This window comes from Uloborus diversus, chromosome 2, assembly GCF_026930045.1.
Source record: "Uloborus diversus isolate 005 chromosome 2, Udiv.v.3.1, whole genome shotgun sequence".
NCBI lineage: Eukaryota > Metazoa > Arthropoda > Arachnida > Araneae > Uloboridae > Uloborus > Uloborus diversus.
Window position 1 is genome coordinate 129,759,978 of NC_072732.1, and position 144,179 is coordinate 129,904,156.

Consider the following 144,179-nt stretch of genomic DNA (forward strand, 5'->3'; position numbering starts at 1 on the left):
TAAAATAACTAATAAATATCGAAATATTAACTAATGGAAAGCAGGGTTTTGAGATGGGGAAAAATGTGTGTCTGTCGGTTGTCCTGTCTGTCCCCCTCTCCCTCCAATAACTTTTGATCGAATAGTGCGATTCAAACATTTTTTTCTTCTTTTTTTGAAAGATTTCGCCGACGACATCGCATTCCCGTAGTTCCTTTTCTGATTTGAACAATTTTTCGTTCAATTTCAAAGTTTTCAATTAACTTAATATTAGTGCTTACGGATAAATTTAAGGCAAATATAAATTGCGAACCGTCATTGTGTTCAGTGTTATAAAACAATCAATGCTCCCAGTTCATCGGAACATATGGAGTATAAATGCGGGCAGAACTGAAATATAAAAGAGCACTATTCACTGTAAAAACGATTCAGAAACGTTCCTGGAAAATAATGGGCAGCTGATGTGCCCAATATCTGCCAGTAACATGTCTTGCAAATTCCAGGAACTTTTTCCGCTAAAATTCGGTAACCTTCCTGATATTATCCTGGAAGCCTCCTGAAAAATTCAGAAATCTTCCAGTTTAAAACCAGTTGTGTCCGTGGAAATAATATCTTGGCATCATTCTGATTTATCAAGGAAGTTAACAGAGTATTATTGCAAACATGGCCAAAGCTATTCCAGAATTGCAAATAAGTAACGAGAATATTACTTGCCTGCAAATCTAGCAAAGCAATGCAGTCCACACTTTTGCTCTCCCATTGGGAGTTTAATTAGTATGGACGGGCCATACTTGAAGTAGAGCCGATACACTTTATAAATGCGCTCAATTAATCTTTAAACTGGGAGCTAAAAATATTTTTCACAACAGTGAAAAGTCTGCATTCTTGTGACTTGTAGCAATTCAGGAAACTTTTTGTCAAGAATACTTAATTTTTCCAGGAAGTGGATAAAAACCATTAAAATCCCGAAACGTGACACGGAAATACCCAGTAACGTTTCGGAATTTTTTTACAGTGTTCCTATTGCACCAGATAATGTACAAAAACTAGTCTCTTGTGCATGCTAGAAAACTCAGTTTCTTCGAAGAGATGTAAATGCAAGATGCAAAATTGCTCATGCACATAATGTTGCTCTAGTGACAGTTGCTGTGTAAACTCTCAGAGGAAGAAAATAATAGTAGGGGAGCATATGATACTAAATGTGGATTTACTCGAGCGTCGAGGGGACCTATTGGATTTTGTAGTTTAGGTTATAAGAAGAAGAAAATGTTGCATAATGTTCAATTTCAGTGTCTACTGATATTCATAAATGTAAAAAACAAAAAAAAAAAAAGTTACATGGACATAAGATAAATAAATACCTTTGTGCTGAATAGTAAAGTCAGACCAAACAACGTAAGTAGAAGCACAAATTTGAAAATTACAGCAGACACGTGTTTCGGCGTTACAGGGAACGCCTTTTTCAATGCAAAAATAATGAGCTTATGGATGAAAAGACATCCGACAAAAGCCAAGAGCAGATAAGCAAGCAGCTTAAAAGATAAAAACAGCGGATTAGCCAAACACCAATGACAAAGTTATAAACCGATCAGGAACCAATAGGAATGCAAGCAAAGGTCAGGAGCTTTCGCTTAGGTATGAACCCAGAAAGAAAGAATTCAATTGGACAAGGATTAAGCCGAAGCTTAAACAAAAAGAAAAGAAATTGTCAGTAACCGTGAACCGCAAGAAAGGAAAAGCAGAATGGAAAACCATGAAATAAGATAAACAGAAACAAAAAATATTCGAAAAAAAGGAAAAATAAAGATAAATAGAAGAAAATTGGGGGGGGGGGGGGGGGTCAATCAAGACAAAAAGGCAAAAATAAACAAAGGAAGATAGATAAAAATGAGTGGGGGAAAAAAAGAGGGGGGGAATGGGGAAAGGACAGTATTAAAGATATGGGAGCCAAATGTTAGAAAAATATGGAACTGCACTAAGATCGTTAACTAAGTTAGAACTGTTCCTCAAAATATGAAAGGATTCCCAAAAGTCAAGATCTGATGAATTGGGGCATTTTTGGATAATCTGAAAAGAGTTAAAATCAAAAGAGTGATTCGAATCCCAACAATGTTGAGCAATACTAGACTTATTTAATTGTTGTTTTTTCACATAATTTTGATGCTCTTTCAAGCGAATTTTTAAAGCACGCCGAGTCTGTCCAATATAGGCAAGTTTACAACTACAATTTATTCTATAAATTCCACAACAATTAAGAGGGTGAATAGGATCTTTAAGAGAAGAGAATGAAATTTTATTAATAGGAGAGAACACCACCTGGAATTGGAAACGTTTTAGAATCTTAGCAACCTGATAGCTTACAGATGGAAAGAATGGCAAAACAACCAAATTCTTTCTGATGAAGGTTCGGTTAAGAACATTAGTTTGGGATTTATTTGAAAGTTTTTTATAAATGGAATCAATCAAAGTTGGCGGATAGTCTCTATCAATTGCCACAGCTTTAAGATAATTAAGTTCCACTTTAAGAAGTTCCGACGAAGAACAAATATTAATTGCGCGATAAACAAAAGAATTGAAAGCAGAATATTTTTGATTTGGAGGATGAGACGATAGTCTATGAGGAGGTAAAGAGACAGCAAAAGGTTTGCGATAAACAGTAGTTTCAAAACCAATTTCTGTACGAGAAACAAGTACATCAAGAAATGAAATGCAATTATTCCGTTCTTTCTCACAAGAAAACTGAATATGAGGATCAATGGAGTTTAAAATAGATAAAACCTCATTACTCTCAAACTGATTCTGGTTCATTAGAACAAAACAATCATCAACATACCGAACATAAAATTGGAACTGCAGTTTTTGGAACAGCTTAACCTCAAAATAATGCATGTAAATATCACTAAGAATGGGGCTAAGTGGGTTACCCATAGCCAGACCATCTAACATAATATAAAAATTCCCATTAAAAACAAAAGAACATTGTTTAAGACAAGTACGGGTAAGGAAAATTAAATCCTCAATTTCCGTATTGGTGAAATGAAATTCAGAAAGTCTTCTACGAAGGCATAACAATGAACCCTCGACGGGAACGTTCGTAAATAAAGAGTTAACATCAAAAGAAGCCATAAAAGAATTATTTGGAACGAAACTATGAATTTTTTCAACAAACTCAACAGAATTTTTAATGGTAAATAAATTGTGACTCCTAAGGGGAGAAAACACAGAGACTAAATATTTTGCAAGTTTGTACGAAGCCGTACCAATATTGGAAACAATCGGCCTGAAAGGAATACCAGCTTTATGCACCTTAGGTAAAGCATAAAATCTAGCACAATTAGCAATAGATGGAACAACAGAGCGTTTAACATTTGAAGGAATAGACTGAACAGACTTAACAGCAGATGCAATAGTTTTTAACTCTTTATCACTAGGATCTTTAGAAATTTCAACATATGGCCCAGAAGAAATCAAATCATTAGTTTTATCAACATAAGATGATTTGTCAAGAACAACAATTTGGCCACCCTTGTCAGCTTTGGTAACAACCAGATCAGAATTCGAAACTAAGTCTTTAACAGAACGGCTAACAGTATTAGCAAATACAGGTTTAGAAATTTTCGAGTTAAAGTCAATATTAGAAGCTATAAGATGCCGAATCGAATCTTTTTGAGAGGAAGTTAAGGCACTAAATTTAAAAGCTTTCTCAACAGGAGCAATAAGCTTTGAAAAAGAAGGATTAACACTCACAGCAAAATTATCATTACATTTTAGAGCCTCAATTTGAGAATTACTTAATGGAACGCTAGAAAGATTAACAACAACATTCTTATTAACATCAGGTAAATTATCAAGAGGAACGACATGAGAAGATTTACAAAGCATAGCTAATTTCTTTTTCAAAACAATTTGATGTTTATCCTCTGATTTTTACACAGAAGGTTCAGCTTTTTGATCCAGTCATGGTAGCCTAAAATCTGACGATTATTTTGAGGGAAATTCTTAATCTGACAGCTAGGAGAGAAAAACTTTTTTTTTTCGTAACTTTTTAACCTTAACACCCTTAAGTTACGCTCAAATCGTCAGATTTTTTAAATGCACTCTTTAGCTTGTAATTAACCCACCTTATCTTAATCAGACGAGCTTCAATAAATCTGATGATCAATTTTTTTTACTTATCTGACCACTGCAAAAAAGAAAAAAAATATATCACATTGAAATACTCGAGCGTGTCAGATTTTTATACAGAAGGTTCAGCTTGATGGTCCAGTCATGGTAGTCTAAAATCTGACGAATATTTTGAGGAATATTCTTACTGTGACAACTAGGGGGAAAAAAACCTTTTTTTTTTTTGTAACTTTGTAACCGTCTAACACCCTTGAGTTACGCTCAAATCGTCAGATGTTTTGACTGTCTTTTGCTTGTAGTTTACCCACCTTATCTTAATCTGACGCGCGTCAATAAGTCCAAGAATCATTTTTTTTAAAAACTAATCTGACAAGCTATCCTAGACGCATCCACCAGCAAAAAAGGCCAACATTTGGTGTAGGATGTAAGGTATCGCCCCGATGTTTATCAGACGTCCTTAATTAAATCTTCAAAAACACATTGGACTTCCCTTTTACCAATCTTTGTCGCCGATTTGTGATAGTTAGTCATGTCGAAATCTGTAGATTATATGTTTTTCGAGATTCTTGCAATATTTCCTTTAACATAAAAAAAATCAACCGCGCTCGAGAAAATCCACCCAACGTTTTTTTACAACTTTGTAACACTCCCACACCCTTGCGTTACACTAAAATCGTCAGATTTTCTAAATATACACTCTTTTGCTCGTAATTAATACACCTTATCTTAATCTGACGCGCTTCAATAAATCCAATGATCAGTTTTTTTTTACTAATCTGACAGGCCGTGCTAGACGCATCCACCAGCAAAAAGGCCAACATTTGGTGTAGGTACTCGATGTAAGGTATCTCCTTTATGTTTATCTGACGCGCTCGAGTAAATTCCCAAAAACACTCTGGGCTCTCCTACTATAACTCTATGCATGAAAACTGGATGGATGAATTCAGTGATTCTGACGATGATACTTCAAAATAAAATGTTTGCTTCTTGAAAAAAAAAAAAAAAAGATGTACATGCATAATGTTTTTAACGTACATGAATAAAATTTTACATGTACATGAATAATAATTTTGATCTATTTAAAATTTTTCCGCCGATGGCTTGTCATTTTTACTTCCTTTCATGTATCTCTAATGGTCTAAAAAATTTATGAGACAGTATTTTTTTGGGAACAATGTATTTTTTTCATCTGTGTATACATTCAGGACTCAAAATGATATCCCTTTTTGTAGTCCCCGAAATTGGCAAATGAATCCATGTTTCTAAGCATTTTTTCTGCCTTCGTCCCATAGCCTAAAAAGCTATTGGAGTGATTCCGCTATAGTCCGTGGAGTTTGTGACAAAAATACCCAAAACATTTCACTTCCGGATACCAGTCTGAAATTTTGCACAGTGCTTATGTACATATCTAAGAACAAAAATCCGCCGGGAGGCATTTGATCAGAGGTCATGAACCCCCTGTGATGACGTCATCAAAATGGCCGCCTTATTAAGAAAAGTGGGTTCGTTTAACTGCTTAGAACTCTATTATGGATCTTAATATTGCGATATTAAAGTATATCATTTAAAAGCACTTTAAAAGAGCTATTTAATAGTGATTGACTTTTTTTCCTATCACAAATAGTTTAAGAGTTATTACAAATAACGTCATCAAAATGGCCGCCTGAAAAGGTAAGTACGTACGTTTAACTGCTTCGAACTACATTACAGATCTTTATATTGTGATATGAATGCATATCATCTGAAAGAGCTTTAAAAGAGCTATTTAAGAGATATTGATTTTCCTCCTAAGACAAGTAGTTTTAGAGTTATTAAAATTTCCGTCATTAAAATGGCCGTCGCAAAAAGGTGAAAAGTTTCGTTTAACTGCTCAAAATGCCATTAGAAATCATTCTTCTGTAAAAAATAGCTACACTAATTAAAATCTCTAAAATAAACTATAAAAATATGCACTTGTTCTCCCCCCTCCCCCTTAGTAAAGAGTTTAAAAAATTTCACTGCAATAACGTAACTGCATAGGGCGGGAGGGTGGGGGGCCTTCTCATTGAATTGTTCCAACTGTTCCGCCACATCTAACTCGCACTGAAACTTTTAATTGAAAATTCCTTACCGGATTCAATACACATATGTATTGTCACATAATAATTCACTTCTCCTGCAAGTGCGAACGTCTGCCGTCTCGCGGCAAGAATCAGAACGACTACTCGATTTTTTCTCACCAATAAGCTGTAACTTTGGATTGCAGTCCACCTAGCTCGTTTCTTTCCAGTTCTGCTGTTCTCAGCAATAATTAATTCCATAGTGATATGTTTATTATTCAGATATAATTTTCAATAACTGAATATTTGACTGGTTAATGCTGTAGCAAATAATATCAAATAAAGATCAGTCATATAATTCTGTTACGATTTGAAATCGATAACTTCAATTGTTGGTTCCATCTATCATTAAAATTATCATATAGCTTGTATTCATTTCTTTATATCCTTTTCAATAAACAAAACGTATTTAAAACTCGTAATATTTTTTTGAATAAATGTTTCTCCTTTATTTGGTCCATGTGACCTCAAAATACTAACCTAGCTTGCAATCATTTCTTTCATGTGCTTTTGAAAAAGTAAAATATTTAATGAATTGAGTGTTTGTAATCTGGGTCCCATCTACGCCCTGCTAAAATCTATTCAGTGGCCTATGCTGAATGAGTATGGCGAAGATAAAATGTTGGTCATGTCAGGTGGTCTCCACATAGAAATGGCTGTTTCATCTGCAATAGGTACATGGCTTGAAGGAAGTGGATGAACTGAACTTCTAGTAGAAGCTCATGTAACAACATCGGGAAGAGCAGAAAGAACACTAAAAGTTTCGCATATGAAGAGAAGTTCGATAAGCTCCCGACTTTGCAGTAACTACTCTCTAAGTTCTGTTAGAGAAAGCGTATCAAAATCGAAAAGAGAGATACAGAGGAAACATTTACAGACTGGGTTAAGCGAAGATCAGAAGAATTGCCTTAGTTTAAGTACTGGAAGATCACCATGGCTAGAATGTATATTTTTAAATAGGGTGCGCCCTATTCGTCAAGGGAATTTCTCAGATTTTACTGTCACTCTTGAGAACATATGTCCATGGATGTTTGTTCTTGATCATACAAGTTATGCCCGATGGCCTTCAGTATTTCTGTTCAATTTGAAGCAGTTACCAGAGATGCATCCAGCTATTTTTCAGGAGTTTCATAGGGGAAATTTATCTGGCTCCAAAACTGAGAGGAAATTTTCCAGGATGGCACACGACCATTTGCATGAGCAAAACAACAAATTGATTTAAAAATCATCAACTAATCTATCACGTTTAAGTCATGAGGCGTCATTAATACAGTGGATGGTTGCTGGACCGGAAGTTGTGCGCATGATTGGGGAGTTTGAAGAAAATCAGAGCCTGAAGTCTGACGTCAATACTGAAAAGCTAGATACTAGATACATGAAGATACTAGAAACTTTTGTATTCGGTATGAAACTCATGTTTCCATCCTAGTTGAAACATTTGAAGAACACGGGAATCTTTTCGAAGATGACGATTTAACTACAGTAAACAGCAACAAAATTGTTCTCTCGGAAAAAAGTGCCATTTCTGTGATGTCAGCGCAAGCTAATTCAATTCATTTGTAGAAGATCGCTTAGTGTTAAGAAAATTATCCATACATGATGTTATTAAAAGAAACAATCTCCTCTTGATGAGCAGAAAAATATATCTGTTCAGTCCAAAGACAAGCAAAATATTGTTGATTTGAGGAGGGGCAGCACTCTTTTTACTAAGCTATATGTTGCCTGCCAAGAAATTCAAATAGATGTAAAAGAATTTTTTCTCATGAAAACAGCTCGTGTCCACCTTCTATATCCAACTTTGGCAAATTTAGGAAACCAAGAAAAAAGTCCGACGTAGTTTCTTGTATCGTCCAATCAACTGGACTGGTTTTGACAGCTATTCCGGAAGCAATTGTTCATTTATGGGGCTGCACTGATTCCATGCTTGTTCCTCAGTCTACTGGAACTGTCCAACAAAATTGCGATCAGATTGTGACTATTAATGAGACTAAAAAGGGTTTATATGGTAGATTTAGTTTTTGACCGGTATCAAAAGGAAGTTTGAAAATCGACACGAGACAATAGAGAGGATCTGGACCAAGAATGAGTATTAAATCCAATGTTTTGATGCCAAATCATTTACTAAATTTCTTGCGAAAGATGAAAATACAGAGGAGCTTTTTGAATTGTTGGCAGAAAATCTCGTGAAGATGGATCTACCAGATGGAAAGCAGGTTGTATGCTCTTACAAAGATACTGTAATTGCTTGAGTCAAGAACAGTTTTGAAACCATGCCTCCCGTATCCCACGAAGAAGCCAATGCGAGGCTATTCCTTTATGTGCAGCATGAATACTCGAAATACTCAGGTCATGCAAAGATCACCGTGAAAACTGTTGACAGTGATGATGTAGTGATTGCTATGTTCCGAGTTCCGAAACTTCAAGAGCTTATGGGTGGAGTATGGAAGTGGAAAATATCTGCGGTATCTTCCCATCTACGTTTTGCACCGTAAAGTTCCACAAGGTGTTCCAGATCTTCTGCCTTTTTCCCATGCCTTTACATGAGCACACGGTGTCTAGTTTCACCAGCATTGGTAAAACTAGGTACTGCATGGAAAATGTGGATGGCAATTAGAGATGTTGACAAAGTTTTTTTTGCACTATACTAAAGTACCCGAGAGCATCAATGAAGACGATGAGCATTTCCTACTTATTCAGCGCTTCGAAGTCCTGACGAATCATTCATCAAGCTCAATGGAAACAGCAAATGAGGCTAGGAGAATTTTCTTCACCCAGTAAAACAGACCAGTTGACTGTATTCAACCTTCTAGCAATGATCTTCTGCATCACCTTAAGAGAGCAATATTACAGTGTTTACCATGGACAAAATGTCTTCAGCAAAATTTTCAGCTCTTGGATCCATATCAGTGGGGATGGGTAAAAATTGGTGAAGAGTTTGAACCTCTTTGGTATGCACACCCCGAAATAACAATGGAGAAAATTCAGGAACTTATATCAGGCAAGTGCAAAGAGATGTCTACACGCTGTCAATGCGTCAAATCAGATCTGAATTGTACACTTCTTTGTAGTTGTGAGGGTCAGTGCAATACGTAAAACGTTCTTTACAAACACTTATTACGGTTTTTGTTGTAACAGGTATTTTTTCTTTGTATTAAAACATGTAATTTTCGTCTATTTGTCTTATATGTTTAAAATGTAAACATTTTAACAAAATTGTTTTATTATACGATAGCATTAATAATTAAGTTCTCGATCCATTTGGGGCGGTGACTTTGATTATTTCTGCCTTATTTTTATTATTATTTAACCTTTCTTTCATTCAATATAAAAGTAATATACTGACATAAAATGTTAAAACATGAAATACAAATTTAAATTTAATGAAATTGGAAAGGTTCTTTTATAATGCAGGTATAACAGTAAAAATTTTACTCCAATATCGCAGAATACAGGAAAGTCAGTTTTCCTACCAATTTTCACGTTGATATTGTAATAATAATTAAACTATTTTTCTTCTTTACTAATAATAAAGCTCAAAGTTTGTCGGGATATCTGTCCAGATGTCTCTCTGTGACGAGCATAGCACCTAAACCGTTCGGCCTATTTTCCCGAAACTTGGCACAGAATTAAATTGTAACATGGGGGTATGCACCTCGAAGCGATTTTTCGAAAATTCGATTTTGTTCTTTTTCTATTTCAATTTTAGGAATATTTTACCGAGCAAATTATCATAACGTGGAGGAGTAAATTACAAAATTATCGTAACGTGGAACCGTAACATGAAGCAACTATTGAAAAGGCCAGGGCCACCCAGGGCTGTCGTGCACCTGAGAAAGGAAGGAAGGAACCGTAAAATGGTCAAGCAAATGGAGGAAAAATTCATCATCCATTGTTTGTAAATATACAGGCGAATCAAATGAACTTTTAATTTTTCTACTACGAGCAAAGCCGTGCGGGTACCGTTAGTAGAAAATATATTTAAGCACTGTTGAAGAGCTTTTTTCAACGGCTTTCAGATAATGTATTTGAATTTTACAATATTATGACCAATTATGTAGTTCTAAGCAGTTAAACCAACATGCTAACCAATACATGGCGGCCATTTTGATGACGTCACCACAGGGAGGTCTTGACCTCCAATCAATTGCCTCCCGGCGTTTTTTTGCTCTCTTATATGAATATAAGTGCTGTACAAAATTTCATACTGGTATCCGGAAGTGAAATGTTTTTGCACAAACTCCACCGACTACTAGTAGTAAAGCGAGCCGACACCATAACGATTTCTCCTCCGAACTAGAACATCGTTAGAACCTCGGTTCGTGACGTCAAGTCAACGTTTAATTTTTTTCGCTGGTGAGTACCGCAAGTACAATTTGCCTCCAATTGCCACAGAATTTTAAGCAATTGTAGCAGCAAGAAACTGTGACCCGCGGGCCATATTTTGGGGATCCCTGTTCTGAATATTCTTCAGTGCACTAAAGCAATACAAACGTTCTAAATTTCGATGAAATCATCGCTAGATCTAAATTTTACTTTCAGTTTCAAAAGATTAAAATTTCACTGGTTCCTTTCTTGTAAAAAATAATACCTTCAGTTTTTTTTTTTTTTTTTTTTTTGTATTTTGCTTTCAGACATGAAGAAGTTAAATTTCAGATTAATAGAAAATAACTTTAAAACATAGTTATCTACAATATGAAGATAACTGCTGATACTTTGAAGGCAAAAAGTTCAAATTCTGTGCATCAGAAGATTCAGAGATGGGGAAAAAAATTTTTGATGTGGACACCACACTACTTCCTTTTACATCTATTAAATAATCCAAGCTTTTGAATACTCAAAGAAAAAAAAAGGTGCGTGCATTCATGTACGCATGTTCAAAGCAATACTGCCATGGGCCAGCATTTCTTTTTTTGCATTTTTACCCCCAATTGTACTTGCGCTTTATTGTGCAAGTTTGCTTATTTAGTTTCCGTTGAAGAAAAAAAAATTCAACATTTCCTTATTGTTATTTTGGAATCCAAAACTTAATTCTTCAAATATCTCAAAAACTCAATTCTGCAAATGCTGCCCTTTACTTTCCCATGCAAAACACTTCTTAAAAGAATAGCTTTTGATACTTTTCTAAGCGTATATAAAGTATCGCAACCATAAAGTATTGGGTATTTTTCCATTAGAATAATTCATGTGCCTCATTTTAAACCTTGGCGATCATTTGTACATTGACAGTATGCTTAGTGAAAGTTGGCGATATCATATGTTATATTGCCTTTTTCATGGTCTATAAAACAACAATTAAACAAAACTAAAAGTTTCCTTAAAAAGAGAGAAAAAAAGTTCCAAATAATGAACGAAACAAATAAAAATGTAAAAAAAAGCCGCCAAGTCAAGAACACGCCATTAAATAACCTGAAAAGTTAAATTCACATTACTGTCAACTAAATTTAAAAAAAATCAAAACGTTAAACCAACCCTCCGTGAAGGAGAAATGAGTAAAAAAAGTCGCCAAATAAAGTGTTATTGCAATGGTATCCAAATTTGTATGGTCAAAAGCAGGAAAAGGTGATTTTTCTGTAAGGTCTGTCAGAGGTGCTAAGATGGGAGGTCATGATGACCTCCCAAAAATTTTCTTATTCGGCAAATTTTTACTGCCGATGCGGAAAATTTGAAGACAGTTCTGCAGTGATTTTTTTACTATTGCATTTCTTCATTAGATGCAGGTATGTGTGTATGCATGTTTTTTTTTTTCTTTTTAATCCAACTGGTAAAAATTGGAGGCGAAACTGGATTCATTCTGGGAATTGAAAATTTCTACCTCCCAAAAATAGGGCACAACTAGAACCCGCGTGTAGTCTACATACAAAATTTCAACCTTCTACGGTATTTCATTTTTGAGTTATGCGACATACATATGTTCCTACATTAGGACTAGGCGATATATCGCAAAACACTGGTGTCGAGCAATCATCGCCATACATTTATATTTAGGGATCTTTCGGTACACAGCATTTACCGATGTAACGAGGTGTGCGATGTTATAAAACAGTGCGACCATCTTGCACTCTGAGATTTCTTGTCTTCATTATAGCTATTGGCGATGGATCTTGTAGGTAGTGATTTTTTTTTACTTTAGTTGTGCCCTCCGCCTGTTTATTTACATCCTAGCCATTTTGACCATTTTAATATCAGTCTCTATGGGGGGGGAGGGGGGTCTGCTTATAAAAATCATGTTTTTGTCGGACCTTATCCAAATTTGTCACGCAGAGGTCTTTTGATGTTCGGGAATTCACACAGGGAAGATTTTATCTTGCTATGGGTCCCCATAGCAGATCGATGCTTCAAAACTATATTAATGTTCAGAAAAATATTAGAATAGTTAGAAAGAGAAGGCATTATATTAACCATTAATATTTCTCTAAGGAACTAGAGAGGAGAAAAGCTCAAAAGCATGAACATTTGTAGCAAGGAAAGACACTCATGGTCAGGGCCAAATTTCCACTTAACAGGGCCCAGAACCCTAAGCTATTTAATTTAAGGCGCATTTTCGTTGTCTGGATAACTTAGTCGGAATCCAAACAGGCCTTTTCACTATGTGTGTCTCTTTTTTGCTGATATACAGGGTGCAGTAGCTAAGTAATAAGACTCAGTCTAGAAAAAAAATGTATTGATCCGATTTGTACAAAACATTAATATTCTTCAAAATAGTCACCTTGGGAGTCGACACATCATTGGCAGCACATTTTCCAAGCCTTATAGTCCCACTGCAGTCCGCTGGAGTTATCCCAGTTAGGTTGGATGTTCTGGAACATCATCAAAACGATTATCTTTCACCTTCGGGAATAGGAAGAAGTCAGGAGAACTCATATCAGGGCTGTACGATGATTGTGGCAGAACTTCAACTCCAATTTGGGTCAAATAGGAGTTCATGAGGAACGCTGTGTGCACTGGAGCGTTGTCGTGGTGGAGACCCCAGCATTTGTTAAGGTCCGGTTGCTTCCCATTTGACGGTTTTGTGCAATCGCTGAAGGACTTCTTTGTAGAATTCACTAGTTGTCATTTTCACAAGTGTCATGAGCACATAAACAACGTTTAAGCAAAGCTCCGACGCGACTGCGGACCGGTTCTATTGTTAGCTGACTACCAAACGGCACGAACTTGAGGGTCACAGATCCGGACGAAATTCTGGATTTAGGTTAATTCCCATTAGATATGAACCCAGGTAAAGCGATTTGACTGCATAGGCCCTAGTTTGGCTGCAGCGAGGGTCCAAAGTTGTTATTTGAGTCCAGAAAAGCAATGTTTTTTTCCTTTAAAATTTAACTTTTTTTTTACCATTTTCTTGCATTTGCATTGCAGTACAGTGGTGGCGCTAGGAATTCCCCGACGGAGGGGCAAGCTTGCCCGACTGGGGGGCATAGCCAAATTTTAGTTTGCAAGATTCCCCCCCCCCCCCCTCCAATTTAGGTGATAAAGAAACTAATCATTCTTGGCGTCTAACAACACGAATTCCCCATAAAAATTAAAAGCAAAAAATAAAAATTTTAATATAGATAAAATAAAATAACTAAGAAAATAAAATTAAATTTAAAATTAGAAACATGAAACTAGGCATTTGTAAGCGGGTTCATCGCGAGATCAATAAACTAAAAGTCTAAGAATCAGAATTTGACGAAAAATCTGAATATGATATAAAATCATTAAAAATGTGTGCTCTACAGAGTTTATGCAGTGAAAGAAACTTAAAAGCATTAATGTAGTTGTGAATGTAATGTTGCACTTACAGAAATGAGGGTGGTCCGGGGGTTCTCCCCCGGAAAATTTTCGAAATTGTAGCTCTGAAAACGCAATTGCAGTTGATCTTCAGTGATTTCATGAAAACAAGGGTTGGATGCTCACCTCATAATATTTTTAAGAAATTGAAGTCCAATAAACGAGATTTTAGTCGATCTGTAATGGTATTTTGTAGGGAGTGAGAGTCGAGGTGCACAACCGAAAAAGTTTCAAAATTAAAGAAACAAAATTGTAGGTCATGTTTGGTAACGTTAGGGTGATGGAGTTAATGACCAATTAAGATATTCAGTGTTCCTCCCCCTCCTTCTTCCGTAATCAAACCTTATAAACACACAAATTTACGTGGTGGAAACTCTAGGACTCAAGAGTATAGCGGTGCTCATCCACTAGCTCAACATATTTATTGGGGAGCAGAGAAATCCACATCTTAAGTAAGCAGAAGAACAGTAACTAATATTAAGTTAAGAAATTCAAAAGAAACTTGAGCCCGATGCCTAGCTTTATATTAAGACTTGCCTGGCTTTGCCCGGTCCACTTTGAAAACAAATATTGTTTCAAGTGACGTATATTCAAAAATCAAGCATAAATAATAAAAAAAAACATCAGGCAAAATCCCCCCCCCCAAACAATGACGACAGATATTAAAATACTTTAAAGAAATTAAAATAAAATGAGAAAATAGGATTTAAAAAACGTAACCATGGAAACACAAAATAAAATAAGTTTAAGAATTGAAAATGAGAAAGATGGAAATGAACAATGGATTCAATAAGCGTTACCGTGGAAACGCAAGATAAAATGGTTAAAAACTTGAATAGAGAACAGATTTTTGAACTTCATATAATTTTCGCTTGTAACTTTTTTCTAATGGAGATAGAGGGTTAAACTTTCGATCATAGGTCGTGTTAGATCTGGAGTGAAAAATGTCGCTTTTTCCAATGGTGTCAAAAATAAAACTGTGGGACAATTCCTTCACTTTTTATTGATAGATTTAATGAAGGAAATAGTGCCTAAATTTCAGCTAAGCCTAAAAGAATTCGAAGTAAAAACGCTAATAACTCCCGCCGTAACTAAGTTAGAGCATTGAAACAAATTGCGTAGAACGCGGAAAATTTTACCCTTTCCGACGATATGTAATATTAATATGTGCAAGTAATTTTTCACCCCCATATTCGGGAATTTATGTGAAAATTGGGCCTAAATTGGAAAAAAAAAGAACTATTCATCGAATTTTTTTCGAACTGGTCTGCAAACCTTTTCAGGACTTAAAAGAACAAATTGTGAAAATTTCAGCGAAATCGGCCGGCTAGTTCTTGAGTTTTGCGAGTTCAAACACACAGACGCTTTTTAGAGACTTCATTTTATATTATGTACAGATGAACCTCGCGAGTCAGAGCATGTATAAAATTAAACTTATTTATATTTTCTTTCATTATTTTATTTTTCCGAGATAACTTGGGAAAGCACGAAAAAGGGAATGCAATCACAACTACTAAGTTTTGCTATTGCAAAAGCAGAATCAAGAGAAAAAAATGAATATCTTTTGAAGAGCCTTGCTTGCTAAAACCAATTACAAGTATTTTATTTGATAACAAATAGAAGCTGGAAACGAATAAAAATTTTGCGGTAAAAAAATTAGAAAAGGTGCAAATTTTTACGGATTTTAATTATTTTCTATGGTAATAAAAGGTCTACATCGATTAGGCCTAGCTGGTGGTGGATGGAACCGGCGGGCAGCCGGGCATTTGCCCGGTGGGCCGCATTAAATTTTGCAATTACAGTAGAACCTCCATTAAGGGACACCTCCAAATAAGGGACACCTCTATTTAAATTACATTTTTTCTGGTCCCAGTCCCTTTGAATGGAGACTTCCATGCATTTACTTCTAATTAAGGGACACTCTGTTTAAGGGACAGTCACAAAGCCAAAAATAAAATATAAACACTTTAGAAATAGTGAATTTACTGAAATTCAAGATTCACGTTTCCTGTAGAAATTAATTGAGGTAAGTTTGACGTAAACATATTTGAAGGAAACAAGTAATGTATTGTAACGGATTCGGTGCGACTTCCACTTTCTTGAAATGAAGACACAGTTCTTGATAAAAGCACAGGAAATTTATTTACACTATGTACAGGAAAGATCTTCAACAACTGCTAAATTATTCATCAGCAATTAAGCAATTATCACACAACACCGTAAACTCAACGTTTACACACGTATTTACTTCCAAATACGAAAACAACACAGCGAAATGCCTCGCTATAAACAAAGCAAAATGCTCTCAGTTCGAAATATCAATCGAAACTAACTGTTTATCCATCGCTAACGGCTTAAATACACCGAAAAGAAATTTCTCAAATATTCCACACGCTTCTGTAAAGTAGTAGACCGTTATCAATGAAAAGAAAGAAAATAGGGGTCGTATACTTTAGCCGAATGAAAAAGGGGTTGTATATTCATTACGGGAAACTATTTACAGGTTACGTTCCTACAATAATTACTATTTACAGAATTTGTATCATTGCCCCCTTCCTAAGGACTGCACGTCCCGGGCAGTACAATCCCCAGAAAGGGTGCCAAACTTCTATCACAAGTTTACAAATATACACATTAATTAATAACTAACAGATACAGAAAACACAATAATAACAAGAAATATTACTAAACATTAAAAGCAAAAATTATCTACAACTTTTATGTTATCAACCATGGTTGTTTACGTAATACTCATGAACTATGGCCATAGTATGGGGCTAACCGATCATAATGTACAACCCAAGGTTTTGCATTAGGTGATTTTTGGATCCTCACTACGACGTCATTTAGTCGGTTAACGACTTTGTAGGGTCCATCCCAATGCGACTGCAATTTGGGTGAAAGACCTTTCCGTCGGATGGGATTCCATAACCAAACCTTGTCGCCTTCGTTGAATTCATGTCCAGTAGACCTTGTGTCGTATCTGGTCTTCATCTTCTCCGCCGCGATGTTGATTCGCTCTCGTGCGAAGTTATGAACGTCTTCCAACCGGGCCTGGAGATCCTGGATGTACTCCTCAGGCGATGAAGGCGCATCCGGAGGACGACCGAAGACGAGATCACAAGGTAGCCGAAGCTCTCGTCCGAAGAGCATCTGAGATGGGGCAAATCCGGTAGTCTCGTGGACAGCACTGCGGTAGGCCAGCAGGAACAAAGGTAGCTTCTTGTCCCAATCCTGTTGATTTCTGGATACCATAAGTGAGAGATTATTCAGGATTGTGCGGTTAAATCTCTCCACCATGCCGTCCGATTGTGGGTGTAGTGGTGTTGTCCTAGTTTTCTCAATTCCAAGAATTTGACATAGGCCCTTAAACACAGCAGAGATGAAATTCCTCCCTTGATCGGAATGAATCTGCAAAGGTGTTCCATATCTCGAGATCCAATGTTGGACTAGAGTCTCTGCTACGGTGGTAGCCTCTTGATCAGGAATGGGATATGCTTCCGGCCTTTTGGTGAAGTAGTCGATGGAAACAAGAATGTATTTGTTCCCATCAGCAGTTTTTGGTAGAGGACCCAGGATGTCGATCCCAATTCGTTCGAAAGGAGCTCCAACGTTGTACAGATGTAGCTTCCCTCTGCTTCTCTTCTTCGGTCCTTTACGAGCAGCACAGGCGTCACAAGAATGGCACCACTTCTCCACGTCATCCTTCGCCTTACTCCAGAAGAAGCGCTCCCGAACTTTATTGAGGGTTTTCAAGACACCAAAATGTCCTCCAGTCGCACTACTATGTATTTCTTTCAGAACATCTGAAATCCTTGATCGGGGAAGTAGTAACTGCCACCTAGATGTCTTGCCGTCGTCAGATTCCCATTTCCGGTGTAGCACGCCGTTCCGTAAATGGAGTGAGTTCCATAAAGCCCAGTATCTTTTTGTTGCAGGACTGAAGATGGAAACGTCCTGCCAGCTAGGTCGCCGACTGTCACTTTCCATGAACTCCACAATTGGTTTTATGTCGGGGTCTTCAAGTTGATCTTTTCGAACTTGGTCGTCACTCCATGGATCAGGTTCTGATGATATTGGAGTCACTGTCACCTGATAGGCGGTAGGGCTAGTCGTTCCATACTGTTTCTCGATTCGGGAACAATAGTGGCAGTTCTCAGGACAGGGTCTCCTTGATAAAGCGTCAGCATTACCGTGAGATAACCCTTTTCGATGCTTGATCTCCATGTCATATTCCTGGAGCCGCTGTATCCATCTGGCTATCTGACCTTCCGGATTTTTGAAGTTCAAAAGCCAAGTTAATGAGGCATGATCTGTCCGAAGCAGAAATTTTCGGCCATAAAGGTAATGATGGAAGTGTTCTACAGCTTTCACTATGGCCAGTAACTCCTTTCTGGTGACGCAGTAATTCCGCTCCGACTTTGATAAGCATTTGCTCCAGTAAGCGATGACATGTTCATTTCCGTCAATTTCTTGGGATAAAACAGCTCCGATGCCCTCGTTGCTCGCATCAGTGTCTAGGATGAAGGATTTTTCAGGCTGAGGATAGGCGAGGATAGGCGTTGATGTTAAAGCCACCTTCAGTCGTAGAAATGCATCTTCGCATTCTTTGGACCATTCAAACTTTTGCTTGCTCTCCGTCAGCTTATGCAAAGGTCGTGTAATGTTGGAAAAACCCTTCACAAACTTCCTATAGTACGTGCAGAGCCCCAGGAAACTTCGCAGCTGATGGATGTTTTCGGGACGACTCCAACTCTTGACCGCAGATACCTTCTCTGGATCGGTTTGCACACCCTCAGAAGAGATGATGTGAATAAGATAGTTCACTTCCCGGCGGAACAAATTACATTTGGACGGACTTAACTTCAGATTGGCTTCCTTAAGCTTTTGCAGCACCTTCCTAAGATTTGCCAGATGTTCTTCGAAACTGCGTCATACGATAATGATATCGTCTAAATAGACCAGACAGGATTCGTAGGAAAGTCCTCTTAATACTGTCTCCATAAGACGCTCGAACGTAGCTGGTGCATTGCAGAGGCCGAAGGGCATCACTTTAAACTGCCATAAGCCTTGTCCAGTTGTAAACGCTGTCTTCTCTCGGTCATCAGGGTGTATTTCAACCTGCCAGTAGCCGCTCTTCAAGTCCAGGGTCGAAAACCACTTGTGTCCGGAAAGAGTGTCCAAGGTGTCGTCTATCCGTGGAAGAGGGTAGCTGTCTTTCTTGGTGATTTCATTCAGCCGTTGGTAATCGACACAAAATCTGGTGGAGCCATCTTTCTTTCGGACCAAGACGATGGGAGAGGCCCAAGGACTGGATGACGGTTCGATTACATCATTCTCCTTCATCTCTTTCAGGAGGGTCTCAACCTCTTCCTTCTTGGCGAACGGTAGTCGTCTTGGATGCTGTTTAATAGGGGGGTGTTCTCCAGTGTAGATCCTATGCTGCGTTAAATTCGTACGGCCAACATCCTCCGATGTAGATGAAAACAGATGCTTGAAGTCATCCACCAATTGTTCCGCAGCAGTTCTTTGGTCTTTCGTTAATGGTGCACTCCCAATTAACTTCGATGTCAAGGACTCAGAAGACACAGTCTCGGGGGAATTGATTCTTCTAATGATGCAGTTTACTGGAGTACAAGTTGCTAACACTTCACCTTTCCGGATATTCCTTGGCCTTTCACTCACGTTGGCGACTCTCACAGGAATTACATCCTTAGAAAGGTCTACAAGCGTAGATGCTACCAGCACTCCTTTTAGGTTATTGCTTAGGTTAGGGTATTCAATGAGTCCAAATCGAAAACTATTGCTTTCTTCAAGGGAGCCAGGTATTAATGATTCTGACCTTGAGGGAATCGATAAATCTGTTTGAGCTATTATTTGATGAGCGGATTTTACATCACTTTCTGCAGGGAAAACGGCTATGTCTTCTCTCATCGAGTGCAGCTCATTAGTCTTGAAGTCGAGAGTGAAGTCATATTTCTTCAAAAAGTCCATCCCGAGTATGAAGGGGTCCGTGATATTAGCGACGAATGCCGTATGATGGTAGGTGCCATTCCCAAACACTATTTCCAAGTCCACTTTACCGTCAATCTCAATTTTGTCACCTGTCACAGTCTGGAGACTTACGCGTGACGATGTCCACAGCAGTTTCAATCCAAATTCACGAGCCACATCTGTCCTAATGATTGTCACATTGGATCCAGTGTCAACAATCAGTCTGCAGGGGTTCCCATTTACATGTGCGTAAATGAAAAGTCCATCACTGCCACTACTAGAAGAGGAAATCTGCAGAGCTTTAGTGGTGGTGATGTCCTTCCCTCGCGTAGCTTGGCGAGCCGGACAACTCCTTCGCAGGTGTCCTTCACTACCGCATTTCCAGCACTTCTGCTCTTGTTTCTTTTGGGCTGTTATGCTGCTCAAATGTCTTGTCAAGTCACCGAGTTGTCTCTCAAGTTCAGCGAGGTGGGACGACCTGGAATCAGACTCATCAGCTTCCTGAGTCCGGATTAGATGGCGATCCACACGGGTTGCTTCTTGGGCGGCCTCGTATCTCATCGCATACACAACGGCAGAATTCAAGTCTTTGACATCCGCCATCCGTAGAGCTTTCTGGATTTCCGGATCTCGAACCCCGTCGATGTAGTAGTTGAGTGCCAGGTTGTCTCGAACATCCGCAGGGCAGTCGTAAAAAGCAAGATGAGACAGTCTCTCGATGTCCGCCGCAAGCTCTTGCAGGGTTTCCATAGTTTTCTGGAAACGGGATTTCAACTGGAGTCGGCTGAAATCTTTCTGGCACTTCTCACCGAAGCGAAGCTCCAACGCAGTTGTGAGGGCGGCGAAATCCAGGCGCTGGCTGTCCGGAAGGGTCTGGAGAATGTCCGCTGCGTTACCTCTCAGGGATGCTGCAAGATGGCAGGCCTTGGTAGCAGAGTCCCATCCGTTCGCTTCCGCCACTATCATGAATTGGGTCTTGTACACCTGCCACGAACTTTTCCCATCAAATGTGGCCAGTTTAATGGACGGTCGAGCAACAGATGTGGGAGCGCCAAACTGTACAGAGCTGCTTTCCGCGGTCGCCAATCTCCTTTCCACGTCCTTAATTATTTCTTCCTTAAATGAAGTCAATTTCTTGTCTTCTTCTTCCAACTTATTTTCCATATTGGCGATGCGCTCTTCCACAGTATCAAATTTTTCTTCCAGAGCATCGACTTTATCTCCCATGGCGGTTAGTTGATTCTCCATCATGGTTTTCATCGACGTTAGGTCACTTTTCATTTCATCGTGACTTGTAGTAATTTTAGCAGTTAAATCACTATTTAACAGTTCTTGGTTAGTCGTTAATTCATTTTTTAATTGTTCTTGATTTGCAGTAAAACTTGCAGTCAAATCACTTTTCACAGAGGTGATTGCGTCAAGAAGTTGTTTTAATCACCATAAAAACAAAGTCTATAAATTCAAAGTCTTTATGAAAAAATGTCCAAAGTCACACTTACTCCAAGAAAGTCCAGAAGAAGCCCCACGTTGGGCGCCAAATTGTAACGGATTCGGTGCGATTTCCACTTTCTTGAAATGAAGACACAGTTCTTGATAAAAGCACAGGAAATTTATTTACACTATGTACAGGAAAGATCTTCAACAACTGCTAAATTATTCATCAGCAATTAAGCAATTATCACACAACACCGTAAACTCAACGTTTACACACGTATTTACTTCCAAATACGAAAACAACACAGCGAAATGCCTCGCTATAAACAGAGCAAAATGCTCTCAGTTCGAAATATCAATCGAAACTAACTGTTTATCCATCGCTAACGGCTTAAATACACCGAAAAGAAATTTCTCAAATATTCCACACGCTTCTGTAAAGTAGTAGACCGTTATCAATGAAAAGAAAGAAAATAGGGGTCGTATACTTTAGCCGAATGAAAAAGGGGTTGTATATTCATTACGGGAAACTATTTACAGGTTACGTTCCTACAATAATTACTATTTACAGAATTTGTAACAGTATTGTAAAAAAACTTGCTGAAATTAACAGGCATGATTTGCCCTCTCAACAGTTTATTCAAGTAGGTTCAGAGATGACGGAGGGTGCACAGCAACTAATTAGCTTGGTACATATAACCTAAACTTTGAACATTAATTGTAATTTACATAATATTACATTGTAAATTATGTAACATAAGGCAAGTACATGTAATGAATTACTTCAAAAGTATTTCTGTATGCTACAAAACTTTGCTATTACAAAATGTTTGATTAAATTTAAATTAATAAAATAAAATAAACTTAGAAATTTGAATAATTGTGTCTTTTATTTAGCATATATGAAACATTTTCTGTATTTAATCTTAAGTGTTAATATTTAATGTTTATTGTGATATTTTACTACTTAGTTCACAGCATGCATCTATTCACCCCAATCCGAATAAGGGACACCTCTATTTAAGGGACAAAATATCTGGTCCCCTTAGTGTCCCTTATTGAGAGGTTCTACTGTAAATAGTATAAAAATAAATCCGTGATTTTTCCTTCTTTTCTTTCTTTTGATCATCTAAATACTCATGATAGTTTCATAGGGACCGCCAACATAATTCATTCCTAGAGTTTTAAAAATATCATCCTGCAAATCACAGACTATTTGGAATTAAATGTATGGGCCGCCGAAGCATGTTTGAAATAGAAAATAAAAGTTAAAGTGTAGTAAGCGAGATTCAAATTATACAAATGAATAGTCACACCAGTAGTTCTAAGCAGGACTGCGGAGTCGAAATCAAAAAGACCGACTCCGACTTCGGGAATTTTAGAGCCTTCGACTCCGATTCCACAAGAACAGGCAGGGTTGCAGATTTTAAGGGAAAGTGATCGACCCCGACTCTTGAACTTTTAAACTTTCGACTCCTGACTCCGACTTCTTTACCTCAAAATCAGTCCGACTGCAACTTCTCAGCCTTGGTTCTAAGTTTTGAATGCACAAAACGAAAGTAAAGTGTGTGTGCTGTGTAATCAAAAAAAAAAAAAAAAAAAAAAAATAAATAAATAAATAACTGAAACTTAATAGTATTCGCAACTCCAACGAACTATAGGGGGCACTGCAGTCACTGTCTAATGGCCGACTAAAAAACTAAAACAAACGCACGTGGTAACGAAGAAAATGCTAAAAGTGTTGTGATTTTTGTTCGTATGTATGATATTTTTCGCTTTATTCTTTTTAAATTAATTTTCAAAGTCTTGTGGATATTCTGGCCCACGTAGAAAGAAATGAGAATTCAAGAAGCATTACTTAACGTCAAAGATTAATGCAAACTACGTAGTTCGTAGTTCTAAGCAGCTATTTCCACGATGTTGAATTCGATATTTATCAATTCTTGATAAAACTAAATAATAATTGTGGCCTGACAAGAACAACAATTAATGCTAGAAAATTCAATATGACATTACAAATTATTATCGAAAGAAGATGATACTTCTTTGCCTTGCTTGGCTAGCGCTTATTGTTTTGCATTTATTGCTGAGTTATTTCTCTTGAATTCCCGAATCGGTTAATTTAAAATTTTTCTGTTTCGATTTTTCTAATTTCTGAGTTACGATTTAATTATGTCAAGTTATGCAAATCATCTACAGAATTCTTACGGTGGCAGTTTTCTTTTCAGTTGATTGACCATTATTTCTTTTTACTTATGGAATTCTGTAATCTTACTACCATTTTATTCCACTCATGATAAAAATTAAAAATGGTTTAACTATAAACGCGAAATCTCGCCAAGGCTACTTTGCTCGCACAATACTAAAACTATAACCCTAAACAAATTTGGCGAAACCTTTCAGCTGAGAATAAAAGGAATAAAGTAAATTCTTTCTCGGTGAAACATTTTTCATTTTGTTCTACGATAATATATTCAAGAAAATATTTTGCATACCGTCCATTTCAACTAAATGCTGCTGTAAAAGATGGTTAGTTAAATTAATTTAAGATTAAAAAAAACTCATATTCTTACAAATTCATACAAAACAATAAAATTTTTTACCTTGTATAACGTTATCCAAGTTTGTTAATCCAGTTTTCGCTTTCACCATTTTCAGTCAACTCATATTTTAGAAGGAAATAAGGAAAACTAACATTATTTTGAGAAGCTCGAGAATACTACTAAGGGACGAATTAATTTCTGTACCTGAAAGCAAACTAAGACTCATCGGTTGCGTTAATAAATACTCAGAACAAACTGCCTGTGTTTACGTCAACAGACACACGTGGAACGCAACGTGGCAATGTTTTAGTTTCATCGGCAGTTTTGTAAATCACCGCAAGGTAGCGTATTCGAGCGCTGGAGTTCCGAATGGTCAGCACCATGCTAAACTTAATAAACAAACGAAGGTGAAAAATCGCGAATCCCGTTTTTTAAATTCAATGGTTTGCCGCAGTACTGAAAAAAAAAGGCTATTACTACTTCCAACAATAAATTTTACATTTAAAGTTATCTATAACTAGTATGTTGTGGCCATCACGAAACTTTCTTCTATATTTTTCCTTTTTCTGATCCCTCCCCATGCTTGACGAGGAAGCAATATTCCTAACAAAAACAAAATTACACATGCAAAAACTTGACGACCATCCCAATGTCTGAATTATTGTAAAAGCAAAGCAAGGAGCGAAAATTGAAAGTTATTTTAAAAGCCTTGCTTGAATTAATTACAAATATTTTATTTATTAACAAACATAAGGTGGTAACAGTTAAAAATTTTAAATCATTGAGATAATATTTCCGATCATTTCCATACAATTAAAATCACGAGAAATACGCAGACGACAATCTATTACGATTTATCTTTCTTATTGTTGCATTCATAAAGCTATTTTTATTCGCAAAAAAAAAAAAAAAAAAATCAACACCTCTCGGAGCGATTGGAGTCAAAATTGAACCAAAGCCTGTTTACGTATGGATTCACATATATTCCAAATTTCAACCAGAACGTGTAGCATTACTTCTTGAGATAGGGCACTCACAATGGGAAAAAAAGAACGGGCGATTGCGCCACCCCCTTTTCAGCTGTTGACACCAAAATAAAATTAGCTCTTATACCCACTAAGGGCTACTTGTCAAAAAATTTTTGTTTGATTCCGTTCGTTATTTCTTGAGATACAGCAGTCACAATTGACGACAAAAAACATTCTATAACTCAACCCCCGTTTGAACTATTAACACCAAAATAGAATCAGCACCTGCTTCTGTTAGGGGCAACATGTGGACCAAATTTTGTTTGATTCCGCCAGTTACTTCCTGAGGAATAGCAAGCTTGCGTAACTCAAAAAACGTCCCATTGCTCCACCCCCCTTGGAGGAATTCGCGCCAAAAACCAATCTGCTCAAGTTCACATAGGGGCACATATGTGTACCAAATTTCGTTCAATTTCATGCGGTAGTTTTTGCTGTAGAGCGGACACAAAAAACTGGTCACACACGGACGTGACACACACACGTACACACACACACACACACACACACACACACAGATAGACAGACATTTTCCAAAAATAGTCGAAATGGACTTAGCACACCTCAAAACGTTCGAATCCGTCAAAATTCGAAATTCGAAAATTTGCAAGAATCCAATATTTTCTTCTATATATTAGATGTAGAAGAAAGTAAAAATTAAAACATTGAAAATAACTAAACGCGTCTAATGGACAAAATTTTGTTTTGACTCTCCTGAACAGAGCCAATTTTCAGATTCGTTAGTTCAGCATGGTGCCAACGATATTACGCAATAAACAAATTTATTAAGTATCAAAATGATCAACATTAATTGCACCAATTTATCTTGTGTAAGATTTTTTTTTTTAATTTATTATATACCTACCTTTTTTCATTTTTAAAATTTTTTGAAGCACTTTTCATAATTCGAAAATGCATAACCATTAGTTTCAAACTTTTTATTGATCATGTCAGTTGAAATCTGTCATATTTTCAAATTTTAAGTTTGCACTCACTTTCCAGACCAAGAGAAAAAAGTGTAAATTCTAAGTCTTACCCCAAAATGTCCATACATGGATCTTTTTTGCAGATCTACGGAGTCGGAGGGAAAATGGTCGACTCCAGCTTCAAAAATTTTAGAGCATTCAACTCCGACTCCTTTACCCTAACATCAGTTCGATTCCAACTCTCACTCCGACCCAGCAATCACTGGCAGTGTTACGGGCATTGAGTGAAAATGACTCCAACTCCAACTCTTGTCATTATTAACCAACACATTCCGATTCAGACTCCTTCTCTCCAAAATCAGTCCGACTTCGACTCCGCAGCACTGCTTTTTTACACTATTTTAGCACTTGAAAAAAAGCATATTTAAAAAAAATAGAACATAACTTGCAAAAAGAAAAAAAAAACTTGAACAAGACTGACCCTGGTACCAGTCCGTAAGTTGGTTTGATCGATCTCGAAGGAGCAATGTTGACTTTTGAATTAGACCTGGTCCAATCAAATAATTACAGCTGTATGGGCTAAGCGCAGCTTATTGCAGGCTTTACTTTAAGTTAGAAACATGAGTTTCGACTACATGATAACATCTGAAAAAATGAAATTTGGAAGCAAAATGTATATTTTCAATTGCCTTTAACACATGATTTATTTATTTATTTAATTTGGTCTTTTCCAAAAGGTTCGCCCCTCCCTCTTCTCCAGACATTTTTCTCAAAAAGAACCCAAACCCGATGCAAGACCAACCCGACGCTTAATAATCCAATGATTGTTTAGTTGTGCCAAACCCGATGTTTAGTAAATCATTCTCATTTCTTCTTCATTCCCAGCAAAACTATTATGCCCCCCTAGTATGCAGCCCCCTAGTATGATCCCCTGATCCCCTAGTATGCAGCCTACAAACAAGATCAATATAAGTTTTTGGGAAACATGTATTTAAAATGTTAAACATGTATTTGCTTTTATTACATTAGTCAAAAGAATTTTTTTCTTGCGTTTAGCAGTTGCCGACAAGACATCATTACACTAAAAAATTAAATCTACTTTAGTACACTTCCTTGTATGAGGTAAAAGGTTCGTTTACTCATCGATATGTTTTGCTGTAGAATAATCCAACAATAATCAGAAAAATTGTAAATAACTATACTAATAACTTACTTGTAACTTCAGAGTGAAAATAAAAGATAATATTGCAGTTATTTACCCAGAGAAGTATTTTAAAACGCATCAACAGTGTGTCTGCACACTTGACATGCTGAAGAGCTGTTTAGCGAATGTAATAGAAAAGGAAAAATCTCCGAAGCATGTTTTTTCCTCCGATGACCCCCCCCCCTCCCCCGTCTCTTTAGCTCGTTTCGAGTCTCGTCCTGGCTGTTGTCATTCGGTACGTATTTGTCGCGATAACCATATGACGACGCCTTAGGTCTGACCGAAAATCACCACTACATTCGGCAGGGACGTGGATAGTCAAGGGGGGGGGGATTGTACTCTTTTATTAGTCTAAGTCGACACCCTGAGGTGTCGAAACCAGCTCATCGATAAACAGAAATTTCAAGGATGAAAGCACACCATTTCCTCGTAGCAATAGCTATCCCTTATTTTGTCACCATCTGGGCGACGTTAAAAGGGGACTTACGGACTCGGGCTAAATTGCGTGTGTCAAGGTGGGTGGCCCCGAAGGGAATTGATTTTTTGTTTCCTTTTTTTTAATATTTAAGATACTTCTACTTTTTTCTACTAATGTTTTTCGAGTTCATATCCGAGGAAAAAAAAATTTTCATTTACGATAAACGCCAAAGCAAACAGATTCCCCGATGAAATACAAAATTTTCCCCGACGGGGGGCCAAGACGTTTCCGACAGGGGGGCGATTGCCCCCCCTGCCCCTCCCTTGGAGCCACGTCTGTTGCAGTATGAGCCAATTAAATGCATTCACAACACAGAATTAATCTCCCCCCCCTCCTTTGTACTGACAAGAGACGCCGAATGTCTTGAATAAGTACATATCGTCCCAAAGTTCCAAATTCAAATGAAAACGCCAATGCAATATTCTCTGGAGTCCTGCAAATCAGTGTGGTTCAGACGGCAAAAACTTGAGAATCACGAATCTGGATAAATTTCTGGATTTAGGTCAATTCGTACTAGATATGAGGCTAGGTAAAATATTTTGCGTGCATAGGCTTTGGTTCGGCACCAAGGAGGGACTAAATTTGCTTGTTTGGCTCTGGAGCTGCAATAGCGTTTTCTTTGGGATTTGAAACTTTTGCACAATATTTGTTCTCCTAACATCTGTCGCGTCTCTTGTTAGTACAACGTAGGGGCGTTAGAATTTATTCTATACGGTAAATGCATTCAGTTGAGCGATACCGCAATGCAAAATCAAGAAAAGAGTGAAAAAAGGTTTATTTCAAAGGAAAACCATTACTTTTCTGGAGGCAAACTAGAAACTTTGGACCCCCATTACGACTGAACTAGGGCCTATGCAGTCAAACGGCTTTACCTGGGATCATATCTAGTGGGAATTTAACTAAATCAAGAATTTTGTCCGAATCCGTGACCCTCAAGTTCGTGCCCTTTGGTAGTGAGATCCCCCAACCATCATGTCACTCAGTGGGGACCCCACTGCTGGAGACTGGGGGGCCGTGCGGCGGTCAGTTTCATTACTTACTGTCTGACCATTGATTGCATGGAAAGGCTAATATCCGGTTCAAGGGCGGAAATGGACGTATCTATTAGTTTATAGGGGTATTATTGATTTGCTACAGATGTGCACTTTTGCCTTTCTATTAATTAGCTTTAGTTTTGTAAAAATGAAAATTTGCTCTCTCTCAGCAACATTTTTTAAATCTGAAGTATATCCGATCTATATTCTCACTGCAAAAATTAATTGATTTATTTATTCACAACAAGCTTACCACTTTGCTTTTACATTCCTGAATAAAATGCAAAATGGTTATATATAATCTTTAATCTTTATAATCAATATTTTCTTTTCTTTTTATTGTTTCCACGGTAACTATTTTTTCCCCCTAATTTTATTTTAGAGAATGTAATAAATGAATAAGGCACTAGTGACATTATAAAACGCGTGCATCAAAATCCCATTGTTATTTTCCCTTCTCCCTTGCTATATTAATTCAGATGAAATAGTCTTTACTTGACAGACTGCCAAATTACATACAATCCGCGGTCAAACTGTATCTACCGCACCCTGTATAACTCTATGTTTTTTCTTATTTATTAAAGGCCCTACAGAACATTTATTTTCTTGCATTGACCTTGTTGGGCTGTTGGAGAATAGGTATCAGGAAAGTGATGTAGTGATCCCCTTTAAGAAAGATAGAGAATATCTCTTAACTTCAGGAGGTGAAGAGGGTTCTTACGCAGGTAAAATTTGAAAAAACACATATAAAATTTTGAATTTTGAGGCCTTATAAGGGGGTAATTAGAACTACATATATATCAGGAAACAGGGGAAACAAATGCCTTTTAAAAGTTATACATTCGTTCAAAATTGAGATCAATAAAATAAATGTTCTTGAAATGTTTACATTTAGAAAGATTTACCAAATGAAATTTTTCATTTTCTTTTGCCTGGTTTGAGTTTTATCTTCATGCTTTTCTCAAATTTACTTAATGTTGACACACTTACTTGCATTTTCAATTTCAAAGCATGAAGGTAGTACGAAATTTTCGTTCTAATAAGTTATCGTGATTTTCATATTCTAAAATGATTTCATCAACCATCATCAATTATGGATTAGGTTTTTTGTTCCTTCTTCACAGTCAGGTAAAGATTAAAGGCAGGGATGTTAAGCTGCTCAATTAAATCACAACTGCAGAGTGAGAAAAAGAATATATATTTTTTTCTTTTTTGTTTATGCATCAACATACATACTCATGAACTACTTTAGTTAGGCTCTTAGCAACATGTGTAATACACAAATTTACAACATTTTCTTAAAAATAACTAATTACATGAAAAATGTAGAGTGAAAAATGCTGTATTTAATGTCTCCAGCATGCAAATTAAAAGGAGAAAGTACACAAGAGTTCTCTCCCCAGAAAATTGCAAGCTATTAGCAACGTTACACTAAAACAATTCTTTTGTCACAATCACTTTAACTAAATACTTAAAAAGAAGAACAAACAAAAACAGTAAGAAAAATATAACAAGAAATTTTATTACTTATAAATTCATTTTATAATACAAAAAGTCTCACAGATAATAGTATTTAATAAACTTAACAAGATAATAAGAAATGTATTATACAGAAAGATGTACAGTATGAAGCCTCTTTTTCTAGAAACCAGTTTAACCAGAATTTAATTTTCAATTAACCAACTCATACAACATTCATAACAACAATTGTATAACTCATACTACATGAAATAACCTATTTATAATGGACATAGTAGAGGCTTTCCTTCCAAGCCAGCAAGAATATTCTTGGCAGTCAAGAGGGCCATAGTTGTCCTAGTTTCTATGGTAGCACTCCCAATGTGGGGCAGCAAAACTGTAAAACATTATAAGTGATGTTGTGTGATAAATTCCAAATTATTTCATAATGAAATGTTGTCAAATAAAAAAAAAAAAAAAAACTGCAGGAAAAAAAAAACTATGTAGGACAATCCATCAGTACATATAGAAAGCTACATTCATTAGCTTTTCAATAACTTTTAAATTTTTATTCTACTTTAATTAGGAGAGAAGTTACAGTCATTTGAAAGAACACAGTTTTAATTTTTTCCCCACATTGAGTTTTTTTTATCTATTTTTTTTACAGGCTTATACTTTGAGCAATTTTTAAAATAGAAATCTAAAAATTGGCAGGATTACATACCTTGGCATATGTGACCTTTATGCCAAGTTTTATGAAAATCGAAAATGGGGAGGTCAAAAATTGCTTTTTTTGATTGATCTGCCACGGAATTTTTCTTACCTAAACTTAGAATCTCAACAAATTTAAACTTGGAAATTCAACAGCTGACAATATGAAATTGTGGCAAGTGATATGTTATATGAGAAACTGTGGATAACGCATGTGAAATAAAGAGTTCAGAAATCAGGGCTCCCAACACATTTTAGCTTCAGAAAAGGGTAAAAGAGGACCATTTTCAATCAAAAAGGGGAATAAAGAGGACCAGTTAGGATCAAAAAGAGGACCTTGGGAGGACCATTCATAGTTAAACCCATGGAAGCACCAAAAGGCAAACTAGTTGCCAGCTGTTAAATTCATGAAGATAGTATGTTAATTAACTATAATAATGAGAGATACATTTCTTTTATCACCTGCAAAACTGATCTTTTTATCCATTGATATATTGCATAACATTGGGGGGGGGGGGGGGCACTTAGTCCAGCACTTAAGGCAGATTCTTTAGAACTAAATAGGCATAATGATACATTTTGACTTGAACCAGGGATGCTGGTAGTCTCATTGAAGGATGGGTGAAGCTGCACTTCCTTTATTTAGTTTAAAATTATTTTTATGTTTTTCTGTATTTTAATGCTTCTTAATATAGCGTTATCATACGCCAAACAAAAAACTTTATTCTCTTGTTTTCCCTAGTCTCTAATTTTGTTCTCATCTTCATCAGTTTCATCTAACTATTAGCTGAGAAATGTGCACTTCCTCATGACTCACACTGAAACCTAAAAAATATTGTTTTCATTTTCAACAAAGCTACAACTGAGATTATAATAAAATTATTTAATATTTGAATTTTAAAGTTAATCTCTTATCACAGGGTTCATACCCTTTGGGGAGAAAAAAAAATTAAGCACATTTCAGGGAAAAAAATATTTTTCAAGATACTACTGTAAAATCGCACTATAAATATTACATGCAGATTTCATTTAATGCTAACACATAAATAAAAGAAAGTAATATAAAAAGTATAGGAAAAGAAACTGCTTTTTCTACAAGAGACACTTCGATAAAAGATTTACTGTATTGAAAGTTTTCCTAAAAATGTCTGAAATGCTTAATCACAAAGAGAAGAAGATCACACGAGGTTTAGTTTTGCAATTTTTATATTCAAAGTATATTTTCAAGAATCACAAAACTTAGATTTAAAAAAAACTCCATGGTGCAAGACCATGAGTGCTTTGGACTTTTATGGGGGGGGGGGGGACTAATTCTCTTCTTTGGCAGGCATCATGACAATGAAAAAAATGTACAAAAATTCACCTTTATAAAATTTTGTAATTCAACTTTGTTTTAAATACAAACACTAAGTTAAAATGTTATGCACTCAATTGTTTACATTTAATATCTCCTTCCCCCTATAAAAACAGTAATAACCAAAAATAAACTAATAATAATTAAAATTAAGTTTGCAAGTTAAGGTTGCAAAACTAGAAATTTGAATTAAAAATATATATATATATATTTAGTTATTTAAATAAAAATTAAAACGAGTTTATCTAATGCAGCATGTCAAAACAATTTCATATTGCCAAAAATATAAAAATATTTACTAGATGCAAAATGATTGAAAGCTCAGATAAGCAAATTTTCACGAACTAAGTTCAATTTTGGCATATTTCCCATAAAATAAATTTATTTATTTTCTACTAAATTAAACATAAAACATGCTAATCTAAGGTAGCATTTGGGAAAATAACATTTGATTGGGCAAAATATTTTAATATTTTCATGGTGCAAAAAGATTGAAATTTCAAACACTAAAACTCATTTTCCGCGAAGTCCGAGTAAGTTCAATGTTGCCATGATTTCCAAAATAATTACTTCGTTAATTATTGAAATTAAACAAAAAATAAGTCAATCTAAAGTATTATACAGTAACCCCTCGTTATATCACGCTTTTTGGGGGACAAAGAAAAAGAGCGATATATCCGAAAGCGCGATATAACAGAGGGGATTAAAAATAGTTATGTCTAATACACAAGTAAATTGGCATTCGTTCTTTTTGACATTAGTTTCTAATGGTTTCGATGTGGGTGCTATCACACCTATTGAAATTTAAACAAAATTGAAATTTAAGTAAATTTTCACCGTCAGAAAGTTAAAATCATCAAATGGCGAATGAAGACGATCTTTCTGAGCTACCGCGAGATAAGGATGAGCATTCCAATATCCTCTTATTCCGAGTAGGTTTTCTTATCCGTTTTACTTGCTGTAGAAAGGATGTGAAAAGTAAAAGAAACCAGATTGTTTCCAGGAAACCATTTCGCCCGTCCAGATCATTATTCCCTTCTTTGATGCAAATCCTGGTTTGTGCAACCAAGTACAAATCTTTTCTGTACTAAAAGAAGGGCGTATGTTCTCTTCTACATGAGCTACTATGACGCTTGATGTCTCTCACTCCTTGTAAAGGCAATGTATCAATACAAAAGAAGATGTCAAGTAATTTACAGACCATCTTAAACTGAAATATACTGTGCGGGTATGTACATTTGGATGACAGGAATTGCTGCTGCTTTTCCAGCGAATTCAGAAGATTTGCTTCCTTTTGTTCATTGACAAAATTGAGAAGAAAGAGACCTTCTCTGTGCAATACCATATGTTTTCAGAAATGGTTTCAAACTTAAAGCAAAGTTTTTTTCTTATTTTAGGCTTTAATATTTCGGGAGACAGAAGAAAAGAGCGATATATCCTAATGAGCGATATAACGAGGCGCGATATAACGAGGGGCTACTGTATGTCAAAATAACTTCCTATTGTCATAAACATCAAAATATTTACAAGATTCAAAAGGATTGAAATTTCAAATGCAAGAAACAGTTTTCCGCGAAGTGCGAGTTCCTACAGTTAAAAAAATCAAAATATTTACAAGATGCAAAAGGATTGAAATTCCAAACCCGAGAAGCAGTTTTCCGCAAAGTCCGAGTAAGTTCAATATTGTCATGGTTTCCAAACTAGTTCCTTCGTTAAGTATTGAAATTAAACGAAAAATAAGCTAATCTAAGATAGCACATGTCAGAATAACTTCCGATTGTAAAAAACTAGGGATGCACCGGATATCCGGTATCCGACCGATTTTTTAACTATCCGGAACTATGAGGTATCCGATCCGGCAAGCCACTCCGGATCCGGATATCCGACAGTTTTTTGCAGGATATCCGGGCAGTTATCCGGTAAAAATGTGAGAGATATCCGGGGTTGATGTGGGGTTATTTGGTTTGAAATGAGGGTTTAATTTTGAATTTACTTTTGCAAAAAATCCAGTTAAAGCTTTCACTGTTTCATAAACTTTTCGATGATGCTTTCTCTTTTAATTGCTGCTTCAAAAACGACCATTCCTCTTCAAACCTAGCTTCTGGCATTCCCCCGCGTCCCCCCCCCCTCTCCTTCGCGAATCTGCTGATGGTATGTTGCCAATAATTTCTCCCTCCCTCTCTCTGCTTTAACACGCTGAAGAGAAATTTTTCTAGAATTAAAGTAAAATTTAAGTTTATTGTTCAAATATAAATTTATAAATTCAATTAAGAAAGATTGAACATGTTAAGCATATTTTTTAATATTATACATAAGATGTTAATTTGCATCATTAAGAATGTGTAACTTTATTTTTCTGAATTTAGTAAAATTTCAAGTTGATTATTTAAGAATTGGTTCATTAATTTATTTTTAAAAGCGTGAACATGTTTAACACGACTCTTAATAAGTTTGTTTAAAATGTTAATTTGCATCATTTACGAATGTGAATCTTTATTTTCTGAAATTAAAGTGAAATTTTCAGTTGATTATTTAAGTATAATATTTTATTTATGTTTAAAAAAATTGTTAACATGTTGAGAACGACTTTTAATAATATATTTAAGATATTAATTTGCATTTTTTAATAATGTGAATCGTTATTTTCTGGAATTAAAGGGAAATTTTAAGTTGATTATTTAAGCATAAGTTTATTAATTTGTTTTTAAAAAGTGAACATGTTGAGAATGACTCTTAATACTGTATTTAGGATGTTAATTTGCATCTTTTAAGAGAGTGAATCTTTGTTTTCTGGAATTAAAGTAAAATTTTCAGTTGATTATTTTAGCATAAGTTTATTAATTTGTTAACTGGGTTGCCCACCTAGGGGGGGGGGGGTTAGGGGTATTTCTCTTTTTTTGGGGGGGGGCTTTCTATTTGGGGGGGTATTTATGGTTTTTAGGGGTGGGCACTTGCTCTTAAGGGGAGGCACCACTGTATTTAAGATGCTAATTTGCATCTTTAGAGAAAATGTTCCTTTATTTCTGGAATTAAAGTAAAATTTTAAGTTGATTATTTAAGTTTATTTATTTATTTTTTGAGTCAAACTGGCCCTGTTTTAATATTTTCTTTTTTAACTTGTATGTTAGAAAAATTTTACACGTGTATTATCTGTAATAAAAATGATTTCAAAGCGAAGTTTTTTTTTTTGTTATTTCTAAATTGGAAACAAGAAAATGTATTACTTCATGATGAAGTTTAAAAAAATTTCTACACGTCATGCAACTCTAATAACAAATACGACTCATAATACGACCTTTAAGATTTCAACTATGAATAATTAAAAGTTTAAACCATGTGTACATTACATTCTCTTTCGAAAAAATCTGTCGAAATAAAACAATATTTTAATGTTTCATTTTATATATAGCACAATTCCTAAATTAAAATATAGAGGCTCTAAAAAAGTACATTTGAATGTAATTAACATGTTTTTAAAGAAATGATATGTGGAACAAGTTTGATTTATTGTTTTGAAACGGCGTTGTGGAAAAATATGCAAACATGCAATGCAATCGAAATGCCGGATATCCATCGGATATACGGCCGGGATATCCGAATCCGGCAGGTAAGGGGGCATCGGATATCCGGTATCCAGTATCCGGCAAAATCACTATCCGGTGCAACCCTATAAAAACATCAAAATATTTACAAGATGCAAAAGGATTGAAACCTGAAACACGAAAGCAATTTTTCGCGATACTGCATATCAAACCTATGTTCAGAAAATTGCACGGAAAAATATTTTTAAAAGAATTCAAGCAATAAAGAAACTTTTTATACTTTTTCAAGGCTTTCAAGCACTTGGAAAATAAACTTTTTTTTTTCAGGAACTTTTCAAGGTTTTTCAAGGGCGTAAAATTTACAAAATACATATGCACCAGTAAAAAAAAAATGGCGCATGCGCCACGAGATTACTTCCGAATTTATTTGCAAAAGGGGTGGTTCATAGCAGCGTTACTATTACAGTCAACGTGCGACAACTCTAAGTCTCAAGGGACCGGCTAAAACGTTCCGAGTTATGGGAAGTTTCTACAACAGTCTCAAGAGCTTGGGATCCAATGAAAACTTTGAGATAAAGGAATATTCAAGTTTCAAGATCGGAAAGTTCATTCGTTATTGCAAACGTGAGGTTGAAATTCCGAGAAATATCGGTAGCACCCGGCTCCGCGATTCAACGTCATAACTCCTCCCCCAAACCTCTTTTTTATGGATTTCCATGCTGCAGCGGTTGAAGGAGGAGTAGTGACGTCAATCTGAAGCGAAATAATACGGGAAAGTCAGGTTAATGCGCCGCGGCCGCGTGTTTGGGTTTACAGTATCTTTTAACACCATGGAAAACTTTTAAAATCTGATTTTAAGTAAAAACAATATAAAAGCAGACTAATCGGACCAAAATGTTAAAAAGCGGTCTAAAGCGGACTTAACCCTAAAAAACGGACTTTGGCGGGAAAAGTGGACCATTTGGGAGCCCTGAGAAATCAACCAGAAAATTAAACATGGTTGCAAAATCAAAAATACAGATGAAGATTCTAATAGAGTATTTACCTAGTAATACAGAGTTTTAAGCAATTAAAAACAGAACCAACATTTTACAAACAGATTAATTGCTAGGTTAAAAAAACTGATATAAAAAAAATATTTGGAGAAAATATATTGTTGCACTAAATCCACACAGTAAAAAACATTGCTTCTATTCAACAGCAGCTTATGTGAAGAAATATTCTTGTATTAATATTTTTTCTGCACACACCTAAATTATTGGGTATTTTGATTAAACTAAAGTGTAATAAACAATAGATCTTTTAAATCCATCTTGTGAATAACGTTCCCTGTTTTAATGTCAAAATTAAAGATGATACTCAGGTGTTATCATAAGTACTAGTTATGTCAAGTGACGCGTGTTTAAAACTCAGGCTTGAACTTAAAAAAAAAAAAAAAAACAGCAAAATTTTGCGGTAGATTGCGGAAAAATAACCAAAAAGTAAACATTATAAATCCCCTGATTACAGGAAAAGCCTCTGAAACAAAAGGAAGAATTTTACTTGTTGATATTCGAGAAAAAAAAAGGCAACAGATCTTTCATCTCAATGATTTTCTTCACGCTATAAATTTCAATTAAAGCATTGTTGCAGAAATATGATATGACGGACTGAATAACAGTTTAAACGTAGGAAAGCCTTCAAAAAATAGGAATTTTATGTCGAAATCTAAGTGTCGTAATTAATAGTTTTTAATTGATATCTCTGCTAATTATTATTGGAAGATTATGAATCCATCGATACCTGGTTCGATGATCAGTTCACTGTCCTTCGGGAGAAGTAACTCCGACATAGACATGGGTACATATACATAGATACATATGCTCAGATTTAATTATATAAGATGCTTCAATAAAAAAAATTCATAAATCTCTGACAAATAAAAAAAGATTAAAAAAAATTGTTCCTTCGAATTCTATTGGGGGGGGGGGGGATACATTATTCTACATTAAACTAAATTTTATAGTTTTATTTATTTAAAAATGTTTTCTATTTTTTAAATGAGAACATATGTTGGAGAAGAAAATTTATAACTCATCATGAAAGAAAAGAAAAAAATATGAACATTATCTGTAATAAACTAATAATTAATTTGTGCAAGAAAAAAAAGAGCAATTAGAATATTAATCACAGAGGACAAATTTTCTAATAAAAGCATACCGCAGTTTGGCAGTTTAGTTAATTTATGATCTACTGGCAAAGGTTCAGGATCCAAAACATCTAAACCAGCAGCATGAATCACACCAGTAGTAAGGGCTTCATATAAATCATCCTGATTAACTAATGCACCCCTAAGGAAATGAAAAAAAAATTCACAGTAATAATTTTCAACACATATAACAAAAAGTAATATTTGTTTCAGTAAACAATTTCAAATAAAAAATACACTCATGTTACAAGATTGAAAGAATATTTTCTTCAATGCAGAAAAACTGAGCTATGTGAAAAATGGATTTTTGCTTGCTCTATTTCTATGCATTGAGTTTCAATATATTGTCAGCACCATGCTTAATTAACGAATGTGAAAAATCATGTTTTTCAAATTCGATGTTTGCTGTAGTACTGAAAACTACTGCCGTAGTTACTGCTTGTCTTCGGATTTTGTAATTTTTGTACCTTTTTCTTCCAATGCTTTCTAATTCTAATAATTAGTTTTATTTCTTCAATTTTGCATTTTTATATTGACTTTTAAGTGTATCATTTTGAGCTAGAATGGGGGTTATATGCATAGTGAAGGAGGTTAAAAGTGGTAAAGGGGACAAGTGGATTTCTTGTGACCTATGTCAGATGTTCTGCTTGTTTAAGGGGAAAGATGAGTCTGAGAAGGATTTCATTTGCACTAACTGTGTTGAACTCTCAGAAATCAGAGTTAGGATGCTTACTTTGGAGGGTGAGTTAGCATTATTTTTTTAATTAGGCTGTAGGAGTGTAGATGGGGTAAACACTCCAGAGGGAAAGGGGGAAGTTAGTAAAAAGGAGGTGGGCATTAGCTGTGTGTTAGATAGTGGGAATATTCCAGAGGTAAAGGAGGAAGTTAGTAAAAAGGAGGTGGGTATTAGCTGTGTGTTAGATAGTGGGAAAATTCCACAGGTAAAGGGGAAAGCTATTGCTGAGGTGACAGACTGGGAAACTAAGGGTATAATTTTGGGAGATTCAATGGTGCGTGAGGTGGGAAACTCAATAAGCAGAGTTAGACGTAAGGTGGCTACATGTTGTTTGTCAGGCGCTCGGGTGAGAGATGTAAATAGAATTGCTGAAAAGAAGGGGGTATTTCATAAAGAGGATGAAATTACTTTGTGGGTGGGAACTAACAATGTAGGCCATAGTAACAACAATGAGTTTACAAAGGAATGGGATTAGCTGTTGGACAAAGCAACCAACTGTTCGGCAAATGTCCAAGTGGTTGGTTTGCTTCCCAGGTATGGAGTGCATAAGAGTTGGTTAAACCAACGGGCTAGGTGTATGAACCTGATACTCAAGGAAATTTGCGTTAAGCGTAGTATCAGATTTACTGATGTGTGGAGTAAATGTAAACGTGATTGGATTGCAAGGGATGGCCTGCATCTCAGCTCTACAGGGGTCAATATGGTTAGTGGTTTTGGCTTTAGAGGCTTCAGAATCAAAAAACTAAGTTGGAATGGGGGGCATGCTTTAAGGAGCAGAATTCAAATGTGTACTAACTATTTGGATTTTAGTAGAAACGGAAATAGGGTGGCTAATAAGAGAAAAGATTTTAACAGTTGGGATTCAAATAATCGTGCAGCATTAAATAAAAGTAAGATGGGCTTACTTAAGGTTTTTTATACAAATGCTCATAGTATTAGGAACAAGATGGAAGAATTGAAAAGCATAATTATAGATGAGAGGTTGGATATTATTGGAGTTACTGAGACATGGGCTACCAAAAGTGATGATGATTTATTATCTATTGCTGGATATAATTTGTTTAGACAAGATAGAGTAGGTAAAAGTGGTGGTGTGGTTTTATTTTATTTCAGAGACACTTTAACTTGCAATGAATTGGTAATTAATGATAAACCTAATGAGATTGATATGATTTGGCTGGAGTTGAGAGCAATAAGGGAAATAAACTACGTTTAGGGAACATTTATAGGCCACCCAACTTAAGCCAGGGTCAAGATGAACAGATGTTTAGTATTACTAGTGACATTTCAAGCAAGGGGTCAGTCATTATAATGGGAGATTTTAATTTTCCAGGAATTGATTGGAATAATTTTTACCATAGTAATAGCAGAGAAGAGGAATTTTTGAAAGTAATTGGCGACTGTCTTTTAGATCAAATTGTAACTCAGGGTACTCGACAGGCCGTGATTTTGGATCTAGTTTTCTGTGATATGGAAGGTTCTGTTCAGGGGTTATGTGTAGGGGAACACATTGGAGACAGTGACCACAACAGTATTAGGTTTGGGATTAAATTTAATACACACAAAGTAGAGAATTTTAGGTTTGTGCCCAATTTCAGAAATACTGATTTTGTGGCACTTAGGCAGAGTTTGAAAGAAGTATTTTCTTCTGGATTGGACAATAGCGATGTGAATCTTCCGTGGGCAGAGTTTAAGGAAAAGCTAGCAAAAATGGTTGGGGATCATGTTCCTTTTAGGAGAAAGGGTGTCAACACTAAAATTTGGCCAATGTGGTTCTCCAGGGAAACTAAAGACGTTCTAAATTACAAGCAAGCTGCTTTTCATAGGTTTAGAGAAACTGGTCACAGTGCAGATAGGCTCCAATATTGTAAGGCAAGGCGTAAATTTAAGTATTTGGTACGGATTCAGAAAAGACAGTTGGAGCAAAGACTGGCAGATAACATAAACAGGAATCCCAAGAGGTTTTTTGCATATGCTAATTCGGGGAAAGTTCGAAATAGTCATCTTTGGCCACTGGTTGATGAGCACAGAATTTTAGTTCAGGACGATAGTGATATTGCTAATGTTCTTAATAACTTTTTTTCGAGTGTTTTTAACGATAACTGTATCTCAACAGTTGACACCAACAAGACACAAGCTATAATACAGCTTGAGGACTTTGTATTTTCCAGGGATGACGTTTTACTTCATTTGAAAAAAATTAAAGAGACTAAAGCTAGGAGACCTGATAATATTTATCCAAAAATTTTAGTTGAATGTGCGGAGGAATTAGCAGATGTAATCGCAAATATTTTCAATGCTTCTTATAACTCGGGGACAGTGCCCGAAAACTGGAAGCTGGCTAATATTACACCGCTCTTCAAGAAAGGGTCTAAAGGGAGTGTGGGAAATTATAGACCTGTGAGTCTAACTTCGGTGGTATCCAAATTTTTGAAACATTGATAAAAATTAAGATTGTAAATTTTCTAGAGACTAGTTTTCTATATGTATTGACTAGTTTTCAGTACGGTTTCAGGAAAGGCAAATCTTGTGCAACTAATTTATTACATTTCTATGACAAAGTTACCATGGCTTTGGACAATAAGAAGCTTGTAGATGTTGTTTACATTGATTTTCAAAAAGCTTTCGATAAGGTACCGCATGTTGCTCTACTGAGCAAATTAGCTGATATAGGAATAGGAGGGAAAACTTTCATTTGTGTAAAAAACTGGCTGACCGGAAGGAAACAAAGGGTAGTTGTAAGGGGAAATTACTCTAATTGGAGTGAGGTTTTTAAGCGGGGTTCCTCAAGGATCAGTGTTAGGACCTGTTTTGTTCATTGTTTTTATGAACGATATTCACAAAAATATTTCTGGGAACATGAATTGTTTTGCTGATGATGTCAAAGTTATGGGGACTGTAGAAAATGAAGAACAAGCAAAACAGCTGCAAGAGGATCTAGATTATATTATGGAGTGGGCTGATAAATGGGGTATGGCTGTTAATGTTGGGAAATGTCAAGTGCTACATTTAGGGCATGGAAATAAGTGTACAAGTTATTATTTGCAAGGTTCAGTCATTAGTCAGGCAGACAAAGTTACTGATCTGGGGGTCTTAATAAGTCAGGATTTAAAGTTTAGCCAAGAGTGCAGCATTGCTAGTAACAAGGCCAATAAGATGCTTGGGTTTATCAATAGATCTAGTTCAAACAAATCTAAAGAAGTTCTTCTGCCCTTATATAGAAGTTTGGTAAGACCTCATTTGGAGTATGCTGTTCAGTTTTGGTCTCCTTATCTTAAGAAAGACATTAATGTATTGGAAAGGGTTCAAAGGCGAGCTACAAGGCTAATAAACGGACTTTCTCACTTAAACTATGATTCCAGGCTTAGAAGATTAAAAATGTAGTCTTAAGCAAAGAAGAGACCGAGGGGACATGATTCAGTTGTTTAAATTTATTAAAATGAACGATGTTACGGGGCTGAAGTTAAGCACTGAAAACAGGACAAGGGGTCATTGTTTTAAGCTATTTAAATCTCAGGCTAACATGGATATTAGGAAAAATTATTATTATAGCAGGGTAGTGAAACCTTGGAACAGTTTACCGGAAGAGATGGTAATGAGCAAGGGAGTAGATAGTTTTAAGAGGGCCATTGATCTTCACTGGGGATTGTAAATTGACTAGGACCAGTCTAGCTGGGCCCAGAGCCTGTTGCTGGTCGTCACTTTTGTATTTTGTATTTTGTAATGTGTCATAATATGAAATTTTTAGAAGCTTGATGGTATATGCTATATGTCTAAAAAATATTTGAGAGTATACAGCGTATATGGAAGTACACTTTATGGGAACACCACTTGTTATAATTACTTCAAACGACAGTTTTTTCATTCTTAAAGTTATCAATAAATATTAAAACATTGAAAATACCTAAATGCCTCAGATGGAAAAATAATATTTAGTGTTTTGGCTCTCCTGAAAAGTGCCAATTCACACTCGTTAGTTTAGCATGGGACTGGCAATATGTTTCTTTTGAATTGGTCAGTGAAGTGGTCATTGAAAAGCCAAATGAATACAGAAGATATCTTTCACATGCCACACAGTCATACAACACGGACACTGTTGATTTTCTTCATCTTTAAAATTCACCAACTGGAGTCAGCTTGTGACTTTGGGCACATGAGACCAATGTCTAAATGCTACGCAATATGTCAGATGGTCTTTCACAACACCAAAACAACTTTAAGTAAAATGCTAAAGTCAGTTAAAACAATTTTGGCATTTTTGTTTCTGCCTTACTTTTGCTTTTAGGTGTAATGTAAGGAGCACATCTAGAGGATTAATGAGTGGGCCGAGTATAGTGGGTGTACTCAAAGCTACCAACTTTTAAAAAACTAAATTAGTAGCAAAGTTTTATGAGGGAAGGGGGTGGGGAGGGTATGATAAAATGGCAAATTGAATTACGAATGCAAAAGAAGCAATGAATAATTTACATTTAAATTCTGTACCTCAGAGCCAGACTGACGTCCAGAAACTGATTTTCCCTTTATTAGTGCATTGCATGTAGAAGCCTATTCAGCATCAAGACATGTGAACGTAATTCCTAAAAAAGAAATCTTTTTTTCCATTGTTAAAAGAGCACACATCCCTTCCTTTGCATGCACGCCAGAAAAAGTATTTCCTCTCTCCTGTTAAATTGCCATTTTGTTACATACGTCCTTCTGGCTCTTAGGTACAGAATTTGCAGCAGGACAACACTTTACTTTGAAAGAAATACTAACAATATGTTAAGGCTTTTTTTAACATAACATTAACAACATATTTTTAACATTAACAAAATATGAACACACACACATATCATCAGACATAACGTCTAATGAGAAGGAACATCGGGCATCATTAAAAAATAATAATTTCAATTTTGCAATATTGTCTCAAATTTTGCCGAACTGTCAACCAAATTTGCTGAATAAGTAAATTTTTGGAACCTTACAATAACTTCTCATCAGGGTGCCCCTGCACAACTTTGAAAATGCATGGGTTGGAGGTAATGCTCCATTTTGGAGTGTTCGGTCCCATGACTGTGCATTTTTCACAATTGGTACTCAAATGATCGATAGCTTAGTATAGATATTGGAATTATAAAAACATGTAACAATATACAATGAAGCATTTTTATTAATTTAGTGGGAACAATCTAATTTTTAGTTTTTTAATGGTAAAAGGATTAAATGTTCAGTTTTTAATGGGAAAAAATCATATTTGTAATTTTAACTACAAAATTTTTGGATAAATCTAAGGCTTCTCAGATAAATTTGAAGCTTTTTAAACCCTACAAATCAGGACCTTATTTGTCATGCTGCTAGTATAACAATAAAATATTTATATAATCATCAAGGAAATGGGGTCTAGGTATAATAAGTCCTATAGATGACACATTGTTTCAAAAGTTAAAGCTTCAAACTGAACACATTTAAAATGGATTGCTTATATTAAAGGCGGATTACTATTTCAGCTCTTAATCAAAGTGTGAAGAACTATGTCTTAAATTGATTAAAACCATGATATTAGCATAGAAAAAATGAAGCGTTTACAGAAACACGAGAAACAAAGAAATGCCAACCTGCTTGTGTTGATAAATATTGCATTCTTTTTCATTTTTTTAAATGCTTCTTTATTCATCATTACTTTGTTTTCAGGAGTGAGAGCACAACAGGCAACCACAAAATCAGATTGCTTCAAAAGCTCATCCAATGGAACGAATTTTGCATTCAATTTTTCCATTGCTGAAAAAATAGTAATAATATTCAGAATATATTTATTATATACAATCGACAATCGTCATAACGACCACTGTCATCCAAACAAAATCCGTTGTTATGGTGAGAGGTCATTAAAAGCAAATATTCAAGTTATTGCACATCATATTTAAAAATATTGGAATATCTTTAACAAGTTGAGTTTCATTTTAAAAGACTCAAGACTGCAGATAAAAAATAATAAAAACTGCTATAAATTACACAAACCTTTTAATTAATACTTTTAAATTGAAGTCCACTGAAAAGACAAAAATCAGTTACTTTTTAATTTAGAGATCATTGTTTGGGCTGCTTTGTTTGAGATATATTTTCAAAATATCTTTTTCTTCTCAAATAACGGAAAACTAGCCACCAGTACCGGATCTTTGATTTTTCTCTGAGGCGAACCTTGAAACTGTTTCCCCAACCCGTCTTCCTTCAAATTTTTATTAGAAGTATCAACCAAAAAAACAATGAAATAAGGCAAATTTGCCAGCCCCAAGAAGTTGCTGCCCGGGGCAAGGCCTCAGCTTGCAACCCCTGGGTCCGGCACTTCCAGTCATTCATATATTTGAAAATCTTCATAGAAATTGATTAAACTACATACTGTGATTATTTTCAGTTCAATTTAGTAAATAATGTGACTTTTCCTCTCTTTCAATTTTAGCTTGTTTTTTTCCCCTTTATTACTGCATTAAAACGAATACAAACTCTTATTTTGGTATTCACTTTGAAGAAAAAAATGAAACCTTATCTTTACTTTTTTGAGCCCTAGTAAAAATTAAAGAATGAAGAACTTCAACTGATCTGAATAACATCTACCAGTATTCTTGCTTGAAGATTTACACTTATGCATCCTTTCTTTACTATTCCTTAATTCATTATATGAGTTAGAAGTCACTAATTATAAATAGTAGAATAATATCATTTAATAATGTTACTTATAGACATAATTATCTACATTAAATGTGAATTACCTTCAACTTTGGCACGATTTCCAGAGTACACAATATTTTTCACTTTGAAAGCTTTCAACCTTTCAGCAACCCCAAAGCCTAAAATATTACAGATACCAATGAAGTATAAAACAATAGGAAGAAAGACAAAGGCAGAAAATGTTCACAAATTGTAGTATAGAACTGAAGATTTAAATAATAATTTGAACAAAATCATTTCCAAAATATTAAATAACTAGCAATTTCATGAATTAATAGTTTAAGCTGATATTGCAATTCTACTCATTTTCAAACAATTTAGCTGAAAAATTGGAAAATTCTCTTAAAACTTTAAGCATCTATAATATTGCTTGATTTCCAGTAGTTGTCCGAGTCAGTAATTATTGGGAGGAGCAATAGCTATTTGCCTTCTCAATAGAAAGAATTATTCATTTATCACACAGAAGTGGCTGCAAATTGAGCTCCTTCATTATACATAAGACTTACAGTAATTAGTATTCAGAACAAAAATATTATAACATTATAATATTTGTTTAGAAATGAAAGCACAATATTTAAGCATATACAAAATTGAAGAAATATAAAATGTTAAATTGAAGGTCAGTTGTTTAAAAAACAATATTTGTTCATTTATTTTTTGATTACAGCATCCTCTTTTCCCTATGTGTAAGGGTTTGCCAAAGCAGGCCCACTCTGGGGGGGGGGGGGGGGAAACCCACTATCTCAGTAAAGTGGACCTTTTCAGAATTCAATGCATATTAAAAATGCTTACTTCAGAATAAAACTAAACTGAACATTATAACTATATTGATCAATACCAAGTCCAGAAATCTCCATCTTCCTTCAGAGACATTTCTTTAACAGTTAGAAATTAAGACTATGTGCAGATTTCAGTTTTTTTTCCCTCCTAAATACTCAGGAGACCAATATATGCAATCATTATTTCCATCCATTTCTAAGACTTTCTTTTTTTTTTTTTTTTTGCATTGTTGGGAAAAATGTTTTGATAAACTGAAACAGGGAAACTTTTTTAACAGCAGTTCAATGTGAGGTTGCCAAATGAAAGTTTGACTACAATAATCACACGAAATTAGCCAAAAGTAGCCAAGCTGTGTGATGATTGCACCATATTCCTTAAACTAACCATTACTGAATATTTCTAACATATTTATGTATTATTATCAGGGTTTACACTCTATTCGGATGAAAAAATTCCATGACCTTTCCAAGACTTTTTCATGACCTTGTTACGTGAAGAGAATAGCACTATTTAACATCAAACTTGCCATTTTTTGGAAATGAGAATTAGCAAAACTGCTATGTGAATGCCACTATTTCTTAGAAGCTTGAGATGGAAAAAGTATAAATGCACACCTAAAAAACTAAACTATTCTTATTTCTCTACATCATATAAATTTAAGTAAAGTAAAAATACAGTGAATGGAATATAATGATGCTTAATTGTCTTATAACTTTTTTATTAACAGGCAGAATAAAAATGAATGGGACAAAGGTTGAATGAGTCATAAGTTTCAATAAATTTGCTTCAAAGGTTGTCTTTTAGTGTCAACAGAGCATTTAATCATCCACATAACTTGACAGGTTTTTTGGTTCTTTAAAGTAAAGCTGCATTCTTTAGTAAGTTTATGTTTCTAAACCAGTTATTTATTTAAATAAAAAAATTCAGAAGTGAATAAATCTTCTCATTCAAATGTACTTGTTTTTTTATTTGCACATTTTCAAATGCATATAAATCAATAGGTTCAGGAGTTCCAGAACATAGTATTTGATTCCTGATATTGATCGCAGCAGTGGGTCACATGGATTAGTTTTGCGGGCCGTATGTAGGGCACTACCACTTTAGAGTATTAGAATTCCTCTATTTCTGTATTCTATTGCCTGATTAAAGATTTTTATTTTCTAAAACCTTCAACAAATTTAGATAAACTCTGACAAATTTAATAGTAAAGTTTTCACGAGTGATGGAAATGAATTCGGTTGCAATTGAATTGCATTTTTTAAGCGTGCGTGGCAAAATCAAGAACGTGCAAGTTTGTTACTACAGAATATAAAATATTAGAAGTGTTGAAAATAATGGTAAACTCAAGATGTGTGATGTCCAAGCAGTAAAATCACATTGCAAAGAAAGACGAGCGACTGCTACAGAAGTGGATGCAATGAGATTTTAAAATTCAAATTTATTTTTGAGATCGTTCAATTTCCCAGTTTTATTAGCTTTTATATGTTCAATACTGTTACATCACTCTAGGTTTCTAATGCTCTTTTAGCTTCTGTTACTTTCTCTTTGGCCAGTATATTTTTCCATGACTTTGAAATTTGCTTATTTTTTTTCCATGACTTTCTAGGATTTCCATGACTCGTACGAACCCCGTATTATATTCAAAATTTATTAAGTCACTTAGTAATTACTAATTTTAACACTGTTCAAATTTTTATTTCCAACTTGTTGAATTTGTGACTCTTAAAATACTTGATATTATTCATGTTTACGGTTTGTGCTGCACCTTTTATTTTAAAACTTAGTCATAGGTTGTGAGAAGAAAATGTAATACATATATATATATTATTTCATAGTGTATTTTGAAATTACAAGGAGCACTTTTTTTTATTACTCACAAAAATTGTTTCTGAATAGAGGTAAATGTTTCATTCTTAAATGGTCATGTTTTAAATCAAACATTTTTGGTCATATTTTATATACAAATACAAAAGTGACGACCAGCAACAGGCTCTGGGCCCAGCTAAACTGGTCTTAGCTGGGCTATAATGTTTTGTTTTATATATGTTTTCAAATATATGTTTTCAAATTCATACATTTTTCTTCAATTTTAACATTTTGTATATTAAATTTGAGAAAAACAGCTGAAGGATTAAAAAATATATACAGCTTCATGAAAAGTAAAAGTAGAAGCAAAAGAGTTGTCTTGTACTATGTTTAAAGAAAGATTGTAATCAAAATGATCTTGAAAAAATCTGCATTTTTTTAATCAAATACCCAAAACAAACCCAGGTATTTTATCAAAAATCCAGGTGGGTTGGGTCTTTTCGAAAAAAAAAAAAGCATGCCTCTTCAAACACAAACAGTGTTAAAAGAAACTAGTTGTACATAATCTCGCTATTCTTGTATTAGTTCTCTTGATAAACTTCCAAGTTCTTGGCATGTTTAACAGATCACCAAATTTGCACTAATATTTCAGAAAACCTTGGATAATGCTCCCCATTCCTGATTTTGAAAAATAGGTACTTATGCATTAGTGTCTTGTTAATAATTTTCGTCAAAGAAAAATAGTTGAAAAATACTGAAATATTATTTAAAACTTTAAAATCACTTCACATAGCTTCATTTGGAACGCTCCCAATATAAGTAGCAAAAGTTTATAGATATTTGAAATCACGCAAATATACTAATGAAAGGAATTTTTAGTCTTGTTTAAAGGCATGCATTTTTTAGTTACCAGCTAAGCCTGTCCTATAGTGGCTTTTGGAATCAATCAAAAGATAGAAAAAAACATCTTTTTCAAAAATTTTATAAGTGTGTTTCGCAAATTTGGGAACCTATTTCAATAAAATTTTATGACGAGTTTTACGAAATAATTGAGGTTTTTGATAATTGAGAGTCAAATAGTAAATTTCATCAACAATTTGCATATAAAAATATATACGACTTTTTAATTGCATGTAGTGTTGCATACAATTAAAAAGTTCTACACTTTTTTAAATGCAAAATTAGGCATAAATCATACAATTTTCTAGTTTAGAAAATTGCTTTAAAATGAACATACACATGCATTAAACTAATGATATTACTAATACTATATTATTTCATCAGTAAAAACAATTCAAATTTTAGTTTTGAAGAGAAAGTGTTACCTATTCTTCCAAGGCCAATAATTCCTACTGTACTTCCTTGGAGAGATTGCCCACACATCCAAAGTGGTCCCCAAGCACATTTTACCCATCCACCACTAAAAAGAAAGTTAAAATGAAATTCTAATGTAACAACTTCCAAAATTAACAAATTGGGACTTTCACTTTTTGGTATCTTTTCAAAACTTTTGAAGCACATTTTCAAAACTGAAGGCAATGAGAGGAATACAGTCTAAGCTACAAAGTTCTATATTTAAAGTAAAATCAGACGATGTTTTGAAAAAGTTTGCAAAAAAGTAACTTAATTGAGTTGGTGAAAAATTATGTTTTCATGCGCATTAACCCGTTCGGGATGGCAGTTCGCTGAAGATAGCTCTCCCTCAGGACGGTAGCTGTTGCACACGGACTGTGCGCACAGGCCGGGGCAATTTCTCCCGCTAAGCCTAATACGCAATTTCGGAAAGTACGCATACATAATAATGGATAAAATGTATGCTTTAAGCAGAAATGAAACCATTTTTTAAATATTTTATAAAATATATCAAAATTTCAATCATAGCAAAAAATTGGATGAAAATAATTATTATCTAACAATAAAAATGCAAAATATATTGTTTTTTACAATAACTAAAAGTACCAAAATTAAACAATATATTTTCTACAAAAAAGGGAAAATATTTGCGCTTAATATTATGAAATACTTGAAGAATGTTGTAACAATAAATATTTTAAAGCCGCATGAAAAATTTCAAAGCACAGATAATTTCGCATTGAGCATTTTACACTCATACGTAGTGTTACGTCTTTTATTCTGCTTTTAGCAAATTACACATCTCCGTCTAAGTTCTTTGCCTTCTTTTTTAGCGTACCATTTTCGAAAGTAACTACTGTATAAAGAACTCCAACAAAAATAATTTATAGTTGTTTCAATGAGACCCAAAAGATCCATAGATGGATCAGTCATTAATTAAGATATTCCCTCCTCGGAAAGATAAAACGTGTTCACCATGGCTACCAAATGAACATAAAAGTAAAACCCCATTGCTAGAATATCTCCCCTCCAATCCCATTATAAATGGAACCGAAACTAGGAAGAGTCACTTCAAAATGAGTATACGTTTCTGTTCTCACTTGCGAGCACATGTTTACCTTTTCTTTCACAAAATTCAATAAATCACAGACACTTGACAGACCCCATTCTGACTTTAGACAGAGAAATAGTAATGCAGGAGAGCAATAATTTGAACGGAACATGGATAAGTAACGCCATCTAATAGTAAACACTTTGTTCCAGATCAAAAACGCAAAAAAGCGTCGTTAGGCCGGCTGCATACTACTTACCATAATGCATGGATGCATCTTTCGTCTCTGAAGAACCACTTAGCGCTGACGCAAAGACGCGTTGTTCCTCCCGAACAGGTTAAAAAAAATAAAAATAACAAAACAATTCGTATTTATTAATAATAATAACAAATACTAAATCCTGTTGGCAAGCATAAAAAGACGTTCAAACTACAAATTAGCAGGACAAATGCATCAGATGAAGTATTTATAGCATTCATTAATTTTTTAACTTAAAAAGTATCAGAGTGCCAAAGAATACAATTTACTTTTGAATAAATTACCTAGCATAAAAAAATAGAGTAAGTATACCAGAAAAGAGTTTTACTTCAATAACTTGATTTTCTTTTTCTGGGTAGTATCTGAGTATATAGTGACTAAATGTTGACGAAATATTGTAAACACGATCTCGAAAAGAAAAAAAAAAGGAGAAAAGAAAAATAAAATAAAATAAAAACTATGTGGCAGGGTAAAAAGCAGAACAAAATTACCTTTTATTAGGCAACAGTTTATGACAAAATAGTGAACTTAAATTCCAAATTTATTGAACAACTTTTTAAACATTAAAACAAATTATAAAATTAATATGCCATACTTTGTCACCTGTTGGTTAGCTTCAAACAATCTTCTTGATGTAGCAAGCAGCAATGCGACAGTAAGTTCAGCTGTAGCATCAGTTAGAACATCTGGTGTGTTTCCAACTAAAATGCCTCTTAAAAAAAAAGAATCAACATTAAACTTAACATGAAAGTAAAGCTATACAAACTTAGTGAGATAATGTGAACTTATTGGAATCATCTGACTTAATAGATCTGTATCAATATTTTAAGGAATATTTATTGCTAAGCTTTAAAATTTATGACAAAAAAGAAGTAAATATCAGATAAATTTTACATTATTAGAAAAGGGCAAAAGCTACACATTTTTACAAAGAGTACTGAAAGTCAAATCAATCTCCTCATTGAAATAATGTCATCTATATTATAGTTTCTGGTTGTGATAGGCGAACGATTGAGGTCTATAGTAGTTTTGTTGGCGCTAAAACACAACTACTATGCAGAATGTAAAAATATCATGTTTTTTCAAGAACAAACCTAGAAATTTTGAAAAACTAAAAGATTTTTTAAACATTTTAAATGATTTTTGTTTTTACTTTTTAAAAAATACACAAAAACTTCAGTTGCTAGTGAATTTACATTTATAAATATAATTAAACATCACATAAGAATTAAAACAAACTACGAATTTATTACATTTTAAGGTAACTTTAATAGAATATAAAACAAATATAATACAAATGCCAATTTTAAGTTGCCTCTTTCAATTTTTTACACATATGCGTACTATAGCAAGGGGTCTCATTTGCTATGGTCTTTCTTTACACCCATCTTTGAGCACAGTGCTTTAAGCTTTCCTCAACGTTGCGATTCAAAAACTGTTTTGAATACAGTGGCTACTAATAAAAATACAGTGAGTAATTAAACACTCCTGGCCATGAGTAAGATGCGTGAAATTCTTTCCCATGAAATTTTTTTTCCAAGTAACTTGAGCTACAGCCCTGAGCCTCGTATCGTTTGACAATGAATGTTTAGTATCAGAAAATATATGTAAAACGTTTTTGAAACGTGCTGCCTATGGCATGATAAGACTTGCAAAACCATCAGAGAGATAAAAATGACCACGGGCCTCAAACTAAAAATTTAAATTTTCCATTTAGGAGAGAGAGAGTTTGAATAGATAAAAATGGTAAACTGAGGATAAACCATAAGGACAAAATCAATATAAGGAAGAAAGGTTTTATTGACTATAAAAAGGGCAGAACTAGTGACATTTAGGTTTTGAATTTCTATATTTAAGTTAAAAGGTTTAAATCAGTAATTTTTCTTTGACAAATCATTAGGTTTAAATCCTTGAAGCACTGATTTTGTACATAACATTCTTAAGATGAATGCTAAGGTGTAAGAAATGGGGAAGAAATACATTGACTTCCATGTAAGACAGAGCACTATTCTTTAGAAATGTATATATCAAGATTCTGCTCATCCAATTGCAAGTCTCCACAAAATTGAGATTATAACACAAAGAAAGACATGCTTGTAGTTTTTAACTAGCATTCTCCAAGCAAAAATCATGTTTCAAATGGAATTGATCAGCTCATCCTCTAAATACATCTGGAATGCTTTTAAAAGACGTAACATTTACGTTCCCAGACGTACCATGCTTTCATGGGGAATTGCACCCATCATTAGCTATTGGTTGTGACAGACATTCCACGAGAATAAAGATGTGTAAAAGGTCCTCCTCTAATGCTACTCTGCCACAAACAAACCAATATTTTGCAATGACCAGTGCTGTAGTTAGAAAAAGAGGGTTCCAATTAGGACACAGGCTTGCACAATTCCCACAACCATTTTCCAAAATCTCACTCAATAAAATCCCTTTTACACACTGCTTCCGCTCAACTAAAAAAGGAAACAACTTCTTTTTTTTTCAATTTGGCTTGCTGCTGCTTGCAGACTTTTGGGGCACATAAATTTAAAGTAATAATGATTCTAGGATGTACCTGGCATTAATTATTGAGTTATCAATGAAATCTTGACATGTTTACAAAGAATTGAGCAGAAATGTATTAATTAAATATATGTAAAGAAAAATAATACTTTTAATATCAATTATTACCTTTTCTTGCATTCTGTAAGATCTACATGATCATAACCAGCAGACATAGTACCAACCACTTTTAAAGTTGAACCTAAATATATAAGTTGGACATTTTCAGTGCAAAAGAATGTAATTAGTATAATCTTTTATGTGTGAGGGGGGGGAGAGAAAATTCATTTATAAAATATCGTTAGAACGGAAAATACGTTGTGTATTAATATAATCAGTCAATACAGAGCAACTATGTTTTAAATAGTACAGTGGTTGGAAGTAGCGCGCTACAAGTAGCGACGCTACAGTAGTATAGCTTCATTTTTTAGTAGTTTGTAGTGTAGTGCACTACTTTTGAAAAAAAAAAAAAAATAGAGTAGCGAGTAGTTTGCTACAAAAAAAGTACTTACTTTTTAGCAATTTCTAAAATCAGACCCCAAAGTGGTTTTTTGAGGGGAAAAAGTAGGAAATAAGGAATCAAAAATTTAAAAAATAGGAAAAGTAGGAAAAAAATCACATAAAAAATAGGAAGAGATAAGACTACACACACGTCAAGACGACTGACAATCATTAGTATGAAAAATAAACTGGTGGAAACAAAGATATCAATTACAAAAATATGAAAATAAAATCTAAACAAAGAAACACCTTTCACCAATACAGTAATAAAATTCTTAAGTGTGAAAGAATAAAATGCAATATAGCGATCGCAAAAAAAAGAAGAAAAAAACCATAATAATAATAATAATAATAAAACTCCTAATTTTGGTGCAATAAAACCATTTTTGTTAAAAATTTGTTTTGTCAAAAACGAAAACATTTTTTCGAGAGCATCCCATTTATCATTTAAAAATACTAACACTTCCAGCTCCTGTTATCATAAACTATGATACAAAAGCAAAGCAAATATTAAATTAGTTTTGGTTAAAAATATTCAGCAGCTGACATGCATTCTTGCAACTAGAGGCAGATGTTTGAATTTGAAAAAAAAAGGAAAACGACTGAAAATGCAGAACTAAATGTGTTCTTAAATATGGGACATAAAATTTATAATAAAGCAATTAAACTAAATAAATAACGAAATAAGTCAACTAAAAGGTTTGTACCAGTGTTGGGCATTAATCAACTATATTTTTTCAATTGCCTTGATAAATGATTAAAAAAGTAATTGCAATTAAATCAATTGAAATTAAACTATTAATTGCACTTTGCAATCAATTTAATTGGATTAATGTACGTTAATCGTTTCTCACAATTAAAATAATTGCAATTAATTTTTAAATTGTTTTATGAAACAATTAAAACTAACAATTAACTTTACGTATCAATATTTATGGCGCAGGGTACAGGGTCAAAAGTATTATTCAATTTCGTATTTTCGTTGAGATTGCTTGCTCGCCGCGTGAACTAGTCTCGTCTAGCAAGTTTTTTCCACACTTAAACGTTTGTGTTTTAATTAAGTGTTTTAATTTTGTGTAAATCATTGTTTTATCTTAGCCCATAACAGGGGAGGTGAGAAAGAAGGACATAACAGGGGACGTGAGGTCTCAGAGACTCTGTTTTAATTTTTTTTTTTAAATCATGTACATGATTAAGATAAATTTCTGAAATTTCTGTCAGATGTATTCAGACTTTTATTAGTAAAAAAAAAAATAGGAAAAAAAAAAGTTTTTGAATTTTAATTGAAATATACCTTTTCTGAGGAAATTTCGCTGGAGCCATAAGAATTTTTGGGAAAAGTCATATGCTGCAGTAAATAATTTATTGCTCGTAATAAAGTTACTGTTGAGCATTCATCTTTTATTAGTTGCTAACATGTGTGTTTAAATAGATAATAATATGGTACCCGTCCAGCGTTCATGTTCCAGGTAGACCTCTCGCCTGTACAGTATATTATACAAAACCAGTATTTTTTTAAGATTTAGCTTTAATTAAAATTCACAAAACAATTGTTCTTTGTAGCAAACTATAATTAACAATTAATTAATTGTTAACTGTAGAAAACTACAATTAACAATTAATTAATCTTTAATTATAATTTTCCACAATTACAATTGATCAATTGTTAGTTGTTGTGGTTACATTTATCAATTAATCAATTGTTAATCTTTAATTGTTCATACAATTAAAATTTGCCCAACTCTGGTTTGTACTATGTTACATATTTTTAGCATTCAACAGACATTTTTATTTCAGGCACGTCATTTATGGGGGTCAATTTCTCCCCTCCCTGACTTTGGTAAATTAATGCTTAGCTATACAAGTTTGTGCAGGTTTTGTTGTTTTCAGATAAAATTTGCATTCAGTATACATCCTTCACTAGCCACCTCCGGGGGGGGGGGGATCAAAGTGACGGGCCAGTTCTAATTTTAATCAAGCAATAAAAACGAATATTGTTTTAATGGTTTGATGATTTTTACCTCCTTCTTGTTCCAAAATTTTTGTCACGAAAAAAAAAGGAAACATCCATTTATGGTAAACATAATATTTCTATCAAAGACTAAGATCACTTACTAATGTTTCTCTGTGCATAATAGGGAAGGCATGTAGTTTATCTCAATCCTTACCATACAACAAAAATATTCATTCTGAAATTGTTCACGAAATTGCGTGAGGGGGAAGCACCTGGCATCAAATGCCTGCATACATCTCTTTCTCCCCCCCCCCCTTGAACAGGCGCATTAAGTACAATAACTTACAGTAGATACGCCGCATTGGTATAATTGCCGTACCCTGAAAATAGTAAGGTGTCAAAAAAAAATTTAAATGCTCAGAAATGTTGCATTGCCATAAACACAGCACATAAAAATGATGAGCAACTCCTCGATATTGATCAGAGTAGAAAATACCCATTAAAAAGAAAAGAATACATATTAGTTTGTAGCTCTATCCCCCAACTTTTATAAATGTGAAGAAATAAAAACAAATTATCGCATTCAAATTGATTTCCGATTTTTCTCCAAAAATCGGGAACGTTTTGCCCATCCAGGTTTTGCCGCTTTTTTTTTTTTTTTGGAACATATTCACTGAGTAGAAATGGGTGTTATATGCATTATGAAAGAGGTAAAGAGTGGGAAGGGGGACAGGTGGATCTCTTGTGATTTATGTCATATGTTCTGCCTGTATAAGGGGGAAAATGAGTCTGTTTGTGAGGAGGATTATATTTGCACTAAATGTGCTGAACTCTCAGACTTAAGACTTAAGATGCTAGTTTTGGAAGCCCAGTTAGCATTAGGGTGTAGGCCAGTTGCAGAGGGTATAAATGTTCCAGAGATTCAAGGGGAAGTTTCAAATGAGGAGTTAGATTGGGAAACTAAGGGTGTAATTTTGGGGGACTCTATGGTAAGGGAGGTGGGTAACACAGTTGGGAGAGTAAAGCGTAAGGTGGCTAGGTGTTGTTTACCAGGGGCTCGGGTAAAAGACTTTAATATGGTTGCTGAAAAGAAGGGAGTATTGCATAAGGAGGACATGGTTACTTTGTGGGTCGGAACAAATGATGTAGGTCACAGTAAAAATGAGGAGTTTTCTAGGGAATGGGAATCCCTGTTGGATAAAGCAACCAGCTTTTCGACGAATGTCCTAGTGGTTGGTTTGCTTCCCAGGTATGGAGTGCATAGGAGCTGGCTAAATCAACGTGCGAGGTGTATGAACTTGCTACTGAAGTCAATTTGCGAAAAGCACAGTATCAGGTTCATTGATGTATGGAGTCATTGTAAACGGGATTGGATTGCTAGGGATGGCCTGCATCTGAGCTCTACAGGGGTCAAAATGACTAGTGGATTAATTTTAAGGGCTTCGGAGTCAAAAAACTAAGTTGGAATGGGGGGCATGGTTCAAGCATCAGGTATCGAGAGAATGAAATTTTTTTGGGTATTGCTAGAAATGGAAATAAAGTGGCGAACAAAAGTAGTAATGTTAACAATTGTAATTTAGGAAATTTCAGGGTGTTAATTAAAAGCAACTTAGGCATGCTTAAAGTTTTCTATACCAATGCTCGCAGTATTAGGAACAAGATGGATGAATTGAAAAGCATAGTTATAGATGAGAAGTTGGATGTTATTGGAATTACAGAGACATGGGCTACCGAATCTGATGCAGAGTTATTACTTATTGCTGGGTATAATTTGTTCAGACAGGATAGAGTAGGTAAAAGAGGTGGTGGGGTTTTATTTTATGTTAGAGACAATTTTATTTGCAATGAATTGGTCATAAATGATAAGCCTACTGATATTGATATGGTTTGGCTGGAGTTGATGAGCAGTAAGGGCAAAAAGCTACGCTTTGGAAACATTTATAGGCCACCTAATTCAAACCAGGGACAAGATGAACAGATGTACCGTATTATTAGTGACATGTCCAGTAAGGGATCCGTTATCATAATGGGGGATTTCAATTTTCCGGGTATTGATTGGAATAATTTTTACCCTGGTAATGGCAAAGAAGAGGAATTTTTAAAAGTAATTGGTGACTGTTTCTTAGATCAAGTTGTAACTCAGGGAACTCGAGAGGAGGCGATTTTGGATCTAGTTTTTTGTGACATAGGTAGTTTTGTTCAGGGGTTGAGTGTAGGGGAGCATATTGGAGATAGTGATCATAACAGCATTAGGTTCCGGGTTAAATTTGAAGTGTGCAAAGATGATAATTTTAGGTTTGTGCCCAATTTCAGAAACACTGATTTTGTTGCACTTAGGCAGAGCTTGAAAGAGGTTTTTTCGTCAGGGTTGGAAAATAGCGACGTAGATCAGCAGTGGACGGAATTTAAGGATAAACTTGCTAAAACCGTTGACGACTATGTTCCATTTAGGAGAAAAGGTGTTAGTACCAAAATTTGGCCCATGTGGTTCTCCAGGGAGACTAAAGAAGCTCTTAATTATAAGCAAGCCACTTTTCGTAAGTTTAAAGAAGCTGGTCAGAGTGCGGAGAGGCTCCAGTATGGTAAGGCAAGGCGAAATTTTAAGTATTTGGTACGGATTCAGAAAAGGGAATTGGAGCAAAGGCTGGCAGATGACATTGATGGGAACCCTAAGAGGTTTTTTGCTTACGCTAATTCTGGGAAAGCTCGAAACAGTCAAATTGGGCCTTTGGTTGATGAGTACGGAAATTTAATCCAAAACGATAGGGATATTGCAAATGTTCTAAATAACTTTTTTTCCAGTGTGTTTAACGATAACTGTATCTCAACAGTTGACACTAACAAGACACAAGCTATTATACAGCTTGAGGATTTGGTATTTTCCAGGGAGGAGGTTTTATTTCATTCGAAAAAGATTAAAGCAACTAAAGCTCCGGGACCAGATAATATTTATCCAAAAATTTTAGTTGAATGTGCAGAGGAATTAGTGGATGTTATTTTGAATATTTTCAATGCTTCTTATAACTCGGGGATGGTGCCAGAGGACTGGAAGCTGGCTAACATAACGCCACTCTTCAAGAAGGGGTCTAAAGGTATTGCTGGGAATTATAGACCTGTAAGTTTGACTTCGGTGATTTGTAAGATTTTCGAAACTTTGATCAAAATTAAGATCATGATGTTCTTAGAGACTAATAGTCTGTTGACTAGTTTGCAGTATGGTTTCAGGAAAGGTAAATCCTGTACTACTAATTTATTGCATTTCTACGACAAGGTTACCTCAGCTTTAGATAACAAAAAATGTGTGGATGTTGTTTATATTGATTTTCAAAAAGCTTTAAACAAGGTACCGCATGTTGCTCTTCTCAGCAAGTTAGCTGACATTGGAATAGGAGGAAAAACTTTACTTTGGGTTAGAAATTGGCTTACTGGTAGGAAGCAAAGAGTAGTTGTGAGAGGAAATCATTCTAATTGGAGTGATGTTTTAAGTGGGGTTCCTCAGGGATCAGTTTTAGGGCCTCTTTTGTTTATTATATTTATGAATGACATCAATGAAAATATTTCTGGAAGCATGAATTGTTTTGCTGACGATGTAAAAGTTATGGGGATTGTCGAAAATGAAGAACAAGTAAAACAGCTGCAAGAGGATTTAGATCATATTACTAAGTGGGCAGATAAATGGGGTATGGCAGTTAATGTAGGGAAATGTCAAGTGCTACACTTAGGTCATGGAAATAAGCGTATGAGATATCGTTTACAGGGTTCAGTCATAAATCAGGCAGAAAATGTTATGGATCTGGGTGTCTTTATAAATCAGGACTTCAAGTTTAGTCAACAGTGCAGTATTGCTAGTAACAAAGCCAACAAAATGCTTGGGTTCATCAATAGATCTATTTCAAACAAATCTAAGAAAGTTCTTCTGCCTTTATATAGGAGTTTAGTAAGACCTCATTTGGAGTATGCTGTTCAGTTTTGGTCGCCTTATCTGAAGAAAGATATTTTTGTATTGGAAAGGGTTCAAAGAAGGGTAACTAAATTAGTAAAGGGACTCTCAGATTTAGATTATGATACCAGACTTAATAGGCTTAACATGTATAGCCTGGAGCAAAGGAGAGTCAGAGGGGACATGATTCAGTTATTTAAATTTATCAAAATGAAAGATGTAAATGGATTAAATTTTTGCGGGAAAAGCAGGACAAGGGGTCATTGTTTTAAGCTATTTAAATCTCAGGCTAACTTGGAAATCAGGAAAAACTACTACTTTAGCAGGGTCGTGGGCACTTGGAATAGCTTACAGGAAGAGGGGGTAATAAGCAAGGGAGTGGATAGCTTTAAGAGGGCCATTGATCTTCATTGGGGACTAATTAATTGACTAGGACCAGCCTAGCTGGGCCCAGAGCCTGTTGCTGGTCGTCACATTTGTATTTGTATTTGTATAATACACTCTTTGCAAGGAAAGAAAATAAAATTTTATAAATTTTGTGATCATGTTTACGATTTAGAATGAACAATAATCATATTTATGTACGAAAAAAGTTAGTTTCCGCAATTATTTTTAAAGTGGTCCGTTTTTGAGAATTTCTGTTATCTGTCGCTTTTATGTTGTACTAACATCAATAAAATATGTACAGTGTAAAAGTTTTTCATTTTTTGCTTTCTTATGTTCCTTTTAAGGTTTTACATTGCCTTTTTGTTTAAATAGAGCTCTATTTCACTTGTAATCATACAAAAAATTGGCAAATAGGAAATTCGTTTTTTCCCGCATTTTTTGAACCTTCAGTCATTTACTTTGATTAAAGCTTCTAATTGACGGGTAAATAATATATAATTGCATCAGAATGTGCCAGTATCTATTTTTTTTATAGTTTCGTTAATACAGTAGGACTGAAGTCGGGGCGATAAAAAGAAAAGTCGATTATAAACGCCGCAATGGCAAGAAAGTCACTTGAGAAAATTTAACTTTTAAATACGCAAACGCCGCCGCGGAGTTCCTTCCAGAAATTAATGTAGTCAGTCAATGAAAAGCTCAGGATCTGTTTTCTTCTTTTGCTTTTCAAAATTGAAACATGTAGAAAATTATCAGTGCTTCATTGTAAAATTAAGAGTCAATGCACAATTAGAAGTGCTATACTAAAAAAAAAGAAAAAGTAGGAAAAAAAAGGAAAAAGTAGGAAAATAAGGAGAGAGCTCTAAAAAGTAGGAAAAAGTAGGAAAAATAGGAACTCTTCAGGGTCTGTTAAATCTACTTTTAAATAAAATTTCAAAAAAAAAAAAGAGGTTTCAAACAATCTGACTGGTGCAAGTGAGTAAAACTTGCATCAATCAGATTCGTAGGACTCTAAAAAATAAAAGCTGACATCAGACAATTTTGACGCCATATGTTCTATCTGTTAGACGCCATTAATTTGTTTGGCATTGGAATGTTCACATTTCCCCAATATTTGCCTTGAGTAGAGCATGGTTTAGAAAGAAAAGAGTAAGCATAACTGCCAAGTAGTACCCCGTTTGTAATTTCTGCCAGCAGAGAATGTCCCATGGATGAACATTTTAGACGTCAATGAGATTAGTGTGCCAATACCCTCCTAATATGGAAGCTACTGTAAATGACACTGAACTGCTCTGGCCGGCTAACATTAAAAGTATATTACTGTGTCATAGAAATGTATGATAATGGAAATATTTCCATTCATACAAAATTTGCCCATTAAGCAAAAAGGTATGAATGTCATCCGCATTGACAGTCGAATTTCAACTTACACAAGGAATGCATTCCAAGACTCCCCACTTAGGTTGAAATTTTGTATTGAGGAAGAGTATCTCGATGATTTTTTATGAATATATCAATTATTTTAGACATTTGTAAACACCCCTTGAACTATTTTAACCTATTTCTTAATTTCATTTTTCCGAATTTAAATGTAGAGAACTGAAGTTTTACTGTATTCAAAAAGAAGCTGTGTTATTGAATAAAAATATGTTCCGGGTGCATAAAATCAATTGGAGAGAATGGCATAAAATGAAACAGTACAGTACCTATAAAATGTAGCAATAATAAAAATGCAGCACTACAATAGTACTGTACAGTAGATACAGTAATTATATTCGACACACTTTTTAGTTGTTCAAGAATATCGAAAATCTTTAAATTTCTTTAGTTGTCTGAACTTTTCTTTTTCTTCCTTTTAAAACTTTAGATAAACAGCCTGCTTATGTGAAATAATGTTTCATCAACTTCATATTTAGAATGAAAAAGGTGCGGGGTGGCGATTTGTAAATTAACAAAGCGATGCTTCGACTAGTACAGTGTGGGGTACTTCTTCTTTTAGTGATGCTGAAAGGAAAGTTCATTTATGAAACTAATATTTAGTACTCAATAAAGAAGGTGATACATAAGCCTTTTGAGTCCAGTGTGAAAATTTTTGTGTTACAGTATGAGCAATTCAAGTTAGCTCCAAAATTCCTTGCTCGAGAAAAGCTCTCTATTTAGCCATTTCACGCTAGTCGACGCTTGCACATTGAAGTAAAGTAAGCATTCTTAGTTATTCAGTAAATTACCGCCCATTAGCCAGGGATAAAGCAGAAATACATGAAATACACCGCCAGCTCAGTCATTTTTTTACCTTGCCTCGCGTTCAATCTTTGAGTTGAACCGAACCATTGCTTCGGTCACTCGTCTGGTCTGCTAATTCTATATTAGCTACCAGTTTGTTTCGCACTCTTGGCTTCCTTAAGAGGTTTTCCATCTCCAGCTCAGTCACTTTCCTATGCCGGGCTGATGAGTGCTAATAAGCACGAAACTGCAGTCCTCGGCTTGAAATGACTGAGCTGGCGGTGTATTCATGTATTCTTAGTTATGTTTCATATTTCGGATATTTATTCATATTTGGTTATAAATACTTGTACCGTTTGGGATATTTGATTTTTTTTTTTCTTTTCTAATGATTGAGTGTCGATATATCATCAAAATAAAAGTCAATGATTAAATATTTTAAGTTTTCAAAGTCATTTAGTAAAATTGAAAAATGCTCTTATTTCATTTTATCAGTAACGTAAGAAAGGAGACGGTGTCCAGGTCTGGACCACAAGCTTGAAACTCAAAATCAATTAACTAGTTCCTACAAAATATAAGTGCCAGTAAAATTAACTCCTATGATAAAAATTAAAGTTTTTCTTATTTATTTAAAAAATATTTTTCACCATCTAAATCAATTTTATGTACATATATGTATGCCTATATAAAATTTTAATCAAATTATAACTGCATGTATTTACATTTTTAAGTAGCCGATTTGCACTTCTTAAATGAAGTATTCAGTCAGGGAAGGATTAAAAACTTGAAGGTAAAATTCCTTCAACTTTTTTAATCCTTTCTTGCAACGAATATTCGTAAAAATCGCAAAAAATTTTTTTGGAATGACAAATTGGCTTGGTTAACGAATGAAACAATAGATAATTCTTAGTAATATTCTATTTTCAAATGAGCCAATTTATTAACCTAAACCAGATTTTTTAATTTTTTCATTCTAACCTCAAACGGTGTTTATGTGTATGCTTTTTTTTAAATTTATTTTTTTTGAAGTAGTGACTACTTTTCAAAAGTAGTTTGAAGTTGCTACATTTTGAAAAAACGTAGTTGTAGATGAAGTTAACTACATTTGTAATAAAGTAGTTGTAGTCAATAACGCTGCCTTTTTGCTCTTCTGAAATTGAAGAAAAGAGCGATACAGGAAATTTATATTATATAGGTAGGTCCTAAGCTTAAAATCTATGACCAATTCATAATCATCATGTTTTCTAGAAAGTTTCACAGAAAAGCACAACTCTCTATGACAAACTTGGACCATGTTCAAAATCCATGATTTTTCAAAGGAGCAGACACTTAGAACATATATTAAGAATCAGGTCAAATAATGTTTCTCCCTAGAAATTTGCAGTTGATGCAAAGATATTGAAGAAATAATGCCTGAAAATACTTATAAACAAAATAAATATGGCATTAAAATTGTTTTTTTCCTATGATTATTTTTGAGCAATATAAATATTACCAGCAGCTTCAAAAACTTCTTGGTTAATCTTTTCTGTAATTAAGCAAAAAATTCCATTCTTTCCTTTGACTCTCTTTAATAATTCATCTCTTGGAATTGGGCTTGGTTTCCCATAAATTTCTACATCACATCTAAAAGTATTGATAAAAATTATAGCACAACAATTTGAACTATTATTTGAACACATATTGTTACATATATATGGTAAATTTGAAGTTTCAAATTTGTTCATTCTTTTCAGTAACCTATCCACCTTGTGCTACTTGGAAGTGGAGTATCAATTTTCCTTATCATTTCAATTTGCAGGCATGAAAACGCTTCATCACCAATAGACAACAAAAGGAATTTTTGGCATACTACTTATATTATGTTCTTGCTATCATAATTTCAAAATTATTATCTGAATATATAATTAAATGAAGGTAAACCTTTAAATTTATGCCAGATAAACTAGGTTTTACTGTAATTATTGTTCCAAATCAACGAGAAAATGCCAATTATTTTTTTAATATTAAAGTTACATGCATGATGTTTTCATGAAATTTGAGAAAATTCTTGAACTAGTTACAACTAAAATTTTGCATAATTTCAAGATAATCGCACAAAATATAAATACAGTACAAATGTGACAACCAGCAACAGGTTCTGGGCTCAACTAGACTGGTCCTGGTCAGTTTATTACTCCTCATTGAAGATCAATGGCCCTCTTAAAGCTATCTACCCCCTTAATCATTACGGCCTCTTCCAGTAAGCAGTTCCATGTGCCCACAATGCTACTAAGGTAATAATTTTTCTTAATTATCAGATTAGCCTGATATTTGAATAGCTTAAAACAATGACTCCTTGTCCTGCTTTCCATGCAAAATCTATCCCATTGATTTCTTTCATTTTGATAAATTTATTCAACTGAATAATATATATATGTCACCTCAGACTCTCTTTACTTCCAGGGAAATGTTAAGTCTGGCATCATAATCTAAATTTGAAAGTCCCCTTACCAGCTTACAAGAATGGATATAAAGGAGGGGTCCTTCTTTGAGCCGAAACATAAGAAAACTCTCCCTTGGCATATTTTTGATACTGAAGTTCCAAAAATATAACTTTAGACAATTTTCAATAACCTTACAAAAAAGAGGGCTCTCCCTCAGATTTTTATTCTTTAGAATTGCATGTTTGAAAACACAATTGTAGCATATTACTCTATTTTGATAGAGATCCGAACTTTGTACAGGAAGTTTTTTGAAGTTCCCAAAATTCAATTTTAGACAACCTTAGATGACATAGATGGGGTTCGGGGGCTCCCCCTGGAAAAGCTTTTAAAATTGAAGTCCAAAAAAAAGCAATAATAAGACACTTTTGATGACTTTAAAGGAGAGAATGGGGTTCACTCTTCCAGAATTTTTTGGAAATGGGAGTTCCAAAAAAAAAAAAAAAAAGCTTTCTTGATGTTAGGAGGAAGAGGTTTTGGGGAATTTATAAAAGGGTAATTATCTGAAATCAATCGCCCTCTCCTCCAATTACTTTTTGGATTTGTCCTTGCCAGCCTAGTAGCCCTTCTTTGAACCCTTTTGCCTTTCCAATAAAGAAATGTCTTTCTTGAGATAAGAAGACTAAACCAATGGCACTTGCATTTAAAAACAATGCAGTCGGAGAACAAGGAGTGTACTTTTTGCAGGGGGAGGGGGGCTCATGGCACCAGTGAAACTTTTAGGGGGATTCTGCAAAATGTTTTTTTCCTCCCTTTTTTGGTTGGCTTTCATTCTTGGTTAATGCTCAATAAGAGTTGATGGAGTGCGTCATCGGCATTAGGAGCAAAATGCCTGTCATATGGGTGCCCCCCCCCCTCAAGAGAAATGGTGCACATCTAACTACCAAGAAGACCCCCAAAACGAGAGCCCTACCCAAATAGAGAAAAATACCTCAAAACTCAACCCCTGTAAAATTTCAATAGCTTAGTCTGTTCCATGACCCTCTTTAATTGGGCACCAATGCCATTAGATTTTGCATAAAATAATTATATTTATACTACAGTGCAGAACCTTTTATCCGGGAACCGAAAAAACAGGGAAACCAGAAAACCGGCAACCTTTTGCCGATTTCCCCGTCATTTTTTAAAAATACGTATTTTCGGCAATTTTTGAAAAACTAAGCTTTTTTTTTTTTGAAATACCTAAAAGAACATGAGCAGTTTCTTAATAAATAATATATTACTCATCTATAACTCGGGAAACTGCTTACAAAAATGAACTTCAAAGGGTTGTCCTTAATGCAGGGAAAAGTTTCCGGGATATTTTCTTGAACTAAAAAGTACACATGTAAGGGTGAAATTTTTCTGTTTTATTCCAACTGAAAACTAAAGAAATGAATATTGTCACATGAATATTGCCAAATAATAATTGTCACACCCTAGCTGGTCCCAGAGTCTGTTGCTGGTCGTCACTTTTGTATTTGTATTTGTATATAATGCAGTATTTTATTGAATGGTCTTTAATTAAAACTGTTTAGAGGGGAAGTGACGTCGCAAAAGCGCGTGAAACGCCGCGATTCTTGAGTGTTCCAGATAGTTGATAGTGGAATCTAGATATCGTTAAACGCAAGACTATAATAAGGCTTGCAGGAACTCAAATTAAATTTCAATTGGTATTAACTTAATGCAAAAGCAATAGTCATCAATAATCTCTAATGCCAAACTTTTACAAAAAAGTGAAAAAAAAAAACACGTTCAAGAAAACAAATTTTCTCATACACTATAGCAGAAGAATCACACATTTACATTTAAAAACTTGTTTCTTGCCCTTCCCTTCATTCTTTTCATTTTGAAACATCGAAAATTGGTGTTTTTCTTTCCTTTTCAAAATGAGTATGAGGGTCTCAGGTCTTATTAAATAACTTAAGGTTTTTGATGTTTAAATTATTCTCTCACTAGTAGTTTTTAATGTTTCAATATTGATAAGCATTTCTGAACTGTTTTCTTCTTATTTTAGTACGCATAACTATTTATTATAAGTAATTTAAGTTTTTATAAACAATTGGTCAAAAGCTCTTTTTAGCTATCCAGAAAACCAAGAAATTCAGATATCCAGGATAGCTATGGTCCCAAACTTCCCGGATAATTGGTTCTCTATTGTATTTCAGAGAACTATGAAGTGAAATAAAAAATATATCAATACATTGGTACATTAGAATTGTAAAGAAATTTGAAGTAAAATTTATACAACTTATAGCATTCATTGCCATTCAGAAATATGAAGAGGATTAAAAAGTAAGGTTTTTTTTTCAAGTTCAAACAAATAAATTTAAACAAGTTTTCATTTGTGATCAATTTTATCGATATTATAGCAGGGGCATTCCAAGCAATTTTTGACATTTATGTAGAGTCCGTAACGTGACCTTTTTTGCCATAACTTTTTAATTTACTGTTTGATTAGCATATTATTTTATTTTGATCTTTTCCTACCAACACACCAGCTCAAATTAAAATAATTTGCAAATCAAATGGTAAATTAAAAAGTTATGGCAAAAAAAAGGTCACGTTACGGACTCTACATAATGTCAAAAATACCGTGGAATGCCCCAGCACCAAAAATCATTTGCCAACTTATGTGCAAATTTTCATTCTTGGATAAAAAAAGAAAAAAAAAAAGCATTGGGTTTGGAGCAATGTAGCAGGCATTTGGATATTGGCCAAAATTTCAATATTTGTCACATTATTAGTGCTTTAGTGATTGCAATAAATGAAAATCGGATGTTGCAATGTCAGGTGAATACATTCCACTGACTGACAATAGCAAAAATATGATTCTGAAGCATGATTATGCAGGACAGGCTGTACATGTGATTTTATTGAAAAAAGAATGACACTTGCAGACACAAAAAAATAAGATTCATAAAAATCATTATAAGCAAAAAAGTGAGAAGATGCTCAAGTTAACATAAAATAGTGTAAATAATTTCCTTCCATATTATGTCTTAAATAAAACAACAAAAAAGTCTTACTTGCTTTGAAGGAGCAGTATAGCATCTTCAGGAATGTCATTTCTTGTGATTAACACTTTAGGTAAAGTTGACATACTTTTAAAGTTAAACTGCTTCTTTCTAAACAAAAATATAATTTTAAATTATATAGTTTATGCATAGAAAACTTTTATTTGAATTTGAAAAAAATTTCTCAACTATAGTTGAGGCAAACATAATCTGGCAGTGCCGTAAGGTTGAGATTAGGATCTGCGCAGCCATCACTATGCTACCAGGTTGGGTTTAATACTTTCTCGCATAAAAGCGACATTTGTCAAAAAAGAAAAAATATATATATATATATATATATATATTTTTGTACAGGGTGTATTAGTACAGCGTTCAGACTTTCAGGGCAGATAGAGTACACCTAGACGATGGGACATCACATAGCAACGCATGGTCAGAAATCCTTTCCCTTATCGCGCCAGGAAAGCATTTCATACAGGACACAAATAAGAGGAGAAAACATGTTTATTATTTTTAACACAGCCAAAATGCTGTCAAGTTTTTGTCTGGTGTACACAATAGATGTTGTTATGTAAACTGAAGCATCAGATGACTGTGCATGTGCACACGCAGTTTTTGTTGCCTCGCTCGCTTTGACATTTGATCTTCCATGTGCCAGAGATGTGAGGTATGCTTCACGGCCTGGGGTTGTAACTTTTAATACCTACATTTGATGATGATTGTTGAGTCTTTCATGTTCTTTTTCTTAGTTTTTAGCTGTACTAAGGATAATAAACATGTTTTTTTCTCTTATTTGTGTCTTGTGTTTTTGGTAATTTGTGTTGTCACTACCGCACAGAGTGCCGTTACTAGAAATTTTTTCATTCCTAGAAAATATAGGAACATAAGAGAACTGCAAAGCAGGAGCTTCATAAATTAAATTTTAATACTATATAAATTAAATTTTGCATGCTTACACTTTAGCAAGAAAAGGTACATTTCATAGCTATGAAAAACAAGAATATAAGTAAGAATCCAGTGATACATTCTCATGAAACTAAAGAGTTAATTCATGAATATGTCAAGAGCAGTGATGTGCCGGATCGTTAAAAAAGTAGATCCGCGGATCCATGGATATGGATCTCAAAATTTTTTTTAACCCAATTCAACTATCCAAGTGTAAAATTTGTTACGGAAGGTATTCCCGTCAGAATAAAGGCAGTTTCTTCAAAAAATGTCAACTGTGGAAAAAATATAATCAAGACTATGATTTACTCTTTAAAGAAATCTCGGTTAAAATTGAGGAAGAGTTGGAAGGAATGGGTCAGCGCTGCATCAATGTTTGTATGGAATGTGAAAAATTATTTCTAGCTTAACCGGTAGATGTAGGATACAGGAGGAAGAGTGTAAAGCTGCTACTGGACAGGCTAGAAATAAATTTCCCATTATATTTCAGCATAAATGCAGCGCTGACCCATTCCACTTGAACTTCTCCGACCAACGAAATACAGAGTCGGGAACATCTTTACAAACAGTAAATAAAGAATTTAGTCTCACTTTCTTTAAAGGATGCTGAGAAAAACAAAAATGAAGAATAACAGAAACTCCAAATCAGTAACAAAAACTAATATTAAATAAAAAATAAAAAATAAAACATGTCCCTGAGAGCCGAACTCATATCAAGATGAATTTCGCGGGTCAGAACAGACATTTGTTAACAAATATGAACTGACTGCAGGTAAAAATTTTAACTCATTGAGCTTTTATTCCTTATCATCTGACTGTGAAATCACTACCAATCACGCGTATAAAGGCTTAGAATTGCATTTAAAATTTACTTAAAACGATTATAGCTCCTACTGTACATAAGTTTGAAGTTTCAAATAAATATCAAACGCAGAAAATTTTGTTCTTTCAATAAGGGCCAACATTTTTAACGTATGGGTAAATTTTTACTACCATAATTGGGAAAAATGTTAAAAATAAGTTTTTAATTAATGTATCCGGTAATTAAAGTTCTTAAAAAAACGAGGCCAAGCTAAGAACACTTTCGATCAAGTCACCTTTTCAACGAAAAATGAACTATCAAAATCGGTTTATCTATTTAGGAGCTACGGTGCCACAAAAAGACACAAATGATACACACTTTTCAAACTTATTTCTCCTTCCTTTTTGAAACGGGGGGGGGGGGGAGGTACGAATTGGCTTCTGAAATATTTCCTTATAATTTAAATAGGGAATAAAACCTAATTTAAACGGAATTTAAGAGTCTTTTATTCAAATATTTAAAAATTTTTAGAATAGAAATGATCCGTTTAAGATCCGTCAAAAAAGTAACGGATACGGATCTTTATTTTTCCCTCCGATATCCGCGGATACGGATATCCGGAACATCACTAGTCAAAAGGAACACATATATTTTATCAACACAAACCTGTGGTTCGAGTTTTTCTGACACTATTTACATGGAGTTAATAAGCCAAGAAAAGTGATAAGTGGGGAAAATCAAAAGAGCTACTCTAAAATGATGCAGTGTCCCCCTTAAAAAAAAGAATAAATAACTGTGCGGAAATTTAACCAATGAAGAAAACTTGGTTTTGTAATCACAAAACCAGAAAGAATACGCGAATGCGGTATCAAATAAATTTATGACATTTTAACGAAACATTAAAAAAAAAAATCTTACAATAATGTCTGAGCACGAATAAAAACAATCTTTCTAATAAGCATACCGGTAAAAGCTACTGATAAAAAGATATCTTTGATTCTTTTTAAAAATTACGTAAACGATCGTAGCAGCCGAAATTTGGTCACATAAATGTTTTGTTGCAAACATGCTGCTAGTTATTAAAAAAATATTTTAGATATTAGACCAAAAATATTCAATTACCTTTAAAATAATTTATCTTCCTAATGTATATGATATTTTAAACATAAAATTTTAAAAATAAAAATACATAGTTTAAAAAATCGATTACGGGCCTGAAGTTGAAGTTGTTTCTAAATTTTGTTTTGTTTTTGTTGCTATCGAGCTTGCACCTTGCAGCAAGCTTCCGCTCGCTGCTCCTCGGAGAATGTTGTGACAGAAGATGGAACTGATGTTTTGTGTTCATATTTTATGTGAGACCACGGACTATTGAACTTATTATAGGGTATTTAGAATAAATGAAAATAAGAAGCATATTAGGGTAAGTATTTTGTTAAGGAAAAAGTATCTTAAAAGAAATCAAAATTATTGCGTTTTCTTATGTGTTATATATTGTTGAATAATTGGAAAATACAAAGCAGATTTGAAATCATTTCGCTTCTTTCGAAAGATTTTTCAGTTTTGATTCAAAAGAATGGTTTAGAAACGTTTAATATGATTTATACTGCCCTAAATTGTCAGTATGAATCATTTTAAATAAATCAATTTAGCATTCATATCATTCCGTCCAAATTTTTCTTAATTAGAAAATTGCTATCTTAATTTTAAATTTTTGTGATTTTCTGTTCAGCATAATCGGTGCTGTAATTTTTATGAATAATCAATGCTGTAATTAGACAGTAAATCAACACAAATGTGCAATCACAAAACCTATATATTTAAAAATGTTTCTGAGTTGAATATGAGGTTTGTAATTCGTAAAGAAACATTTGGAGAAAAAAGAGCAAAACTTTACAATGTAGGAATGCATATAAGGTTGAAATTCTGAATTGTTATTTATTGCAACTTCCCCCCCAAAAAAAAAAAAATAGCCGTCAATCCTCAATACAAAAAGCTTGAAGAGGAGCCCCCTTATGTGTAGAAACATAAATTTTTGCTGCTGTATGTATATGCAATGTTTAAAAAGAAATGTTCCAAGAAGGAAAAGAAAGAGCGCAGCAGTGTTGCATTGTTCGATATTATTTCAACTTCTAGTAAATAAAAACTTCAGGATTCAAAATTTTGGAAAAGATTCTGTTTAAAATCTTGAGTTTTCTCCCCACTTGTGCTCCTTTTTTGAGAAGGGAAGGGGGATGCCGTCTCCTGAAGCATTCCTTATTTCACTATAAATGTAATGTGATTTGGTTTGAAACCACCTTTTTCTTGGTGAGTTAGTTACCCCAAACATTTTTTTCCAGCTACAGCAGTTGGAAGCAGTCCTGTTTGTAATGTAAAAACTATTAATAAGGACACGTGTTTGCTCAAGCAGTGCACAAATAACACCTATTTTGAAAAGTAGTGCAGATAATTAATCAAGAAAGTTCTTTCTTGCTCTCGATTTCAGCTTTTTAGCTACAGCACTGAAGAACTATGTTCTTTTGCGGGCCTGGATCTATAAATTTTGTGCCCCTTGCAAAAAATTATCACGGTCCCTAATCGCTTACTGGATTGTTCACCTCTCCCTCCTCCCCGCAGCATTGAATTTTTAAATGAGTGATGGTTGTTTGTTTTTAACTGTTCATTTCTACCTATATTTTGAATTCATTTGTTTAAATCTTTTTATTTATTTATTATTATTATTGTTTTAAGGTTTCAACTTGCCTGTTTAAACACTTCCAGGTAGATATGTGGACTTTTTTATCCTGATTTTTGAAACTAATTTTAATTATAAGTTAGTTAGCAACATGGGCGTCGCGGCCGGGGGGTCCAAGGGGTCCGGACCCCCCCAATATTTGAGGACCGGACCCCCTCAATATTTGAAAATCGGACCCCCTCGATAATTGTCAAGATGAAATTCATTATTTTGGGGAAATTAATTTTGCTTTGAAGACTTTAAACAGTTGCATAATACATAATTTACCATGTTTAATTCATATCAAATAAAACGAAATGAACATCGAAAAAAAAAAATGAGCTAAAAAAATACAAAATAGGTGATGTGTATAGTGAACGGAAAGTCGGAAAGTGAACTCCATTGACAAACCATTGCTCTGCTCTCTGCGCACACTAGCTTCAGTGGAGGATGCTAGAAAGGGGACACCTTCTCCCGAGTGCAATGTCAACCATCCATAGTCGAGTCTACAGCGTATATGGACCCACCCCCCTTTTTTTACGACTCTCGTGCTAATAAGTCAACAAAAGTCAGACGGGGATCTGAGTTTCTGCCCCTTTTTTTCTTATCTCGTTTCTCGGCGCTTCCAGGTTTCTGTTTCGAATTTTGCAGTGTTTGTTTCGCCGCTTCGATTCAATTTATAGCAACCCCGATGTTACCCAAACAAAATGAGACACCAGCTCTCTTTGGCGGTTTTTTGCAGCTGGCAACAACACCCTGGCCAAAGGATGCACAAAAATTTAGAAGACCACTTAGCTGGTCAAAGGTTAAGTTTGGGGTAGAAAGAGAAAGGAGACGTGTCACGTGTTTGAAATTATTCAACACGTGGCTTCAAAGTACCTTACCGAAGCGCGGTTTCTCAAATGTGTTTGCAGCATCTCAAATTTGACCAAAAAAAGCGTTACGTTACAGAAAAAAAAGAGGGGGAGTCTAAAAATTAACGTGCAATTTCAAAAGCAAATCGTAAGCCAGCATAACGTTGGATTCTGTGATGTCACTTCCGATAGACCAACAAAAAAAAGAAGCGCAAAATGACCAGAAAAAAAAAAGACAAAAATAAAAGGAAGTTCTGACAAAAATAAAGATAATTTCATGTGGTCTTTTGGTCTCCTTGAGAGGAGGTGACCTGAAGAGCGCTCCTATTTTGGTAAAAATACTTTTTCTTACATATTCGATTGCGGCTATGGAGAGGTGGCTTGAAACGGGAAAATGTAGCAAACCTTCTACATCAAATGAACCGGAGCAATTTTTAACAACTGAATCATCATCAACATCCACGAAACCATCTTCAAAAAATCAAAAGACCGTGATAGGTAAGTATCATTCTGTTTAGTGTAATACATGCAGAGGCTCCCCGATTTTATACTATTCAAATAGGGTTACTTCTCGATTTTCCGAATGAAATTCCTCATTACCCACATCACTACATCTAATGAGAATATCTTTTAAATGCAATATTTCGCGAAAAACTACTCGAAATTTGAAGACTCGTCAGACAAAATTTTCTGGGAAGGGAAAGTTTATGAAAGTTCACAGTGACCTCTTATCGAGTAACCCCTGAATGCCTGCTAATCAGGTATGCTTTACAGTCAATATTTTGACATTATGAGTCCTATCGGAGCTATTGCGTTCAACTTTCTCTCTTTTTTTTTTTTTTTGAAATGTTTCAACTTTTATAAATTTTAATGAAATAAATAATACTTCTTTTAGTTATTAAAGCTTAACAGAAAATTATCCATTAATAATCCTGTTTTACTGAACAAATTTTATTGAAATAGCACATTTTAAAACTTATAGTCACTTGTCAGAAAAAAGCAGTTCATTTCTCTATCTCTTTCCCATCGTCCGCTGATCAGAATTCAATTATATACACCAAATGCTGTTTGTTCTCTGTGTAGGCCAGTACTTAATCTGTGAGGTGCGTCTCAAGGCAGGCCTGTCACTTAAAGAGGATCAGGAGGGGCACTTTCCCTGCTGACTTTGAGAAATCAGAAATTAATATATTTACATGGGAATGGTTTTTGCTGTGTTTTGGTTTCATATGCATTGAATGTATGAATGATTCAACAAAAAAAGCAAAATTTTGGTGCATTTGTTACAAAAAACCTGAAAAAATTAAGAAAAAACTTTAAAAGGTAGCATTATTAAAATATGATATTATGAGAGCTTAATTTTTTGTGTCTTATTTTATTTTTGTAGTTGTGTTTTTTGTAGGTTCGTGAATGTCATAACGGTGAATTATATACTTTAATATTTTAATTAAAAACATCAAATTGAACTCCTTTGAATCCAACTTGTGCCAAGAACTTAGAGCTGCAGGATTTATCACTATGTAATATAAAAATTTAATTATGCAGTTGTCGCGGCTTATATGAGTCACATTTTGTTCTAAACAGCTTTGATTCCATAAAGCGACTGATTCAATAAAGCTGGATTTCGTTTTTGATGATTTCATTCATTAAGAACGGTTAATTCAATTGTCCACTGTTTCAAAATATTGAAAATTTGGTGCGGCTACTCTTAGTGTACCACCCTTCGTCGTGTAAAGTTGAAAGAAGCTTCAGTGTGCTGAGAAAGCTGAAATTGTATCTAAGGTCGACTATGACACAAAAGCGGTTGAATCATGTTGCTTTATGCTAAGTTCACAAAAACATCTTGGACGAAATTGATCACAAATCAATTGACTGCATATCCTATTGACTGCATATCCTATGTGCAGTCTAGAAAAAATGTATTTGTTAGTATTTAATTATTTTTCTTATTGTGTAATTATGTAAATCAAGATGTATCCGTTTAAAAGTATCGTATTAAATGTAAACCCATTGTATATATATATATATATATATATATATATATATATATATATATATACACGAATTTTTCTTAATGCAACTTGAAAATGACAGAGTCCCCCCCAATAAATTTCAGCTGACGACGCCAATGGTTAGCAAGGAAACAAGTCGCCCATAACTTTACACTGTTACGAGATTCAAGCAATCTTGTATTTTCAATCCAAATTAAACAAAAATTCAAATTTCTACTAAGTTATTTCTATTAGTTAAAAATTGCTTTACATAATGTTGAGTTTCTATTTTTCTTCAATTTTTTTTACAGAAACTTTGCAAAAATATTTTCGAACTTGAGTATTACTTTCTAGTTATTTATTTATTTTTTGATTATTTTGTTTCTTGGACCATGTGCCCCTCAGTGCTATGGAACCCCCCTGCACTGCAAGTATGTAGATCCAGACCTGTTCTTTCGAGAAAGTTTCATCAGTTCTTTTCTTTTTTTTTTGCAAGACATTTTATATGCTCATATTGGTTTTACATTGAATTTAGTTTTATGACAAATTTTCTGCATGTTAATTTGTTTAGATTATAATTTTCTGAACTGTTTTTTTTTTTTTTCTAATTTTGAATTTGAAAATTTCTTTTCCTCATTATTTTTACCTGTTACCAATGTATCTTTTTGAGTTACGTGTGGGCCATTCTCAAAATGTAGAAGAAAATACTGTTCTAACTTTTAAGATTTGAGAACAAATACATTTTGTTCAAAATCTCTCAAATACATTTGAATAAAATTATGATCTGCTCAGTGACAGGATTTAACATAAATTTAAAAAAAAAAAACTTCAACTATTGTTAATAATATTTTTTCTAGCTAAAAGGGCTAATTTCGGACATTCAGAATCTCAGGGCCGGATTTGGAAGTGTGGAGGCCCCGGGGCAATGAAGGAGTGGAAGCCCCTAATCAGGGTTTGAAAAGGTCGTCATATTTTCGAAAATATCTGATACTTTGATATATATCCAAATATTTTGATATATATATATATATATATGTATATATCTGATATTTTCAAACCGTCAAAGTTAGGATATTTTGTAAAAATTTTATTGTGGGGGCCCCATTGTTGTGGAGGCCCTGGGGCAGTGGCCCCGCCCGCCCTCCCCTAAATCCGGTCCTGCAGAATCTAGACTTTTGATGTATGTCCTAACCAGTGATGGTGATGGTGTTGACCACCAGAACACATCTTGATGCACCTTACCATCTATCTGAAACCTTACAAACAACTTTCTTTCTTGAAAGAAATACTGATTTTTTTTTTTGGAAAAAAGATTTAATTCTGAAAACATGAAAATCAACAAAATGGTTTAAATAAGATTGTATTTATTTTCTTCTAAATTTTTTTTATCCTTCTCAGAACAAACCTGCCTTTTCTTGGGGTCATATTCTTTTACTTATTCTTTTTTCCTTTGCCTTCACAAAAAGAAAAACGATATTGAAAAGTATAGCCATCGGCTATAAGTTATAAAAAGTGTACATCTTTCTCACTTGATGCTCTGTCCTTGGTCTTTTTTGCCTAATGAAAATGTCATGTTCCAAGGAGTCGCTTAGTAGCCTACTCCCCTCCCCCTTCCCTTATCTTATTTAATACAATTGTTCTCTTCAATTTAAGTCTCTCACAGACTTTGACTGAAATTAGGAAACAAACTCCATTCTGTTATAGGTTCCTGCCCAATCAGACAAAAATAATCTAAGTTCAGTGTAGCTTTTAATTTAAAGTATTGAAATATTTAATTTATTTCTAAAACAAATTCGTTGAAAAGTTACTTGAAGTGCATTTGCGAGGACAATAACATCTTAAGAACAAAAAGATGTGGTGGTCATGAGAAAGCCTGCAGATTATTTATCTACCTGCTGATTTGGTTGATGGAATATAGTTTTTAATTTCTTGTCAGTTAATCTCTGCATTAAGTTAGTAGAATATTGTTATTGTTGTGTTAATTGTATTTTCTTCATAATATTTTCCCCTTAGCATCATTTATGGTGTCACGCCCTTGCCGAACTTACATGAGATAACTTTTTCTTTCTTCTCCACTCCTCCGGGAAGTCTGGGTATTCCCCAATTTTTCATAAAAGGGAACGGAAATTTCTTTTTAAGGGTGAGAAAAAAAAGAAGAAAGAAAACCTTTGCCGTGTTGAAAGTTAAAAAGAAGAAAAATAACAAACAAAAGAATATAGTGACAAAACGTTTTATAAAATTAAAAAATAAAATGCGATTTTAAATTGATTTAGGAACATCTGAAAATTTTTATTATTAGGATTATCTAACCAAAACGATTGTATTCCCATTACAAACCCCATTTTATATTAACAAAAAAAAAAAAAAAAAAACGAATAGCACAGCGTGGAAAAAATACATAGGCCGGCAAAATATGTTTCAAATATAAGTGAAATTTCAAATAGAGAGAAGAGAGATTTGGAAATAATGTAATAAAAAGTCACACTGTAGTTCCAAATATTTGAAGGTAAAAAATGAAAGTGAAGCAAAACTTTATCAAGAGATTCAGGCATGCCCGTGATTTAGTGTATGGGTGTGTGTGTGTGGGGGGGGGGGGGCTCATTGTCCCTTCTTTGCATTGAAAAATTGATGTTTTTCATAAAGTGGGCGTGGTTTTTGCTGTTTTCTAATAAAATTTGCATTGAGTTTACAGCCCCGCCCCCCCTCCCTGGAAAAATGCGAAAGGACGAGCTTGCATTCAGGAACTTTGATATTTAAAATTTGGCAAAACTGATCTAATGCATCCCTGCAAAATACCACGCCACTCCTCAACCCAAAGTTTTAAAAGTTTTATACTGACTACCAAACGGCACGAACTTGAGGGTCACGGATTTGGACAAAATTCTAGATATAGATCAATTCCCAAGAGGTATGAGCGCAGGTAAAGCGGTTTGACTGCATAGGCCCTAGTTCGGCTGCAACGGGGGTCAGAAGTTGATAATTTGGACATTGAATGCAACGGAGTTTCCTTTAAAATCACCATTTTTAACCATTTTTCTGCTACTGTACTTCAGTATGAGCCATTTGTATGCTTACCTTCGAATTAATTATGTTGGATACTAATTTTTAATAAGCGGTTCTCAAACTTAAATTGGTTACTACTTTTAATTTCAATAACTTGAATGCCAAAATAACATAGTTACAAGATATTTATCGTTTGCAAATGGAACTAATTATTTTCTTTTTATATTATTCGTGTGCTAGTAAAAAGTATTTATCGTTTGCTAATAAAAACATTTACTTTAACTGGATATTTATCGCCTGCTATCAAAGATACCCCACATTGATAAGCAAAAATGGGAGAGGCGAAAAAGCTCTGATTTATTGCACATGGCACACGCACAAAAAATAAAAAAATAAAAAATCGTTTCGACTTTTCAAATAACTTAGATAGTGCCCATAAATAAATACGTGTTCTTAATTATACTCAATTTACAAAAAAAAAAAAAAAAAAAAAAAAAAAAAAAGATGCAAAAGGTGTTGGGAGATTGAACGTAGTGTCAAAGTCTGAAATTCCAATGGAAACGCCATTGCATTTCTAGGGCCAAACTAGCAACTTCGGGCCATCGTTGCAGCCAAACCAGGGCCTATGCAGTCAAACCGCTTTACCTGCGCTCATACCTAGTGGGAATGGACCTATAGCTGGAATTTTGTCAAAATCCGTGCCCCTCAAGGTCGTGCCGTTTGGTCGTGAGCCCGTAGACATTTCCATTCGTATTTCATACAAATAACATAAGGGCGAAAATGGAAAATTTCACTGTAGGATATAAAAACAGCAAAATGTTATTGGTAAATAAAAACTGGGAGAGGATTTTCCACTTAAGATAAGGACTTAGCCGGGAGGGGGGGAGTCGCCGCTTCCCCCTAATCCCTTTCTTTTGCGTATGCCTAAAATTCTGATTTTCGTTTTCAAAAAAAATTTGGAGGCGAACCGCTGAAACGTTCCTTCTTTTACAAAATCGAAGTTCATCTAAAATTGCATTGTTCGAACTTCAATATCTAAAAATTTGTGCGGTAGGGTAGAGTTTCGGAACCTAATTTCTTCCCTTGTCATCAAAGATGGCCCACGAGAGAGTCCTCGAACCCAATCCTTTCTTCCCCCTCCAACATAATAAAAGAGTCTTAAATTTCACTTTTGTTACATCAGTTTTGAGTTTTTGTTTGCAGAAGTGCCTCCAATCCACTCCCTTTTTTATACTATCGAAGATCGTCTAAAAGTCAGTATTAGAACTTCAGTTTCGGAAAATTACCATGACAAGGTTTCCGAACCCCATCCCTTCCCCTAACCAAAAATTGCCTTCACAGTTCATATTGCTATTTTTTCCTCATATATGACACAATTTTCCTAATTTGTTCATTCAAATTCCGATTTAGTAAAAGACCTCCTAAATTAGAAGCTGGAATCGCTTTCTCTCTCGAAACGTTTGAAAAAAAAACTCTACAGTCGCTAAAATCGTACTTTCTCCCGCTATGTTTTTTTTTTTTTTTAAATCCTCGCGAATGCCCTATTTTCACCATTCCATAGGAAAAATAAATAAATTCAGTAGGGTAGACCGGGTTACGTTTACGCAGTTCCCTTTTTAAAAACAAGATATAACTGAAGAGCCAACAGTCATACCAGATTGATGCTACTCCCCAGCAACTATCCTCACAAGTTTTTGAGCATCAGTTGAGCTTTGGTCTAACATGAAGAAAGATTAATATGTTTTCTACCGAGTCGAGTAAATTTTGAGTTGAACGTTTTGAAGCTTATTGTGAGTAAATAATACTTAGTTAAGAAAGAACAAATATATAAAAAATAGCAGAATTTTATCCTTTTTTGAGAATTGTATTTGTATGGAGAGAAAAGTTATTAAATTTTGTTGCACGTTGAAAATAAATACAAAATTGCCGACGGGGCACGTTTACGCATTTTCATCGGGCACATTTACGCACGTTTTTACTGTGTCTTACTACTTTGTCTTACTTCTAAACTGGCCTCGTACGCTTTTTTTCCGCTCTGTACTGTTTCAAAACCTTTAGTATTTTCAAGTTATTTAGTTTTGAAAATAACCATTCATTTTTAATTAAGTAACAGATTCATATCTTACAGCTTACAATCATACAGTGTTGTCTTCATGGCTGTTTAGCTTTAACTTTATACATTATTCCGCCTGTAGTACATTTTCTTTATTTAAAGGATGGTAAGACATTACGTTCCAAACACTATCAAAACCACGTTAGATGTCAAAATAATGAAAAGGCTTATCGATAATCCGAGCATTTCTCCCAGTAGGCCTTCCAAATCGTCACATATGGACTATCCCAACTGAGACCATTTGAAAAAGTAAGACTAAAACTTAGGAACCAGGAAAGGAAATAAAAAGAGGGTGCTCATTGCTCACAATCCTAACTGATACTCCGATTAAGGAAGCCTTCAGACAAGAGCAGTTAGAAGCTACAAAGAAAAAATGGGCAAAAAAAAAAAAGAAAAAAAAGGGAAATTGCTTTAAAATTTACAAGTTTCTATTAAAGCAGAAGTAGAAGACATCAAAGAAAAAAATTATGAAACCTAAACCTGCGACAGGAAAAAAGTTAGTACACTGTAAAAAGGAAATCAGTGAACGACTCTGTGAAGTAGAAAATTGTGCTTGCATCTATTGTTTGAAAGCACACAATCAATCGATAAAATTACAAGACAGGGTTCAATGTCTTAGATGTCAAAACGCAGTCCCATGACATGTATGCGAAAAGAAATACTTTATTTTTAGTAAAATCTAACTGATTAAGAATTACTAAATAGCTATGTTTTTAATTAGCAGTAAGCCCTATGATTTTAGTTTAGCCTATAAAATGGTCTTTAGTTAATTATTTGTGATTTTCTTGTTTTTAAAGTGTTTTAAGAAAAATAAAACATTTAAATTTAGTTAAATATCTATTTAACTTGCTCTTTGTCATCATTTTTAACAAGCGTAAACGTGCCCCACTCGATGCGTAAACTTTTCCCGTGTTCGGGGCAAGTCTACGCAATCGACTTGGACTTAAAAAACAATTTTTTACGGTTAAAAACACAAGTTGAGCAACAACTGAATATACAAATTTTGATTTCATTAACTTCTTCATAAAACCACAATGTCTAAAATTTCCTAGATTAAAACATAAAAATTAGAAAATTCAATGAAAAAAATCCGAGTAAACGTGCCCCGATCTACCCTAACACTAGCAGTTTATTTTCAAACATAAATATTGTACACGTTTAAACCCAAAACATAAAAAACATTTTTCAATTCAACCATAACAAAATGTAACTTATTTCAGAACAGCTTTAATTTTGAACACACGTAAATCGTTACAGTTGAAGACCGATTTTATTGTTGGATTGTTGCTTTTTATGTGGTTTTTGGCCCCAATAATGGGGTCGTTTCCAAAATTTTAAAAGTATTTTTTTCTGAAAGAGCATGCTTAAAAACATAGGATTTGACCTTTTTTTAAAATACAGTAACCCCTCGTTATATCGCGTTTTTCGGGGGACAAAGAAAAAAAGCGATATATCCGAAAGCGCGATATAAAGGTGGTCATTAAAAATAGTTAAAAGTTCAATACACAAGTAAATTAGCATTCGTTCTTTTTGACAAGATTTTCTAATGGTCTCGATGTAGTTCACGAATGTACTATCACACCTATTGAAATTTAAACAAGATTTAAATTTAAGTAAATTTTCACCGTCAGAAAGTTAAAAACATCAAATGGCGAATGCAGACGATCTTTCTGAGCTGCCGCGAGACAAGAGGGCCGCATTCTAATATCCTATTATTCCCAATAAACTTTCTAATCCGTTTGACTTGCTGTAGAAAGGATGGAAAAAGTAAAAGTAACCACATTGTTTACAGAAAACTCTTTTGCCCGCCCAGATTGTTCTTCCTTTCTTAATGTTTCTTTATGCTTTAATGTTTCGGGAGACAGAAGAAAAGAGCGATATATCCGAATGAGCGATATAACGAGGGGCTACTGTAATATGTTTAAGTTTAATATTTAAAAAAAAATTACTTTAACCCAAAAATGATGAAATGCCTTTCACTGTATTTAATTCCCATCTTTACTCACGTGTATTGGCAACGATATGGTTGATAGCAAGCGTAGAACGCAATATTTAATTCGCTTCTTGATTATTTTAACGTGGAAACGTAGAAGAAAGATGCGCCCAAAGTGCATCATTTGTGACGTCATCAAGACCACGCCTTGTTTGAAAACTCGGACATTTAAAAAAATTAATTAAAAAATAACTGTTGGAAAAATGAAAGTATTTTCTGGGTCCATGTTATTTTTTCTGCTTATTCAATCTATTTCAGTGACTAAAAGTAGTACTTTTGACTGAAGGAAACAACCCCATTAAGGGATACGAAATTGTAAACGGTTATTTTTGCGTGTACAATACAGTTGAATAAATCCAACGTTTGAGTTTCAAAAAGTTGGATTTGTTTTGTTAGCACTCATTTTGGATTAGTGAAGACACAGTAAAAATTGAAATTACACAAATAAAATAATAAAAAAAAATCTTTATTTTTCGTGAAAGCTCCATTTTCATGCATTGGAGTGCTAAACAAGTGTATGAAACTTTTAATAGAAGCTCTGGCTATAACACATTGATAAATTAGGATTTGTCACCCATTTTGAGATCTAGGCCTGGGAAATAGTTCAATTTACTAAAGCAATTGACTGCGGAGAATTTTCTGATGTAAAAAAGAAGTCAATGACTCAAGAAAAAGACCAATTGTAAAATAGATAGTCTTAGATTTAAGTTTTTGGAATCATTAAAAAAGCAACCCTCTTTAAAGACACTCTAAGTTTTCTGCCCTTAAGACATCTCGAACTTTGAGGAAACTTTTCGAGATATGAATTTTTGCGTAGGGATAATCATGGTGACAGAATTTTAATAACAATTTTACCTCTGTTATTAAACACTGTAGGTAACATTTTTTACCGAGAGAATTAAGGATTCGAACCCTGCTAATTAGTATTTATCATTTTTTGGGCCAATTTGTAAGTTAATAAGCTGTCACCTCGTTCTTTAAAACTTTTATTCTAAACCCAAGAATTTGTGCTCGTATTTTAAAACAATTAGTAAACTCTGTAGCGAGTTTTTGATAAACATTTTAGTATTTCTCACTTAAATATTTATATTTAAGCTGCTGTAAATTTTTACGATAAAAAATGCTTAAAGAAAATGCTGTCTCACTTTTTTTTTTTGAAACTTGTTTTGTGAAAATGCAAGTATGCATATAATTATTGAATACCTCTGCATTCTGCAATCAGATCTTCTGTCTTAAGTCTGCACTGCAATCAAACTTGCACAATTTGGAACATTTTGTTTCAGAAAAAGTGATCCTAATATGGGAATGTGCGCTATGAAGTGTTCTGAATAAGCTCCGTCAGAAAGAAATTGTTCCGAATTTGTTCTGGATACTGAACCTCGAGTGCCAACACACGAGTCTAGGTAGCAGATGGTTCGTCAACACATTTGAAAACATGATTGGTCACATTTGGGCACTCTTGTAAAATCATTGCTTTCTTTGCTGCAATGAGAATGGCTAGATGAAGATTGGTTGTTTGTACTATATACTGTATGTATGCACTATTAAATTAATGACGTTATTTTTACTGTAAATTTTGTTACGTTTTTTCAATACCCTCACTCATAAACTTAATTGAAAGAACTTTTTGCTACGAAATTGTGACGTATTTCATCACGTGTGCCAAATTTTGCAAAGCTACGCAGAAAGTATTAGTAAACATTGATGTCGATTTCAGAATTTTCATTTGTAACTGATTTGGTCTGGTTTGGAATAATTTAATGCAAGTTACTTATTTCCATTATTATTCTTTACATGTTGCTTAAACATTTGAAAATTGACTTAGCACTCGCAGATCGTTGAGCTTTATATTTTGTGTACATTATGCGTTAGCTTTTGTACATTAAGCGCTTGTACATCTCTGAGCATCCACATTTTGTTTTAAATAAACCTTTATTTATCATACTGTTTAAGTTGTAGAAGAATTTAAATAACTAAATTTTAAAATTATACAATTGTAATCCAGATGTTTGACCATCGATTATGCTTGGAACAAGGATTACTAACCTTTATTGTTATTTGTTACACTTTATAAATGTATGAAATTTAAGCTCACCATTTAAATTTAACACAAATGCATAGTAAAGCAAAAAAATGATATTTAAAATCTCTGAGCTCGAAATATATGCAAAAAGTTATATCAGCTATCTTGATCTGATTTCTGAAACTAAAGCTTATATAGCTTGTATAAATGTATGTGTGTCTCAGTACATATATCGGGCCTGGAATTGTTCAAAATTAGAACTGGGAAACAAAAGGTTTAAAACCACCGGTTTGAAAGATAATTCTGAGAAATTTACCCTTTTTTTTGCCTTATTTAAATCAATTTTTCAGTTTGCTGTTCGACACGTCAATAAAAAAAAATTTATATTTTGAAAAATGACCATGTGCTATTTAAGAAAAATGTACAACTTGATGAAATAAAATTAAATAACATGATGAAAATTTTGAAGAAAAACATTTAAGTATTGGATAAGTAAAAAGTACATTCTGTTGCAGATATGAAAGAAATGTTTCAATATTACACATATATTTCATGCAAACTATTTAACACTATAAGAGAGGCTCAGGGGCCACATACTGGAATACTCGGAATTTTCAGGGCTTTTAATTAAAAAAAAAATTCTAATTTTAGCTTTAATAATTCAATTTTAGGCCATATTTTTAATGTTCGGAAAAAAGGTGTAGGGATACCTTCCCGAGATATTTGTTGAAGCTGATGTTTTTCAAATAACGTTTAAGGTGTCTTTGGGTGACGTAAAGGTGAGAAAACGAGGGAGGGAGGTCTAGAAAAATGAATTAAACTGGAATTTTAAAATTACAATTTTAGATTGGTCTTTAGTAAACTATAAGGGTAAGAGTTTCCATGAGTGATCCCCTCCGAAAACGATTCAGAGGTGAAGAATTAAGAACATTTTTAGGGGACTTAAGGGGATATCCAACCTCAATGTTTCAAAATTTTAATTTTGAAATTATAGTTTTAAGCTGAATTTAAAGACGTTAGAGGAAGGAGACTCGGAGAATCTCGCCGTAAATTTAAGAAAAAAAAAATCTTAAAAACATTTCAGCTATATTTGATGATAAAAGGGAAAGGACGAGGGGGAGGGGGGATCTAATTCTAGAAAAATATTATCCAAGAGAATTTAGTGTTAAAGGTGACATGTATTATTTGTGTTTAACTGATGAAGTTTATAAATTTTAAAAAATAGCTTTTATAAATTAAATTTTTATGGAATTTTACAGTAGAATCGACTTGCATGTAAAAACGAGGAGTCTGCAATACAACTGTCTAGCAATGTGATGAAAATTTTAAAATTTGTACACGTGTCAAATAAATTAATTAAAAAGATATTGAGTTAAATGACCGTTGAGTAGTAAAACTGCAAACGATTTCTGCAGATGCGTTTCAAGATTTCCTTTTATTGAAAAGAAATGAACATACTTCTGTTCAAGCTTCAGTTATGTAAGACTTTTTCCTGACGTCGTTTGTATTTAAATTTCCAGACATTTGAAACTGAAATTCATGTTTTTCGTATTTTAAAAAGCTTTGAAACAATGAACCTACCACACTAAATTTAATTAAACATTCGACTGAAACAAAATAAGTCAAAGTTGACCAACACTCAATTAATTAAACGTTTGCCCATAGACGATAAGGATTCCGCAATACTACTTTCAGCAATGTGATGTAAATTTTAAAATGTGTATTTATGTCAATTAGATTAACTTTAAAAATATTTTGTTTTACGGCTAGATGTGTTTAGTAAACTGCAAAATAGGAGTTCAGAGATTCTAAGTGCATCAGTTTAAAATGTAAATTAAATACGTATTTTAATTTTTAGCTGCGTTAGGGAACTTATTTCTTCCTTGAGACAGTTTAACTTTTTAAACAGCACTCTGTATTTCAAAGTATAATTAAGCGAGTTTGACCAGGAATTTCTGTGAACTAGTGTTTTTATTTAAAGAAAATCGCACTATTGCAAAAAAATCAAGTACAACCTGGAACTTTTTTAGTTTAAGTGGCCCATTCAACTCAAACATAATTCGATCCAATCGAATAAGATTGTATCTACCAATAACACAGCCATAAATTTGCATTGCCTCAGCCAATTGAAATTTCTCACTACGCTACTGGTAGGTAGCATTCCATCGAATTGAACACAATCGAGTTGAATGTGCCATTAATAGAAAGCAAGTTACGTTTAATAACTTTTGATCAACCTAATAGTTGGATTTTCAAAAAAATTTATTCCAGAAGTAATTTTTCCAAAAATTCATACTGAAATAACAATTTAGAAGTAGTAACCAGTGAAATATTTGTAGCTCAGTTTTTCACCAAGTGCGCGTCCATGCATAACATCATTTCAGAGGCACATTCAACCTAACATAATTGATGATTCGATTCGAACGAATTTTATCAACCAAAAGTGAAGCCAGAAATTTCATTTACTCTCCTGAAGAAAATGTCTCGCTACGTGACTGGTACATAGAATTCGATCAAATCGAACATAATCGGGAAAAATATGCTTCTTAGTCGTCATTGAAAACTACACCGATATGGTTCAAAAAAGAAAAAGTGTAAACGCTTCTTTTGGAACCTCTGTGCACACCAAAAACGGAGATGCACAACCGAACTCCACTCAGTCTACATACAAAATTTTAACTTATTACGGCATACAGTATTTCAGTTGTGCGAGATACGTTAAAACCAGGGGTGAATTCGTGCTTGGTCTTACTGCAACGCCGTTACTTTTCAAGAAAAATAATTCCGCTTCCACACAAAACTGGCCAAAAATCGTTATTCAATCATTTATCATTAGGGTTTCTGGTACTGGAACATTTACAAATTCACCTCTGATACATACGTACTTACTGACGTCACGAGAAAACTCGTAATTATGAATTCAGTAATTATCAAAAACGTTCATTTTGATTGCCCGTACATTCATATGCACTTGCAGACTGGTCGAAAACACTAAACATACATCTGGGAATGAGTTAAATGGAATTTTTTGGCCTAATTCAAATGATTTTTTTTTATTAATTTAATGCATTTACTCCTGTACTTTGCATAAGGAAGAAAAACTAAATACTAACTAATTGGTAATTCCATCTTTGCAGTGTTGTTTCACAGAAATGATTAGTCATTAGAGAATTTCATTGCATTACTGAGTAGCTAAGTAGTAGGAACATATACAAATTAGATTTATAGACAGTAATAAAAAACGTTTTTGTTCTTGAGGAATTATTTTTTCTTTAAATTAATATATATAACCATTTGTTTTTTGACACATTTTTGTTTACTTTTTACATTATTGATTGGCTTTGAAAACTTACTTATGGAAATTTATATTTCAAATTTAGTTGTCATTTCTGTAGTAAATATGATTTATACTACGATTTCCTGCTGCATTTTTTGCTCGTTTGTCATTTCGCTGTAAACTATTCAATTGGTTTTGAGATGCCATTACATTTTAAATTTTCATACTAATAATGCAGATTAATAATCATATTCACTCAAAGCCTAAACCCATCTTCAAGCCTGCAGTCTCAACAAAAATGAATTTTGTGAGTATTTTTTCTTTTTATAAGCTTCTTTTATACTTGGGTAGCACACATTCCGGGTGGATATTAGTGATCGGTAATTGTTCCGAAAAATATCCTAAAAACTGTACTAAAACGTGTGCCGCAAAATGTTTAGCGCAAGTGTTCAAAAACCATTCTTTTACACTATCCATGAAATGTCCAAAAAGTGAGCTAAAAAGGATATACATGTTCCGAACAGTATTTCAAGAAGTGTTTTGAAAACTGACCGGAAAAAGTGTTCTAAAAAAGGGGACAAGTGTATGTGTTCAAAAAGTATTATGACATGTGTTCACAAAACGGTTCTAAAAACTATTTCAAAAATAGTATTATTAAAAAGGCTTATTCAAGCGCACTTGATTCATACAAAACAATTAGAACGAATACTTTTCTAACAGCTCTTTTATATGATGAGAAATTTCTATACATAGGAATGGAAAAGAATTCTGATCTCTATTAATAAGTGTATTGTATGAATGTGTCAAATAAATAAAATTAGATTAGTTCATTTGAAATAATATTTAAACGGGGGGAAAAGAAACTTTTCTTACTCTGTAACAGCATAGAGAAATATCAAATTCTTCATGTAAAAATAGGAAGGGGAAACGCTGACGGAAATGATAAACAACCCGATAATTGACTTCGCTTTAACAAGGATAACCAAATACAATTGGATCTGTTCCTGCTCTGTCCAGGATTATAATTATGGTTTTTAGAAAACAGATGAGCTTTAGGAAATAATAATATACCTTCTCGTTAGTAGTTAAATCAGGGGTTCCCGAACTTCAGATTCGCCGCACCCTTTGAATAATTAGATTATTTTTTCACGGCACCCAAGTTTATCTCTGTTATATATACACTAGAAAATCACCCGTTAGGTATGACAGGTGAAAATTGCTTCTACATCTGAACGAAGCCATTGCCTGTTTGGTAATATTTTGATAGTTGAATTTGTTAACCTAAGTCCAGTGGATTAACCCTAAACTCCAGTAGATATCGTTCATTGTTGACCATTTTATCGTTTCTTCAGTCCCCTGAAACGATACAGTTTTACAAGTAAAACAGTTAAGTTACCGGATTGAGTTCAGCCTTGTCTCAATAAAGCCTTTCCCTGCATTTTAAACATTACCAAAACATATTATCAAATTATCATGTCGTGGCGCAAATTTCATTGTTGAAACACGCGTGTTACTTGATGATCGGCTATTATTGATATGAGGATACTAGCTGCTTTGCCCGGCTTTGCACGGTCTACCCAAGCAGAGCGCTACAAGTAGAAACGCTACTGCAGTAGCTACACTTTTTAGTAGTTTATAGTGTAGCGTACTACTTTTTAAAAGACGTAGTGAAGTGAGTAGTTCGGTGCAAAAAAAATGGTAGTTTGTAGCGATTTCTGGAATTTACTTTTAAAAAAAAACTTAAAAAAAAAAAGAAATAAAATAAGTAACGGAATTAAAAAAAAAAAATACTAAGCAACTTTCATAATGCACTCAAAAAGACAAAATAACTTTTCTGGGTTGATATTATAGTAATAACAAATTACTATAATATTTTTATTATAATTATGGTATATTTTCTATAATATTTCTATATTAATAAGTCTCCCACATAGTACTCAAAGATATGGATATTTTCAAGGTTAAGTAAAATTTATAATTTTAATGCATTGTTTTTTTATTATTCATTTGCAAATGTTGATCTGGAAATGTGTGTTCACTAATAATTTTTGAACTTCATATTTTATTTAAATTTATACATAATGTTTTAAAAAATAAACAGTAAAAAAATCTTTTTTTTTTTTTTTGAAGAAAATTCTAAATTTTAGGCCAAGTGTGGGATATTTAAAAGTTTTTTTTTTAAATTTGAATAATTGTTTTTGTGGTCCATGTGCGGTGTGGGGTATAGGGGCAAAATTTTATCAACAAAAATTTTGACTTTCTAAAAAAAAATCTTTTTTTTTTTCTATTTGGCCTTGCTTACAAGTGCTGGTTTAAATTTTCAGACACAAATCGGAAGGGAGGGCCGTGGTAGCCTGATCGGTAGGGCATTGGACTCGGGGGCCGGAGGGGCTCGGGTTCGATCCCCGCTGGTCGAAGACCCACCGTCGTCATTAAAGGGGACTGGGCGACGTTAAATATGCTCGTGGTCTCAATGTCCTCCAAGTGAAACGATACCTCTGGGGGTGCTAGTACCAGGTAGCTATTAGCTCTTGGACTAGTTCTAAATTCTCATTAACTGTTCGATCCGGTGATGGTGCTGCCATCTATCGGTATATAAAATAATGGAGGCAAGGCACTTTGTATGCAGTCCTCGACATAAATACAGTTGTAGTCAGTTGTGACTCTTGAATAGAATAGAAATCGGAAGGGAACTTTTTTCACAATTGTTTTGACATAAGAGGAAAAATGAAAGAGGGTATGCGACTTGAAAAATTGACTTTAATTTTTTGTGGGGTACAGACACCCTAGTGTGTATGCTCTTTATTTACTTTTTTTTTTAAAGTAGCGCGTTAAAAAAAAGGAGTTGTAGTTAACTTCATTTGTAACAAAATAGTTGTAGTTGTTGTTCGCTACAAAAAAATGGAGTTTTTCCAACCTCTGGATCTACCTCGAAAGTAAAAGTCATATCTAGTGACGCGTGTTCAACAATCAGACTGGGACAAAATATATATATATATATATATATATAAACCTTCCTGGCCGATTGCGGAAAAATTAAAAATCTCCTGATTACTGGAAAAGCCTCAAAACAAAAGTCAGAATTTTATTTGTTCATATTTAAAAAAATAAAAAAAAACAACAGATCATTTTTCTAAATTACTTTCTTTACGCTACCAATTTAATAAAAGTATTGTTCAACAATAACCATGATCAACAGTAGATTTCTAATTAAAGGCTTACTTACATTTTAGAAAACAGTTATAATTCACGTTCTAATTACATTGGAACAATGGAACAAATTCTATCTGATGCAGAAAAATCAGCGGTTTCTATGGATATTTTATTGTAATTTTTTCGAACATTTTTTACCCTCATATTATAGAAAAACACAAATGTGTAAAGTCACAGGGCAACTTTGATCCACATTTTGTATATGCCTGTTTTATTATTGCAAAGTTTCCGTCTATTTTTTAGAAACCCATTTCCGAGTATACTTGACTCCAAATCTGCAGCAATTACTTTTAATACCGAAAGAAGATTATCCATTGTTTTGGTAGGATTCAGAACATAGTTTTCGATCCATAACTTTGAACTTAACTACAGGCCACATGGATAAGCTACGCGGGCACCATATAGCCTTTAGGCAGTATTTTGGGCACCATTGATCTATGCGCAAATAACACACATATATAAAAGTCCAACAATATTCTTTTCAAATTTGGAACGTAAATTGCACTCACGTGTTTCGGAGTACAAGATATTCCCTTCATTAGTGCAAGGGAATTAAGCTATACGCAAAGCTACGTCTCCCTTTCCTTGCAGTAATTACTTACAATTTTTATAAATTATTCCGTCCAATCATTTGTTACCTTTACAAAATTACATCATTTCAGGAAAACAAATTAAACACATTAGTAAAAGGACTCTTGCCAAAAAGCTCAAAATATTTCTAGTGCGAAAAACTAATAACCCGCCTTTTAAAAATATGACTTTTATTCAAATCTATTTTTACACTTCATGTACAGATAAGAACGATACGGCAAAAAGAAAGCAAAATAAATGAAAGAGACATTCAGATTTAAATCTGAAGAGACGTGTCGCATTTAGAGTTAGGGAGAAAAACGCTCATCAAATGCTTAGGCATTCAAAAATACCTCAGCATAGATCTATTCAAACAAAGAAAAAAACATTTCAGGAGGAATTCAAAAACTTTTTGCAACTAGCATGTTTAAAAATGCACGTGGAAAAAAGATCATTTCAAAACCTTGTACGTGATTTTGATCATGGGAAAAAAAAAATCTCTTACACCAGTAAATAAAGCTTTAAATGTATGCGCCCCAAAACGTAGAGGTGAAGCAGAGAAGTTATCTTTACAAGCATAAGCTCCTAACAAATTTCCTTTTCACGCAACACGTACAGAGATTTTTCTAAATAGAAAACTAATAAATAAGATATATGGCAGCATGGAAGAGCAGAAAGTTGTATATACACTGCAAAAAAAAGCTGTTGTTTTTACAGTAAAATACTGGCAGCTCACATTCCAAAGAAAAACTGCAAAAATTACAATTCTAAACTGTAAAATTTGCAGTAATATACTGTTTTATAACAGACTTTTACTGTGAAATTTACAGCGATAAACTGTAAAATTAGCAGTAATATACTGTCTTTTAATGGAGTTGCCCTGTGAAATTAACAATGATTAACTGTAAAATTAGCAGTAATATACTGCTTTTCAATAGAACTGCCCTGTAAAACTTACAGTATCAAACTGTAAAATTAGCAGTAATATACTGCTTTTTAATAGAACTGCCCTGTAAAACTTACAGTATCAAACTGTAAAAATTAGCAGTAATATACTGTTTTAGGAATGACTTGACCTGTAAAATTTAACAGAGATAATATGTAAAATTAACAGTAATATACTGTTTTGTAACGGAATTGCCCTGCAAAATTAACAGTATCAAACTGTAAAGTTAGCAGTATTATGCTGCGGAATCAACTGAATTGCGCCATAAAAGCAGCAGTAGTATACGGTTTTATAAATGATTTGTACAGTAAAATTAACAGCAGTAAACCATAAAATAAAGTTATCAATTTTTTATGCAAAAATGTTTTTTCACCCTATCGTTGTCCTCTTTTCATAGTCGAAATCACTGCTTTTACAGCTGAAGAACAATATAGAAAAGTAAAGCATTTGATTCTGTATGTACGTTGTAGAAATCAGCCTACATACGAAATCTGTTCCTTTTCTAAAGTTTTTTCAACAACAAAAAATAATGTTTTAGGCTATGAAAAGCGACAAATAAAGAAATAGAAAACATTTTTTACATTAAAATAGCTAACTGCTGCTAAATATATGTTTTATTGATATTAATTTCCTTGTACACAAAATAAATCAATGCCCCATCTCAATATTTTATAAACACCTGTTAAAGAAGAAAAAGTGGTGCATTTTCATTTCTACAAAAAACTTTTAGCTCTATTGCAGACCTAAAAATTTACAAATAGAAGGAAATTGTAAAATATGGTCTGAAACTTCATTTTAAGAACAGTTATAGCTTTTTCATAATACAAAACTTTTTAATCCATGAAGGTAGTAAAAATGAGAAAGTTTTTTTATATATAACTGAAAATACTACATCGTATCTTCACTAAAAGTACTTTTTTCATTATTGTAATGCTAAAATGTGCATCATAACGTGGGAAATGTTTTGCAATATGCAATCCATTAAACCTTTAAGTTTATTTTTAACTTTATGCATGCAATTATGTGCATTTATTTTTCTTTTATGGTAAAACAGAATATTTTCATGGTTTTCTTCTTTTTTTCTTTGTTATTAAGTTGCATTTGGATCTACTTTATTTGAGAAATATTAGTAACAAAACTAATTTTTATTTCACACCATATGTGCAGTATACAGCATTTAGACTGCACAGAATGGTTTTTATTCTAAACTGATTATTATAGATTAGATAATACTTTATCCTATTAACCTTTTAAAGTTTACATAGATGAAAACTATAAATATGTGACGGTTTAAAATTCCAGAGCTACTAAAGAGAAACAATTTTTTACTCGGTATACTAAAATCTGCAGGTTTATGAGTACTAGTATTAAAGTTAAAAATTGGTTTTACTACTCCAAAAACTATATAACTTCATATTATGTTATACTGTTTTCATGAGAAAAAATGAAACATTCACACCATTAAAAATTGCCAAATTATTTTATTTCGTATACATCACCTATAAATATCGATTAGTAGTTTTTACAGTGAAATTGCAGAAATTCATTTAAAAGCGAATGCTAATTTTTTCAAGGTCAACATTTTTATATTACAAACTTGATTCTTCTTTGTGACATCTTTGCCGACTTAGGTGCCATCATTAGGCCTTATATCATGAAAGCAGCTGTCAAAATAAAAATTGTTAGAACCTCATAAAACTTGTGGGACACCAAAAAACATTCATGGAAAAATCAAATTACGTAGGTATAAAAATACGCCCTAAATGATTAAAATTATGAATCTGAATGATCTGAAATTAAGATTGCCCTGGGAAGTTGCTTTTATTTTTAAACCGCTTAACATATACCTAAATTGTAATTGAATCGTTTATTTCAGGAACCTGTTAAGCGCTAAATATGTTGTTTTAAGGAGAAAAAAAAAAAAAAAAAACTGCTGTGCAGCAATTTGGAAACTACGCAATTGAAACGGTGGTTTATTAGTGAATTAAAATAGACCTAATCTGAATACTTTACATAAGAACTCAAAAAAGAAAAAAGAAAGAACATAATCTTACATTTTATCTTCCATGTCAAAAAATGCATTTATACTGGTTTCTGAAATACAATTCAAAAAAATCCTTCTAACTTTCGGTAGTTTTGAAGGATTTTGTAATACATAGGAGACCGTTGATTGAGAGTAATATTTATTTTTTTCGATCGGATAACTGAAGTGATCGGTGATTGGGAGATTACATATCTTAAGGATAATAAAACTTGAAACTAGTTTTCTTCTTATAATAGGCTACAGATTATTGGGTTGCAATATGTTTACTTCAAAGCAATAATTAGGATGCGGTAGAGAATTATTTTTTTAGAAAATGGAGCAAGGTCGACGTTTAAGACAACCAATTGGGAAATATTGAGGTATTCATTTAAAACAATGAATACTGCATCTAGCCTCTTTTAGCCCCCCCCCCTCCCCGAGTTGCTATAGTAGCACTGAAAACCATAGATGTTTTTTCTTTCTTTTTCTTTTTTTTAAACTTATATTCCATTCCAACACTTGTTAACAGCTCGAGCTATGTTCAACTGATACCAGCTTCATATTCTTTTTCTTTGACAGCTGCCCATTATTAGAAATCTGAATATGAAACAATGTGTGATGTAACTAAAATAATTATTTAGATTTCTGTACTTAATGTGAAATATTTTACTTATAATTTTTTAAAGTATTTTTTTTTCATATATTTTATTCCACAATTGTGTTATTATATTGTTTAAATTTATTTTTTTGGAGCTTTTTTCTAAGTACTAAGGAATTGCATAAAAAAATCATTTGAGTTGAAATAAAATAATACCGTAACAGCATTCTATCTTATATCTGTCTTAATATTTAAGCATAATTTAAGATGTTTCATTTATATTTTATGTCTTTCAAAATGTGGACGCCCCCCCCCCCCGTTTTGAACAGCTATCGATGTCCCCATTTAATCCACCAGCGACTTTTTTTTTAAGTGCTACTTCTTTTGATAGGATTTAGACAACTTATCTTTAAGTTTTTCAGAATTTACTTGAAACCCGGAAGAAACAATTCTATATTCCCAAAATCAAGATGGCTTAGTTAAAGTCAATTCAGTAAAAATTGAAAATCGATCAGAAAAGTTGAAAGTTTTTAACAAAAGAATAAATCGACAAACATGTCAAGAAATAGATTAAATCTGATACTGCCAGTTCTAATCATTAAGAAATTGTAAGTCCATATTTGGCCCGCCGTCCTTGTTGTAAACAATGCTACCCTTCTTGGAAATGCTTGACAGAGGACCGCACCTCTTTTAACTGTAAATTTAAATATGCTCACATTTGCAAAAACAACTGCTTTTTATTTGCATTATAATAAAAATAATCTATAATTTTGTTTGATAAGTGTCACAAGTCTGAATATACGAAGAAAGTTTCATATGCTGTAATACATCGTACTTTAAACTCTAATCTTTATTGTTGCTCTCATTGTGAAGTTGACTTTAAATTTTGTTCCTTTAAATTTTTACAAACATACGTACAATAAATGATAAAGTACTTAACATTCTGATTTGGTTCCTTCAATTTTAATAACATGTAAAAACAAAGAATCAGTACTCTAAAATTTACTGGAAAATAAAAATAAAAAATAAATAATGAAATAAATTACGTTTAATTTAGCACTAGCAACAGAAATTTCTATATTCCGGTGATTCTTGAAATGATAATATTCAACTACCCATAAAAGCCAATATTGAATTACAAGTTTAAAAAACCCAGACGTAAATGAATTGTATGATCCATCACATTTAAATAAAAAAAATTAGTTTATCTTGTTCCAATACATAGTTCTTGATTGTAACATAAAACCTGACAACGGGCACACAAAAATCAGCTTTAGGGGCCAATATGGCACAGAGACCGTAGGATAGGCTTTAGTGGCTAAGAACGCTCTAAAACTCAAAAGCATTTGCGATTACAAATTACATCCTAAAACATAAAAATATAAATGAAAAAGGTACTTATAAACTTCCAATACCGGCATTCATGTCACTAAGTGAATCATCGCAACATCGTTCAGACTAGAGGCTTCTTTGAAATTTCAAGCGGAACACAACCACGAACTGCCATCTTGATAAAATGACACCACCATTCAATTCTGGTCACAAGTTACGTAGTTCTTTGCATTTCCATACCACTAAACTCATAGAAATAATATTGCATTAGTGAATAAATTTAGATGAAGGAAATTCAGGCGGCTAGAATGAAATACTTTAAGACATGAATAAAAAAAATAGAAATATATTACAGGGCATTCCGTTTGTGTGCACAAATTGCAAGTTAAACATAATGGAATAATTGAAACATTTCAGAAAAAAAAAAAAAAAAAAAAAAAAAAAAAAAAACCTCTAGAAAAATATGTCATTGCAATTCAAGCTTTATGTAAATTTTCCCTAGAGAAAGGTTTTGTAAAACAATCAGCTACATTATTTTTAGTTTCAACAAATTGTATTCCAAATTCATTTTTATCAATCAAATTCCTTAGGAAATAGTACCCCACATCAATCTGCTTAGTTCTGCAATTTCCTATTGCAGAACTAGGAAAATCGATTGCAACTAGATTGATTAATAGTACTCTGTACTGTGACAATCTAAAATTCTGAACTCTTTTCGTAGCCAATTGATTTAAAATTCCTTTAACCCACATCCTTAGATTATTCACTAATTGAAATATACTCCGCTTCCATCCCCCCCCCCCCCATTGAAATCCGGTCGTCGTGATTCGAGGCGTAATCTGTATCAGAATGACAATGATTTATTCAATTTACAGACAAAATTTAGATTTCAGGGATGGACAAACCTTTCAGGTTGTCTCACAAATCTCCTCTTTTACATCCGCATATAGATACGCATTGCAAACATCTACATGGAAATGGACTCAATGTAGCTTATACACAAAAATTCAAAAGAAAGCTTCAATCAAAGGAAAGGAAATTACTAGAGAGAACACTTGCGAAAAGTACCCCCCCCCCACCTGGTGGGTATTTAAAATTACCAATCTGGTCTTGAAGCGCATTATTTCATTCTGCTCATTTGTTTTTAAATAAAAAAAACCATCTGTACCCTTTTTTCTTTCTAAAACTTTCATTCAGTGGAACCAATACGTAAACGTTTTTTTCTCATATCACCTGAATTTCTTGAGCCATTCCGTTTTGCCAATTTTAAATCTCGGAAATGTTAGCTTCTAGCATACTTGAATTATCCCCCTATCTTTATAAAAATCCTATGCTTTTCTTCAATTATCATCACAAGTGAAATTAAAATATTTTGTGTCATATTCAATGTTATTTTCAGAACAATAAACCTCGGCTTCACGATTCGGACTTTAGAACCGTCGTGTTAATAGAATAATACTTATCCCTGCATTCTTTATTTTGCCTTGGACTTTCTTTAACCCATTCAATTCTCAACATGCTATTTTATGATTTTCAGCATATTCTTCTTCTACTTCAGATTTACTCAGTAGTGAAATAAAACTGTGTCCCTCTGTTTCTCGTTCCAGGGGGGGGGGCGGGGGGTTCGCCCAGAATTTATTTTCATCGAATTTATCATTCAGCGTTTCTGTCACTTCGCGATTTTTGAGATCCCAAATTCTGTAACCTTTCGTATGAAACGCATATCCTACCATGACTCCTTGTTGAGTTCTCATATCCAATTTGTTTATTTTCTGTTTTGGAAGTCCAATATACGAAATGCAGCCAAAAAAACCCCGGGAGTGTTTAATAGATGGTTTTCTTTCCCCCAAGTAGCTCAAAATAGGTTTTGTTTAATAGATCACTGTTAAAAAAAATGTATTCAAAAATGAAACTCTGAATGTATTCATTTTTTTTGAATACAATTGATTCAAAAATGAGTAAATGTGGCATAAATACAAACATACGAGAAATACGAGTCATGAAATGAGTACATGTGTTTCTCAAAATTGAACCTTATTGATTTGGAGCTATATTGAGTAATGAAAGTATTCAAAAATGAGTAAATTTTCATTATTTTTGAATACCCATTTTTAACAGTGATGGCTTTCTTCCCCCAAAAAGCTCAAAAAAGGGTTTGGTTTTTCCTTTTAAAACCGCTCTAGTCCGTAAGCAGTGGAAGTACATAGCTGCTTCGGCTCAAAACTGCTGAGGCACATTCGATTCATTTAAAAATTTCCATTCATTAATTTTAACTTATAGTGTTCTATGACGCTACTTTGTTAACTAGAGGATTTGTTGGTTTTTTCGATTGTTATGCTTTGATCGCTAAGGTAAATTTCAAACCGGGAGTTCAGAAATTCCTTTCCGTTATCGGAGCTTTGCCACAAATCTCTCTTATCTTTTGAAACCTGACAAAATGTTCTTAAACCTCTCTTTTCTTCTTAAAGAAATAAACTGGAGAGTTTCTTGAAAAATCGTCTATTATTGTGAAAATAATTCCTCCCCCCCCCTTAAAAGAACTCAACTGCTAAGGAACCCATCGTATTCAAATGCAAAAGATCTTACCGGGCGTTGGCTTGAATCTCCGTTACAGGTTTAAACGAAATTCTCCGATTTTTTCATTTTACACGGATAACAATCTGACATATTTTTACTTTTGATAAGCAGTGAAAGACAGTGAAGTACAGAATCACACTTTTCATTATTTATAATATACTTTTTGTCTTCATCCTGAACATGTTGATGCCAAAATTTAAGACTCAAAGTGTTCTAAAAGTTAAAATGTAAGGAAACTGATGAGTTTCAAGGTTATAAGAGTTTCAAATTCTACTGTAGTTCTCGAGCATCTACTTTTCTAAATGAGCATGTCCTTCAAAGCGAATAAAATATGACAAACAATGCATAATAATGTTAATATTCTACTTTAAATTTAAAAGCTGTAATTTTGACGAGAACGAAACACTGCCAGATCAGAAATGAAAAGCCGAAAATTTTAAAATATAGCCAGGCACGGCCTGAACTTAAATATGTTGGGAAGACGTATAATCTCAATTTGCCAAATGGAACCTAAATATTTGCCTATTAATAAAATACTGGTGAATGCCCACTTTAAGTACTCACAATTAAGTACAAAATCTAATGAAATTTGGTCATTCGAAAATTTAAAAATTGCAACATTACAATTATGTCCCCAAATTTGCCGAATAGCCAGACAAAATTTTCCCAATATGGCATTTTTGGGGAGATCATAGAGACTTCCCGTGACCTCCAATCGAGTGCCTTTAAATATAGTTTCTAAAATTATTTTTACGTTCACAAGTTTCAATGGTACTAGTGCAATTTTCCTGAAGTAAAACTTGAATTTCCTGCTGACGCAAATATAAAACTTTTAAAACACAAGGGTTTCGTGTTTGTATTTTAAGATGCTTATTTTTTAAGTTTATTTATTTATTTATTTATTTATTTGTTTATTTATTTATTTATTTTGAGTTCTTTATTGATGATTTTATTAATTAATATTATTTTACTTTCGACCGATAAGTATGAAAGCTGGCTCCAGATTTCAGAGAATTTTGAGTCGTTCAGACATCAGAGTATTGTATTTCCACAGTGTCAAATTCTTCAACAAAAAATATCAGTAAATTGTATACTGTTTGCATGTCTCTCTGTCACGTTGTTATTTTATTTATTTACATTTTATTCATCGAATTATGTACAGAATATAAAAGCTACTGACGCTATGACGTAAAGTTTTTCAATAAAATGGTTAAATGCAAAATGTTAAAGAATTTAAAACTGAACATAAGAAAGGAAAAAAAAACAGAAGAAAGAAGTCAATCGCGATATGCTAAAAATTCACTAGAGAACATAAAAATTTAAATTTTAAGTACGGACATAGTATATAACACAAAATGTAATCGTACACAAAGTTTAATGTTCTAATAACTTTAAATACGATCAAGAAAGGAATTGATTTATTTTTAAATAAAATTTGAGTTTCAGAAAATGTTTAAAAACTATCACACGTGCAGTAAAATATTCAGAATCACAACAACTACTCAGATTTTTGCTAGAAAGCAATCGCTGCAACTTAGCAACTATAAGAAATTGCAAAGTCAGCATCAACGAATATTGGGATACGAATTGCGATTTCAAAATAAACTGTTATTTTACATACATTCTCGATGATAAAGAAAACTATATTTTGAGGAAAAGGGAATGAATAATATAATCAGCACTTACCTTTAACTTGGATTACAGTTGAGCAGTCCTGCCTCAGCACACCCGAATCATCAAAAAACATGGCTGCTAATATCTTGCATTCATTAGTTTCTGTTCCCGTATGAAAGAAACACCTTTTGCGCATCGTTTTGCGTAATCTAAAATATTTTTACAGTTTTTCTCTGTTATTTGGCAGAGCAGTATTAAACTGTCGGAAAAAGCAGTATATTACTATAAAGACAACAATTATTTTTTGCAGTGTATATATATAACAAGTGACTGTTACATATATTTATGATAGCAGAATATTCACTTGTTTCAAATAAAAATAAATAAAGATTAAATTGCTTCTGAAATACAAAGAATATTAGACAACGACAAATAATTTTGTACCAATTCCTATTTGTTTGATCATTTGACTCCAAAAAAAAAAAAAGTGTAGCAGGTCCAGCGCTGTACTCTGCTGGAAAAATTAAAGTATCAGCTTTCAGTTAAGCTGATCTTTTATCTAAATTGACCACATGTGGTACAATACTTAAGAGGTCAACTTATACAAGTAGTCAACTTATAGAGGTTGATATATATTATATAGGACTAATTCTGTTCCTGACTGAGGCGGTCAACTTATACTGGTGGCTATCTTACAAGGGTGGTCAACTTTACATGTTTTATTGTATACACAGTTTTTGATAAACCATGTACTTCGTGAGAAATGTTTAGCAATTAGTCTTTAAGACATGATTTATAAAAAGCTGTTTGCTTAAATCAATGAGCCGCCACCTCTCCTTTCCGTTAAAACTTGGCCTCTCAGAGTGACTGCTCTTAAGGGTTTTGATCTTTGAACTCGAACTGTACTACTAATGATACATTTCAACACTTTAAAATTATTTATTGAGAAAATGAAGAAAAGAAAATGCTTTATTTCATGATTTCTACTTTTTAGGAAAAATGATTCAATTTGTGTATGCTTACAATTTTCTAGCTTTATAGAAAACAATTTTTTCCCCCAAGTTTGTGTTTAACTTGTAAAAGCGAACCCTTAATTGAGGCATCAGTTATGGCTTCCAAATTAGCAATGATGTCGTCAATTTTTTCCTAAGTGAAATGATTCGAAAATATGACTTTTGTTTATTTTAAATAATATCAGGAACTTCATTATCTAAATTCGAAATAGCGCCTAAAAGTCACAAAAATGGGGTGACAGTCCTCAAAATGTCACTCCCCCCCCCTCTTCCCCGTTACAGAAATCCAAAACACAGAAAACAACTGGCTGTTCTCTAAACGAAAAACTAACGAAAATTAAAAACTGAAATGAAAGAGTAGTCGCTATTCTATTTCGAAGCCCAGACAAGAGACAACACTGTCGCTCAGAGGGGTTTGAGTTAAAGGCTTGAGGGCTTTAGTTTGAGTGACCGCTCTGAAGGGTTGAGTCAACATTGTGAACATTGGCCACAAATTTTGTGCCGTGCGAAATTGGCCACTAATAACACGGGTGGCTGCTGAACAAAGGTGGCTGCTCAGAGAGGTTTCACCGTATAATTTCTCTTCAGGTATTAGTCCGATATTTAAAACGAATTCACAGGTAATGTGCGTGCATTAGTTGATCATCAAAATTAAACGAAAATAATCGCGTTATGAAATATTGAAATAATTAAAATATCAAACATTAGTATAATTTAATCCCCCCTCCCCCCGAAACGCTATGTAGAGTTTACTTTGAGGTACAACTATTTTTTGTTTAAAAAAATATTTCCATAAGTTGCATATAGCCAACTTGCCATTTTTTGGCTACGCAAAGCAAAAAAATAAAAAAAAAAGAAGTATTTATCGTTTTTTTTTTATTCGTCAGGGTTTTCTCCCCTTATTTGAATTATCTCTTGGAGGGAGGCTGTTCGAATCAATTTATATGCTCTGACTCGGAGAAACATGACATTTCTGAAATCCAATTGAAGTCAATTAAGGAAGCAACCTAGACGGAGCACTTCAAACCTATTATTGATTTGACAGCGGGTTTAATAATTATTTTCTTAGAGGATATTTGAAGACCAAATCCCTTCCATCGCTATAAGCTCACAGGAAGCTGCTAGTGGAAAATAAAATTTATCGAGTAATGCTTTCTGTATTATCAATCTTTTTTTAACCTTTACATTAGTTTATTCTATTTTCCCTCTCTTTGTTGGTTTTCAATCAATGTAAAAAGACATCAATTACGATAAGGGATGAAGAACGTGAGGGAAATTTCGAATGAATGAGTAGCGTAGTTAGATTCATTTTCTTTTTCAATATCTTTTTTCATAAGAAACGCACTCGACGTGATTTTGTGTTCCAAAGATTTCTTTTTGGATCGACCAAAATCGATTTATAACACGCAAACATAAGTAAATAAATAAACTATTTTTTAACCCCTCTCGCTCTTTCTCTTATCTCTCTCTCCCTCCCTCTCTTTCTCTCTCCCTCCCTCCCTCTCTCTCTCTCTCTCTCTCTCTCTATATATATATATATATATATATATATATATATATATATATATATATATATATATATATATATATATATATATATATATATGCGTGCATGCATAATAATAATACACACACGCATACATGCAAACATACTTTAGTTTTAAGAGAAAGCGCTTTGTGAAGTTGAATCAGATTTATTTTACATGGGTGTATGGAGCAATGAACTGCCTTGAGAGCAGGTAAACGGCAGTATCTGCAGGAATGAGTCTTCGAGATATTTGATGAAACACGTTTTGGATTCAATACTAGCAACAGAGAAATGTTGAAATTAGACGTTTTTTTTTTTTCAGCGGCAACCAATCACCAAGCTTGTACAATAGTGCTAAAACGTACAATAGATGACAAAAATACAAAAAAAAAAAAAAAAAAAAACTGGAAAATGAAAAATTTGCAGTTACGGCCCTTTACCTGCCCACGGCAGTATTAATAGTCTATCTACTGTTGTCCATTTTTGATAGTTTTCGAATATCCCATTTACAATAAATTCAAAGTTTTAAGCATTTAGTTTATCGCAGAGTGAATCTTCGTTTATTCAAAATTAAATAAGACTCATGCTTTCGTACGTAAACGTAAACTTTCATAATTGCAAAATGCTGGAAAACGTAAAATACAAGAAATGCATAGAAAACCAAAATCAAACAGAAATAATTAAAGGTACTAAAGATGACTCTTTTTAAAGGTATAATATTTTTATTTTACGAAAAGAACATTATTATACATGTCATTTTATATCATTTTAACACATTTTGTTGTGCATCCGGCCGTTTAGGGTGACCCTAAACTAGGGCGTTTAAACTTCGTAATAGTGGAGTATAACCGGGTAAAGCTGTAACATTTCTGTTTTCATAGATTTACTTTCAACAGCGTGGATTAGCTTTAAAAAATTACAAAAGGAAATTGTTTATTTTTAGACCACTTTTTTCTTCTTTTTTTCCTTCTCAGGAAAAACGTAAAATGCGGGAAATACATGATCAATGAACTTTCCATTCGGGTAAAACTAGAATTATTGAACCTGATGAAAAAACGTATGTTCCGGGGACGAAAAATCGGGGTTTAACGTTTAACTATCGTAAAAACTAATAAATATAAACAACAGGGAATCAATTTTTGATGTTAATTTGATGTGGACATACAACTACATTTTTGATAGAAACTCAGTGAAGCATTTGTTTAAAAAATGTTATTTATTCAAAACAAGCACTCAAATTAATAAATAAATCAATAAATAAATACCTTTGTGCCGAGGAATAACAGGAAACATCCAACGTTGTTTAGCACAAATAAACAGCATCTTTAAGCTGTTTATTTGTGTTGAACAACGTTGGATGTTTCCTGTTAAGCACTCAAGTATTATATTTTCAAATATATCTAACAGATCTACAATAATGGTCTTCTTAATTAAGCAAGTTCTTTTATAAATTTGATTTTTAGCTAGTTATTTGAATGAGAAGATAAAAAAAAACTTGTGTTCGTATGCTGATCACGCAAGTAATATTTGAATAACCTGCTGATAGGCTGCATCTGATGAAGATGTAATCGTTATAGAATCAATGTTTTATGATAATTTATGCGATTTTATGGGAAATCGAATTACGAGAAGCAATTAAGAGTTCATTAGCGTCGGATACAAATAAATCTTACTAGAAGAGCTTTGGCTAAGAGAATATAATTTGAGCACAAATAGTAGTCTGAATTTACTTAAACTAATTAGTAGTTTGTACGTGACATAATTAAGTCAATGAAATTCAATTTTAAATTTTTGAGCATTTAGCACAACAAATTTAGTCAGGTAAGATAGATCCTACTGAAAAGAAAATGCATTTGAAACTCTCTATCCAGATTAATTTGGGCCAAATGTAGTCCGATTGAGAGAAATTTTTATGCCCAGTAAAACCTGTGCATGTGCAGTTGACCACCTGTCTAAGTTGACCACTAAAGAACTGCACCGCTAGTGGTCAACTTACTCAGGTTTCACTGTGTAGGGTAAATAAAAACGGAAACCAAATAAAAATAGATAACGACGACATTTTTAATATCACAAGCTTGTGTATTTACAAAACCTGAGCACTTCAGAAACCATTTACAATATTAGGCAGCAAGAAGCAAAGGTTCCAAGTATTATACAGCCAGGGGCGTGCACAGAAATTTTTGGGCCCGTTACGAATGACTCTTACGGACCCCATCCATATTTTTTACCCCTACGTTTCTTCATATGTTTTATCCCTTATTTTAAAAACCTCGGGCTCCTTCAGGTTCGGGCCCGAGCCAACTGGTGTCCCTTCCGTCCCCCCTCTATGCACGCTCCCGTGTACAGCAATATGTTTAGATGAATTTGTTTTTACTATAGTTATTATTATTATTTTTTTAATTTTGGAAACCCCCTTGAACCCTATTCGTTAAAAAAAAATCATATTTTGAATCTATTGCTGTAATTGTGGTTATTCGTATTATAAAAAAAAAAAAAAAACATTTGAATATATTGTAGTTTGGAGTAATATGGTGAATAAATATTTTTCTCCATGGAGAACACCAGCAAAATCCACTCCTTTTCCATTTGGTTTAAAGTTTAAACCAAATTTTATGACTGAAAATCCATAATTATGTAAGAAACAAAATTCTATGTTTTCTTAAAATTCGGGGAGGTGCTAGTATATCTCATTTCCAATAACATCTCATAGTATTCGAACGTGGAAAGATTCGGATAGCAGGGCTTTCGTCATCTTGAAAGTTACAGTATATCAGTTAGGCGATTGGAAAATTTGAAAAATAAAAAACAAGCAAAAAAAGAAAATCAAGTGAACTGCGTTTGAAGATCATTTCCCGATATTACAACTTGTCCTGCAATCTTCCTGCGTCTGAGTTTCTTCGTGCTTTACAAACACGAATCCCGCCTTAAGTGAAGCGTAACATACATTACTTTTACCCATCATAATTTGTTTATTTAATATTTATTGAATTATCATAGTGAAATGTCGTGTTAAGAGGGATTCAATTAGCTCGAAATTCAGTCTATTAAAAATTTTCTCTTTCTTTTTTTTTTTTTTAATCCTTCGTACCATTTAAGCATTTTAAGTTTCAGTTCCTTTATTAAGTATAAATTCATTTAGGCTTCGTCTCTTTTGAAATATTCTTTAGGATGATAAAAGTTCGCCTCCCCACCCTTTTATCCAGATAAATGCGGTTTATTCATTTTTTTCCTTATATGTAATTGAAAACTCAAGGAGCATCTTCTAAATTGAAATTATTTTATTGTAATTTGTTTTAAATTTTATCATATTTCTATGTGTTCTTAAGCAGTTTATTCAATAAAAAAAATAATAATAAAAATAACTCGTTTTCGAAGTAACAGTATTTCCTTTCTTGTAATTTATATCAATTTATTACACTGCACCTCTAATTAGTAAAGGCATTTGAATATTATTATATCTAAACAGCTTCACTTTATTTTGGATTTTTAACTGCGAAATTGAAAAATATTATATCTTTACAGAAGTTCTTGCGTATTTAAGTATTCTGCTAATATTTCATTCATTCTTTATCGCCCTTATGCATTACTTGCAAGTCAAAGTCAAAAAATGCGTGAAACTTTTTTTATTTCTCTTTTATTTTTCTCCTTTGAAAATTTGCTTTCTAATTCCTCAGAATCGTTTTCCATGCATCATTATTACCTTCAATCCCCAACTTCGTATCCATATTACATTCTTTCTTGTTTTTTAAGATGTTCTAATGCATCTATGTAGTTACAGAATGAATAAAAAACAAGATTGGTATTGCTAATCTAGATAGGATAAGCTTCGCAAAATTACCGCCGATGTAACTTTGTTCTTATCGGTGATCTAAAATAAAAATAAAAAATCGATTCGCCTAATTACACCAGGTCTCTAAATCCAAAAAGACGTTTTCTTAATGATTTTCAGTATTTTTCAATCATGCAGCGTAAAAAATTTCGTTTTATTGATCCAGATATTTCGCTTTCACTAGGCTGTGTGTGTTTCTGTATTTTATTGCCCCACTAAGTAATAAGTGAAGATTAGTGGTTGTAGCAGTGTCTTTTTATCGAGTGAGCCTGATAGTTAACCCTTAGTGACGACCATAAAGATTTGAACATTGATCTTCTGCAATAACTGCAGGACTGGAAACATTTGTCACGGCTTAGTTGGCCTCTAGACAAAGCTTGGTTTTATCATTCTTCTGAAGAGAACAACTAATAAACTATTCTTTTCTTTCATGAAATGAGCTAATCCCCCCCCCCTTCATTATTAAAGCTAATAACATCCACTTTCTATGAGTTCTGTAAAACTAATGGAAGACCTTCTGGTTTCTTCCTGTGTTCGAGCTTTCGACTTTAAGGGCAATTTTTTTGTGAATCGTCTTTGTTTTTAGGTCTGTAAAGTATTGTCTAGTTTCATTAATATGGGTTTAAAGGAAAATAAAAAGTTGGTTTTAACATTAATCAAAGATGAGTTATCTTTACCAGTGCAGCAAGTGCTGTTGTTGGTTTAAAAAAAAATATTTGGGGCACATCACCTTGCAGTTTGAGTAGACTGACCAAATGAAGAGGTGGTTTGAAACCAATTTACATTACATCTGCACTGTTTTCACAGTAAAAAGTTAAACACTACCAGGGACAGCGCCCCTCCTCCCATTCCGTGCAGCTGTAAAATTTAGTTAGCTGCAGTTGATAAAGCAGCCTACCAATTCTTATCAGCAATATCACACCAACCAATTTTCGTTTCAATCTGTAGCATTGCATAAAGTTGTGCAATACTTATGTATGGGCCATAAAGTGACTTTAATCGTTATTTGTTTTAAATTGAAGAGGAAGTTGGGGCACACCTACGCGGGCAGCATTTTAAAGGCTACGCCGATGCTAATTATAGCATTACAACGCTGCACGGTCAGGTTTGCCCCAACTATAAGTTTTATCCACTAATAAAGTAGAGGTTATAAGCGATCCAAAATGTGGCGTATTATATTAGCAATATCAAAACTAAGCATCTTTATTACATTTATGTAAGATCGAGCTGTTAATAGTTATGGATACAGTAATGTCTGAATCATAATAAATTTTCTTCACGTAACGTAAACAGACTGAAAAACAAAATAAATCAAGATTTTTCAAGTAAAACTGCACCATCTCTAGCGTTTTGGATGTTTAGTCGAGATTCCGTGGTTTTATGCACCCCCCCCCTTTTTTTTGTAACAAAAAATCAATACACTTATGAACTTTCAGTCATTTCAGTCACCATTTTTTTAAAGAAAATCTCTGTCTCTTTACTTAAAATAAAAGGAAAACTCGTTTACACTTCTAGTTCCTTTTTGCTAGGGAAAAAAATTACAACTTTTCTGAGTAAATATCAGGGGTTTAAAGTAGTTTTTAGATAACGAAAAAAATCAATATAAGTTTTTTTTTCTCTCTTAAGAGTTTCATTTTTATTATTTTTATACTATACGCATGAATTGCAAGGAGTAGAAGCCTTTTCTTATTTATCTTTCTTCGCAAAACTTTTCAACGTGTTTGATTCGGAGATGAATGAAAACAAGAAAATTGTTGACTTTTTCCAAACCGTGTTAATAGGATGCATATAACACGTAACGACATACTTGAGTTCGTTTTTATTTATTTCTTCTTAGCATTGATTATTTGCATTTCGAAGTGGGGAATTTGTAAAGTTATGAGTAATACATATTTAAGCATTGAGCGTGGAGTAGAAAGTTTGTGTTAACTTTTTTTTTGTTTGTTTTATTTCTATGTTTATTTATTTATTTTTCAGTATGAGTAGCTCGGTGTTATTGGAAAATGTTGGGCTCATTGGACTGAGGGCCATAGTGGACCTGTTTTAATTATTTTAATGGCATTTGTATTTCTTATTTCATTTTGTGACCAATATTTGGTACTAGTTTTTCTTGAAATCATTAAATGTAATAATAAAATCATGTCCTAAAGCGGTATTGATTATTTTTGGTTCCAATAAGTTGAATTAAAGCACTGGTAAGAGCTTCAACACTGCTACTTATTTTTTTTTTTATTTTTTGAAAACTGTTTTTATTAAGATTGCAGCAGTATAATAAATGCCTGTCATAAAGTAAGTTCTTTTATTTAATAATTTTCTGTAATTTGCTAAGCTTTCCTTGTGTAGTAAATTATATAATTCTATTAAAATATAAGAATATACGTTACGATGAACTATTTATTTTAAGGGGGAGGGAGGGGGTATTGTTGGACGATAAACCATCCTTTCCCAAGTAGTTTGAGGGGGAAAAAAACGTAGCCATATTTGCTTTCTTACTCGTTTTATCATTTAATAATTTGCATGCTTTTTTATGTTTGTTCCGATAAATATAAAAATGGAGCATTTGATAAAAATTTGTTCCATGAAGTTTATACCATATTATTATTTATTTATTTATTTTTTATTTACCGTTATTTTTGATTTTTTTCCCTTGACATTCACGAGAAGTATTTTACATGTATTCTTTGAAGTCAGTGGGTATTGTTTATATTTTACAATTATAGCACGTTATTTTTTTTTGTTATGTATTTATCAATGCCTCACTTGACAAATCGACTTACTCCATAAAACAAAAAGTCGAGAATAGTTATGAAGAAGCTGGTGTTATATATCCATAGGAGTAAATAGGCCCTCGTATAACATTTTCTGCCATCACATGGTCAGAAATGTACTAAACCAAAATTTGAATGTAAATTCACATGCTAAGTATTGATAAAGCACTATTGAATTAGAAATGAGGTTTTTTTTTTAAAGTGGAGTTAATAGATTTGGCAATTGAGGTATCCATATCACGGTGGAAGGAACTTGACGACGTAGTGCCAATCCTAAAAGTGGAGAGGAAAGGAAAAAAAAATCACATATTATAAAAATAAAAAAAAAATCCTATGTCCAATAAAAAAATTTTGAAAAAAAAATAGAACCGACTTCAAAATTGCTCTAAAAAGTGAAAAATAATTTTATTCTTTAAACACCATCGATAATACTTTTAAACATAATTTTTGAAGTTGGCGCAAAAACGGCTGATTTTTTGATAAAAATATGAACGAAGCATGGTTACAATGGATTTTACTTTTGTTTTTGCGCCAACTTCAAAAATTATGTTTAAAAGTATTATCGATGGTGTTTAAAGAATAAAATTATTTTTCACTTTTTAGAGCAATTTTGAAGTCGGTTCTATTTTTTTTTTCAAAATTTTTTTATTTCATTCTTTTTAGTGTAAATGTAGATATTTCAGTAAAAGTAAGAAGTTACCTAGTAAGAAGTGCGGCTCTATATCACTGTATTGCTTTAGAAAAGCCTTTATTCAGAATTATCATTACAATTACTATTAATGTTACAGTTATATGGCACCAAACTTTTATAACAATGAGTTTCATATTGTCGCGTAGATGAAGATAGCGAAGACAATGTGAAAGCCAAATGAAGCGAATACTCGTTAGTCTCAACTCGAGATCTTTATTCAGAACCACGAATGAACGTTACATCTCCTTATATACAACTTAAAAAAGTGCTGGAGCTTTCCAGACTTGAAAAGATACAGAAATTAATAGAACATTCGAGAAAATACGGGAAACAGTAGAAACGAAATTTTAGTAAAATTCACTTTGTCCTAGTCGGGATTTGAACCCGGGTTGCTCGTGTGGGAGACGAGAATTCTACCACTGAGCCACCGTTATCCACGGATGAAAAGAGCGAACTTCGCTACAATATGATTTTAATCATTTAATAGGGAAATTTACTGTTTTTTGCCCATAACTTTTTATCTAAAGAACAAATATGGTCAAACAAAGTACAGTCGGACCTCCATATATCGAAGTAGCAAATTGCCGGGAAAAAATTCGATATATAGAAATTTCGATATATAGAAACAATCTAATTTTCTCATAAAAATCTCCTAAAACATTAAAATTAAAGCAAATTTTCGTGCATGAAACACAATTTCTAATTTATACGAGCATTGGATTAAACGAAAGTTAATAATTGAAAAATTAACAGAAATTACATTTTTGTGCCTTCATACATCTTCATTCTTGGCAGTTTAACTTGATCTGCAACATTAGGGGGATTTTCGTTTTGACAATGTAATCCGAGAGAAAAGTAAAAAATCAATCTACTTAACTTGAATTATTTTTACTGAAGCTAAAAAGACTAGGAATGATAATCAACAGACAAAAAGGATAACTTGAAACTAATTTTACAGTGTTAGTGGTTACAACTAAAATTTGAAATAAACTCGAGGTAATTTAAGAACTCCAGAACGGAACAACGACTTATCTACACACCCCTCAAACCCAAATTTCTTATGAGTTTCTTAGCAACCGTTGGTAAACATGATTTTCTCCCGTAACCTTCATTTTTCATGAGACAAACAGTCTAAAGTAGGGGAAAAAAACCTACGAATGTCTCGAAAAAAATTTCGATATATAGAGATTTTTTCGATATATAGAAACAATTTTTCTATGTAATGAACATTGAAATTTGCTGGGATTTCGATATATAGAAAATTTCGATATGTGGAAGTTCGATATATGGAGGCTCGACTGTAATGGGACCTAAGTTGAGCCATCCTCTATCCATTAAAAAAAGAATCATCAAAATCGGTTCACTAGGTGAGACGCTATGAGTGGACAAACAAAAAAAAAAAAAAAAAACATACATACGGTATGAACTGATAACCGCCTCCTTTTTGAAGTCGGTTAAAAAAAAAGAGCTTGATTCTTTTGAGAGACTTAGTTTATTGTTGTTGCCTTATGAGTTAAGAAAAATAAATGTAATACAACAAATGATTTTCCGAAAGGGAATTATTTTTCATTCAATTAATATAGTCACATACGATGAGAAGGATTTGAAGATGATGAATGTATTTTGTGTTTCTTGACATTTTGTGAATATGTTTTTATGAATTCGTTCCTTTATTATGAAAGCATATCAATATGATCTTGCAAAAGAATAATTACGTATGATTTTCACTTTAATTAATATGAATTTTAAGAGCTTTTGATTGACGTCGTATACAATTTGGGACAGTTCTTAAAGCATATTTCTTTATTCTTATTCAAGAGTATGTCCATTTATGTAAATTAATTACGCACTTGTTTAAACGTTCATTATGACTCATACACCCTGGACATAAAATCAACTTGTGTGTCGTAAATTATCCCCGCTGTCAAAAAGATTAATGAAACTTGATGTTTTGTAAAGGAGTTGACTGTTCTCATTGGGGTTTTATTTTAAGCCTGTTGACAATTAGTTTGTATGTCTAGTTTCTCCGGTGTTATAACTAGCTAGCTCTAAGTTAAGTGGTATGAATTTGCTGTGCAGTGTTGAAATCATAACGCTCAGCCTTCTGCGAGCTGGTACTCGTTACAAGTTCCGTTTGTGGATTGATGTTATAATACTGTATATCTTTATTTAATTTCTTTTATTCAATAGAAACGTTGAACTATTAAACAATTTTATGTGTGTTTTGGATTTTTTTAAGATTTTTTTTTTTTGTAAATTCAAGAATTTAGACATTTTGTTTTGGAATTTTAAACAAGGTGATTTAAAATATTTTCATCCAATTTTTTTTATCAACTCGTATAACCAGAAGCAACAAAAGCTGATTTTTACACCTTTTATTCTTAAATTTATTCTTAGAATCAAATTATTCTTTAATTTACTGTTCATAGTTCTCGAGAACTTTTATTTTAATAATTGCTATTTCAGTTCGTTAAAACGTAAACTATTTTGCAATGATTAGCAGAACACGAATTGATTGAATTGAAATTAATAGAAGAAACAGCATAATAACGCACAGATTGCCTCAAAATTTCGATGCACTGCACTTGTTCCGAAGCTACAAAGAGCGAATTCAATTTGTAGAGCTAGTGAATGGTTTTTTTTGAGTAATCCGCTTTTTTCAGAACTTTACAGGAGCTGTAATAAGCTGAGATTTTTTTTCCTGTAAAGTTGAAACGAGTTGTAGATACACACCAGCCCTGAAGAAAGAAGAATACGCAGTTTTATTTCCTCAAATATTTAACAATACAAAAATCTTTTCCTTAATTACTTTTTCTTAATTTCGTATCCATGTTTTTTTTAGTTCACACATGTAGAACTGATGAGACCCCTTTTTTCACCAGCTCTTCATTTCAACTCAGAGGCGGGACTGGAAATTCCTCAAAAGGGGAAGTTCCGACTAAAAATAATCAACTCTGAGACTTGGAAAGGTAATTAGACGCAGTTTTTGACGCAGGAATTGATTTTTATTTTACACAGAGATTCATACGCATGAAATTGATTAGATGATGAAAAGTATTATTTAAACCGTAAAAATAACTTTTAATTTAAATTCATTTTTGAATAAAGGAGGATCCCCATCCGGGTACCGTTCTCTCTCCTACGCTACTGTATATCATTTTGAAATAAATAAAAAAGTGTATAAAAGTAAATTGAAAGGAAGGATTATTAATATTTATGTAACTTTTACCTTTTTTAGAGGATCGCTTACTTATATACGTTGCGTAATAAATAAGTAAAACGCAATTGACGTCATTGATTGCTGAATGTTTTACAAATGGCATTCCCTACCGGTAGATGGCGCCGACTTCATCCTCCAGATCATCGGCGCCTTCGACTGAAAATGCTATCATCCGCCTACGAAGTCTCATCTGATCCCCCCTGCGTTTCTAACCACTTTAATTTGTCCATTCGTCTCTCCGCGACTTCTCTTTCCCCACACCGTTTGAACTCTAGCTTCTCTTCATTTTCAGATCGGAATTCCAGTTCCGTCTCATTGATCTGCTTCCACTTCCGAATCGTACGCAACTATTTTTTTTTCTCTCTCTCTTCTGCCCCCACTCTCTTCCAGATTTTATGAAAGGAGAGAGTTTGCGCGAGTTGTTCCAAGAAGTGAAGTACTGATAGTTGTAGCTTCCGTCTCGTAGAGAAAGCGTGGCGGATGCAGAAGTTGTTTTCGCCCCGCAGTTACCGCCGTTGCTGGCGAACTGGATGTACATTGCAAACACGTGATTCTCCGGCAGGTATTTTTAATTCGTTCCAAAAGAGATAGAGCCGGATGATAAGGGTGAGTGATTCTCATTTGCCACTTTCGTTTCGATGTGTAAATACTGTTTGTGCTTTCTCCTTGCATTATTTGTGTATCTGATAGGATGACCTATTTTCAAGGCTGACATTGTGAATGTCATTTGAATGATATTTATTTATATTTTACGTGAGAAATTTGTTTTTGAATCATAAGTACACTCGAACTCGCTTAAAACGAGCGCAAAGAGCCCGCGAAATTTGCTCGTTATAACCGAGTGCTCTTAAAAAACGAGTTCGTGAAAAAAAATCATCAAAACTCATCGTAGTTTCCTTTCTTTTCTTCTTTTTAATCACTGTACAAACCCAAAGAAGTTGGTTACTTTGCTTTGAACTGTGTAAATGTTTTCTCACAGTTCTCACAGTTGAAATGTCTCATTGTTTTGGAGGAATACACAAAACACACACACCAATTTTTGAATGCATTTTTACTCCACGAATTGAAAAAAGTTCTATCATCGCTTGTTTTCAGGATTTATGATTTATTACTACCTCCGGTTGACTTCGGAATACTAAAGAAAATTTAACAAAAAAAGGATAAGCTGAGTTGGAAATCAAGAGAAAAATCGCGAGGTATAGCCCGCGAAAAACGGGGTTTGCTCGTTAGCTAGTTATGATCCCATAGACCTAACATTGCACCAACCAAATATTTCTGATTTCCTCGCTAAATCCGGGTTCTAGTTAAATCAGGGCTCGTTATAACCGAGTTCGACTGTATGTTTCTCGAGCAAAATGTTCTATTTGAACTCGAGATGAATAACCTTTTTTGTAGGAACAAATAAATAGATATAATGCTGTGCGAAATGTTTTATTCGATGGAAAATTTTACTTTAGTAATAACGCCTCTTTTGTTCTATTTTAATGTTACAGTTAAATTTCACACAACCTCTTGAAGTCCAATTGTGAGCATGCTTTCACATTTGAGACGAGGAGAAGCAAAGGGATGCAAGTTATTATTATATTTATCTTTTTTTTTTTTGAGTAAAACACGTGCACCCTAGGTAGTTTAGTGGGGGATTTAAAAATTGAAAACGTTTTTAAATTATGCTACATAGCAACATCTACCAGAGCTACTGGTATCAGAACTCTTATCCCAAAACAGTTGTGAGTTTTTTTTTCTATCATTTGTATTAGTTACCTTGAAATTTAAGTTTAGGCCCTTATACCCCTTTGCTTTTAGTTGCTTCATTTACCACACGCTTAGCTTATAATACTTACTACGTTGTATTTTTTTGTCTACGTTATGAAAGATAAATATACGTAATTTCTATATTTATTCTCTACAAAATGTAGCCGCCGTGTAGATCAGTTATTATTATTTTTAGACATTAAGAACTATTGCGGAAGCTGGAATAAGTCGAAATTTTGTTCTATCTTTAAAATTTTGAGCTTACCCCCCCCCCCCCCCCCCTCAAGGAAACTAAGTATCCTAGATACTCTCAACCTATTTGCTTTTTTACTACTTTTTATTTGCGCTGCAGCACTTCCTAAAACTAAGTAATGTAAGTCATGCAAGTATTTTTTTCAGTTGAAAAATCATTTTATTTTGCAATAATAAGAAATACATAACATAGTTTTTAATTTAATTTTTTCATATATCGTCGCCTCAGAGAGACAGTAAGATATCTAGTCCCAGAAATAACACTAAAATATCTTACTGCTGTGTTGAGGCGACGATATTAATGCCTTTATAATGTGGTATGAGTTTAAAAATCGTAAAGATGATTCAATGTTTTGAGCTTGTTAAAATATGTGTGTTTTTGTAGTTTTAAAGAATGCATGAGTTAAGAAAATTTCCGTCGTTTGTTTTACACTCAGTTTATGATTTTATCAGTCATTAGCTCTTTGTGGGATTTATTCTTAGGTGAAAGGTGGGAGTTTTTTTTTTTTCCTTCCTTGATTGGTTTCCCCTTTTGAAAAGTTGAAGCCTTCATTACACAATATCAAGAGCATTTCATAGTCAGCTGTCTGGTAACCCGTCGTTGGGGTAAAAAGACGTCATTAGGGGCAATTTAGGATTTCTTTGCCAACCTGCATAAAACTTGTACTGTATTACCCCGCAAAATTCGGGGGTCACCAGATTTTCAATAACATTTACCTGGTCCTTTCCGGCATGCCGGAAGAATCGAGGTTAAGAAAAAAAAAATACTATAAAAAATATCAGCTTAAAAATGAATATAAGTTCTATACATAACTTATTAGTATTAATGAACAGTTTATTTATATATATATATATATATATATATATATATATATATATATATATATATATATATATATATATATATATATATATATATATATATATATATATATATATTGGTAAAAATATTTACTAACAATGTCATTTGTTATTTTAACAAAAAAAAACATTGTTTAATAACGAATAATTTTATAAAAATTAAATTAAAACTAAGTAAGCAAATAAGGAGCCACACTTGATAGCTAAGAATACCATAGGCTAAAAGCACTCGCAAACCACATATTTTTTAAAAATAATAATTGTAATGATACTTGAACTTTCGACATAGTATTACGATTAAATCATTCTGCTTGTTTGCTTTTAATATTTTGAGCAAAAATTGTGCAGAGGAAGAGGAAAAAGTTAAAATTAATATCAAAGAGAAAAAAAGAAAAACATTTTTCTCGGTATGAAATAATCTTCTACAGCGCCATTGATAATAGTTTTTTTTTTTTTTTATAACTTAAAATCTTGCAATAAATATTGGACACAATTGTAAATTTGATTAGTCTTTCGTTTAATTCCTAACCCATGCATGTATTCCTTTTGTCTTCGGTTTTGTTTGTTTGTCATTCAGTGTTTGCAGTTTCAGAAATCGTGAGAAATGTGCTGAAATGAAGGATAGTATTTACCTTTACTTCACTTTTTATTAAATCATCGCTTTTTGCTGTAAGCGGAGTTTTTGCTTGTACAGCTTTGCTTTTATTGAAGCTTTTATTTCGAGGATCACTAATGTAAGAAGACTTCCGATCTTACTTAAAGAATGGGAGTACGAATTAAGGGTATATTAGAGGTATATACCCTTATAGTTTAAAAAAAAAAAAAGGACCCTTTGTATGAATTATTATAGTTATCGTTTGTTAGAAAAATAACTGAGTTATACTTCCCTGCAGTTATTAGGAAAAAAAGAACCTTTGAATGTTTTTCGAAAATACTTCTTTTGTTTTTTTATTTTTGTTTATGTGTAAACCTTGTTTGCGTTTTTTTACTACTGTCATTGTTATGGTCGATTGTTTGACAATATGCGATAGTTGTTGCGTCAAATATTGATCGAAGTGGGTAAAAAAAGTCAAACCCGCCATCTAAATAATGGAAAACGAATGTCATTGTTTTGTTATAATTTTTAACTTTTTTCTCATAGTTATCGAATTTCTTCCTATATCTCTCTTTAGCTATTAATTACGAGTTTAAAGCTTTTGCAAAAACTGCATTAAAATATATTATGAGAAATACGCGAGTTTAAACAATATTTTAGAATTTGTTACTACGCGAAAATGTTCACGTACCTTCACTGCTTCCCAATTCTAACTTTGAAAACTTGTTATAATTGAAATTACTCACAAATCCAGTAACAAATTATTCAATCCTCTAATGTCAAAATATTTTACATTTTTCACTTGCTCTCTCCTTCAGGATCTCTGTTGGTTCGAATATTTCTCTTGGGTTACTTTTAGAAATGTACAAACGCCAAGTAACATTTTAGAAAAACTAAAACCCGGAGATTAATCAACTTTCATATGAAAGTTTAGACAGTTACAGCTTTGGAGTTCCTTTGTAACAGTGTTTTTGCTGAACATTTTTAATAATTTACTGAACATTTTTAATACGCGTAGCGATGAAATATGACGGATATATTTTTGTATTCGTAATTCCCGTCTGATGTTCCTTTGGTCTTAAAAATTTCTGTGCTGTTAGGAAAGAAGAAAGTCTGTTTCCTCAAACCTTACGATGGCGTGCGTTTTCATTGTGGTACATGCATTTCTTACGTAATTTGAAATGTATCATTAAACATTGATGGATGAACTATTTTTCGCCTTCTAATTTTCAAGAGTGTACGTTATTAAAATTACTGAAACTATGTCACATGCAGTGAAAGTTATAGACAACTTCGGACTTTCAGTTCAAGATTTTTCATGCATCTTAGTCATTTTTGCGTCTTGAAATAAGAATAAAATAGATGATCAAGCCCTGAATGTTTTTTTAGAACATCTAATGTTTCTCCTGTTTGTTTTTGAACCTTAATAAAAAATGTATCTGTAGAACTTAATGAGAGCAATGACTCTACAAGTTTATAACCATTGAATTATTATTTTTTGTTATACTTCACTTATAAGTAGATTATATATTAAAAAAAAAAAATGTTTCAAGATCTGTTTCTAAATGAGTATAAGAAACTCATATAGATACAGATATATCTGTGTACTATATGAGTATAAGAAATCAACAAGAATATGTGATTTCTTATATTCATATTAAGAAATCACAAATAAATAAACATATAAATAATAAATAAAAGATCATAAATACATAGCATGAAAAATGATAAAATATTTGATTTAGAAACATAAATAAGTACGATAGCAACCAGCGCATAAATATTTTATATCTAGGGGAAGGTTGCCGTCAATGGACCGGTTCCATGACTAGACACCGCAAAAGTATTTCCCGTGCCAGAGTTTGTGCAGACGCGTAATCAGTATTAGTCTACCTTCCTTTGTCTGAAAACAGTCTACTGCAGAGTCGTCAAGTTGCTAAAATTACTTCATCATATTGTTAATCAGTCACATAAGATTTCCACCCTTATCTTACTAACTATTGAGATTTTCATTTAGTTATAACCTGCTTTGAATATCACTGATCAGTTTACCGTTAACATTGACTTTAAAAAGTGCCTTTTCAAGTACAATTCCCCATACTTCATGTTTCATCATGATTCGTCACAGCAGTAAGGGGCCATTCATTAATTACGTAAGGATGATTTTGGCAATTTTTGACACCCTCCCCCATGTATAGGTAAGTAAGATTTTTCACCCCCCCCCATTTTACATAAGATTCCATTTCATTTTTCAAAATATTAAAATAACAATCTTACATCACTGGAATCGTTTTTAACTCACTATTAGTAAATTTTTTTAAAAACCTTTTGGTGGAAAGCAAAAAGGAATCTAGACTGAATGTTTTTTCGACAAACATTTTTTTTTATATGATGCGATACTATTTAAAAATAAAACATGCCATACACAATGCGATTTATTCTATTTTACACTATTCATTCTTTGAAAACAAGTAAAAAACAGCTCATCCTAATGCGTTTTTTACCTTTCAGAAGCAAATGAAATATGATCCCTGACAAGCCACTTGACCGTGCGATTTCTGAAATAAAATATCGACTTAGAAATTATTACGTAAGAATGGATCTGACTCCCCTCCCCCCCCCCAAGTAAGGGTATGTAGAGATTTTTCCAGCCCCTTCCCCCTCGGGACTCTTACGTAATTAATGAATGGCCCCTAACACCTTTAAGAATATGAAAAATGACGCAGTTGCTATCATTGGACCGCTAGGTGTTTTCACGAATGGACCACCTGACAAAGTGGTTCATTCATGGAAAATAGCAAATATGCTGTAAATTCAGCTTAATCACCTTCGAAAATTGATCAATTGTTTAAAACTAAATATGATAATATTGAGAAAAAAAAAAAAAAAAAAATTCGGTAATTCATGAAAACTCTTTTACTTTATTATAATTTCAACTCAAAATTTTTCATAAAGTTGATTAAAAGTTTGAACTAAAATAATACAGTTTCAAATACTTTTGCTGTTCCAAAAAATTTGTTAAAATATGGCCAGTGGACCGGTGAGAGCGTGTAACGTGCTACAGTAGCTTACAGAAATGGTATTCTTAACGAAGTCTGCCGACAATATAGCATCCTGAAAGCAACTTTAAACAGTAGCATGGATGATAAAAACTGGTTTGTTGTTACCTTAGTCACTTATTAGAAATTTAGGAGTTAAGCCCTCCGAAATAGGAATACAATTACACTGTAACAAATTTCGGAAACGTTTCTGGATATATCGGAAACGTTTCCGAAATAGTAGGAATCCTTCCTCCAATAGCGAACTCCTCAATATTCAGAAAGCTTTTTGTTATTTCAAGATATCTAGAAGCGGAAGTGATGACGCAACGCTTCGAAACCTATTTCATACTTCCAACACAGGCGCCAATGAGTCGGAAATAACGAGAACTTCTTTTTTTCTTATCTATGGTTGCTGCAGTCCACAACTGTTTAGCATTGGATTGCTTGTTATTTCATGTCTAGAGAGTAGTAAATTGTGTCGAAACTAATTTTACGCCTTTGCATTTTGGGCTGCTCTTGATTTTTTAGAAGATGTACGCAGCTATTAAGTTAGTTAATAACGATTTGCTTCTTTACAATATCCGGTGCAACCGTGATTACATTTGTATTGTGTGTTCAAGCGTGAATAGTTTCAACACCCGTTTTTATACTTAATGAAACGAAACCCTTTGGATTACTTATCCAGTTGTAATGGAGGTACTTAGATTTTCTTCCGCTCATGTTCACTTGTAAGTATTAATGAATATTTTAAAACATGTTGTTATATACATTTATATTTTTGTTGATTTGCATTTGATGAGGCTCCAATTGTAACTGTTTTTGGGTTTATCGAATTAATTTAAAGTTATCCTACATACCTGTGAGCGCAGTGTACTATTTGTTGTAACCAACTGAAACTGATTAATTACGCAAAAGAAATAAGATTTATATTTGAAAAGCAATCACAGAAAAGTTATTTTGAAATACTTGGATATACATACATTGGTTCAAAAAAAAAAAAAAATCAATTGTTTAATTCATTGGTAATGCAAATGCTTTCTAATATTGTAATATGCTTCACAATAAATGTGCCAGTATTATTTATCTTTTTTTATTATAATTTATTCATTTATTTAAAAATATTTATACCATTAGAAAATGGCCCAGTTATCTATTAGTAAGCTACATAGTTATGCAATTAATTCATTTGCTTATTCATTTTGTTAAATGTGGTTGACAATAAAAAATTCCATGAGATTAGCTTGTTCGGTAAATAACATTTCCTTCGTGGATATACTAGTTTAATATAGGACAGTCAGGAGGAATGAGCCAGAGGCAAAAATGGAACAGCTGCATTTACAAGCCGAAATAAAAAGAAATATTATTTCATGTCATTGTTTTAAAAGTGATCCTTTTTTAAATACTATGTTATTAATTAAATATACAATGTACATATGGGGAGAAGACGAGGGGCGTTCACCACGCAGACTGCCATTGACATTTTCAGGGATTGCTTTTTTTAAGGGGGGGGGCGCTTTATAGCATTTTATGGGTTCACCATCACTCTTAAGGTGTGGGGGGGATCTCGTATATATGAAATGAAGTAATCATGCAATAGAATTCAATGTTTTAACAAATAAAATTTGTAATGCATTTTGTAAAAATAAAATCAGTAACATATTTTGATAAAGTATTTATATTTGTGATGAACTGGAAAAAGTTAAAGAACAGAAGAATCACCCCGAATTGTTCCAACAGGAAGACTTGGTGTCATATTTAAATTCACCAATTTCTCTGTTGGCACTTTTCGGTACACTTTTTTCGTCAGAGAAATAGACTTGACACGAAGGGAAGGTAAGTTCTGTCAAATTTTATCCGAAAATAAAAGCTATCAAGTTTGATACAAGATATGTTTTTAAGTTCTGCATTAAAAATACAATATGTTGATAATTTTGTCTTGAAAATATTGAGAGAAAAACTGAAGTTTAATATTGTTTAACAAACAATCCCACTTCTGAGAAAGTACTCCCCTTCCCTCCCCCGATGATTTTGTGATTATGAATGAAACTACTATATTATTTCATAAATTTTCAAAAATTTATAACTGTGCATATGTTATGCTGTTAACCACGCTATTTGTCATTCGAAATTCAGAAAAAAAAAATCCACGAATGATTCTACAATTGCTTGTTTCATTGCTCTTAGATATGAAAGAATTGAAACTGATATGGCATGCAATACTATTAAAAAAGAATTATTTTTTAGAAAAAAATCACGGAAAAAGGATTCCGAAATTCTCAGAAACGTTTTTGAAAATTGTTTGGAGAATTCCGAAATACTCGGAAACGTTTTCGAAACTTTCATGAACCACAGCTGCACAGAATACTCAGAAACATTTCTGGAAATTACGGAAAGAGGATTCCGAAATACTCAGAAACGTTTCTGAAAATTACAGAAAGAGGATTCCAAAATACTCAGAAACATTTCTGGAAATTATAGAAAGAGGATTCCGAAATACTCAGACACGTTTCTGGACATTACAGAAAGAGGATTCCGAAATACTCAGACACGTTTCCGGACATTACAGAAAGATAATTCCGAAATACTCAGAAACGTTTTTGAAAATTTCATGAACCGCAGCTGCACGATATACTCAGAAACGTTTCCGAATTTTTTTTACAGTGTATAATAAAGAATTATATTTTAGAAAAAATCACGGAAAAAGGATTCCGAAATTCTCGGAAACGTTTTTGAAAATTGTTTTAAGAATTCCGAAATACTCGGAAACGTTTTCGAAACTTTCATGAACCACAGCTGCACAGAAATACTCAGGTGACATTTCTCAGGTAAACATTTCTGGAAATTACGGAAAGAGGATTCCGAAATACTCAGACACGTTTCTGGACATTACAGAAAGAGGATTCCGAAATACTCAGACACGTTTCCGGACATTACAGAAAGAGAATTCCGAAATACTCAGAAACGTTTTCGAAAATTTCATGAACCGCAGCTGCACGATATACTCAGAAACGTTTCCGAATTTTTTTTACAGTGTAGTGAATCATGTTTTGAAACTAGGGAAGCCGTTTTTGGAATTGCTTCCGAAAAATTGGGGGAATTGACCTTTCCTAGAGGCTAAGAAAAATAACATGTCCCACAGATTTAATTAAAACAAAAAATCTGTTAGTACTATATTCTCTGGTAGTTTCAGACTTAAGCTTCTGGTTTCAGTAATAAAATGGTCTATAAGTTCTTTGACATTTTAGAGAGCTAGTACGATCTTGCGTCGAACGAAAATTTTCAAAATGGATTTGACAAAACTCCCAACAGTTCAAAAAAGGTTTTAAAATAATAGCTAAGAACGGTGTTGCGCTGGTTGGGAAAGTATCAAGTGGTGAACGAGGTGTGATGACAACAGCTGTGTGCTGTGTGAGTGCTGGGGTTTCTTTATTAAGCACTTTTATTATACTTGGCCTGATTGTCACGGAGTAATCTGAGGCCTGCTTTTGCTTATGTCTCAGCAAAAAAACCATTTAGAGACTTCGGGTTTTCACTAAATCATTTGCTTAATCTTAAGGTACAACTTAGCGCTGAAAAATTAATATTTTAAAACAAAATTATTATTTTGGTTAGGATGAAAAACAGTAAATTCATATAATTTCCCCATTAAGCGTTTGAATATAAAACCCATTGTTACAAATTTTATTTCCTTGCAACAGTAATGTTAATAGTAATCATAATGAAAATTTTGAATCAATGCTTCTCTGAAACAAGCATGAAATGTACACTGTCTTTGCTCTCGTAGGATTTTTATCCTCACCTTCGCCAGTGATCGATCACGGGGCTAACTTGTTTGTTGTGGAACATAAATTAGTTTGGGAAACTTTTAATATTTAAATGAATTAGCACACAAATAAATCCCAGAGAGGGAACATGGATTAGTTTTTAGTGCCAATTGCTTTAAGTTTTTGGCATGCATATAGGTTTTTCTTTCTTTTGGTATGAAGCATTTAAATGAAAAAATAAGGTAAAGTTTCGTGATGGTATTATTATTTTATTTCTAAAGTACATTTACACTAAAAAGAATAAAATAATAAATTTTTAAAAAAAATACTAAGCGCTTTTCATAATGCACTCAAAAGGACAAAATAACTTTCCTGGGTTAGCAAGAACAATTCAAGTATTCCTGTAGTTTTCATTGATTCCAAGAAACTTACACTACAAACGAAGAAAAGTGCGGCTCAAGTCATTTCAAACCACACTTTCCCAATAGGAAAAATATGCATGTTTCAACACTCAAATTTATGACTGAAAGCAAGACAATGATAAGAGAGAGGAATTCTCTACATGACTTGAGCCGCACTTTTCTTCGTTTGTAGTGTCAGTTTTTTGGAGTCATTGAAAACTACAGGAATACTTTAATTGTTCTTGCTGACCTAGGAAAGTTATTTTGTCTTTTTGAGTGCATTTGAAAAGTGTTTAGTATTTTTTAAAAAAATTTGTTATTTTAAATTTTAATGTTGCTCGAATTGGTAAGTCAATATAATATAAATTTGACTGTATATTAAGAAAAATCAGTGTTTTAGTGTTTCAGAATACTTTCTTTTTCTGTATTTTCTTAAAATAATTCAATTTCGCTAGCAAACCATTACTAGTTTTTAGTATGAGTGTAATTAAGCGAATGGGACCATAATTGGTCTAACCAATGTACTGCAATTTATTTAAATATGTATAATCATATTTGAAAATTATTGAAAATATCACAGTTATAAAAGTGCAATTTCTATGTTCTTAAGTTCTAACACCGGGAAGAAAAAAATATATATGCAGGTGTCCTTCGTATAACATGGTACTTGTCCAACACGGTTTCGATATTACACGGTACCAAACCTGTGATTATTATAATACGGTTTCGATATTACACGCTATGAAACTTGAATTTAATACTTCATGGTTTTAATAAGAACTCGGAATGTTATACAGTCGGACCTCCATATATCGAAGTATCAAATTGCCGGAAATAAATTCGATATATGGAAATTTCGATACATATATTTTCGATATTTATCCTTAAAACCTCCTAAAACACTAAAATGAAAGCTAATTTTCGTGTATGAAACCTAATTTCTAATTTATACGAGCATCGGATTAAATGAAAGTTACTAATTAAAAAAATAACAGAAATTAAATTTTTGCACTTTATACATCTTCATTCCTCGGCAATTCAACTTGATCCGCAACATCAGGGGATCTCGTTTTGACAATGTGATCCAGAGAAAATTAAAAAATCAATCTACCTAACTTTAATGATTTTTTTCTGCAGCTAAAAAGGCTAGGAATGATAATCAACAGAAAAAGGGATAACTTGAAACTGATTTTACAAAGTTACTGGTTACAACTAAGATTTGAAATAAACATGAGGGAATTTAAGAACTTCAGAACGAAACAACGACCTATCTACCCACCCCTCAATCCCAGATTCCTTATGAGTTTCGTAGCAACCTTAAGTAAACATAATTTTCTCCCCTAACCGTCATTTTTCATGAGACAAACAGTCTAAAGTGGAAAAAAAAATCTATGACTATCTCGAAAAAAAAAAATCGATACATAGAGATTTTTTCGATATGCTATAGAAACAATTTTTCTATGTAATAAACATAGAAATTTGCTGATATTTCGATATATAGAAAATTTCGATATGTGGAAGTTCGATATATGGATGTTCGACTGTAGTTATAAGAGATGAAATTTCATTTTTGTTTAATACAGTCTCTTAATGGTTGATAACTCTAATATGTTTTTACTTTGTTTTGTTTCTATGAAACTTGGTTTTAATATGTTACGGTACATATCCCTTGATTTACATCATTTCTAACTCTCGTATAACACGGTTTCAATGTAACACGGATCATGGTTTCGATATAACACGAAACATCTTAACCTGATTTTTCTCATGCTCATACATAATTAGTATTACAAATAAGCAAAAATGTCATTTTGAAACAAGTTTCGATGCTACACGGAACGAATTATTTCGAATACATTAAAACATTTAATAGAATAAGTTTGACATCGTTTTTACAATACTCGTCTTCACTTTACGTAAGAGAGATATTGTGTTTTTAAGAAATAACTGTTTTAGCCCAATAAAAAGTATTTTTGGTAATATTTTCGAGCCCAAGCCTTATTACGAAATTGATATTGATACTTAGGAATGTTGCTAGGTTTAGTTCAGGACGAACTTATTTATTGTTATGCACATAGCCATTAGTTTAAAAGTGGATTTAGATTGCTTTGTAAATAGGCGGAATCTAAATTAATTTACGTCTTCACTTTCCGTAGAAGATTTTGTAATCTAGTAGTTGGAAGTGTGGTACGTAATCATTATGCACTTGTGTAATTTTGTGAATATGTGTATGAAGTTCTGGGCTGTAATTTGAAACGTTTCGTAGTGGTCGCTTAAACATAATGTTTTGAGATGCTAATTGATCATCATGAAAAAAGAAAAAAATAGTTTGAAGGATAATAATGCGAGTATTAATAATAATAATAAAAAAACTTGTACCGACGAAATTGTAAGGGGCAAGTGTTACATACTGTAACGGATCCGGAGCGACTTCCAACTTTCTTGAAAGGACGACACAGTTCTTGATTAAAAACACAGGAAATTTATTTACACTATGTACAGGAAAGATCGTCAACAACTGCCAAATTAATCATCAGCAATTAAGCAAATATCAATCAACACCGTAAACTCAACGGTTACACACGTATTTACATCGAAATACGAAAAACAACACAGCGAAATGCCTCGCAATAAACAGAGCTACTACACTCTTAGTACAAATTCTCAATCGAAACTGACTCTTTATCATGCGTAACGGTTTTTTATAACGTCGAAAAGTTTCCACAATTTTCCAAATGCTTCTAGTATCTTCTTTTCATTCACAAACCTTATCAATGAAAAATAGGGGACCGTATACTTCAGCCGAATGTATAGGGGGTGTATATTCATTACAGGAAACTATTTACAGGTTACGTTACTACAATAATTTTAGATGAAAGATAATTTAGTAAAAACCTAATTTAGCTAGATTACGACAAGTTAATCACAAAAATAATTACTATTTGCAGAATTTGTAACATTGCCCCCTACACGTCCCAGGCAGTACAATCCCCAGAAAGGGTGCCAAACTTCTATCACAAGTTTGCAAATATACACATTAATTAATAACTAACAGATACAGAAAACACAATAATAACAAGAAATATTATTAAACATTAAAAGCAATAATTATCTACAACTTTTATGTTATCAACCATGGTTGTTTACGTAATGCTCATGAACTATGGCCATAGTATGGGGCTAACCGATCATAATGTATAACCCTAGGTTTTGCATTAGGTGATTTTTGGATCCTCACTACGACGTTATTCAGTCGGTTAAGGACTTTGTAGGGTCCAACCCAATGCGACTGCAATTTGGCTGAAGGACCTTTCTGTCGGATGGGATTCCATAACCAAACCTTTCGCCTTCGTTGAATTCATGTCCAGTAGACCTTGTGTCGTATCGGGTCTTCATCTTCTCCGCCGCGATGTTGATTCGCTCTCGTGCGAAGTTATGAACGTCTTCCAACCGAACCTGGAGATCCTGGATGTACTCCTCAGGCGATGCAGGCGCATCCGGAGGACGACCGAAGACTAGATCACAAGGTAGCCGTAGCTCTCGTCCGAAGAGCATCTGAGATGGGGCATATCCGGTAGTCTCTTGGACAGCACTGCGGTAGGCCAGCAGGAACAAAGTAGCTTCTTGTCCCAATCCTGTTGATTTCTGGATACCATAAGCGAGAGATTATTCAGGATTGTGCGGTTAAATCTCTCCACCATGCCGTCCGATTGTCGGTTTAGTGGTGTTGTCCTAGTTTTCTCAATTCCGAAAATTCGACATAGGCCCTTTAACACAGCAGAGATGAAATTCCTCCCTTGATCGGAATGAATCTGCAAAGGTGTTCCATATCTCGAGATCCAATGTTGGACTAGAGTCTCTGCTACGGTGGTAGCTTCTTGATCTGGAATGGGGTACGCTTCAGGCCATTTGGTGAAATAGTCGATGGAAACAAGAATGTATTTGTTCCCATCAGCAGTTCTTGGTAGAGGACCCAGGATGTCGATCCCAATTCGTTCGAAAGGAGCTCCAACGTTGTACAGATGTAGCTTCCCTCTGCTTCTTTTCTTCGGTCCTTTACGAGCAGCACAGGTGTCACAAGAATGGCACCACATCTCCACGTCATCCTTCGCCTTGCTCCACAAGAAGCGCTCCCGAACTTTATTGAGGGTTTTCAAGACACCAAAATGGCCTCCAGTCGCACTGCTACACTGTTAAAAAAATTTCCTGAAAATAACGGAGAAAGTACCGGCAGCAAAGTTGCCGTAAATATTACGTTTACGTTCAATGACTTTCCGTGATTTAACAGAAGTTCCATTTCTTATTTCTCCGTAGTTGTAGTTTTCCGTTTATAAATTTCCCGTGACTGAACGAAAATTCCATTTCTTATTTTTCCGTTCATTTACGATCTTTCTGTGTTTTAACAGAATTTACGTTCCTTATTTTTTCATTGTGATATTTTTTCCATTTCTCACTTTCCCGTATTTAAGTAAAAAGATTTTATTTTCAAAAAAAATATTTAAAAAGTTATGTCAAGTATTGACTTTTCATTTCATCAAAAATTTAGTTCTTTAAAATGATACATAATACAGATATAGTTAACTTTCTAAAATTATTACTTTTTTTTAATTGCATTTGTTACTCAAAGATTTTTTAAATTAACAACTGGACAGAGAACTTACCTAACATAATTTCTACTCCGAGCATCCGTGACCAAAACTTTTTATATCAACTTCAGATGAATCAAATTAATCAAATAGTACTAGCAGAAAAATTGATGGATTTGAATATGACACCAATTATCCCTGCTGATACTGTTCGATATTCCCTTCTTCGTACAGTGTCTGGGGTGGCATGGAAAAACATACATGAAAAATATGATGTTTTTATTTGCAGAATATGTCAAATAAAATACTATTAAAAGCAGGTTGACGTTATCATTTAATAATATACCTGATAGAGAGTACCGCATATCTATTGTATTTAAAAACAGAATCATTGACATGCACGTGAAGAATTTTTGATTCAGATGCTGCATGCCTCCCCCCCCCCCCCCAACGATATCCCAATTTTTCACTCATTGGAATCGCAACATAGATTTTTTAGTACATAATCTTAAGTAGTACTTTAGTACAGTACTTAAGCATATCAATATCAATCAGTTCGTTTTACCTGAACTGTTTTTCCAAGAAACTTGCAATAATCTCAAATAAGTTGTTGGATAAGAGCCTAACAAATTGAATTAAGTACTTATTGTTGCCAAAACTTTCATTGTATTTTCAAAGATCATTAATACACCTTTATTTAGAGATTTAAAATATTGACTTTCAGTAAACCAAACTGTGAAGCGAACCCCCCCCCCCCCCAAAAAAAAAAAAAAAAAAAAACTAAGTTATTTTTCCTATCTTGCTCGCACACCTCTCCGGTAGATACGGCATGACTTTCAAGAATGCAATGCGTTAGAGCAGTAAAAAATAACTTTATAATAGTTCTATAAATTCTAAATAAGCTAACATCGGAATTCTATCAAATGCATATTAACAAGAAAAATACATTTGTATATTAACATGTACAAAGATATTCAACAATACTTACATGTGACCAGCGGTGCTAAATTTAAGTATCTCCATTGCATCTGGATACAAGTAATCCAATAAATAGCCTTTATTTGAAATGGATAACACGAGATCCTAAAACTATTCTCACCGCTCTAGAACACACAATATGACTAACGAATAGAATTGTTCTAAGTAGTGAGCAAAATATTAAAACCACAAGGATATTCTAATACTGACTCAGTAAAACCCATATCAAATCACCAAGACGATCAAAACACATCTGCCAGTCTAAAAATGGCGCCGACATTTTTCCAAACCTACAAAGCTCAGAAGCGTATAAACAATTTTGACATACGAGTACTATTACTCTCCAGACATGAAATAGCAAGCTATCTATTTTGTCTACAGCAACGGAGTTGTTATTCTAAATATGCTTTTAATTAGCAAAATGTAACAGTGCGAATTATAAGCACTATCAAAAGTGATGTTTATCATGACTTGAAGGCTAATCAGAGCGAAGTACAGCACAGCGGCAACCCTAGAGATGGAAAAATTTTGTTTTCGTTACTTCTTTTCGTGATGTTTTTGTTATTATAAGGTAAAAATACGTTTTGAAGCATTACGGAAATATTCTGTTAAAATCAGTCAGAAAACCACCTGAATTTTCAGTTTTTTTTTTAACTGTATGTATTTCTTTCAGAACATCTGAAATCCTTGATCGGGGAAGTAGTAACTGCCACCTACATGTTTTGCCGTCGTCAGATTTCCATTTTCGGTGTAGCACGCCGTTCCGTAAATGGAGCGAGTTCCATAAAGCCCAGTATCTTTTTGTTGCCGGACTGAAGATGGAAACGTCCTGCCAGCTAGGTCGCCGACTGTCAGTCTCCACGAACTCCAAAATTGATTTTATGTCGGGGTATTCAAGTTGATCTTTTCTAACTTGCTCGTCACTCCATGGATCAGGTTCTGGTGATAGTGGAGTCACTGTCACCTGATAGGCAGTAGGGCTAGTCGTTTCATACTGTTTCTCGATTCGGGAACAATAATTGCAGTTCTGAGGACAGGGTCTCCTTGATAAAGCGTCTGCATTACCGTGAGACAACCCTTTTCGGTGCTTGATCTCCATGTCATATTCCTGGAGCCGCTGTATCCACCTGGCTATCTGGCCTTCCGGATTTTTGAAGTTCAAAAGCCAAGTTAACGAGGCATGATCTGTCCGAAGCAGAAACTTTCGGCCGTAGAGGTAATGATGGAAGTGTTCTACAACTTTCACTATGGCCAGTAACTCCTTTCTGGTGATGCAGTAATTTCGCTCCGACTTTGATAAGCATTTGCTCCAGTAAGCGATGACATGTTCATTGCGTCAATTTCTTGGGATAAAACAGCTCCGATGCCCTCGTGGCTCGCATCAGTGTCGAGGATGAAGGATTTTCCAGGCTGAGGATATGAGAAAAGAGGCGTTGATGTTAAAGCCTCCTGCAGTCGTAGAAATGCATCTTCGCATTCTTTGGACCATTCAAACTTTTGCTTGCTCTCCGTCAGCTTATGCAAAGATCGTGCAATCTTGGAAAAACCCTTCACAAACTTCCTGTAGTACGTGCAGAGCCCCAGGAAACTTCGCAGCTGATGGATGTTTTCGGGACGACTCCAACTCTTGACTGCAGATACCTTTTCTGGATCGGTTTGTACACCCTCAGAAGAGATGATGTGACCAAGGTAGTTCACTTCCCGGCGGAACAAATTACATTTGGACGAGCTTAACTTCAGATTGGCTTCCCTAAGCTTTTGCAGCACCTTCCTAAGATTTGCCAGATGTTCTTCGAAACTGCGTCCCACGATGATGATATCGTCTAAGTTGACCAGACAGGATTCGTAGGAAAGTCCTCTTAACACTTCCATAAGACGCTCGAACGTAACTGGTGCATTGCAGAGGCCGAAGGGCATCACTTTAAACTGCCATAAGCCTTGTCCAGTTGTAAACGCTGTCTTCTCTCGGTCATCAGGGTGTATCTCAACCTGCCAGTAGCCGCTCTTCAAGTCCAGGGTCGAAAACCACTTGTGTCGGGAAAGAGTGTCCAAGGTGTCGTCTATTCGTGGAAGAGGGTAACTGTCTTGGTGATTTCATTCAGCCGTCGGTAATCGACACAAAATCTGGTGGAGCCATCTTTCTTTCGGACCAAAACGATGGGAGAGGCCCAAGGACTGGATGAGGGTTCGATTACATCATTCTCCTTCATCTCTTTCAGGAGGGTCTCAACCTCTTCCTTCTTGGCGAACGGTAATCGTCTTGGATGCTGTTTAATAGGGGGGTGTTCTCCAGTGTAAATCCTATGCTGCGTTAAATTCGTACGGCCAACATCCTCCGATGTAGATGAAAACAGATGCTTGAAGTCGTCCACCAATTGTTCCGCAGCAGTTCTTTGATCTTTCGATAATGGTGCACTCCCAATTAACTTCGATGTCAAGGACTCAGAAGACACAGTCTTGGGGGAATTGATTCTTCTAATGATGTAGTTTACTGAAGAAAAAGTTGCTAACACTTCACCTTTCCGGATATTCCTTGGCCTTTCACTCACGTTGGCGACTCTCACAAGAATTACATCCTTAGAAAGGTCCACAAGCGTAGATGCTACCAGCACTCCTTTTAGGTTATTGCTTAGGTTAGGGTATTCAATGAGTCCAAATCGAAAACTTTCTTCAATGGAGCCAGGTATTAATGATTCTGACTTTGAGGGAATCGATAAATCTGTTTGGGCTATTATTTGATGAGCGGATTTTACATCATTTTCAGCGTTGAAAATGGCTATGTCTTCTCTCATCGAGTGCAGTTTATTAGTCTTGAAGTCCAGGGTGAAGTCATATTTCTTTAAAAAGTCCAATCCGAGAATGAAGGGGTCCGTGATATCAGCGACGAATGCCGTATGATGGTAGGTGGCATTTCCAAACACTATTTCCAAGTCCACTTTACCTTCAATCTCGATTTTGTCACCTGTCACAGTCTGGAGACTTACGCGTGGCGATGTCCACAACAGTTTCAATCCAAATTCACGAGCCACATCTGTCCTAATGATTGTCACATTGGCTCCAGTGTCTACAATTAGTCTGTAGGGATTCCCATTTACATGTGCGTAAATGAAAAGTCCATTACTCTGCCGCTACTAGAAGAGGAAATCTGCAGTGCTCTGGTGGTGGTGATGTCCTTCCCTCGCTTAGCTTGGCGAGCCGGACAACTCCTTCGCAGGTGCCCTTCACTACCGCATTTCCAGCACTTCTGCTCTTGTTTCTTTTGGGCTGTTATGCTGTTCAGATGTTTTGCCAAGTCAAACTTACTCCAAGAAAGTCCTGAACTAGTCCCACGTTGGGCGCCAATTGTAACGGATCCGGAGCGACTTCCAACTTTCTTGAAAGGACGACACAGTTCTTGATTAAAAACACAGGAAATTTATTTACACTATGTACAGGAAAGATCGTCAACAACTGCCAAATTAATCATCAGCAATTAAGCAAATATCAATCAACACCGTAAACTCAACGGTTACACACGTATTTACATCGAAATATGAAAAACAACACAGCGAAATGCCTCGCAATAAACAGAGCTACTACACTCTCAGTACAAATTGACTTTTTATCATGCGTAACGGTTTTTTATAACATTGAAAAGTTTCCACAATTTTCCAAATGCTTCCAGTATCTTTTCAGTCACAAACCTTATCAATGAAAAATAGGGCACCGTATACTTCAGCCGAATGTATAGGGGCTGTATATTCATTACAGGAAACTATTTACAGGTTACGTTACAACAATAATTTTAGATGAAAGATAATTTAGTAAACGCTTAATTTAGCTAGATTACGACAAGTTTATCACAAAAATAATTACTATTTGCAGAATTTGTAACAATACATAGAAAAGCGACGTTTAATACTAGGGCAATGAGGAGCAAAAGGAAATAGTTTTGATAACTTACCTTTTCAAAATGAACAAATTGGATACTTGTTCGGAAAATTATCGTGCACAATATCCCTGAATAAAACTTGCATTGAAGTGTTATTTTTTAGGTTTGGCTGTAAATTTGTACTTAAAAAAAAGTGTTAACATTTATTTTCAGCATTAAAAGACTAAAAACTTATAACTTTAAACCCATATATTTTCCCATGCAAATAATATTTTTTGCTGTATTCGACGATGTCTTTCTATAAAAAGGGATAATAAAATCTTTCGCTAAGCATATAGTTTTCTTAAAACGATTAATTTCGAAAAGTAATTTCTTTTTTTCAACGTTAGGTGCTTATAATCCTATAAAACCGTTTTTTTTTTTTTTTTTTAAATTTGCAAATACCACATCCCTAATGACTGATCCCAAAACCCATTACGGTCCATTAAAAAATTAGGTTAATATTGATATTTCTTGAAATAAATAGTTGAGCCACTCCCAATAAAAGTGTCCTCATTTCATGGCTCATTTCCAACTTTAGTATTTACTCATTTATTGCTACTACAAAGCCTCCATAGATTACTACTAAAACCTTTACTATATCCTGAGTAAGCAGTAAATGATACACGATGGATCTATTTCGGAAGTCAGTTTAATCATTTGATCAAACAAACTGCTCTGTTGTGTTTTGTTTACAGATGGGATTTCATCGTTTCATTCCTTTAAGCGTGTAAGGAATGCCGACTGAATAGTTAATTGTTTTCCTTTTAATTTGTCACAATGTAGTATGTTAGGGATTTAGGTAATTATTTATTAGAAAGTTAATTTTTACATTGCATTTAAGCGCGTCCAACCATCTTTCAATTACGACTTTGGGCCTCTAGTTGAGGAATTTTTAGTCAAAAAATAGATGTAATGTGTTTGTTTATGGTACAAATCCCCGTGCGACTTATCTCATGAAGATTGCATATATTTAATAAGTAACTTATTATTCATAATTGGTAATTGAACATTTAGTTAATAATATACATCATAATTATTTTGATCCTATGCTTACAAATTCTTAACCATAGTTAAAAATTAATAATATTAGTTAGTAAGTAGTAAATATGAAATTTATTTTGTGATGCTAAGTGTATTAACGTTACGTAGTTCGTTTTTTATCAAACATTTTGTGGATTTTCTCAATAATAAAAGAGGCTAAACCAGTATTCATCTTAAATGAAAAATTATCATAAAAGCTTTGTGCTACAATATGATTAAAGTGAAAAAACCATCGTCAATAAAGCACAAATTTTGAAGAAAATTTTTTTCTTCGAAATTTGTGCTTTATTTACGTTGGTTTTTCACTTTAATCATACAGTATTCATCTTCTTGTTGCCGATTTGTTACTGCCACGTCAAACACACGATTGACGCCGTCAAATGGCTTGTTTCTTTATTTATATCTAATCATATCTTTCCCATGAATGAAGTATAATTTTTTCTTCTTTTTGTGGATTCGGAATACAATTTCATGAACTATTGCTCTACATAATATTCGAGACGAATTTTGTATACGAGTTTTCCCTACTTTTTTAAAAATTCATTTCTCTTATTGTATTCAGTTTGGAAGTGCCGTTATTTAATACTTTTAATCACAAAAACACTATGTTATACCGGTTTTTAGTTAACATAAAGCGTTTGAAATTCAGTGCTAGTTAATGTAATTGGAACTGAACTTTGAGCCACGAACCATTAAAACAAGGTTAGCGTTCTTTCATTTAAAAAAAAAAAAAAAAAAAAAAAAAAAAAAAAAAAAAAAAAAACACACACACACACACACACAGTTGAAAAATCAGAAACTTTTAAAGACTTTCAAGAATTTTTTGAAAAACTTTTTTTTTGTAACTCTTTTTCGACATTTTTTCGTATTTCATAATTTAAGTAATTTTGACCCTGCAAATGCTACTTATGCTACTTATTCGTTTAAAATGTTTGGGAAATAATGAAACGCGGACATTGGAAATTATCTCACTTTCCGAAATGGCATCAATAAAATCCAGCAGCTAGATATGATTAAAATTCTTGGAGAGCCAACCCTTGACCGTAGTAGTTGACCATCGCAAATTTTTATAATTTTATTGAATAAAGTCAATTTCTTTAAACGAAATGCTAGGTTGGTATAGATTTTAAAAATTATGTTTATGATGATTTTAGATCTATTTTTTCAATTATGACCACTTTACCTTATCTCACGTTGGAAATACACATGAAGAAAAAAATGTCCCAAGACTATAGTTTTTTCCCCCGGATATTCAGTGTAACGTGTTCTTTATTAATGTAATATATAATAACAGCGAAACAAATTTCAGTTTTCATAGAAATTTTTGTATTTATTATCCACCTAAATTGAAAAACGTGGATTTTATAATTCTTTACTCCACTAGAGTCTATAGAAAATCATTATTACAGCTGCGAAATTTTTTATCATGTTCAACATTCGAAATTGCTGTAGGTTTCGGTTTAAGGGCAGCTAAATCTGATTGAAATTGGAAGAAGAAAATTCTTGAGGTTTCAGAAGAAAACATATTTCATGTAAGAATTCGAGCGCGCACATGCACAGAATCATTGACGTTGTCGAAAATCTCATCCTTTCTGCCATTTCGTTTTGTTGAAATATCAAATGGCAGGATTTTCCTAGCTTCTTTCGGAATAAAGGGAAGTTTTTCTTCTAAATTCTGGTGCAGCTGTTTCTAATGCCCACTTGACCTTAAGAGCAGTGACTTTTATTTTTCTGCATTTCTTTTCTCAATAATGTTTAATTAATAGGTTGAATTATTCAGCACAATTGTTTAATTTTTTAAAAAATCTCGCGGTGTTTTAGATGAACAGAACTACGCCGTTTGCTTTTTTTTCTCACGCTTTTTCATACTAGTATTTTGAACTTAGTATTAGTGAGCTAGTTTGTTTTTCGTTTTGGTTTTGTGCTAACGTTCTACATCTCATATGGATTGTTCAAATCTTTATCTTTATTCTACGCCGTTTGCTCTTTTCTTTCGCTTTTTCATACCTGTATTTTGATCTTAGTATTAGTGATCTCGTTTATTTTTAATATAGGTTTTGTGCTGACGTTGTACGTTCAGATTACTCCTACTTCACATAAGAGAATTACAGTGCAAGCACCTGCGCGCCCTACAAACGTTCGAAGTTTAAATAAGAACAGGCGTTATTTCCTTTTCTTTTGTTACTTGATACGAAATTCTCCGTTCAGAAGCGAAGAAACGCTTAATCTTTATCCATTATAAGCAGAAGACTTAGAATTATAAAGATATGTTGAAAGATTCTTAGTCAAAACAGTAGCCTTTGCTTATTGCTGCTTCATAATTGTTAATATGCTCAAGTCGGTTTCTGCATTCGTTAAACGTATACAGTCAAACCTCGTTATCACTACACCTCTGGAACTGCCAACAAAGTGTCCTCATAGCCTGGGCGACGTCATAACCGGAATAGTTTAAAAATTCATAAATAAACATTAGCTCACAATAAAATTGGATTTAATGAAGAAATTAATAATGTTTATATGTTTTTAAATAGATTCAACTAATGTAAACTTGAGTTATTGGGGAATATAACAAAAACTTAAAAAAAAAAAAAAACTTCACTTATTATTTTTTTGAATTCTACAATACTTTCTAATAAGTGTTTGCTAAACTTGCGAATAACATTTTTGACACTCCTGCTTTCCACGATATTATCAGCAAGAAAGAAACCAATTTAAAACTCTCCACTTTTGTCTGCAATTTGATTAGATTTTGACGACTAGCCCCACCTTTCGAAGGTGAAAAAACCCTTTCTAATTCTTTTATCCTCTTTAGAGTTGTGTGTCCCTTTTCGATCTATTGAGGATCCTTATATTTTCTCTCATGCTTGTAGTGACCACCTACAGCTTAAGGTAGCTATGGCCCTTCTCTTCTCTTGCTATTTACCTTGACCAGTATTACAAAACTCACCCGCTTTGAATTCTTTTCTATTGTCCCTCTTGTCAAAGTCTGAAACCTGTACCTTTCAGAACTTATCTACTCGCCCCCCACCATTTTTGAGGTGTCATGTCTGGTCAAATCTCGTGTCTGAGTCCGAAGTTCTTACAACAAACATTTCCAGATGTTTTCATTATTTTACAGAACATTTTTCCATTACAAAGAAATATTTGATCCAATCTGCGCAGCTCGAAGTGTCGTCGTAACCGGAGTAGCTCCCCAAAAAGCTGTCGTAAAACCCGGAGCCACTTAACATTAAAACTGTATGGCATAGGTTCGGGACTTTGAAAAAGTGACGTGACATCCGGAGTGTCGTGAAATCCAGGTGTCGCGATAACGAGGTTTGACTGTATACCAAAAAATCTGTATTTTAGAGTTGTCGTTTTTTAAAAAATCTAAGTCTAAGATATGCACCCCTGCCATCACTTGCTAACCAATCTTTTTCTTTATTGGTAAGCAATCTTTTTTAAAAGTGAAACACAGAGAATGGAATACGTTCACTTTCTCTCGTACTACTGATGATCTAAAATAACATGCTACTACAAACGTTATTAATTAGTTTTGCGTAAGGTGAACATGGTGGAGGAGAAAAAACGAAATGGTTACCTATGTAACCATTTTGCATTAATGAACACTTGAAAGAATTACATCTAATTCCATAAACAAGCAATTTGCAAAAATTGATACTGATATTGAAATATTTGGTTGTAACTCAAAAATTATTTTTGTTGTTTTTAAATGATAAAGTTTTTGCTATTAACATTTTAAATATTAATTGAGACGTACTAATATTCATCGCAGTATTTATTTGTTTAATATAAACGTAATTTGTATTTTAAATGCGCTGTACAGTTAATCAAGTGCATGCTGGGCATAGTGGATGGGGCAAAGTGAAATAGTTCATTTCATTAACTTATTCAATCTTTTATCAAATCACTTACGTATTCATTTAGTAATTATTTCATTACATTCCTTCACTTAATAATTCCCTTCTTTTTTCATTTATTCACTTATTTTCCTGTTCATTTGCTATTTTATTAACATAATTAATTTTTCTCATTCATTAACTTATGTAATTATTTATTCGTTTATTATTTCATTTCCTTTTCATTTGTTCCTTTATTCTTTTATTTACTCATTTATTTGATTAAAAATACCTTTAATAAGTGAATAGAAAATACTTCATTAGAAAAATATTTTATTTTTCACTTTGCCCCATAAATAAAATAAGTAAAAATTTCTACCCTTTTTTAAAGGTACAAATTTACTGCTAAAATTAAACAAAAAATTTAAATGCAAGTATAATTTTGAAATATATTGTTCTTTCTTTACGTACCGTAGTTTTTAGAACAAACTTCCTACTTGTTTATTTTGTAAAAAGTAAATTACCTTAACTTGTTCACTTTGCCCCACGTTCCCCTGCATTTTATTTGTTAAATTCACAAATATTCGTAAATTTTATCTGTCCGTAGTTTATTTTTATGTGTTTAACAAGCACGCTTGTCCAAATTGAGAGCTATTAGCCATTTACGTAACGATATCGTAACCCTTGACTCAAAGGATAATATTTTATTGTTAAAAATTCACGCAAATTTTCCGGAGTGATCAGTTAGTCCCGTATGAAAGGTCCCGTATGAAAGTTAAGATTAATAATGATAGCTATAAACATGTACAATGAAAATGATAGGATTTTATGACCCAATTCCTGAAATCGCTGCCTTGGTTTTATTCCAAGTTCGAAATGTCCTCGCCTATGCACAGTACGGATTAATCTTAAAAGCTGAGTGTCATAATTGGAATGTAAAGGGATTTGTCTCTGTTAAATATTATTCTGTTTTCTCTTACGGAGATTCATCTAATGAATTCCGTGTTTCAAAATGATATCAGCACAGCAAATGTTTTATTTCGTGATTTGCTTTAATTATTCGAGCACTAGTCATTCCCAATTAACAATTAATATTTAATTAAAATCATATCTTTATTTGTTGTTTATTGACTTTCTATAGGTGTACTACATTTGTTTACTTGTTTCATCTTGATAATTACCTTTCCTGAGATGTTTGGTACGTATTTGGTGTTTTATCTTTGCTTTTCTTTCATATGCTTTTTTTTTTTTTTTTTTTTTTTTTTGAGCAATCACGAACTGCTTTTTTCCTCACTTGACCAAAGTTGATCTTGCTCTGATTTTTCAGATTACTATGACAGCGGGAATAAGTTTAGCTCGTTGTTTTAATATTAATTAAGAGGACAAAATTTCGTCACCATGGTTAAAAATCGTTTGCGTTCATTCAAGGCTCAACTTAAGCAGAAAACTTAACTCTGCGAGCTCCACTGTTAATCTGCTTCCGCGGGAGGGATCACTCCTGGCTGTGGCGTTTATAGCCTACACTCTCTCACACAAAAACACACATGTACACACACACACACACACACACGAACTCTCGTGATTGCGAAAAACATAAATTGAATTCAAGGTGTCAAAAAATCAATTTTTTTTCTTTTTCTTTTTGTTTTAATTTATTATTACTTTTAGTTCGTTTTTGATCAAACATTTTTGCCACCATTTTACGACTGACGAATAATAGCTTTTAAATTGTACAAATATCAGTTATAATTGCAGATTTGTGTGGCTTTTGTCGGATGTGTTTTAATCTATGAGCTCATTTTTTTGTATTGAAAAAGAGGTTCTTTGTTACGCTGAAACACGCGTTTGCTGTTATAACTGCTATTTACGAAATTTTAACGCTGTTACTTGTAAGTAACTTATCGCAAAAAGATTAGCATTTATTTATTTTCATCATTTAATTGTTCATTAATTCGTCATCAAAAGAGGTAGTGTATGTAATGATATTTTGGAACTGTGCCTTAGATTTAGACTATATTTTAACGAATTGATTGGTTTTACAAATCTGAAAAATTATCAATAACACATAAAGAATATTTTCAGTCTAGAATTGAAACATTGTCGAAAAATAGTTGTTCCATTTTTGTTTTAGCTTAGTGTTTTCCAATATCGTTTCTTCATGAAAATAAAGTTTAGTTCAGCTATTTTCACAATAAAAATTTCAAAGCCGACAGTTTCAAGCAATATGTAAAAGGAAAGAATGCAAGAACTAAAGCTTCTTCCTGAAAATCCCCGATTTAGAAAAACATCAAAATACAGACGAGCACCCTTGCACTGTGATGTAATAAATCAGGACGATCTATTGTTACTATGTAGAATAGAAGATTGCATGCAGGATATTCCGCTAGAGAATGTTTTCTTGTTGTCTCTCTTTTTTTGTGACTTAAGCAAAATGGATTGCGATAGAATGATCAAATTGTCAAAATTTACTACGGGAGGGTAATTGATTGACGAATTAGTGTAAAATATATAGAAAATATTGACATAATAGAAGATTGAGGTTTTCGAAATTATACAAGAAATGATCGTCTAGCATTAAAAATCTAATGTGAAACTTGCTGTCCATGTGATTCTGTTATCGAAATTCACATACAGAATTCGTTTTTTGTCATTGTTAATTTCGAGACGTTCATTTTAAGAAAAAAACACACACACACACACACATACACAAACTACCCCTTATTTTGGGATTAATTCAAAACGTCGGGAATAAGAATTAAGGGTAGGAGTAGTAGAGGATGGAGAATGAGGGCAGTTAATCTAGTTAGTAGATAATCGTCACCGTAGAAAATTATTTGAAACAAATGTTCGAAATGTTCAAAATAAGACAAAGTGCAATGCTGATGGGCGATGAGAAGAGAGAGAGAGCGGGCAATTCAATTCCTGAAATGAATTTGATTTGTGAATATGGTCAGCCATGAAGAAAAATAAAATGTTCTTTTGCATACATTCTTTTGTTTCCATCTTTATCTAAAAATGCTACTGTTGTCATAATTTCTCTAACTAACTATTTAAAAACACTTGCAATAAAATAACGAATAACGAATAAATACCTTTGTGCTTGAAAATTGAATGAAAGAACTACCAACGTTTTGATGCACAAAAATTGCAAATTACTGCAGACACGTGTTTCGGTGTTACAAGGAGCACCTTTTTCGATGCAAAGAAGTGCAAGTTATTACGAATATTTTAAAAGAGCATCGCTTAAACTGCTTCCATTGTTTTAGTGCATAAAAATATATTTCAGCATTTCTTCATTGAGTTTTATAGTTTGACTTTGACTATAACTATAGAAAATAGCATTGTTGTAATTAAAACGTCTAGCATTTTGATGCATTATTACAATCATTTTCTTCTAACTCTCTTTTGGAAGCATTATTAGTTTGGAATACTATTCTGGGCCAAATATTTTCCATTATGTGTACTATTTTTATATTATTCTCTAATTTGTGAACAGGGTTCGTACGCTCCTTCAAAACTCCTCCAATACTCCTTCATTTATAAAAAAAATTTTGAAGGGCATTTCAAACTCCTTCATTTTGGTTTTAACTCCTTTAAAACTCCTTTTTTAGTTCAAGACTACATATTCTTCCTCTATAACAGAAACTTAAAATACTTCGATTGACAACTAATTTCGTCACTAAGGCGATTTTAATGTAGTAATTTCGTGCATTTATTTTTTTCGATTTACAAATTGATCATAGTTAATTTATAAAAGTTGAAGGTGAAATTTTTATTAGAAGACTAAGATATTTCATAAGTGAAGTAAAACATGCTTAAATGGTGCTTGGCTATTTTTTCAAGTTTTATGATTATTGTTTTTTCCTCCACCACACTCTCAGCAGCAAAAGTCCAGTTGTCTAACTATTATTTAAATATTAAAAACTACATAAGTAAATGCACTACATTAAGTGATTGCGTTAAAAAAACAATTGTTTAGTTAATTGCAGTTATGATAGTGTAAAAAGGGTCATCCACAAGTGATGTCATGCTTTGAGGAGGAGAAGGGCTCATGAAATTGTGACAAGGGGAAGAGAGAGGGTGGCAAAAAGTGACATCACTCAGTTATTGTAACAATATGTTTGTAAAAAATATGACGTGACAAGAGGAGAAGTTTGGGGTGAAGTGTGACATTTTGTGATAAAGGGTGCTAATGGTCAAATATATTGAAAAAAAAGTGTGACATAATTTAATGACACTCCATTAGTACTCCTTCAAAATCTCATTTTACTCCTTCAAAACTCCTTCATTTTATTTCTGAAAAACTGAGTACGAACTCTGTGTGAATGTGGATGCGTTACAAACAAATTCGACGGCTTTCCTTGTAAATCACAATCAGTTTTAGCATTCTTTTTATGTGCTGCAAGTGTTTTGAAGCATTTTTGCCTGTACGTATGTCATTTCTAATTTTCTGCATGTGGATGCATTACAACCGAATTCGACGGCTCTCTCTTAAGTATTTTAAAGCATCTTGGCTGTAAGTGTATGTGTGTGAAATATTGATTGTTGGAAGGTTAATTTTATTAGTTTAAAATTTTGATCCATTTATTTCAGAAAAAAATAGAATAGATAGAGTAAATTAACTTCAAATTGTTATTTTTTTCCCCAAAATTGTTGCATGTGAGTCATCTTTACCTTTAGAAGTCTTCTCTTTTTATTTTTTATTGCATTTAATTTTTAAAAAATATGGTAACAATAGCTTATTTTTAAATAGTTTTATCTGAAGTGCATTGGATTTAGTTTTCGGAAATTTTTTTTCTATGAACAGCTGAGAAGGGGGTCTTTGAGTTTGCGGCAACAATAATATTTTGCCTAAAATGAGTTAAGTGCATGGTTAATGAGTAATTAATTACATAGAGCCTTTTCTTTTCTTTTTTTTTTTTTTTAAGATCAAATTAACTGTAGGTCTTGATACCCTCTTATGTCGATTTTTCTGGGATATATATTTGTTAAACTGCTTGACCGTCTGTTAAATGCATCATCGAAAAATGTCTTCAGATTTTTTTTTTCTTTTTTGATTGTTAAAGAAATTGAACCGTGTTGCTTCTAAACAAAACCTATCTCTTATTTCAACAAGTGTACAAGGAGTACATGCTTTTAAAAAGGCTTTTGAATTTTTAACTTCAATAGAGTAAAGTCTTGAAAAACTATATTATTTGTGAAGTTTGAAACTTTTCAAAAGTTCGTTATCCACAGTTCTATGCTTATTTTATAAAGGGCATTCAAATGAAACGTGGTCTCTAACCTGAAGTAACGGTTACGATTTTATTAACTCAAAAATAGTAAAAAAACCGTTAGCACATTTATCCCATTGCAACACTGGGCCCTCAGTTCCATCTTTGAAGAAGCTAGAAGGTTGCTATCGGATCCAGAACTGAACTCAGTCACACTTCGTCGTCCATTGTAATATCTGCGATATTCGGTGTATCATCTGCGAATAGCTTATTTTAGAGGTCCAAAAACATGAAAGTCATACAGTGAAAGGTCTGTACGGTGGATGTTCCAGCTCCAGCGTTTCCCACCGAAACTATTGCAATGATGTCTTTATTGCATTTGCCGTATGTGGACGCCTTTGGACAACATGCCTGGCGGCTCCTCTAAGGCTCTTGAAAGTGGCTTGATAACGCTGGGCATTGATGGTGGTTCCCCCTTTCAGGAACTCGGCAAGCAGTTTGCCCAGGGAGTGAGCCACCTCCCCCTGTGTGGGCCCTTGTGGTCAAAAAAGGACCTGTATCGTAGTGGACGATAACTTGTGTGACCACCTTCTCTTCGGCGTTAAACCACACTGTCACCTGTGCAACATGAAACGTTGCGCATGCGTCAGTCTCTCGACCAATATATGGTGTCTCCATACACGCAGTTACGTGGTATCGTCTAATGTGAAGTTAGATGCACTGACCTG

General features: G+C 33.5%; 1 protein-coding gene across 3 annotated transcripts; it reads right to left on the minus strand.

Annotated features, from left to right (window-relative positions):
• Positions 1-30,138: 30,138 nt before the first annotated feature.
• On the minus strand, positions 30,139-70,374 carry LOC129217334 (glyoxylate reductase/hydroxypyruvate reductase-like). 3 transcript variants are annotated; one of them, XM_054851616.1, is made up of 10 exons: positions 70,251-70,374; positions 67,598-67,696; positions 63,602-63,732; positions 53,234-53,306; positions 51,150-51,266; positions 49,217-49,311; positions 45,347-45,424; positions 44,195-44,357; positions 37,873-38,003; positions 30,139-30,463 (listed from the first exon to the last, which is right to left on the minus strand). In XM_054851616.1, the coding sequence occupies exons 1-10, from the start codon at positions 70,292-70,294 to the stop codon at positions 30,348-30,350; spliced, it is 1,047 nt and encodes a 348-aa protein (XP_054707591.1). In that variant the 5' UTR covers positions 70,295-70,374; the 3' UTR covers positions 30,139-30,347. The 3 variants fall into 3 exon arrangements, with proteins under 3 accessions (XP_054707591.1, XP_054707592.1, XP_054707593.1); XM_054851617.1 differs by having other exon boundaries at positions 70,297-70,367; XM_054851618.1 differs by lacking the exon at positions 70,251-70,374 and adding an exon at positions 69,628-69,664.
• Positions 70,375-144,179: the final 73,805 nt, after the last annotated feature.

Coding starts and splice junctions, on each gene's coding strand:
- LOC129217334 (XM_054851616.1), bottom strand. CDS start 70,294: ATGCTTATTAGAAAGATTGTTTTTATTCGTGCTCAGACATTATT. Junction 67,697..70,250: donor ATTCGTGCTCAGACATTATT/GTAAGATTTTTT, acceptor ATTTTTGTTTAG/AAAGAAGCAGTTTAACTTTA. Junction 53,307..63,601: donor AGAAGTTTTTGAAGCTGCTG/GTAATATTTATA, acceptor TTATATATTTAG/GTTCAACTTTAAAAGTGGTT.